Source organism: Lemur catta, chromosome 23, assembly GCF_020740605.2.
Source record: "Lemur catta isolate mLemCat1 chromosome 23, mLemCat1.pri, whole genome shotgun sequence".
Classification (NCBI taxonomy): Eukaryota; Metazoa; Chordata; class Mammalia; order Primates; family Lemuridae; genus Lemur; species Lemur catta.
The window spans coordinates 18,888,823-19,013,623 of NC_059150.1; the positions used below are offsets into that span (position 1 = coordinate 18,888,823).

General features: G+C 40.0%; 1 protein-coding gene across 1 annotated transcript; it reads left to right on the forward strand.

The window, feature by feature from the left end:
- The first annotated feature begins 7,945 nt into the window (after positions 1–7,945).
- LAMC1 (laminin subunit gamma 1) lies at positions 7,946–116,534 on the forward strand. The gene is made up of 28 exons (XM_045536370.1): positions 7,946–8,602; positions 74,178–74,482; positions 78,293–78,423; positions 80,503–80,669; positions 83,169–83,357; positions 84,158–84,275; positions 84,639–84,737; positions 84,830–84,966; positions 85,388–85,510; positions 85,601–85,790; positions 86,103–86,215; positions 87,812–88,033; positions 88,152–88,340; positions 93,549–93,794; positions 94,253–94,406; positions 94,956–95,098; positions 96,085–96,263; positions 97,679–97,835; positions 102,024–102,229; positions 102,662–102,741; positions 104,492–104,629; positions 105,180–105,324; positions 106,413–106,562; positions 106,807–106,921; positions 107,788–107,987; positions 109,094–109,252; positions 111,616–111,715; positions 113,449–116,534. The coding sequence occupies exons 1-28, from the start codon at positions 8,212–8,214 to the stop codon at positions 113,703–113,705; spliced, it is 4,803 nt and encodes a 1,600-aa protein (XP_045392326.1). The 5' UTR covers positions 7,946–8,211; the 3' UTR covers positions 113,706–116,534.
- Positions 116,535–124,801: the final 8,267 nt, after the last annotated feature.

Consider the following 124,801-nt stretch of genomic DNA (forward strand, 5'->3'; position numbering starts at 1 on the left):
GTCCTTGAGTGGTTTAACATTAAAGTTTAACTTTTAACTTTAATAATTCAGGTTGTAGCCCTGGAAGAAATAATCTGTGTACATAAAGTAAATGGAATGTTTCTTTTTCTCAGCTGATCTTATCTATAACAGTCATTTCTTTTTGTCACAGAACATGAACTAAGAATATGATGTATATTTTTGTGTAATGATATTTATCAACATTATTGTTTACAGAGTATTTCTATGTCTATAAAGTATGTTTTTAAATTTTAAAAATTTGAAAAAACTTTATGAGGATCTTATTTATCAGCAAAACATCCATTCAGAAATAAATGTCTCATTATTTCTGATGTAATTATCAAACCTAGGTGAATGTTAATTTGCAAATGATGATATGATAACATACACGTGAACTGGTGTTTGACACTTGCCATGTCTTTGACAAATCCATACAGTTTGAGAGGCAGTGTTACATAACAGTGAAGATGAAGGCTCTGCAGCCAGACTGCCTGTGTCTGAATCTCAGCTCTACCACTCACTCACCATGATCTTGAGTACAATACTGAATGAATCTCCTTAAGCCTCTGTTTCCTCATCTATAAAATCAGATGACACTAAAAATATATATCTCACAGAATTATTGCAAAGATTAGATGAGTTAATATATACTGAGCACTTAAAATGTCATTGCTACATGGAAAGCTCCAAATGAGTATTTGTTATTGTTAGACATAGTGGGTAAGAGCACTGACTCTAGTTAACATATGATTTTTGTAAGGTTGTTGAATAGTTAGATACAAGACCAATATGAAAAAATCAATTGTGTTTTTATATTCTAGTAACAAACAGTAAGATTTTAAAAAAAGCAAATACCTGGCAAAACAGTTAATGAAAGATGTGCAAGGTCATATACAGCAAACTATACAAGATTATCAAGGGAATCTAAAGATTCTCTGAGTAAATGAAGAGATATATTAAAGGACAGAAGACTCAATATTGTATGAAAGTTACTTCTTCCAAATTAATATATGAATTAAATGCAATCACAAGCAAAATTCTGGGTAGTTTTTTTTTTCCTTTGGTGGAAATTGACAAGCCAATTCTAAAATTCTAAAATTACATGGAAATGCAAAGAGCCAAAATGGTCTTGAATAAAAAAATATTGTTGGAGGACCTATACTACTGGATATCAAAACTATTGTAAAGCTACAATGAAGCAAAACACAAATAGCTGAAACAGACCACTAAAGCACTTGATTGGTGACAAAAGGTCACACTGTAGAGTAGTGGGGGAAAGAATAGTCTTTTTAAAAATGGTGATTTGGTAACAGGTAGCCATATGGAAGAATATCTCTTGACCTCTACCTCACACCATACACAAAAATAAATTCTAGCTGAATTAAAGATTTAAATGGGAAACACAAAAGTAAAATTTCCAAGTCACATAGGAGAACACATTAATGACCTTAAAGATTTCTTAAATGAATATACAAACAGCACTAATCTTAGAGTTCATAATTGGATTACATTAAAATGAAGAATTTCTTTTCATGTCAGGACATCATTAAATGAAATGGTATAACATTTGTGATTTTGTTTTAAAATAATTTGAAGTAAGATGGGGGAGAAGTGAGGGAGTATATAGCTGAGACAAGATTTGTCATGCGTCTTTTTTGAAGCTGGGGTTTCATTGCATAATTCTCCCTACTTTGGTTTATATTTGAATTTTTACATAGTAAAAGTTTTAGGAGAGACACTATTAAGAGGTAAAAAGCAAACCACACAGTGAAAGAAGATATTTGCAACAAATAGAATCAGAAAAGGGGCCTGTAACCAAAATGTATAAAGAATTCCTACAAATTATTAAGAAAAGATAATAGAAAAAATAGTAAAAACATAAAATGGCACAAAAGAGGATACCCAAATGGCTAATAAATATATGAAAAGGAGGCCAGTCCAATTGGTAATCAAGGAATTAGAAAGGGAATTCTGATAAATGAAAAAGTCATTTTAATGCAGTAGAATTATGGATAAAATGTTTTTAAGTCATGTTTTAGTTTAGTTATTACAATAAATAAAATTTGGGTGGGAGGAAAAAGTCATTACTATTTCTTCAAATGCACATATACACTGGAGATGGAGGTCCTTGAGTTCTGTTCCAGAACCATAATACTTTCAGCTGGAAAAAATTTAAAGCTGGTTATAACCTCCCACCACAGCCCCGTAAATATCCCACTCAAAGAGCTGTGAACTTCTAATTTTGAACAATATAATATCCAGGCATATCCTCCAAAAACCCCTGTTGCAATATATACCTACGTAATGGAATGAGGTAATAAACTATAAGGCAATTAAAGGTTAGGGAAAACTACCAACAATAATAATTTTGGTTTTAAAAGAATTACTTTCTTTCTAACAGTAACTGGTTGACCTTATTAGGGTCAACAACTTGGCAAGGATGTTCTGAGTTCCCACGATAAAACCATGTCATCTTCATATAAAAAATTATTTATCTCTCTATTCTCTATAGCGGGAATTTATCTCCCTGTAGAGGTTTATCTCCCTATTCCCTATAAGTTCATGTCTGGTTAATAGAATAATAAAATTTTAAGATGTGAAGTTCTTGGCTGGATATGGTGGCTCATGCCTGAATCCTAGCATTCTGGGAAGATGAAGCAGGAGGATTGCTTGAGTTTAGGAGTTCAAGACCAATCTGAGCAAGAGCAAGACCCCATCTCTACTAAAAATAGAAAAAAATAGCTGGCCATGGTGGCAGGAGCCTGTAGTTCCAGCTACTCAGGAGGCTGAGCCTGAGCCCAGGAGTTTGAGATTGCAGTAAGCTGTGATGATGCCACTGCACCCTAGTTGGAGTTGGGCAATGGTGTGAGACTCTGTCTCCAAAAAAAAAAACAAAAAAAAAACCCAAAAACCGAAAAACAAAAAACTGAAGTTCTCAGTTCTCTCTTCTCTTCATGGGAAGATTTTGAGTGGGGGTGAGATTTGGCTTTGCTACTCATTTTTGGAAATACTTTCTTTTTTATTGTGCTTGTATATTGTAATAAATAAAGTTCTGGTTTAAATCTTATGAATTGTGACATGTGTCCTTATTTTCTCTTCCACTGAAAACTAGTATCACAATATAAAGATGGCTTGAATTGGGTGCATGGGCAGAGAAAAGGAAACTCTTAAATACTGTTGGTGGGAACGTAAAGTAGTACAGTCATTATGGAGAACAGCATGGAAGCTCCTCGAAAAACTACAGATAGAACTACCATATGATCCAGCAATCCCATTATTAGGTATATATTCAAAGGAAAGGGAATCAATGCATCAAAGAGATGTCTGTCTCCCATGTTTATTGTAGCACTATTCACAACAGCCAAGATATGGAATCAACCTAAGTGTTTATCAACAGATGAATGGATAAAGAAAATGTGGCATATATACACAATGGAATACTATTCATCCATAAAAATGAAATCCCGTCATTCACAGCAACATGGATGAACCTGGAGGACATTATGTTACGTGAAATAAGACAGGAAAAGAAAGATAAATACTGCATGTTCTCACTCATATGAGAAAGCTAAAAAAGTTGATCTCAAAGAAGTAGAGAGTAGAATAGTAGTTACTAGAAGCTAGGAAGGGTAACCGGAGGAGCTAGAGAGAGAAGTTAGTTAAAGGATATAAAATTACAGCTATATAAGAGGAATAAGTTCTCGAGTTCTAGACAGCACTGTAGGCAATAGTAAACAATAATTTATTATATATTTTCAAATAGCTAGAAGAGAGGACATTGAATATTCTTAACACAAAGAAATGATAAATGTTTGAGGTGACAGATATGCAAAGTACCTGGATTTGATCAGTATACATTGTATGTATCAAAGCATCACTACGTACCTTATAAAGATGTATAATTATTATGTGTCAATTTAAAACATTTAAAAATATTTAAAATACAAAGGAGTTTGGACAATTCTGAAAAAAAAAAAAAAGGAATTGGGTGCATGGGGCTGAGTGGGAAGAAAGGGTTTTACCTCATACAAGAGGAATCCTGTCTTTACCTGAGCAAAGCCACAAAAGATATCTTATCTTGTTATGCTTGGATTTGTACCAAGGACCCAGGCAGGATCTATAAGCCTAACACAAAGTATCATGTGTAGTCACTGTAACTTTGAAGGGGGATATTGTCATTCTCTTCTGGTATCACATTAATTTTCCCCTACTTTTAAATTCTTATTTGATAACCTAAAAACCTTGGAATGTGAGATAGCTTTTCCTTTACCCCCTTCCCTATCATGACCTGGACACAACAGAAAAGGAAAGAGCACTGGACAGGGAGCCAGAAAGAGCAGGCTCTCATCCTGACTTTGCTTCCTACTAGTCTACAGAGGTTACTTAAGCTCTTTGAGTCTTAGTCTCTTCACCTCTAGATAGGTGATAACACTCCCTGCTTCAGTGTAATTTTGAAAAGTGTAAAATAGTATGTAAACATAGGCTGACATTGTTATGTTATTAGTAGTAATTACTATTTTAAGTTGCATTTCTAAATATAAAAGATAAAGTATATAGGATAGTGGCACTCAGGCTTGGGAAGAATACAGGGAAGTGAGGTCAGAAAGACTAAAGAATGGAAAAATAAACACATTGGTGATTATAAGAGGAAAAAAAGGACAAAGGTGCAATCTTGAAAGGTCAAAACACACTTTTAAATTATTTTTCTAATTATATCACATTCTAAATACTGATGTAGTAGACATCTGTTGTTGGTTTTTTTTTTTTCCTGCCTTGTAACCTGCCCCATTCTAGCGACAGCAACCTTTCCTTTGCATAGCTGTTCCCAAACTCCATAGTTTTCTGGTGGACTGCCAATTATGTTATTGTATTCACCTGGCTAGTGGTGCGTACGCCAGGTGACCAAAGCCAGGTCATTCAGCATCCTTTCTTGAAATTATTTATATAGATCCTGATAGGGAGAAATCTCTTTTCTCTGGAGTTCTAAATGGGGTTTAAAATTTTTTTGGCACTCTCTCACCTGTACAATAAAGAACTATATCCCCTCAACCTGCCTTTCTTGCATAGAGGCACTAATGATTGGGCACTAAAATTATCTTTTGAGGGACCTGAATCCAACGTTTCCTGTATGTCCACATTATTCTTCTAAGCACCATGTCTGTTTAGTAGATAACAGAGTTTCCAAGCACTTAAGAACATGTGTTAAAAAGGCTCCAGAATTTTTTGAAAACACAGTAAATTGCAGTAAAAGAAAATCTCACACACATCCCCCCCTTTTTTGATTTTATTTATTTGTTTATTTTTGCCACAGAATCTCACTCTGTTGCCTGTGCCGTGGCGTCAGCCTAGCTCACAGCAACGTCAAACTCCTGGGCTCAAGCAATCCTCCTGCCTCAGCCTCCTGAGTAGCTGGGACTACAGGCATGTGCCACCATGCCCGGCTAATTTTTTCTATATATATTGTTAGTTGTCCAGCTAATTTCTTTCTATTTTTTTTTTTTTAGTAGAGACGGGGGTCTTGCTCTTGCTCAGGCTGGTCTTGAACTCCTGAGCTCAACCGATCCTCCCCCTGCCTGGCCTCCCAGAGTGCTAGCATTACAGGCCATTGCGCCTGCCCCCCCCTTTATTAAACTACACCTTTACTTTTTTTTTTGATGTATTATGCTTTTTATCTTTACTGATTTTACAACAGTTTTCTGGGCATGGGGGAAAGGGATGCACTTTGAAGAACATTTTTTTTTTAATTTCAGCTCATTATGGGGGTACAAAAGTTCAGGTTATATATATTGCCCTTGCCCCCCCAAACCCCCACCTTTACTTTTTTTTTTAGTCAACTGTGGCATCTCCAGGTACCTAAAATACTTAATTTGTTCATATCATCAAATATCTAGTTAGTGTTCAAATTTTCCAAATTGCCTTAAATTTTTTGTTTGAAACTTCGGTTTGTTTGAATCAAGATCCAAACAATGGAGCCAAATTTTTATCATTAAGCACATTGGCTGGTTATACTTTACCTTTCTTCAAAATAAATACTTCCTTGTCAGTGTAACACATTCCCAGGAGCAAAAGAATTTAGAGATTAATTCAAGGTATCTTTATGTGCTCTACAAATATCAGATAGGTTCTGGTAATTAAATTATGGGTACATTTCTATAAGTAATAATTTGAAGTTAATCTTGGACCCAAAAGGGAGCAGTGGCAAAGACAAATATTTATGTTAATTTTGCAGCCTTTGGGGTCTCCTTACCTTATCTGTTTTGACTGTTGGTGGGAAACATAAAGAGACCTACCCTTTGGTTTGCCAATATCTAATGAAGTACTGAAAATTTATAATCAGGCAAATGCATTAATATATTTATTAAAATAGAAATAAACATACTTATAAATATCTGTAACTTTATTTACAACTAACATCCTTATCTCTGTCCTATATGCCCTCAATTGTTCTCAAGTACAACGAAGGACTGAGAGACAATACCATCCCACCTAGGTATAAATGAATATATTAATTTTGCTTCAACTCAAATATGAAAGAATTAAAACCTTATTATAGTCCCCATAACTTTATTCTCCCAAAGGGAAGGTGCCAACAAGTGAGGGCTTAGAGACCTTTAGCCATGCATAATCTCCGCCCATCTCAGCAAATAAACCAACAATGATCCACGTGCTTGCTAAATAAGCTCAGCAATGTAACAAGTTCCCAGGTAACCCTCCCTTCCTTCATCCAACCAAAATCCTTAAGGCCCTCCAGGTTAGAAGTTCTGGGGCTAACACTGACCCTAACCACAGTCACCTGACATTTATTTATTTCATTGATTTAGATTCCCACTATTCCTATCTCGGCGGGACTACTGAGGCAAAAACCAAGTACGTGTTGTTTTGTTTCTGTCGTGTATTTTATCATTAAGGTCCTAAAAAGTTAAAAAACAAAACAAAACAAAACCCAAATCCGTCTCCTGTCTCATCGGCTTTGCGCATCCCCTTTGCTTGGAGGCTGCAAAGGTTTACAAACCGCAGCGCCCCGCGGGCCCCGGGCTTCGCCCGCGTACCAGCACTGGGGACGTGCCCAGGTTCTGATCTGGGACCAAAACTCATGATCTTCTGGCTCAGGTTCCGTGAACTGAGTCATCCTGGCACTGAGAATATTCCGTGACTCAGCAGGCCCGAAAAGGAGGATGTCAGAATCCAGATAATTTCGAGTCTTTTAAAGGCAAGCCGGAGCACACAGGCACCGCAGAGGAAGCATTCCGCAGCGCGGCTGCGTACCCAGGGGAAAAATGTCATTCCATTCCCGGCCTTTCACTTCCTTCCTCGCCCCGGTTAAACGACCGGTTACACTTTAATTAACGGGCAGGAAATCGCTTCACGAAATTCATTCTGATGCTGCAACCAGGCCCTTTACTCTCCAGGGACCGTGTCGGCCCCATCGACGCCCCGGGACCTCTCCTCGCAGGGGGCCGGAGGGGGGTCCCTCGGGTCACCCAGGACCGACACCTGGCCGGGCGGGGACCCTCCTGCCGCCGCCCACGTTGGCCCGAGCCCCCGAGCCCGAGCGACCTCACTGGCCGGCGTCGCCCCTTTAAGGCCCCTCCGTGACCCCCTCCCCCACCCGGAGCCTTCCGGGGACGCGGAGCCCGAGACCCCGGCGCTGGGAGTCGGGGCTCCGCGAGCCTCCCCTTCCCTCCCGGCATGCACCGCCCCACCGCCCTCCCCGCCCCCTTCCCCCTCCCCCTTCCCCCTCCCCGCCGGTCGCGCGCCGCGGGCCCGAGCGCGAGACGCCCCCGCCTGGAGTCGCCGGGGCGGACGCGCAGTCCACGGGGCGCGGAGGGCTGGGGCGCAGCTACGGGGGCCGCGGGAGCCGCTGGGCCGAGGCCGGGGTTGGGCTTTCTCCTCGCCCAGACCCCACCCTGCCGACCCCACCCACTGCTCCTTCCCCGCGGGGGCGCGCGCTCGGGCACGCGCGAGGAAGTCGGGGGTCGGCGCCGAGAGCGGGCTGTGTGCAGGGCGGCGAGGGCGGCGCGGGGCAGTGGTTAGCGAGCCGCGCGGTTCTCGCCAGGAGCGCCCCCGCCAGCGTCCCCGGCGCGAGCCGCCGCCCCAGAGTGCGGCCCCGGCCCCCAGGCGCAGCCGCGGCGCGGCCTCCGGGGACGCCCCGGGCGAGGGGAGCGCGCCGGCGCCCGTGCCTTCGCCGCGGCCCAGCGCGCGGGCGGCGGGATGAGGGGCGGCCGGCGGGGCCGGCTGTGGCCCGTGCTGGTCGTGCTGGCGGCCGCCGCGGCGCGCTGTGCCCGGGCGGCCATGGACGAGTGCGCGGACGAGGGCGGGCGGCCGCAGCGCTGCATGCCTGAGTTCGTCAACGCCGCCTTCAACGTGACCGTGGTGGCCACCAACACGTGTGGGACTCCGCCTGAGGAGTACTGTGTGCAGACCGGGGTGACCGGGGTCACCAAGTCCTGTCACCTGTGCGACGCCGGGCAGCCCCACCTGCAGCACGGGGCTGCCTTCCTGACCGACTACAACAACCAGGCCGACACCACCTGGTGGCAAAGCCAGACCATGCTGGCCGGGGTGCAGTACCCCAACTCCATCAACCTCACGTTGCACTTGGGTAAGCGGTGACAGCCCTGTCCCCTACTACTGCTCGCCAACAGCCCAGCTCCCGGACCGTCTCCATCCCTGGTCCCACCTGAGGGGCCCAAACAGCCACATGCTGCTTTCTGCTCCCCGGCGTGGGCCACACAAATTCCTTGCTCCAACTTTTTAAACCTAGTTTTTAACATCCCGTGAGGGCCAAGATGCTCTGCTAGCATCTCTCTTTGCTTTCTTATTCTGACTTTACGGGATTCTCGCTCCCTGATTATTCGCCATTTCTGCTGTTAGGATTTCGGTCCCTTTCTCCTGAAGCGTTAATCAGAAACTTCCATCCTTATTTTTCTCTCTCCTAGCGGGCCATCACAACGCATTCTTGGATCTGGAACAAGAAGGTCCGCCTTAAACACTTTTGCCTTTAAAATGTTTAGAAGTCTTTCTCTCCTGGGTTTAGGGTGATTGCTGTTTGCACTGTTGTGTTAATGGAGTTTGTGGGGAGCAAATGCCTCTACCGCCTGTATCGCCCAGGTATAATTAAAATAGAAATTCACTTTTAAATTTATTGTTCTTCAGAGCTGTTCAGCTTTAATTAAGAGCCACATAGCTATTTCACTGCTAATCCTGGTAGAGAGAAAACAAAAGGAAGTGCACTCACTGTAATTGCTGGGCAGAGTTTTGTCCCTGGGTAAAAGGCTCTCTTCTACTGTCTTCCTTTTTGCTTAATTCAGAGTAAGTGTAGAAACATGTATATGTGATTCTTTAGAAATCAGGAAAGGGATGTATAAAAAACTCAGTGGCAGGGTGGTGGATGAGGATGGATTTGTGAATCTTAAAGTATCAAAAATGATGTTTGATCTAGGTAAGTTCTTGTTCATTGAAATGCATAAGTAAGCAGATTTCATTATTGTGTTTAACAGACCTGTGTGTGAGAAACTGACATTTGATTTGTAGCACTTGCACTGGGAGACTTGATTTTACCAGTAGCTGGTACTAATGAACTTCCAGAGTGAACAGACTGCCCCAAGCCATTCTTCTGTCAAAGCAGGGTAGTTCTATGAGGTTAATACCATTATTTGGGAATGTTTGAAAGGAGCATTTTGTGGGCAAATGATTCTTTTGATCATGATTTTGTATTTTTCGTTCCGCTGCTCTCTGGTACACTAAACTTCATATAGGTGTCGAGATTCCAGAGAAAGAATATGACTTACATACCCCCGTAATGAGCTGAAATAAAAAATAAATAAATAAATAAATAAATAAAAGGGGGGGAAAAAGAATATGATTTACAAAAAGTGCTTTGAAAAGTGAAATTAAATTACTGTATGTAGAATGAGTTTTAGAAAAGCAGTGATATTTAGCTCCTTTGTAGTGAATTCCTTTTTATTTGTAGATAAGTCATTAGGCAGGTGAAACCTTTTTGAAAATGAATTCATAAAACCGTGAGGCTCCTGTTTTTTAGAGATTGAAGTAGAAAACTGTACTGAGTTCAGTTTTTTAAAGGTATGGAAATATATAGAAGTAGTAGTGTCTTAAAGAGGTAGGTGCCTTTCTAAAGACATTGCCAGAGACCCAGAGAGTTTCCTAAGATCTGTGGGGAATCTCTTAAACTATTTTCTTCTAAGTGTTGTATTTTTTAAGTTGGCAAAATTATTTTTGAAGTTTATATCCAGGTATTTTTCTTTAAATTTTAACTTGCTAAAGTTTCAGTGTTCAAGTTTGAATACTCTTGATGTCTTATTTTCAATTTTATTTTCATATTTTTAAATTTTCAAAGAAAAGACATTGCCTGATGTCTCAGAGTACCTAGATTCAATTGAAAATTTCTAAACAACAATCTCTTATTTAGATAAAGGTGGAGCTGTCAATCTTGGCTCTCAGTTTTCTGTTGTAGGCACTATGTAGCTGAAGGTTATTTCTGGTGATTGCAGAGATAGATTAGTCAGTGATTACTTCTCTGTTGCAAAGCTAATGCAGTAGAGTAAGTCAGTATCAGTCAAGTTAGGTTGCTACTACCGGGAGGCAGATATATTAACTTTGGGTCTTGTTGATTAAAAGGTCAAAAGAGATCTTAGAGTTCACCTTGTTAGGACTCCAACACGACTCTTTTATTCTAAAAATGTTACATGCTTAGACTTGTTTTTGCTGAAAAATTGCTCAGTTTTTGGTAATATTCTTGCTAAGTGAAGTTTATAAAGCTATGGGTTTAGAACTCGTAAGTTAAAAAAATTATTTTCATAGACGTATTGTGATTAACTGTAAAAGTATGTACTTTAAACTTTTTAGACAATTTATAAAAACTTGACTAGATTTATTGTACTTGTTCTTGGATCAGAAATGATGTCCTGGAGGAAACTGCGTGTGGTGGAGGAAGGAGGGAGGGATTTGTGTGTGTTGGGGTTGATGGTTCTTTCTCTCTCTCTGTCTTCCCGTCTTGTTAATGATAAGGGTATATCTATACATGTGTGTTATGATCCACAATTTATGACAAGTAGGCAAAGCTTTATGTGTTACCGTGTGAATTCTAGTTACTGCATGGGCTGTGGCTATTTCCCATGAATTCAAGTACCATGACTGTTTTGTGCATCTATTAAATCTCCCATCCAGTTCAAATTTCACATACCCTTAAACAAGTGATGCATATTGTGCTTTGCCCTTACAGAGCATGTGAAACTGGAAATGAGCTCTGTGAGAGAGCTGGGTCTAGCCACCACTTTTCTAGTCTTCCTTTTGATGTTGAACTTAACACAATAAACTTTAAAATAAGCAAAGTCAGATCACACTTAAGTAGTTACAAGACACATACATGTTTTGGCACTGATCATAATCACTTTAAAATTATAAGAATGAAACATGATATGGTAGATTCAAACATTAAGGATAATGACAAGTGAGTCTCTTTATCTCTGGATGCTAATAAGTTCCATGCCCTAGAGACCACCATTCTCAATTTCTTATGTAACTCTTCAGAAAATTTTCATGCATAACATGTATATGTAAAATTATATGATCATTTTAACTGGTACTTTTTGGGGGAGCTGAGGCATATTTTAACAGATGGCAAGTACAGATTAGATCATTGTACCAGTATCATCACTTGCTGTACAAAAGCCAGGAAAATTAGCATTGTTTCTGAAAGCAACCAAGTCTTAAGCACGGTATCCAGTAATCCAGGGTGCTAGGTGTCATGCATCCTCAGATATAAAGAGTTAAAATTGCTGTGGGAACCAGAACTGTACTTTCTGTCTATTGTGGCGGGAAATCTCAGCCAGGCACTCTTCTCTATAAAGAAGTGCTATTTTGCCTTTGATTTCTGGATCTTCTCTCCTAACTTCTATATGGATTATTTAATTGCTGTTAAAAAGTTTGGCTTTCATGTCTTATAATAATCAGTCGTAATAAGTTTTATCAGTATCCTTGGAGTAGTTGAAAGTAAGATTGTAGCTGAGGATTTGCCTTTTATGAAACACCCCCTTTAACTAATTTGGTAATCATTGTGGATGGAAACTTGGCAGAGAGGGTCTTCATCTTGGAGAAAGGTAGCTTTCCCTCTTTCTAAAAACAATCAGATTAATGAAGAGTGCTTATATAACCAACTCAATCAAAGTTTATGGAACTCCTAAAATTAACACTGAGACCAGATTAGTTTCTAAGCTCCTCATAAACTTTAGGAATGAATAGTGATTAAATAAATCTTTTAAATCTATATCTGAATATTCTTTTTATTTGCATAAATCAGAATAATTGATATATAAGGATATTGTCTTTTATTCTGTTTGGTCTTTTAATGTGTATGTATTTAACATGGAACAAATAGCAGTTTTTTTCCCTTTGCATGGTAGGTTCTGACTATGTCAGGGAATAGCTCACTCTGGTGACTTCACTGTGGTATTTGTGCACCCTGAGGGGACACTATTTTAGTTTGTCTCACAAAGGCCTGATTTACATTTTGCAGGTTTCAACTTGAGAAGTTAGGGAGCTCTTCTTTAATGGCCAGGAGTTGTTGCACACAGTTTTATGAAGTTGCTTTTGACTGTTTTCCTTTTCTACAGTTCACTGCTTTTTCTGCAAATTCCTTCTCCATTCTCGGGGCATTTCAGAAAAGAATTTACACTTTAGGGAAGAAGCTGGGGCTATCAAGCATCCTCCTTACCCCATTAATTTGTCATTGGTCACATATGTGGGAAGAATAAAGTTTGACCATTTCAGTTCTAAATCATCTTAAGAAGATGATTGGGTTTGCCTTTTTCTATGCATGCCTTCTCCCATGCATACATTCTCATGTTTCTGCCACATATTCCAAAAACATTTTTAAAATACCTATGAAATACATACCACTGTACCTGATAAAAAGATGTAGAAGATTGAGGGTCCTGTCTTCAGAAGCTTATACTCTATTAGATGGAATTTACACACTCGGTTGTAATGGCATCACAATGATAAATGAAGGGTGAATGTATAATATTTTACAGTTTATAAAGCCCCCATTTGATCATCAGATTTTTCACAGCTCAGTGACGGCAAAGTTGAGTATCCTGAGGTTGTGATTTGCCAAAAGTCATGGTGGAAATAGGTCTTTGCCTCCTCAGTTGATTGGATTAGCCCCTGCAGCTTGTAGCTTTTCTAACAAAGCTCTCAAAAGTATATCTAATTTATTCCAAACGAACTTTAAAGTAAAATTTTATGTATACACTGAGTCAGAGATACCAGGCTCCTTTGGTTTTCTTTCTTTTTCCTCTGCTCCTTTTTGCTCATGTTCCTGGATTCCTTGTTCCATGCTATTCACTTTCCCTGAATGAACTCATCTTTATCTCAAGATTTTATTTGCAGTTTGATTTGCAAATTTACAAATTCTAATTTGTGCTTCTAGTCAGCTCCTTTTCCAGGCCTGAAGACTTATTGCATATGGTCAATTTGGGTTGTCCAGAGACCATGTCCAAAATTCACTCCTTATTGTCTCACCCAAATCAAAGCTCTTTTGGTATTCCTGTCTCAGTGAAGAACACTGCTGTCTAACACTTAGGCTCTCAACCAGTTTTTCCCAAGTCTTCTCTGAAAAATTACCATGCTTGATAGGCTCTTATCAGTAAAGATTATAATGTTTGCTGAGCAGATAGTATCCCCTGCTGTGAGGCAGGTCAGTTCTGGGCAGCTGTAACTACACCCTTTTCTTTCCCGAAATCCATTCATAATATAATCTGTCCAAGATTCCACTCTTACCTCCTTTATCCAGATACTGTGTCTCTTGAATGCTTATCTTTCCATCCTCTTTGCCTCTGCCTTACTGTAGGTCCCATTGAATTTCACCTGAATTACTGCAACACCCTCTTAGCCAACTGGTGGTCTTTCTGCCTCCAGTTTTCCCCCTTATATTTAGCAGCTATACTTCAGACTGAGTGATGGTTCTGAAATGCAAACCTAATTACCCAGCTAAAAATTCTGTAGTGGCTTCTCAAGCCTTTAGGATAGAGTCCAAACTCCTTGGCATGGTGTGCAAGGTGCTTTAAGGATCTGGACCTTTTTAGCCTTTAGGCTTATCTTTTGTCACTTAGCGTGCCCAAAGGGCTGTTCTTTGGTTTGGAACACTTCTCCCAGATGTCAGCACCTTCAGAACTCCTTCCCCAGTTTCTCTCTCTCTCCTCCTCTCCCCTCTTTCTGCCCCATGCCTGGCCTGGATTAGGTGTCCCACTCTTACTACTACGCTGTACATACCTATCGGAGCACTTATCACATAGGATTATCTGTTTCTCTACCTCTAGACCACGAGGTCTTTGAAGGCAAGGTCAGGATGGGACTTGGTCATCTTTTAGTTCAATTAAGAATAACTAATAGTTGCTAATTGCTTGCTATCCCTTAGCACCATGCAAATTCCTGGATGTATAGTGACTCATGGGGCACTGCCCTGACCTCATGCTTAGATGAGGTCTATACGTGGAGACCTATGTCTCTAGACTCAGGGGGTAGGGAAATTATAGCCCTCCCAGCCAAATCCAGCCCAGGCCTGCCACCTATTTTTGTATGGGCCATGAATGAAGAACGGTTTGTACATTTTTAATTGGTTGGAAACAAATCACAAGAAGAATTTGTGACATGAAAATGACATGAAAGTTCAAATTTTAGTACCTGGTAAGTTTTATTTGGACACAGTTTAGCCCATTTAATAATGCATTGTCTGTGGCTGTTTTTGCACTGCAAGGGCAGAGTTGAGTCATAGCGACAGACTCCATATGTTCCAGCCCAAAAAGGCTGAAATATTTCCTGTCTGGCCCTCACAGCACAAATTTGGAGACCTCTGCTCCAGAGCAGTATGTTCGTGTTATGTAATAAGTCCTAAGTGAGCGATGCAAGCACGGAGGGACTCGCTTAATGACCATTTGGATGGAGGCTGGAGGCATCCTATCTCCAGTGCGACTTCTCTGGCCTAGTGTTCAATAAATATATGTAGAGTGAGGGAATAAATGCCTGAATTGTAAAAGTCTAGAACATTGCACATTAAATTCTTCAAAGCAACACTTTTGAGCTTGTTTATTTTTATAAGTGCCATCTCTCCATTTTTGTGAGGTATTTGCCACTGTAGTAGCTAATGTTAAATGCGGTATGTGGTTATTTCTGGAACTTTTTAAAAAAGTACTAAGTTATAGGAACTGATATGGAATGGAAAGATGTATGACCTTTTTTGGGTAAAAATTCGACTGTTATATGACTTGAAGCCAGCCTAGATAAATTTTATGAGAAAACGGCCCATGAATTCTCAAATGTGAACATATATTTGTGAAATTTTAATGTTAATTTATATTTTTTCTTCAGAAATGGACATACACAAATTTAAAATATACATATTTATATATTGTAGTTTCAGCTGTAGTTTCAGCTACTAGGAAGGGTGAGGCAGGAGAATTGCTTGAGCCTAGGAGTTTGAGGCTATAGTATACTATGCTTGTGCCTAAGAATAGCCTCTGCACTCCAGCCTGGGCAACATAGTGAGACCCTGTCTCTAATAAATAAAATATATATATATATTTGCATGTTCATTGTTAAAATAGATTCTTAAAGGGATTTATTAAGCAGTTGAGGGGAAAGGTTACAATGAAGTATCTTATTTGCTTATTTGTTTATGGCATCATTTTTAGTTTAATTAATTCATTATCAGTAGAATTAGAAGATAGGCATACTGGGGTATGCCCTTTCTTTAGGATGGTGAAGAATTGCAAGTGTAGAGTGCAGTTCAGCCCACTGTATCCCCCATTAAAGTGGTTAGGCAGATGAACAGTTATCATGGATCTGCCTAGAGTCAACAGCCAGCAGAACCAACACATGCTTCTTTACTTGGTCCTTGTGTCCAGCTGTGCTCAGTTGACAGCTCTACCAATGTTCTGTTTGGGTTTAAGGGAAAAGTGTCAAAAGTTTAGAGCAGAGATGTTTGTTTATTTTTACTGCTCAACATTTCTTGGAAGATTTTGAAAAATAAGTTGTCTCTTATTTTCGGTTCTCAGTTTTGAAGGGTAAAATTTCAGTAGGATTGTGCACTTGTTCTGTTACCTTGCCTTGGTTGCTTGCTCTGAGACTTGTGTAAGAGGGTCCTGCTGGGATTTGCAAGCATATCCTTGCTTGTAAAATGATAAAGTTAGATGTTTGCTCATTGCGGCCTAGAATTGACAGCTTGCTAAAGGGGTTACCAGAAAACTCATTTGTAGAAATGTCCCTGAGGTTTTAGAGTATTGCATCAGACTGGTTGGCACTAATTAAGTACATCTGCTTTTCTTTGCCTGTGCTCTTCCAGGGGGCCAGCCTAAAATAACTGGGTCCAGTCAGTGTGGTGCCCTGCACAGCTACATATTCATGAAATAAAATAAAGCAGATTTATCTTTCTTAGACAATGGTGCTCTCAGATCTCTTGTGAGAAGGGAACCTTGTGGCAAAGCTGGGAGATAAATTAGGTGATTTACCTTGTTTCTCTTAAAACTTTAGGAGTTGTATTGCCTCAGCTCCCTTCTTTTACTCTTTGTTTCCAACTGTGTGGCTGCTTCCTGTTATATTGAAGGCAACCTTAGGTTTTTGTTTTATTCTTTGGATGTTTGTTGTTTTATCTTCTTTTTTGTTTTGTCTTTTTTTCTTTCCTGTACTTCAATGAATGCAAATCTTTTTGTTTTAAAGTTGGTGGAAATATTAACTCAAAATCAGCCTTCACATTTTTTAATTTCTTGAATTTGGTACATGGTCTTGGATACAGTTAGGGACTTAATAAATTTGTTTTATGATGATAAATCAGTACTGTATAGGGAAAGTTTTCTGCTAATCAGAATGGTTAACAGGTGCCTGTTTTTAGAGACATGTTAATGACCGTTCTCTTTTCCTCTTCTCCTTTATAGTTCTGATTTTGTGTTCTATATCTTGACCTGGGTGACATATGTAAAAATTCATAGCTATACAGTTAATATTTGTATGCTTCAATTGTATTAATTATCCCTCAAATTAAAAAAAGAAACTTTCAATGAATGATAGTACAAAATAATATATAAATGATTTTGTTTTTCTGTTTGTTTGTTTGTTTAGAGAGAGGGTCTCCCTGTGTTGTTCAGGCTGGAGTGCAGTGGCAGCATCATAGCTCACTGCAGCCTCCTGGGGTTAAGGGCTCCTCCTGCCTCGGTCTCCTGAGTAGCTGGATCTGCACTTGTGCACCACCATGTCTGGAAAGGACAGAATTTCAGGCTTAATCATCTAAAATATATTTTCTCGGGCTGGGCACGGTGGCTCATGCCTATAATCTTTTGGGAGGATGGGGTGGGAGGATTGCTTGAAGTCAGGAGTTCAAGATCAGCCTGAGCAAGAGTGAGATCCCATCTCCACTAAAAAATAGAAAAAATTAGCCGGGCATGGTGGGGTGTGCCCGTGGCCCCAGCTACTTGGGAGACTGAGGCAGGAGGATTGCCTGACCCCAGGAGTTGGAGGTTACTGTGAGCTAGGTAACTCCATGGCACTCTAGCCCGGGTGACAGAGCAAGACTCTGTCTCAAAAAAAATTTTTTTTCTCTTACCATCTTTCTCCTCTTTACCAGACATTGCTGGCATTAGTAGGCATTAACAAATATTTGTTTAGTGAACCAGTAAGTGAAACACCTGATTTTAATAGAGTTATGAGCCCACTTTAAATGAAGTACCTGCCAGGTGCTCTCCTGTAGGGACTCAGGCAAGCCTCATGGAAGCTGCAGGAAGAGGAGCGTGGGAAGCCTGCGGGAAGAGCAGCCAAGAGCAGCCGTCTGCTTGTCTCACCTCCCTTTAAGCAGGTAGTGGTTTTGGTTGATGCTTCATGGTTTGATGTGGTAAAATGGTAAGTTTGTGGTTTTTGCTGCAGGCTTAGAGAATTCTTCTTTTTTTCTTTTTTCTTTGAGACACACTCTCTGTTCTGTTGCCCTAGGTTCTACATCAGCCTAGCTCACAGAAACCTCCAACTCTTGGGCTCAAGCAATCCTTCTGCCTCAGCCTCCCAAGTAGCTGGGACTACAGGCTCAGGACACGACGCTTGGCTGATTTTTCTGTTTTTAGTCGAGATGGGGTCTCGCTCTTGCTCAGGTTGATCTGGAACCCCTGAGCTCAAGGGATCCTCCTACCTCGGCCTCCCAGAGTGCTAGGATTACTACAGTTGTGAGCCACGGTGCCCGACTTAGAATTCTTTAACAATATCTCTGCATGGCATGTGCTCTGGTCGCAATGTCTGGTGTTCATATAACTTGTTATTTAATTTCTGTGGTGAAAACTAGATGTTCCACAAATTACTTATGAAGACCCATCTTCATTCCTTAACATGTACTAAATGGTGGCTTCCTCTTACCGAGCCTTTTAGAAATAAGAAGTGTGAAGCTTGAAATGTGTGGCTTTCTTGGAGAAGATTAGGAAACTGAAGTATTTCCAACAAAGTGAAAAGACGTAGTCACTCAAAATGAGATGAGGTTATTGTATTGTGATTCTAATCAGCGGACAAAGGTCTTTGTAAGTGAGGCAGCTGGGGAGCATCAAAATAGGGGGTGTGTGAGTTGTGATAGATGTTGAAGACACTTTCTTTGTCCTGAGGTTGTTTGTGTTGTGTTTGAGGAGATAAGACAAAAATATTCATCTACAGGAAAAATAATTCAGTTGGAACTTTATTTAAAGTGCTGAGGGGAGTACCTGCAGAGCAGTTTGAAGAGTGTGGATTGAAGTCAACTAAGAAAAGCTTCTTGGGTTTCAAAAGTAATGGACATGAGTGGAGGACTTTCCAGGAAGGATGAGTTGTTTGAAAAAACATGTAAAAGTCACCAGGTAGTGGTGAAGGCATTATTGGCCCTTCACATTGTAATGAGGGCATGCTGCTGGGTGGGCTCTGGGGAGGAGAGGAGCTTGGGAACTGGGTGGCAAAAGAAAATGAATTACCTTTAGTTGAGTGCCTCTTGGTTACCTCTTTGAATTCTCGAGAACTATTGTTATCACCTGTGGAATAACAGTATGACTGGTGACTTCCCTGAGGTTGTGCAGGTTAAGTTTAGGATGGAATCCAGACCTGCTGTGGTGCATAGATTATGCTCCTGCCACTCTGCCATGTTAGGTCAGACCCGATAAGTGATAGAGAACTATAGAAAGACCTTAAATTGGGGAGTCAAGTGAAAACACTGTATCCCAAACCAAAGAACTAAGCCTTGTTTCTCTGGTAGACCTTGGTTGAGGAGCTCTGAATTTGGATTGCTTCTGTTAAAAAGGGCTATACACTTACTTGTGAAGAACAGAGGATTGTTTTCAGTGGAAGAATTTTAGGTTTTGGATACTTGGACTAGTTGTATGATATTTAGTTGTTAATGCCTCTAGGAATTTCTAAGGAATTTATTGAATTTCAGAATGAGGTCCTGGGTTTTGTCAGTGTCTACTGATAGGAAAAGTATACCTTACCCCATTTCCTGAAGGGTGGTCAGTGATTTACTTAATACAGGGGAATGCTACCTTATCTCCTTTCTACCTTACCCATGACTCCTTTCTGGTGGTTGAGAATTGCTGATTTAGTTGCTTACTTTATCTGACATCATTAAAGATAAGGCTGCATGGTCTATCTCCAGGTTCTAGCTCTTTTCCCTCTGCTCCAAGTAAATGCTAACTCTGGCTTGGTAGGTCATTCCCCCACCCCTTGTTGTTATTCAAATTTGCTAACTATATAGGTCTAACCCACTTTTTACTGATTGGTGTATAGATAACTCCTGTAGAGCCAGGAGCTTTCTTTGTCACTGTTTCCATTTTTCAGGCTCAGAAATAATGCAATTCCCCTAGACTTCTGCATGTGTGAATTTATAAATATATAAATCTCTCTCTCCCCACCCCTCCCTCCCCCCCTCCCCCCTTCCTCCCCCCTCCCCCCCTTCCTCCCTCTCTCCCCCCCCCTCTCTCCCTCCCTCCCTCTCTCCCTTTCCCCCTCCTTTTTTCTCTTTAGTTTCCTCAGAGTGTTGCTGAGCTAAGGTTTAATCAGGAGATTCTTAAATACTATATATATATATTTTCTTAAATACCATATATATGATTATTTTTGCTTTATCTTTGAAGAAAGGGGTCATAGTTTCCATTGAAAACATATTTATAATGTATTTTATGTTGCTCCCTCACTACACTCTATCTCTGCTTCTAGAATTTAAGATTTTAGGATTGGTTTTTCTAGAAAAAAACCTTTAAAAAAAGGTCAGAACTCTTCTTACTAGACTTTTACAAGTGTAGTTGGCTGATTAAATGTACTAAGTATTACCGAATCACTGCCCTGCTTTTTCTGCTTTCTTTACAGACATGTTTTCTATAAATTATATGCATTTCTGTGATCATTGTGGTTACATCATCATACTAGGCACTGATGATTTTTAAATGTTCATGCTCAATTTCTTTTCTTAAGGAGGGGGAGGAAGGGTGGGATGGCATCCACTGCTGCACTGGAGGGCTGAGTGTTGGGTTGGGTTTAAAATGCCCCCTTGCTCCCCGCCATGCTTGAATTGGGTTTTTTTTTTTTCCAGTTGGTAAAATATAGAAGCATAAATATTTTCTCAGGGCTTTCCCGTCAACTTTCTTCAGAGAGAATGAGAGAATCCTAACAATTTCCAAGAGAAGAGCTTCACAGTTTCTAGAAAGGGGATAGTGACAGCATGGTGAAGTGAGATGAACAGCTTTCTTTTGAGTTTTCACTGGTAGGGACTGGGAAGTGATGTTTTCCTCCCTGGAAGCGCAAAAGGCAGGAATGGTCTGCCCACATGTTCTCAAGATCCATGATCGTTTTATTAGCAAAAACTGTAAGGAATAAATTATAGTAATTTGGTAGTATGAGATGATTAGATCAAGATACTGAGTCTGCTTTCTGAACCTATTCCTTACAACATTTAGACTCAGTTTTCTGGAATGTTGACATCCACTGGACTTTTAAAAATATGTGGCTAACTAGAATAATAAAATCATCAAATTTTGGGGTTGGGAAGAAATGTAGGAAAGTTTAAGCTATAAAAACATGTTTTAGGGATGGGTCCTGGTTTAATTTAATCTCTTACCAAAGAAGTTAGGGTAGGTGCGGTTGCCTTGGTTGCCTTGGGTTAGCAGTTTATCTAACCCGAGGTAAACATCCGTGCTGCTGTTCTTCAGTGCTTTCTACTGCTCATATACCTTATTCTGATAGGACTGATGGCTCCACCTGTTTTGAGATTTTAGATTTTTAGATTTTTTTTTTTTAATGCTAAATAGAGATGAGCATCCTGGAATTTTCATTGAAATTGTGTTTTCCTTTTGGAGATGGGAAGAAACAAAGGACTAAGGGTGAAAATTGCTCTTTTAGAAACTAAAAGAGCAATGGTGTGCTTTAATTGCTCTGGTCATGTGAGTGCCCCTCCATGGGAAAAGGGTCGGGTTCAGCAGGCTTGAGTGTCTTGGATTAACTTTTGGAGCAGCTCTGCACATAGTTTTGAATTTATGGTGAGTATTTTAGATAAGTTCATGGGATAGAAAATCTATTGGAGACTGTAAATTCTTAAAATTCTACAGATTATGAAAGTTTGTGGGAACATCTGTAATGCAGCTGTAATAAAATTTGTTTACTTTTTTGGGATTGCTTTAGAAGCTCAAGCTGGTTTGTTTATTGTTTTTTTTTTTTTTTTCCAGCATTTTTGCCACACACCAAGAAATAACTTAGTATTGACTCCTGGTGGACTTGAGAGTCATTCACTTTTGTGGTGACTCTAGTAAGGTTCTGGTTTTAAACTTACGTCTACTTTAAAACTCTCATGCCCTGGCACAGACATAGGTGGTGAATCCAGGCCATCAACAAGATGGACTGATTCTGGAAATTAACATGCTTTCCAGATGTTTGGAGTGTATTGGCTTGTTTTCCATGCTGCTTTCTGAGTGTTCTTGGGTGTCGGTGTCTGTGCTTTCCTCTGTTTTTCCTTTCAGAGCCCCCTGGGGAAGGGAGGGCGTATCTGCTTTTTGGATTGGGAAATAGAATAGGTATTAAATTTGTTGTGAAACCTTTTGAGTTGGTATTGACATTTCTGTAGGGGAAAGGCAACTCTGTCCCCTTGAGGGAGGCCATGGATAAGGGTGGTATTGGGGATGAGACTCTGGAAGTGACTGAAAATAGACTTATTCACATCTCTAGAGATTTTCAATTACGAAATGGGCAGCTCCTGCTACGAATCAGCAGGCGTTTAACCATGCCTGACTAAAGAGAACTTGTTTTTGAAATTCCCAGCCTTGCCTAGATCCCTGCTGTCTTTCTGTCCCTCCTGCTAACACACAGCTGTTTTTGTTCATACATCATTTTGTGTTCAGCCGCCTGGTTACTTCCTCAGGTCCCTTTTTTGATGAATAATGGACACATGGGAGTTTGAACACCCAAGTGTGTGGTTATTCAAACAGGAAGTCTGAAGGAAGCACACTAACCTTGTCAGAGGAACAAAAGATGGGACAGGAAAGGCCCCTGATGATTGTAGGCTTAAAACATCTGTAGGGAAATTTGATGATTTCTGAAATACAGACATTTTGTAGTTTATAAGTGGGATTGTTTATTTAGAACTTGCTCCATTTTTTTTTTTTTAAACATTTGGGGGTATTAAAGCCTAATCTGTAAAGGAATGGAGATGAACAAAAGATACGATGGGGCATCATTGCTGTTCAGAACCGGAAGGAGGCTCTACCTGTGGCATGACTGTGGGCTTCAGGGAAGAGGCTGCAGCAGCTCATCTTGACTAACGGTGACAGTGAGGCTGTACCCAGGGATGAGCATATGAGGGGACTGGACAGAGACTGCGAGAGCTGCTTGGATTGGGTTAAAAGGGAACTTTATGCAGCACCCTTGATTATTGAGCATTGGAGGAATATGAGATAAAGAAGAATGTAGGTTGCACTTCAAGAGCACACAGTCCAGTGGAAGAGCAAGAATGTGTATGTCAACAAATACATGGAGACAAAACCCCAAGTGCTGTGAGAGAAAGAGGGAAATTCCATGTGATGGCAGAGGAGATGTAACTATAGCTGATCAAAATAAATGACTTCCCAGTACATTTATCTGGTGACCTGTAAGATACCTTCTGACCTTGAGACTCTTTGATTATATGATAGAGGGCTTGCCTGAACTAGTCAAGTAAATCCTGATTTTAGATTAAAACGTGAAAATTAAATCTGGGAGTTAAGGGGAGCTCTGGTTTCACAGCAGTGCGTGTTAAGCAAGTGGGGTGATGCCAATGCTAAAGAAAAGAGTACAGTGCCAGGCTTACGTAATGGAAGCAATAGAATTCAAATCAAAGGAGTGCTGGTTCTGTGCATTGTATTCCTGTGGCCATAGTTCAGTCATAGTGAACCATTCATGGTGAACAAGTTCACACCACATGGCTGCTGCATGTTTTCTTGATTCCTTTTCTGTTTGTTTGTTTGGCTGCCTCCTAATCATCCTTCAGAACTCATGGCAAATTGCAACTCCGCATTCTAATTCCTCCAGCCCCTCTATAGCACTTGCCATCGTGGTGTTTGAGGTTCAGACATGCATTCATTCATTTCTGAAATCCAGTAAGCTATGGCATGCCTGTGATGTGAGGGTTACTATATTGTGTTGTTTTTTCTTTCCCCCATTAGATGAGTTCATGGAGGACAAGACAAACTCATTGATTTCTGAATTCATTCATCTAACGAATATGTATTGAGTGCCTGTTATGCAAAAGGCACTGCAAAGTTCTGGAGATAGGGCAAAGAAGAAGACCTTGAACTTAAGTTCTTGGTAAAAAGCATGTAGTCCAGAGGCCCTGATCCAGGGAGGGTTTCATTAGCTTTTTTCCCCCTCCCATTGAATTTTGTATCCCTGAAAGTGTATAGCAGAATACCTTTTATATGACAGTAGGTGCTCAAAAAAGTTTACTGAATGAGTGAATTTCTAGTTGTACAAGGCTATGACCACAGAATGCAGATGAGCATGAGAAATGGCAATTTCGTTTAGGTTTTTCCAAGATGGAGTTTACCTTTTAGATAGGGTTTTTGAAATTGGATGGGTGGAATGGGATAACTAGTACATGGTATTTCCTCAGCAGCATTGTTAAATAAAGACTAAGCCACTGTACCAAAGAGCCCCAGCACTAAAGCAGTTTTAAAAACATTGAAGTTTGTTTCTCTTTCATGTAATGGTCCTGAGGTAAGTGGATCAGGGCAGCAGAGTAGCTCTGCTCCACAGACATTCTGGGACTCATGAGCCTTTGGCAATGATAATCTGCCATTCCTGAGGGTGTCTTCCTTATGTGCATAGTAGAAGCTGTGTTGCAGATGGGAAGAAACTGTTGAGGAGTGTGTCCTAAATATAAGACCTGAAAATCTTAACACCTCAAAGTGGCACACCTCCTCTGTACCAGAGAGAGCTTAGTCACTCAGCCGCCCCATGTACACAGTAGAGGCTGGGAAATGGAGCCTAGCCGGGCGGCCTTGTGCCCAGCTACAAATCTATTACAGTGACAAGAGGGGAAGAATGGATTTTTGGCAGACAACTTTGTCATGCTAAAATCTCTTATGTTGTTCTTGCAAGCTTTTGGGCTGCAGAATCCCAAGTTTTGGTCTTTCTGGAGAGCCTTCTTTGGAGGAATAATTCTTCCCTTCTGTGGCTAGCAGTTTTAGGGAGTGCGCCTAGAAAAAGTAGCAGCCATGTTCACTGTGGACCCTGACATCTTCTAGCTCTTCAGGAAAAGAGCCTCTGAAGCGAAGAGGTGCATACTCATCCTGCTCTTCTCACTGTGCGGCCTGCACTCCCTCCCTTTGCAGAATTCATTTCATCCTTTGGCTTTTTCAGTTTTCACAGCCTTGGTCCTGTTGGCACTGAGATCCCACGGGCTGTGTTGATGTTGTAAACTTACACTGTGGGCCTCGGATCAGATCCGTCTTGGAGGACACATCCACACAGGAGCCTTGTCTTGATTTACATGACAGTACTGATCATGTTTACCTTCAGCTGTGACAGGTGAATCAAAGCCGTTTTAAAATCCAGATGCATTTTAGAAATGAGAATTCCAGAAGTGATAAAACAGTGCTTACTGTTTATACTGCTTGCTGACCTCAACATACAGTCTTGTTCTGGAATCTTTTTAAATGTGTACTTATCTTTTTCTTCAGTGTGAACTCATGGAGGGCAGGAACCATTTTAACCACTGTTTAAGTTAGCAACTTGGAGTGAGGTACTTATGAAATCATAGGAAATTTAGTAAAAATGAATGTCATGTAACACCCTCAGTGGTACACCTGCCCCCACCCACCCACAAACACTTGCCTGTTTCTGTACTGAAATGTATTCACATGAAATGGGCTGATTACAGGCTACAATAGCCTCACACTGGGTCATGTTTTGTTGTCAGACATTGAAAGGATGAATTTTAGTAGATTTATTCTAAGAATTTAGGTAGATGGGTAATTATAGTAACAATATTTGGAACTACAAATAGAGCATTACGTAGATGTTGAATAAAAGGAATACTGGTTGAATTCTAATAAAATAAAAAATTACCTGTTTTAAGAGAAAAGTATTTCTGTTCCTCTAGAGGTATTAGTTCATTGTTTTTTGTAAAAAAGCAGTGTCATTTCTAATGCCTATGAATAGTTTCGTTAGGAACCTGGCTGTGTTAAAGCCTTTCATTTGAGATACTTTTTGAATTGGAAGTTATTCTGTTGTTATTCTTGTTCTCAGAAACAGATAATTTCTGTGCTGTCTGTGTTTTTTCTCTCTCTGTACTTTACCTACCTACCTACTTATCACAACATTCTTCCTGTCCAGTTTTTTTTTTAAATCCCTAATAAATTAGTGTTTTTAGAAATTTTTAATCACTCAATTTTGAGGATGCCTTTGTAAACAGTTATAAATGATTACTCTTGCCTGTAGGGTTTTTGCTTTCTAAAAGATTGTGGTCTTCTTGAATTGACATCTTTTTTTTCCTTAGTCAAACCCATTGTCATTATTTACACAGAGCCCTTTGCCCAGAATATATCATGTTGTCCTATGATCTTAATTATCCTTTTGGTTTCTTTTGGAAGGAAATTGCCTTTTCTATAAATTCTTCCCCACATTCTAGAAGTGTGATATAGCAGTGCTTATTCTGTCATTCATTAGTACTTGAGCATACCATCTTCTTTGGGAATCAGTGTGAAGTCTGTTATCTTTTTTTTCCATATTAGCTCATTGAGGACAGGAGCCATGTTTTAAACCATTGGGTCAGTAATTTAGAGTAAGGTACTTGACTTGTGAAATTCGAGTATTCTTTGGTTATTTTGGTTAATCAGAAGAGTCAATTCTAAACTGACAGCGAAGCATAAGGCTAAATTCAACACATATGTCCAGACTATGGCTTTGGAAGAGTCTTTAAAAGAACTGTGTTCACTAATCTTTGGAGAAAGGCCACAGAGCTGTTTTCTCAAGATTTAAGACATCCTCGTTGTGGACAGTAATGATAGAAGACCTGCCTGTTTGTTCTGTTGAACTTTCTTTTAAGAACAGGAAAATAGCTGAAACCAACCATAAAATTGTTTCTTTTTAAGAAGCCTGGTCTTCCTTTCCAGGATCCACAATGCCAAGTTAAATACCTTTCTTTTTTTAGGATAGCGGAGTTTCTCACACTGAGTTTCAGAGTTTTAAGAGTTTCTGAGTTTCTGTTTTACTTACTGTAAAGTCCTGTGAAGGTGGTGTTTAAATGCTTTAAAAAAAAAAATAAAGGATCACTGAAGCCTTCTTCTTCGTGTCGTTAGAAGGTTATTACAATGGAATACTTCCCTTGTAAATTCATAATACTGATTGCCAAGGAATCCAGGGATTCTTCCTCAGGGACAAAATCCTATTGTCTCCTTAGGCTAATTTTTCAAGTGCTCACCAGTAACAAATTGAATCATTTTGGGTTTTTTTTTTTTTTTTTTTTTTTTTTAATGGTCAGTTGTTGATCAGTGTGAATTGTTGTTTTGTACTTACAGGTCCAAACAAGGTAAAATACATAATTGTGCAGCATATATTCTGTATTAGTGCACAGAGATACAGAAAGAAGTAAAAACTTCCTTTGGAAGTAGATGAGTAACTTCAGGAACATGTCTTCCCGACCTCAGGTATCCACTACCATGGATTTTGTGTTTTAATCTTTTGCTTTTAAAAGAAAATGGTTTTATCATCCCTAAACAATGTATTGCTTGTTTTTGAGCTTTATGAAAATGGTATGCTATATGTAGTCATTGGCAACTTGCTTTTCTTTTACTCAATACTGCATTTCTAAAGTGTAGCTGTAATTCATTCATTTTCATTCCTGTGTAGTTAATAAGATTATACTACAGTTAAGTGATTGATGATCCTGCTGATGGATTTTTTTTTTGTTGTTTTATGAATAATGCTGCTGTGAGCCTTCTCACTCATGTCTCCTGATGCTTATGTGGGGGAACCTCTCTAACTGGGTTTCTGGGTCATGATATGAGTTTTTTCAGTGTTATGAAATGATGCAAATTGTTTTCCAGAGTGGTTGTACCAGTTTAGATGTTCACTAGCGATGTTCATAGGCTCGTTGATCCACATTTGGTATTGTGAGAACTTTTAAGTTTTGATCATTTGGTGGTATAAAATTGTATCTTAGTGCTTTTATTTATAAAGGAGAGTATCTTTTCATGTGTTTATTGGTCTTTCAAATTTTCTGTCCTACAAAATGTCTATGTTTTTCCCCTATGTTTCTTTTTCTTTTTCTTTTTTTTTTTGAGACAGAGTCTCACTCTGTTGCCCAGGCTAGAGTGAGTGCCATGGCGTCAGCCTAGCTCACAGCAACCTCAAACTCTTGGGCTCAAGTGATCTTCCTGTCTCAGCCTCCCAAGTAGCTGGGACTACAGGCATGTGCCACCATGCCCGGCTAATTTTTTTCTATGTATTTTTAGTTGTCCAGTTAATTTCTTTCTGTTTTTTAGTAGAGACGGGGTCTCGCTCTTGCTCAGGCTGGTCTCAAACTCCTGATCTCAAGTGATCCTCCTGCCTCGGCCTCCCAGACTGCTAGGATTACAGGCGTGAGCCACCGCGCCCAGCCCATGTTTCTTAATGATTTGTAGAATTTTTCGTGTATTCTGGATACTGATCTTTGATCAGTTATGTTTTCCTATATACCCAGTGTGCAGTTTGCCTTTTTATTTTCTCCGTGATATCTGTGGTATCTTTTGGACAGAATTCTTTAATTTTAATGTGATTAAACTTACCAGTATTTTTTTCTGGTAGTTAGCTCTTTTGGGTCTTATATAAGAAACCTTCCCCTATATTTTATTTTAAAGATTTTGTAAAGTTTTGCCTTTCACATTTAAGTTTATCTGGGGTTGATTTATGTGCCTTGTCTTTATCTGCTAGGATAAATTCCTTTCAAATGTGTTCTCCTATTTTAGAAATATCTTAGCTATAGTTAGGCCTTTGCTCTTCCATATAAATTTTAGAATCAGGTCATCAGGTTCCTCAGTAACTACTGTTTATATCTTGATTGAAATTGCGTTACATTGTACATCCATTTGGGTTGAATTGACATCTTGTCCTTATTGAGTCTTTCTGTCCGTGGACATGGTATAATTTAGGTCTTCTCTAATGAATTCCAATAATGGTTAATAATTTTTTCCTCATAAGCCTTTCCCTTTTTCTGTTGAATTTGTTCCTGGGTACATTTTATTTTTTGTTGCTATTTTAATATTATTATTTTTTTCTAAGTTACACTTTTAAGTCTTTGTTACTAGTGTATAAGAATGTAACTGTTTTTGTATTATATATGACCACTCGCTTAATTCTCTTATTCTAATAATTTGTCTTTACATTCTTTTAGGTTTTATTAATGTATGTAGGCAATCATTTGTAAATAATGAGTTTTATTTCTCCTTACCAATCCTTAGCTCTTCTACTTATTTTTTCTTTTGATTAGAACAATGTACAAAATATCTGTTTAAACATTCCCCCTTAAGTACTGTGATTTTACAGAGCTTTGGTAATTTGATAGATGAGAAATGTTTTTAAGTTCTATTTCTTTTATAATTGTGGAGGCTATTTTTTATTCTGTTGCATAATGTTTATTTTTATAAGCCACTTCAGTTTTTTTTTTTCTGTAAAGTGGTATGGTATTAATACAATACTTCTTCCAGCTTAGTTTCTAACTTCTTTTGCTATGAAACCATTTTACGAAATGTTTTGGATACAGGTTTTAGTGAATTAAAATAGCTCTAAAATTTAGTAATGTACAGGTATTATTCACCTCTTTGGTAAAATTAGCTACCAGATTAATTGGTGTTTCTATTGTTTGACACAGTATGTGGTCACTTGGAACATTACAACATTGCTATTCATAAAATTCACTGAGGATTTGATTAATACATTTATTTCCTTTAAAAGCAAAGCAAACTGAGCCAGTGGCAACTCCAGGAAGCATTGATAGAGGGACTTGAGTTTTGTTTTGGTCTTCTAACTGAATTGATTACAAAGTTTGACAAATTTGTCAAGCTCCTGAGATGTTTTAGGCCAGTCTTTATAGTTTTTATGTCGTTTCTGTGGGTCATGTACTTTATGCTCTTTTTTCTCCTTCTCTTTAAAATTGTCTAACACACTTTGAAATTGTATTTATAATCTGAGAAGGGATTGAATTTAAAAGGTTTAGAACAAAGAGTGGTAAATCTATGGGACTTTGTTGAAATGTTGACTTGTACAATATAAAATGTTATAGATATGAGTCTTTTAAGTTTTAGGGATACATAGGCCCCATATATCATTTATCTGTAAACCCTACAGAAGTGGTTCTCAAAGGAGTGTGGTACTGTCCCCTCAGGGGCATTTAGTGAACAGGGGGCAGGGGAGGGCATGCAGTCTCGTACAACAAAGAACTGCCCAAATCCTGCCCAACTTTTGGATTTCTCACAGGACATTTGTGCTATTAAAAAACCCGATTATAAATATCTGTGCCTGGAACATAACTTCGTTTTTACATGTAAACAAAGATTTTTTTTTGCATAACTTTATTAGATATAATTTCCCATGAATACAACCACCATGTAAATAAATAGTTTTGACCTCACCAAGAGTTAGTTTACCAATTAGGAAAGCCACATCTCTGTCAGCATGTCTCTCATGGTATTCTAGTTGCCCATATAACACGTGTAAATCAGTCTGCTTTTCTAGCAATCAGAGTGAATCTGTGTATGAATTTGTATATTCTTATTTAGCACCTTTTTTCTAAAATATCTTTTTTTTTTTTTTTTGAGACAGGGTCTTGGTCTGTTGCTTGGGCTAGAGTGCAGTGGTATCATAGCTCACTGCAACCTCAAACTCCTAGGCTCAAGTGATTCTCCTGCCTCAGCCTCCCAAGTAGCTGGGACTACAGGCACGTGCCACCATGCCTAATTTTTCTATTTTTTGTAGAGATGGAGTCTCACTATTTTGCCCAGACTAGTCCCGAACTCCTGGCCCCAAGCAATCCCTCCTGCCTTGGGTTCTCAAAGTGCTGGGATTACAGACGTCAGCCACTGTGCCTGGCCTAAAATATCAAATATAAAGAAAAGTGTTGATAATATCCAGTTGAAATTTTAAAACTTGCTTTCACAGCTTTTCCTAAACATGAATTACTACTAATGTGTCTACCCTGTTTTTCCTTATGGAGCAATGAAATCACCAAGAGTAAGTAAACACTTTACAAGGAAACATGCCAACAGAGCTGGCAGAGATACATCATTGTCCTCATGTTCTTTACTTCGCTGTAATTTGTCCTGACATGTTATACCTACTCAGTTAAAGTGATGTTTCTCTTTATCTTAAAGCATACAGGTAAATCTGTTCTGTTACTACTTTTCTAACACTGATTTTTATTGCAGTGTCCACCTAGGTGTCCCTCTGTCCCTCTGTCCCTTCATAGGCCTTGTACGGAATGATATCTAATGCTGTTTTTAAAAATATGAACATGTGGTAAATAAGTAGGTGCAAGAGTCTGATGGCTTTGTTATGCCTTCTAGTGTAGTAACCTATTGAAATGCCTGTGTGTCCTTTTAATTTTTGCGTTATAGTTAGAGCTACACACATACCCCACATGGAAGTTACATATGTTGTGGATGATATAATTTGTGAGTTTCATTCTGGGAGGGTAAATGGGAGGCATTATGAAATCCTTATTATAGAAGGAGGCACGAGTCTGTTGGGTTGAGAATCCTTGCCTTACACCTCACCCTTACACGTGTGGTTCTCTAAGCTGTCTCTTGTCTCTGTGCTGTGTCTCCCTTCCACTCTGTTGTACACGGGAAGCCAAAGCCACCTCTGAAATACCAGGTGTCACTTTCCCCATTCAGAATCTTAACCAAGTGCTACCTTGTATTAACTTTTTGGTGTATATATTGTCTCTCTAACTGGAGACATAGTAGTCAGGGACTATATCTTACATTTCTTTGTATCTCCGTCGTTGTTTGCTGATATTTCTAGTCTGCTTTCCAGCCCTTATTAAACTAAATTTAGAGCAAGTTCTTCATGGTTCCTCACTAAATCTCCGTATTTCTTATATACAGCTGCTCTTGGGTCTCAACAGTGAGTAGCCTTGTAATATTTTTCTTGGTGGCATCTAAACCACCCCAAGAGGTAGAGAAGATGTATAGAAATGGAAAGGTCTTAATAGCGGTCTGATTGCAATTATGGTATTAGAGTAAGTTATGGCAGAAGTTTTACTTTCTAAATATTTGTATAATTGTGGTAAAAGAAATCTAACTTTTTAAGTTTATCTGAAAAGGACATCAACTATGTTCTTGATTTTTTTAGTAACTATATTCTCCAGTTTGGGATTTGTTTATGTTTGTTTTTATTTCTTGGTGAGGGAATTTGTTTCTTACCTTCTTAAATGCCATAATCTCTCATTCTTACCAAATTAACAACAAAATCATTCTGGACTTTCTTTCTTTTATGTCAGTTGTGGTATTTATTTTTTAACCTGGATGTAACAGGAGCAGTTTGGGCAGTATCCATAGTAAATCAAGTCTGTCCTGGGTAGCATATTTTACATGTGTTTCTGTGCATTATTTTTTTGAATTCAATCTCCTTGCATAATATACTTAGCATCTTATGTGCTAAAAATGCCATTCCCACTCAAGACAGTATTACCTACCAGTTGATCTTTATCAACCAGATTTCAAAGTTGCTGTTGATCACGCTGCATAGGGTTTTATTACTCATTTGCTCTCAGTGTGAACTTGATTATATTTAGTCTTCTTTTAAAAGATTCTTTTGTTTAAATATATTTAACCCATCCCTTATTAGAAATATAGATTACTTCTACATTGTGACTATTGTAAATGGTTCTTTGACATATTTACCTAACTTTATGTACCTTTCTGGTTGTTTACTTACATTAAATTGATTAAATTTTTTTTTTTTTTTTTTGAGACAGAATCTCACTGTGTCACCCCGGGTAGAGTGTAGTGGCGTCATCATAGCTCACTGCAACCTCAAACTCCTGGGCTCAAGCCATCTTCCTGCCTCAGCCTCCTGAGTAGCTGGGACCACAGGTGTTCACCACCACCCTGGCTAATTTTTCTGTTTTTTTTGTAGAGACCAGGGTTGCCCTCTTGGTTAGGCTGGTCCTGAACTCCTGAGCTCAAGCAGTCTTCCCACCTTGGCCTCCCAGAATGGTAGGATTACGGTTGTGAGCCACCATGCCCAGCCTCTTAGATTAAATTCTTAAAGATGGAATTATTAAATTAAAAGACATGAATATTTTTAAGGCCTTTAGGTGTTTTAAGTCTTGAAGTCTGAGTAACAGTTTATGAGAATATCTATGGCTCTGGAAACTGCCTTTCCCCTTCTTTCAAATTAATTTTTTTAATCTGAGCTTTTTAATTTCCAGTATTCAGTAGTTAGCAAATCATGGCTACCTAGGATACAACTCTGATTTTGGTTTTAATGATGGATTAAAGATGACCACAAATGCTGTGACACTCCCTTTGTATGTGGACTGGCCTGTGACTGCTTTAACCAATATGGGATGGCAGATCTGATGATATGGCAGGTCCAGGCTTAGCCTTTGAGAGGATTAGCAGCTTCCTCCTTGGTCTCTTGGAGCCTGAGCTGCCATGTAGAAGTCCAACTGCCCTGAGACTGCTATGCTTGAGAGGACATGGCAGACACTCTGGTGCGTATTCCCCAATGTGTCCAGCCGTTCATCCATCCCCACCACGGTACCAGGCATGACCAGCCAAGCTGCCAGCTGAATACCACCAGGTGACTTTAGGCAGTACCATGTGGAGTGAAAAATCACCCCACTGAGCCCTTCCCAAATTTCTGACTCTCAAAATCATGGTTATTTTAAGCCACTGAGCTTTGGAGTAGCTTGTGTAGCAATAGATAATTGGAACAGTTACTGAGTCTCTGGGTTTATTGAGTTGGAGAGCCCAAGCTGTTTTTTCCCAAGGGGAATCAGCCTGTATTTCATCCCGGAATGGTTGTTTAAAAGAACCTGTGCCTAGCAGAAGTTGTACTTCTCTTTAGTTTTAACTAGAGCACAGTGGGAGAGAAGCCAGAAGTGTCCTGAGGCTATGCATTTTTAAGTGAGAACTGAAGCTTGGCAGAAGTTTCAAACCAACTTACTATCACAGGGATCTTGTGTCTGAGAGAGCAGACTCTTTTCTGGTCAGTGTCCTTGTGTGTCTACTGAATGGGAGACAGGTGCAGGCACCCATGTTCAAGATGATCTCAAGAAGACCCATAAAGGTGGGTAACCGGCAGAAAACAAGCCATGTTCTGATTTTTGGTATCCATAGATTCCTGCTAGTCTCTCTGATTAAAAAAAAAAAAAAGTCATTCCTTTTATTACCTGCCAAAGAAAGTATACAGCCCCTGGTTGCAGCTCAGAGTGTTCTGCATTGCCGGTACAGGGTACAGCAGGGTAACCATAGGCTCAACCCCCGTCTTCTTCCTGCATGTGTTGACTGGCTACCTGTCCATTTTTGTATCATTTTCATCCCTTTTCCTTCATGATCCCTTCTTCAAAGGTACCCTACTTTCCAGTTGTCCTCCTTGTTCTCACAAACTTTGCTAATTGATACTCTGTTCATAAAAGACTAATTTCAGTTGCTTTCTTTTCCTTCATTTTTTCTTTCTTTATCCCTCCTACTTACGCCCCTCTGTCTCCCTCACCTTGAGCACAGCCTGCTTGGCTTTTTGAGTGTGTGTCTTATGGCCTTAGTGAATTAGAGGCAGCTTGAGGACAGAGGTCTTATTCATTCATAATACATAAGAGGGTGCATTGAATTATTTGGATTAAGTAGAATCCTTTTCTGTATTTGCATTTTCTTCCCCCTTACTGAAAAAAGCTACACAAATGTTTTCTAGGGGTGATACACAGAGAGGCTGGGAATGCAAGAAATTATTGTCTTGAGAGCATTTGGGTTTCCCCTATGCAAACACAGGTATATGAGGCAAGAGACTCACACAATGATTACTCTGTTCTTGCCGGTGTTGGCCAGAGGTCTCTGTAATTCTGCTTCCTGTCCAAGGAGAGAAAGATCAGTCATTTCTGAATGTATTTGTTTGAATTTATGGGACAAGAGTGCTATAAATCAAATCTTTTGTTAGGGTTTTACAGTGCATTGAATGTAAAAACTTGCAAAGTTTGCTGAAAAACTTGCTTTCCTTCGTCTTTTTAATAGTGAGATCAGTTTTCCCAGATATTTTTGATGAAGCTGATTATAAGAAATGTATCTTATGTTATCACCTAGAAAATGCATATAACTGTAACAAGTATCTCAAAACAAATCTAGTACTCTATTATTTTCTATTCAATTTAATTATTTTTTTGCTGGTCTTACATTTTTTTTCACTTCAAACTAATGAATTATTTGAAAAATACTGAGTTGCATAATAGACGCTTGAATGGTAAGGGTCTGGTTCTGAGGCTAATCACTCTTCTGACAGAATCGGTGTTCTTAGACTGCATTGGTGATGAATCTGATCAGAACATTCACATTTTATGAAGATCTTGTATAATTAAAAACTTCTGTATAAAAGATGGATTTTTTTATTGGGAAGAAATGTAAGGTAGGTGGGATCTGTAGTCTTTGCTCAAGTGTTGCTTTTTTCTAAGCATTATCACTAGTGTTCTGTAGAATGCTCCCTCAACTCACAGTACTGCCTACCAAGGCAGATTTAGTTTTGTTTTTGTTCTAAATAGCTTTATCACCTCCAATTTCATTTTAAAGTTGTTGATTTTGGGGTGTTTTTCAGGATTGGCATCGTTAGTATCTGTGCTTCGTAACATTTTTTGAGCAGTTACTATGTGCTAGGCATGGTCCTCAGTGCCTTTCTTATGTTGATTTAATCCTCAGTACAACCTAGTGAGGACAGAAGGCTCTCCCAGTTTACAGAGGAGGAAGCCAGGGCAAACGGGCCCCACACCTGTCTGTGGGGAGCTGGGATGTGCACTCCAGGGTCTGGTCCGACAGCCCATTCTCTGAATTGCCTGTGATTCTGCCTCTCAGAATAAAATTCCTACTATAAAATGTGGCTATAACATTCATGATTTTTTTTTTTTTTTTTTTTTGAGACAGAGTCTCACTCTGTTGCCCAGGCTGGAGTGCCGTAGCATCAGCCTGGCTCACAGCAACCTCAAACTCCTGGGCTCGAGCAATCCTCCTGCCTCAGCCTCCCGAGTAGCTGGGACTACAGGCATGCACCACCATGCCCGGCTAATTTTTTCTATATATTTTTAGCTGTCCATATAATTTCTTTCTGTTTTTAGTAGAGATGGGGTCTCACTCTTGCTCAGGCTGGTCTCGAACTCCTGAGCTCCAACGATCCGCCCGCCTCGGCCTCCCAGAGTGCTAGAATTACAGGCGTGAGCCACCATGCCCGGCCAACATTCATGATTTTGGGGGACTGGTACTATTAATACTTATTACTCATTCCTAAAATTTGGGGATCATTTTCAGTATTCTGTTGGCAGAGACGCCACATCGCAGCCCCTAGGGTACTGATATTGTAGGATTATGTTGAGAATAGACAAGGGGGTAAATAAGATGTTTTGATACTGTAATGGAGTGGTTGCTTAGGAGTTCAAGATTAGCCTGCCTTATGTATCACAAGTAAGTAATGTTATGCCAAAGTTTCGCTCAGCTTGAAGTTTTCTTAGTTGAAAGACATTGAACATTTTATAAATAATTTAGTGTCTACTTGATGTTAGATACCAAAGCTGTCTCTGGACTACAAAACTCAATGTAGAATATTGGGCTCTGATTAAAGATTTTTCATAGACTCCTAGACCCACAGCCACCTTAGAGATTTTCCCACTTAACTCCTTCTGATGATGAGGAGCAGGCAGGAGGTGAGTGCCTCATCTTGTCAAGGTCCCTTGTTCTTTGTGGTCCACTGTGCTGTCTTCCCTTCTGCCTTCTTACTCCTTCAACTAGCGAGAACCTTGGATGTCCTCTCTTTATCGTCGTGAAATGTGGTGGTAGATGTTTTTAACCATTTACTGGGGATTGACTCACCTGTGTTCTCGACGCTTGCTGAGGGTGACTGGGCCTCTTTAAGCCTGTTTTCTCATTCATAAAAATGGAGTAATAGCACCTACTTTGTAGGATTGATGTGGGGATTAAATGAAATAAATGCATTAATAGTGTTTATGTGGTATTTGGCATAAAGCAAACATACGATCAATGATGATTTTTAATGAGCTTAATAAAATTGGGAGTCTAGTTGGAAACACTTCTTAAAAGATAGATATTATAAAGTCACTGTTGCATTAAAAAAATCTCTTGTGTGTGGAAGGAGAATTAAGTAGTATTTTTTTATTCCAGTCTTCTTTCTTTAGCAAGGCTTGACTGATACTGACCCAGACCTCTCCGTGGCTGCCCAGTGCCATGAAGGGGCAGTGTTGTGCGGTGGGTAGAACGTGGGCAGGTGCATCTCAGGCCAGCCTTTCTTCTGCTGCTTGCTGCCATGTGTCAGGTGTCCGTAGATATAAGTTTTCTTAATTTCCTCAGGTATAAAGAGTGAACCGTGGTGCTTCCCTTATGGGCTTGTAAGGATTAAATGAAATAGAGAACACAGAGCAGCCAGTGCAGCATCTACTTTGTGGTCCATCCACCCTCTGCTTCCTTTTCCTTTTCTCTGATACTTAAGGGCTGATGTGTGGGCTCCTCCCTCTCTCAGTCTCCGTTTCTTCCCTGTGTGGCCTCACCAGTCTGGTGTATTTATTGTCCACTGGACAAGTCCCAGTGTCTTACAAGGCCTGACTTGAGCCCTCTTTATCCTTGAAGACTACTTCACACCCCCCCTTGCCCCCCCTTGATCTTGCCCTCCCTCCCAGATTTTTCCAGTAACATCTACTTGGTGCTTAACCAGCCCTGTGAGGTGGCATACTGGGACCTCAGAAGTCATTTAACCAACCACTTTCATTTTACAGATGAGGAAACTGAGGTCCAGGGAGATAGCGACTGCCTAAGACCAGGTTTCCCACTTCTAGTCTTGTGCTCTCTCCACTACCCTGTGCGCTGTGTCAGTTTTTGAGCCTGTAAAACAAACACCAAAAGCCCAGAAGTAGGAGATTATGTATGCAGGTCTGTACCTCACAGGACAGAGAGCTGTTTCTGGGTTTTCATCCTGCTCAGAAGTGCTATACCTGTTTTACTTTGGTTGGTAGGTATAATACATGAGTAATTCTATTTTATTTAAAAATCCCAGTATAAGAATTAATAATCATACATTCACTGAGCATCTACTGTGGCAAAGCTTCCAAGACTGTGAGCTTCATAAGAAAGTCTGTGCCTTCAGGGAGCTCACAGCCTGCTAGGGTGTTAAAAACCCTGGGGATCAGGAAAACTCTTGAAGGACTGGGTCTTGAGCTTCCTAAAGTGTCGTTTTCCCACAAGATCTGAGAAGAGACAGATTCAGAGAAATGCAGATCGGTGCTCTCACCTTATCCTCTCCCAGGAAAGGTATTTGGTAGCAGCAGGTATGTTGGTTTGTATTTCAGAGCCATAGTGGTGTCCATCTCATAGCTTTCTTGATGCGGCCAGCGACTTTATTATTTGGTCAACCCTAATTCTTACCACTCCCTTAGTCATCTGTGATGGGTAGACAGATTTCGTGATGCAGGCCAGTCTCCAGTTTGACCAGGTTTCTGTCTCTCTGGAAACTTGCTAAATGATCTCAAACTATATAGAAATTTATTAAAAAATTGTTGTCAAACTGTAGCCTAAACTGGTGGGCTTGGGAAGTTGAAAATATGTATCACCCTTATTTAATCTCTATTGAAGATTTTCTTTTTTTTTTCTTCTTAGGTAAATATTGTGTGTCCTAAGTAAACATATCATATTTTTTATGTGGATTTTAAAACATAAGTAACTGAATCATAATTGAAAGTCATCTCTAGAAGAATTTGCTCTTGTTTGGCAAATAATAGCAGACTTCATCTCTTTTTAAAAATAAACCGTTAGTTTATGTCATTGAGTATATTTGACCCTTCTAAAAAGAGGCTGTCTCTCATTCTCTCTCTTTTAACATGGGAGGATATTTATTTTTTGTCTGTGATGTAGTTTTCCAAAAGTTCATCTCTGTTGGCTGCTTCATTTGTGTTCTAAATGTAGTAAATTCTTGGGAGTTTACTGACGGAGGCAATGTAAGGATTTTATCTTCTGCCTGCAAATTGTGTGGTTGAATGGATGCAAGTTTTTGGTCAATTGTTGTGTTTCATACCTACAGCGTAGGGATGTTGGGGGTGATTGAATTTTAATCAATTAAAATTCACCGGCAGTCACTATCTCCCTGGACCTCAGTTTCCTCATCTATAAAATGTAAGTGGTTGGTTAAATGACTTCTGAGGTCTCTGAGGTCCCGTATGCCACCTCACAAGGCTGGTTAAGCACCAAATAGGTGTTACTGGAGAAATCTGGGAGGGAGGGCGGCGGGCAAGATCAGTGGGGGTAAGGGGGTGTGTGAAGTAGTCTTCAGGGATAAAGAGGGCTCAAGTCAGGCCTTGTAAGACACTGGGACTTGTCCAGTGGACAATAAATACACCAGACTGGTGTACTACGAAGATGTACTTTGTAATTTTGTATATCTTTACATCTGTCTGCTTGAAATGAATACATTGTTTTTTGTGATAAAGATTCCTCTGTGATCATTTTAATTTGCTTGGCAGGTGTATATTTAAGTCTGGTCTTGTTTCTTCTCTGCAGTTATTTGATAACAGAAATCCGTATTTTTTTCTGTCTCTAGAAAATGCTCATTGAAGTGAATAGTGATGAATTTTGTGATTTGGGAGTCTGATATGTGAATGAATCATTAGAAAACACATGTTAAAGTATTTCAGGTTTAAGTTTTCTAGTTCTTATACATATTTCCCATTTTTCTGTATTATCTTCATATGTCTCAATATGTAAATATTTTGTCTATACTCATCTTTCTTGTTAACCAAATTATCTCCTAAGACTGTTTATGGAGACTTGAAATATTTCTTATGTCTGTGGTTGTGGGTGTTCTAAGTACCTTCCAGAAAACATCTAGGAATTTTTGCCCACCTACTTGGTTTCCCTGGAGTGTGAGAGAAGGTGATTAATGAGGGAGGAAAAAAACTCAAAAAAGCCACCTACATGTTTACATCTTTTTTAAAGGAAAAGTCCATCAACTGCAATCTGAGTAGCCAAGGGCTCTTCAAGTAAGGTGATATCTATTAGTACAGATTGTTCTATTTTATAACATGTTAAATTTTCTCCCTTAGAAAAAAGTCTCAGAAAAGACTCTTTTGATAGATAACTATTATATGACAGATCTTTTTGTTATATGTCTCAGTTTACTTGACATTTAACGTAGGTAATTGCTTTCATTGTGTTCCTTGAAGCCTAGTACTTACATATTTTTCTCAGAATCGTCTGGTAGTGAAGTGGCCTCAAGTTCAAGTCTTCACAAGCATAGTGTCCGTGCTTAGAGGAGGCTGTGTTAGAAGACTAAGAAACCTACTCAGAGATAAGTGGGGGAGGCTTCACTGTGGTTGAAATTGTTAACTCAGGTTTGGCTTCCTGGTTTGAGTGATGTTCTGAGTAAATGTTGAGGGATGTGCCATTAATAAGTTACATTATGGTGGCACATGGCCTCCCAGACTAGATTGGCCCTCTTGCCCTGTTACATACCAGCATTTGTGGTTTGTATTAATAACACTGTGTGGCAGGAGATAATAGAAGTGATCTGAGAGACCACCTAGTCTAATTTCTTCATTTCAGTTAAGGACACTAGCCCAGGTAAGTCACTTGCTCAGTGTAAGTCAACAGCTAATTTATGGCAGCCATGGACATAGAACTGGGTCCTGCAGCAATTTACAATATAGGTAAAATAGAGGGGACACGGATGTGGAACAGTGAGAGGACAAGGAGAGTGCAATTCAGGGTAGGATTATGTGTGGCATTTTGGGAGGGGAGGTTTGAGTGCCATCTACCGCTTACAAACTGTGACATTAGGGCAAGATACTTAATTTCCTTTATCTTAGAGATGTAAGGATTAAATGAGATGACATGTCTGAAGTGTCTGGCACGGTGTGGGGGACATAGCAGCTGTCCATGATGGCAGGTGTTATCATTCTGGTACCTGAAGTGGGGAGGGGAGCAAGGAGGGAAGTGTGAACACTGTGATAGTAGGGGGGGCTCTATTGATTGTGAAGGGAGAGTCCTTCCAGAGCAAGGCTTTAAGGGCCTCATCTGATTATGTCACTGTTTGCTTAAAAATCATCCTTGGCTCTTCATCACGTATCTAGAAGTTTAAGCCTTTGTGAGTATACCTTTCCCGCTTTGCTGCTTGTACTCTACTTATGCTGAGTCTCTTGCAGTTCCTTGGTTGCATTTTCATGTTCATCTTAAACAGCAATTGCCCCTTTACCCTGTCCCTCCGCCTCCCATGAGTCATCCTTCAAGACTCAATTCAAATCCCGTTTCTTCTGTGAAGTCTCCTGGACCAAGTTCTCCCCATCTCTTCTCTTATGGTGACTCACTACCCCTATTGTGTTTCCATAGAACCCTGTACACAGTGTCACAGCAGTTACTAAACTGAGTCCGACTCATTTCATTATTGTTACATTCCCTGGAGGCAAGAACGAGATCTTAGTCATCTTTGTATTCCTAGCACCAGCTTGGTGCCAGATACATGGTAGCTGCTCACAAGATGCTTGTGTGACCAAGTGAACCGGTGAAAAGCAGAAATATAGATGCTGTCCTAAGTCAATGTAGCAGCATGAGCAAAGACAGCGATGCAAAATTAGTGTTATTTTGATGGGAAGAATGAGACAGTTTAACTGGGAAGAAGGATTTGTGTGGAGAAATAAGTTCGTATAAACTAGAGGTAGGAAGGTATGATCACTTCATGGAAGGCTTTGAATAGGAAGCAGGAGAATTGAGATGTGTTATGAAAGGGATCTATTTTAGTTTCTTTGTCAGAGAGGTAACATGATTAAATACCAGAGTTATAGATTATTAGTCTGGTGGCTGGATGGTTTGGAATGAGGAAAAGTTTGGATCCTAGAATAAGAGGTTAAGTTCTTGTAGCAATCCAGATGTGAGTTAACGAGGGCTGGGACTAGGGTGACAGCAATCAGAAAGGCAAGAGACATTTCAGCCAACAAACCACAAAACTCTGGCAAACTAGTTCACTTTGAGATTTCTCACATTTTGGTGTGCCAGAGTTCCCCACGCCCTCCTCCCTTCAAAAGTAAAGTCCTTTCTATTTGAGTCTTTTGATATTAGTGTCTAAATATTCCACCTAAATTCTAAACTCCCTACTCTGATTTTTCAAAGGAACAGAAGTTCTTTCTATAGTAATTTTTGTCTTTAGATTTTTTTATTGGTGGTGTTGCCTCCTCCTCCCACCCAGGCTCATCTCTGTTGGGCTGTGAGCCCAGAAGGAAATTTGGGAAATAATTTGTCAGTTCCCTTGGCATTTACAAGATGTTCCTATAGTCTCATTATAGCATGACTTCCTGATGTTTTGTTATGGTTGTTGTTGACGGTGCTTTTTGGAAAACAGCACCTTTATTTTTTTTCTCTTTTATTAATGCCTGTATCTTTTAAGTTTTGTGTTTCTTTGAGATATTCCTGTAAGGTCTTTTTTTTTATGGATTATAAAAAGTATCATAAGGAATTCTAATCAGAAATCAGTTTTGCTCTGAGAATTTGTACATTGAAAAATACATGGACTAATTGATAAATTCTATTTTTCTTTTGCATTTAGTATTGAGGTAAATACACACAGGCCACAGAAGGGAGTCTAGTGGCTGGATGGCACTAATGAGTGCCTATTCTGTCCCAGTCTTGGGCTTCACAGACATCATTTATATTGAAGGCTCATAGCATCTGATAAGGTAAATATTAATAATCTACTTTATTAAGGAAATTAAGCCTTTGGGCAATTAATTTGTCTCACTGCATAACTGGGAAGTGGCAGAGAGAAACCCATGCCTTTTTCTATGATCCCGGTTGACTCTTTACATACAGCACTTCTCAAGCTTTCTTACTAACAGAATCCTTTAGCCAATGAAATCAGACTCCCAATACATCAAACAGGTAAGAATAATGTTCAGTTATATACATTTGTTGTATTTGGTATGCTAAATTTAAGGTTGAGGATTATGTTTCAGTCTTACATTGGTTTCATCTTATAACTTAATTTCTTATTTTATTATTACTTTTTTTAAAGACAAGGTCTCACTGTCGCTCAGGCTGGAGTATAGTGGTGCGATCATAGCTCATTGCAGCCTTGGACTCCTAGGCTCAAGTGATCTTTCTGCTTCAGCCTCCCAAGTAGCTAGGACTACATGCATGCGCCACCGTGCTCAGCTAATTCTTAATTTATTTTTCTTTTAGAGTTGAGGTCTCACTATATTGCCCAGGCTACTCTTGAACTTCTGGTCTCGAGCGATCCTCCCGCCTTGGCCTCCCAGAATGCTAGGATTACAGGCGTGAGCCTAGACCTAGCCACCTTGCCTAGACTTAGATTTATATTGCATTTTAAAGTTTTTGATTGTCCTTTATGTCTTTTGCACTACAGCCTCATATACAACTGTACCTACTATTGAGTATACTTGGTACTGTTCATAGGAAAAAATGGAATCAAAAGCTAGCATCTCTCAATTTTACTGTTCTTTTTTTTTTTAAAAAAAGAATTATATGGGCTGGGCACGGTGGCTCAGGCCTGTAATCCTAGCACTCTGGGAGGCCGAGGCAGGTGGATTGCTCAAGGTCAGGAGTTTGAGACCAGCCTGAGCAAAAGCGAGACCCCGTCTCTACTAAAAAAATAGAAAGCAATCATCTGGCCAACTAAAATATATATAGCAAAAAAATTAGCCAGGCATGGTGGCACATGCCTGTAGTCCCAGCTACCTGGGAGGCTGAGGCAGTAGGATCGCTGAACCCCAGGAGTTTGAGGTTGCTGTGAGCTAGGCTGATGCCACGGCACTCACTCTAGCCCGGGCAACAAAGCGAGACTCTGTCTCAAAAAAAAACAAAACAAAACAAAAAAAAAAGAATTATATGATTAAACAATTAAATAAATTACCTTATGACTTCAGAGGATTGCGTGACAGTTAAGTGAGGTATCTTGAAAAGCATCTGCTACAGGGGTCGAGACAGTAAGTTTGGTTTGTTGTGTTTTAGTCATTGGTATATAATTTTTCTGAAGTCATGGATTATGGTTAAGTAATTCTAAGTACATCACAAACTTAATTTCTTGTTTTGATACCAGTGTTTGTTGAAATATTTTCTAGAAAAGCTTTAAAGCAAGTTATATTCTTACACATTTTATACCTAGGACCTTGTCTAGCTATTGGTGACTTACTGATTAGCTCTGGGGTTTTGCTCAAAAATAAAAATTTAACCTTTGGTCTATAAGATTTTCCAGTTTGGTTTAGAATTCTCTTTTTTTGTCAGTGCATTTTTAAAGCAGTTATTTTAATTTAAATAAAATGATTGGTGTGCCTCCTAAAGTTAACCACACAACTGCAAATTGTATTTTGTGCATTTCTTTATTGTTGTAGTTGCTTAGTGACTTCTGTAGCTTGTCAATATTGACCTTAATATTTATATCATTGGGAATATCACGATAATGGAGAGGACTTTGGAAAATCCATTATGGGGGTGCATCACATGGGTACTGCTGTGATAAAATGAATGGCAAAAGGAGACTTAACCATTTAAAACTATTACTTCTGGTAAATCTCCTAAAAAATAAGTGGATTGGAGTCCATTAACCTGAGCTTCCCATAGCAGAATGGGAGAGGAGCTTGAGGCCTGTTTCCTGGTAACCTACAAGAAGCTTAAGGGCTAGATTAAAAATGTATCTGGTAATACTGGATTTCTTAGTACCAAATTGAAAATGGAATTTCTTTTTTGGCTTGTATGCATTTTAACTTGTGTTGCTTGCCATATTTTCAAAACAGCCTTGAATATGTATGGGAACAATAAATATGGAGTTTCAGTATCACAGTTGTGCTAATGCATGTTCAAATAAGACAGATGGCAGCTATTCATCAAGATACATAAAACCTAATTATTAAAAAATGTAATCTAGTCTCCTACTGTGTTTGTGCAGTGGGAGATTTAGGAAAGGTAAAAGTCAAGTCATTGTTCTCAAGGAGATTACAGTCCAACTGGAGGTATATATTCTGTTTGTTTCAATGGGATTTGGAAAGGGCAAGGAAGATACGTTATACAGAAAGCCTGGAGAGAGATGTGGGGTGTCCAGTGTATCAGGGAATGCTTCCTTCTAAAGATGACTATGTATAATTCACCGAATTGTTTTGAGAGTTAGAAATATAATGCAGACAGTCTCCCAATTGATAGAAATGTAACCCAGATGGTCTGGTAAGCCATAGTTGGATGATAACAGCAGGAAGAACATTAGTTACTCTTGAGTCTGAGGGCACAGCTAAGTGCCACCGTGCCCCATGGCAGGTCTCCTTTGTCAATCTTGGTGCTGCTTCGTGGGGAACCTAACTTTGCTTTTAGAGTGCTTTTCCAGATAGCCAGTGGATCATCCTGGGTAGAAGTAGAGAGAGATGGGGAGAGCATTCCAGGTAGATGGCATGGGCAAAAGCACTGAATCCGGAAAGAGAATGGCCCAGTTGAGTAACTTTAAGCAGTTTGGGATGGCACAGTGCCCAGCACACAGACTCTTAGTAAATAATTACTCAAAGAATGATTGAGTGGACAGATGAATGAATGGGATGGATGGTAGGGTGTGTGTGGAATTAGGTAAGAGAGGTTCTTAGATTTGGCCATGAAAATCTTTTATGTCATATGATAGAGGTTTGTTAGTCCAGAGTGCTTTGGGAAATAATGGAAAGATTCTGAACAAGGGAATGAAATGACCAGATTTGTATTTACTAAAACTTGGGTAATTTTATTGCCTAATAAATCATCCTTCCATAGCCCCTTTATGAGGTAAATACCCAGTCTTAAAGTTCAATCTGCGATTCAGTAGTTATATTTGCAAATCATTTAATCTCTGGGCCTATTTCCTTGCCTATAGATGAGTTAGTTAGATGTATGAACTCTTCTATTCCTTCCAGCCTTAGAACAGCTGTGATTTTAAGTTAACGCACAGGATTCAGAGCTGAGCCCCGTCTGTTGTCCTGGCTCTCTTAAGCATCACTTTGGCCTGTCATAGAAGTCACATGACATGATTGAGATCCTTGTGGATGCCCAGATGTTCCTGGGATGTTTCCAGTTTTGCGTTGTGTTCTTGCGTATGTGTTCTTCCTTTGTTGTCTGGGCCATGATCTCATGGGTATACCACCATTTGTTTTATTTGGCCACTTTCATCTCTGGGGTGGTGAGATTAAAGCTCTTACTAGATTTCTATAACTATAGGTGGAATAGATGCTATATCTAGTTGATAATTAGGAAAACCTTACTCATTGGAAGTGGTTAGGAGAAAGGGGTTTAACTATTCCTTGAGATATTGTTAGCTTAAGGAGATGACAAGCTTTTAATTTAGTGATTTTTTTTTCCCTACATGAATTCATCGGGGTCATAAATTATTCAGTGGGAGTTCTCCATTCCCCCACTGTAATGTCACCCTTGGCAAATGTCTTCTGTTGATATGTAAAGAATTGCAGGACAGGTGGTAAGGATAACTGAGCAGAAGGTAGGGGTGAGTAAAAGGAGGAGAAATCCTACAGATGATGGTTGGTTGGATGATAAAGATGTGGGATTGTGTGCTGGTGTGTTCCCTGCGGTGGTCTGCAAGTGTGTGGGGGAGACATTTATTCTCATTTCCTGTTTCATCACAGCCTGCCACCTGCTGTGTTGCTATACAAAGTAACAGTACTTTTAAAGATTGCTGTTAGGAAATCACGTTTTTGTATGGCAGGAAGTCGGGTTTTTTTCATCCCACAAAAGGCTGATCCAGGAAACGTCTCTCTATTTGAAAGGGGTGTGTGTGTGCGCGTGTGCGTGCATGTGTGTGTGTGTGTGTGTGTGTGTGTGTGTGTGTGGTCAACTTAGGGAATTGGTGATTGGTGCAGGAAGGGAGATAGTGAGTAACTTGGAATTGTGCAGTTGTAGATGTTTTGTCTACATGTGGGTGGAGGAAAATACTTTATACTGTGTTCTGTAGCTATTACCCTGTGAGATTTCTCACTTGAAAATTGAAATTGTATCCAGATAACATCTGTAATTCAAAATAATAGCCTAGTACAGTCTGTATTTTTGTTTTTCTGGACACTGGAAAGACTCAAGTCTACAACTGTGGCAGCTGCTCTTTGAGGCACATGTGTAGACACTCTATAGTCCATTCTCATTATTTGCAGGTTTGGTATTTGCAAATTTGCCTACTCACCAAACTTTATATGTAACCAGAAAATCATTATTTATGGTATTTTTGCAGTCATTTGGGAACATACACAGAGCACTGAAAAATTTGAGTCCTCCAATACGCAAGTTCTCATCTGAAGTCAAAGGAGGTGATGCTCTGCTTTCTTGTTTCAGCTCATACTGTAAATAAGTATCCCCTTCTCAGTCTATTTTGCTCTATTTTTCACATTTTCATGCTTTTTCTTGGTGATTTCACTGCCTAAAATGACCCCCAAGCATAGTGCTGAAGTGCTGTCCTAAGTATAAGACTATGTGTTAGGTAAACTTTGTTCAGGCATGAGTTTATAGTACTGTTGGCCATGAATTCAGTGTTAATGAATCAACAATATATATTAAGTAAAGTGTCTTTAAAATGAAGCAGACATAAAACAAGGTTATGTATTGATTGATGAAAATGTTATGACCAGAGGCTTGCAGGCACCTAATACTGGAACAGGGGTTCTGTAGTCTTTAATATAGTGTTATAAAACATAAATACCATAAACAAGAATCAACTATATTTAGAATAAAAGTTCATTGGTCCTAGTCGTGGTTCAACTGTCTTGGTGACCATGGGGAATTTTTTTATGCTTTTTAAAATAGAAAAAAATTACTTTTTATCAATGAAAGGAACTGCTGTTTAGTTTGGAGCTAAGAACAAATAATAGTACATAAGTAGTTTGACTTTCTGAAGGCTTTTAAGTCTGCTATTTTGGGGCATTGTTTGTGATAATGTGACCATAGTGAGCCTTCTGAGTGCAGATGAAATCTTGTTACAACACATTCCAAAGACAGTGAGGCATGGGGACGTTTAATTCAAGTGGTCCTTGCAAAGTCTGCAGACAGCTCTTTGAATGTCTTAGACTCCAAGGGCCCTGGCCAACTGTGGTTTATTTCTCTGCTTCGTTAGAGGTCAGCTTCATTAGCGCTGACAGCAAGGAGCATCTCCTTCCACTGGTTTTCAACACTGTGTTTCTTTTGCAAAGACCCTTTATGGGTGTGGCCACCTCTAGAGTGAATGACTCACTTGAAGCTGGGAAATGGTGGAAGAGAATTTTTCCACATTACTATTAAAACTCAGAGTTGTGAGAGAATATACGTGGGTGTGATAAATGGATGTCTTTTAGGTATAGGAGATTAGAGGGCAGAGTCAGCTGGACATCATTGTAGCATCATTGCTCGGTGTTTTCTTTTAATAGCATTGAAACTGAAGTTTTATTTTTTAAATCTACTTCTGACCTGTGTTCTTCCTCTTTATGTCATTTACGGTTGTCTGAAGAACACTTCCTTACATAAGACTTTAAGAGTCTATTAGGTCATTAAATATGAAATGCCTGATTTTGAATCAAAAGTGTAGTTTGTTATTAATAACATATTTGAGACCTTAAAAAAAGCATTATGTAGGCAGTTTCAAACCAAAAATACCACTTAATAGAGTTTAACGTAGGTGTTGTCTGACTGTATAGGGATGGAGCAAACAGGAGATATACCCGTTTCATATGATGGAGATTTGTAAAAGTCAGTCCTTAACTTTTGCATGAGTTGGGTATGCTCCAGATATTCAACTGTGATTTGCTTTGTGAAATTTTTTATTCCATAAAATTATTAAATATAAGTCAGCCTCCACAATCTTGTAAATGTGTAGCATGTATAAACTGTAGTATTTAGAATGTTAAAGTGATTCTACATGTGGTATAATAAATACCATGTCTCATCTTCGTCCCAGATTCCTGGCACAGAGCTTTGTGACAGAGAAACCTTTGCAACTTTCTAAGTGACGGGTGTGCATTTGTTATGTGGATGCAGTAGCTCCTGGTGGGTCCCCGGATAGCCTCAGCCTGGGGACTGCTCACCACAAAGACCCAAACATGTGATCAGAGGGTTGGAACTTTAAACCAGCCTGACCTCTGGGGAGGGAGATAGGAGCTGGAGATTGAGATCAGTCACATGGCCCACAGTTTAATTAGTCATGGTTATGTAGTGAAACCCAGATAAAAGTCTGACACTGAGGCTTGGTGGAGTTTCCTGGTTGGTGTGCTGGGAGGGTGACATTGATGTGCTAGGACAGTGACACACCCAGATTCCATAAAGAGAGGGCACAAAGCTCTGTGTCCTCACCCGTTCTTCTCAGACCTTGTTGTATGTTTGTTCATTTGGCTATTCCTGATTTGTGTCCTTTATAATAAAGCTATAATCATATGTTTGGCACTTTCTTGAGTTATGAGTTGTACAAGTTTTTGTACTTGTGGGGATTGTGGGAACCCCCAAATTTATAGCCAGTTGGTCAGAAATGCAGGGCCTGGGGACTCCTGAAGGGTGGCTGGCATCTGAAGAAAGAGCAGTCTTGTGAAGGACTGAGCCTTAAACCTGAGAGGTCTAGCAGTAAGTCCAGGTGATTAGTGTCAGCATAGTACTGCAGTACACCCAGCTGAGGTCACAGTGGAGCCCTGCATTTATATATGACACGGTGGAAAGCTCACTACTAGCTTATGAATTTGATAATATTTTATTTTGAGAGATCTTTTAATTTTTACCTATCAGGTAGGTTTAAAGTGGTATCTCATTGTGGTTTTATATTTTATTCCATTGATTTAAGAGCCTCAGCATCTTTTAACTTATTTACCGGTTCTTCTAGTCCTAATACTCTTTACTTCTTTGTTCCTATTACATTGGCTAGGGTCTCCAGTATGATGTCAAAGAGGTGGGCATCTTTGTTTTGCATTTTGAAGGGAATCCGTCTTGCCCCACTGAGCATGATTTTGTTAAAAATTTGTTGTTGTCCTTGTTTTTGGTCAACACTCCTTATTAGGTTAAAGAAGTTCTCTTTTATTTCTAGTTTACTGAAGTTTGCATCATGAAATAATACTGAATTTAGTCAAATCCTTTTTCTTTGCCTACTAAAATGATAAAATTATTTTTCTTTGATTTATAAGATGATAAATAGCATTAACATATTTTAAAAGTTGTTAAAAACAGAAGTTTCAACATTAATATGTTTAAAAGTTGAACCAACCCTGCATTCCTGGAATAAGCCCAACTTGGGCATAATGTATTATCTTTATTATATGTTGCTAAAGAGAACTTACTTCTGTCTCTGATATTTAGCTAGGTTTTTTAGACAGTCTTTCTGAGGGGCAGAAAAACATCTGAGAGAGCTAACAAAATAGGTAGGAATTTCTGGATATAAGTCTAGGAAAAGGCAGGAAACACAGAAGTAAGCCTTGCGTTCATTTTTCATTCGGAAAGAAGGAGCTGCAAAGATTTTGGCAGCCTCATAGTGTAAGGGAGGCAGAGTCAAAGTTCAGAGCCTTTCAAAGATAGGTGGTCTGATAATCCTCCCAGGCCTTTCAGCTAGGTCTCTGAACAGACTTGGAGCTTGCTTTGTGTACCACCTGGGTAATCCATGGGGCACTCAAGCCTTGAATTTGGATTAGGGCTGAGCCAGTTTGATGTTGTTCCCAGGTGCCTGGTATAAGCAATTGAACATTCTTTTGAAGGAAGATACGAGGCCTCAAACCTCAAATTATTTTTATATATATGTATTAATATATATGTGTTTTTTAATAGTGTTCAACACATAGTCAAAGACAAGCAGACATAAAAGAAAACAGGCTATAATGAAAGAAAACCAGCAAAATAATAGGAGAAGCAAACACCCAAATTTCAGGTATAGAGTTGATTAGACACATTCTGTAAAACAGCTGTGTTTAGTATGCTCAAAGAAAAGGACAAGTTTGAAGATGTTTTCGGGGAACTGGAAACAAAAAAGTGACAGATTAGAAAACAACTATGTTTTCTAGAACTAAAAAAAGTATATTGCTGGATTTAATTTGCAGGATTTTTATATCTATTAGTATATTCACAAGTGATACTGGCCTGTAATTTTTCTTACTCATCCTGCCCCTACCTGATTTGGTATCAAAGTTATACTAGCTTCGTAAAGTGAATTGTAAAGTATTTATTTTTCTATTCTAAAGAGAAATTTAATTGAAATTAATTATGGAATCATTGAAGTGGAATACATAGTTACATGAGCCATATGTCTTTTATAGACTTACAGGTTAGTGCCATTGAGTATGTATAGATTTTTGTTGTTCATACAGTATTTTTATGCAGAAAAGTAATGAATTTAATAGCACTTCTTACGCTCTTAAGTTTTATGAACGTACAACTTAGGAAAGGCTGAGTATTCAAAGAATGCCATTTGCATGTGTAAAACAAGTGCTGTTGTCTAAAAAGTAAATCACAAAAGTTTACCGTACAGTATGTGGTTCACTCTTGGATCATTAATAGAAAACAAAAGCAATAAAGCCACTTAAGCATGGTTTATGAAGCATTCTCCCGCTCTTCGCTGATGTAAAGCTGAAACTGTCAGGATGTGAGTCAGTTCTGGTCTTCCCTAGCCCATAGGGACCTAGAGAAGAGAGGACATTTTCTGTATCAATATAATTGTACAGTACTATTGAGCCTGAGCTGCAGGTTTTATAAATGAAGAGGAGGCTGAGTATTTATGAAAGAGCTGGACATAGAACACCTTTTCCCTCTATTACACAGGATTTTGAGACTTTATAAGTTAGAAAAAGTTATATTTTCCAATCTGGCCTGTTTTATACTTTTAATTCACAATCTTATTGGAGTCTATTAAAAAAAATCTCAGAAATTGTCTATGTAGTGCTGTAAGAAAGAAAAATGAAATTTTACCTGAATACTAGCTAACTGAATAGAGATAACTGAAACCTTTTCCTCTCTGCTTTAAGCGTGTACATGTTGGCCTTTATCTTGTTTAGTTTTAAAATGAAAATTGTTTCCTCCTAAATTCAAACACAACCTCAGTCCTACTTTAAGACTAAAAAAACTGTACTGAAACAAGATTTGTCCACTGCTTATATTTTTCTTGTCTCATGGAAAATATTTTCCATGATGGGTTATTTAAATTACACATTTGAGCCAGGATGAAAGGATGTTAAAGTTAGGAAGTAAACTCTCAGATTATCTCAAAGTTCTATCTGACGTTTAAGTCCCTTCACAAGTATGGCTTCTGAGTTGCTGTCTGGGCCCATAATCTCTAAACGTTTTTCATTGAGCACACTAGTAAAATATTACTTGGCATGTTCCTGTAATACCTGAATATTTATATTTATAAGTATTACACATATATGCCATGGTAATATGTATATTACAAGTATAGGAAATGCAAAGTTTAGAAGGATGAATCAAAACTAGATAGAGTGTTTTTAATATTTTCTTCCCACACATTCCAGTGGACCACCTTGTTTCATCATTTTGGATACTAATGATCTGGACTCCCCCCTCTCTTCCCCCAGAAGTAGGGAATTTAAACCATCTAGAGGTAGCCCATTTTAGGTATGGTGTTAGTTTATGTAGTATAGTGATTGGAATGAATAGCTACAAGCATTTGGTGGGAAAAAACTGTCTCATATCCTGGGAGAGTTATAAAACTTCATTTCCTTTAAAAACAAATACTCACATTCTGGGTACTTGAAATGTTTTCGTTTGTGACTCTCAACTCCTCCTGTGTGGAAAGGAAGAGTAAGAGATAGTACAGTAACAGTTTCTTAATCTCTTCGCACACTGGTACATTTGAAATCAGTGGATTCAACATCGTGTTGTCTGGCCAATTTCTGTAAATGTTTCTGCAGCTGTCATAGTAATGGATCATAAAACCTTGTTCTTCATTTTACCAGATCTTGTAGCTGTGAGCTGTAAGATTTTCTTTCTTGAGCATCTCCTTTCCAACAGTAAATACATAAATATGCTCCATAATGGTAAAAAAGGATGGAAATGAAGAATCCATTCACCCTTCAGAAGGCTGTGTGCTTTCCAAGTTTTTTTTGTGTGTGTGTGATTGTTTGGCACACTTTATATTAATGCCTTCAACTCCCTTTCATTTACCTTTATCCCTAAGTAGGAAGAAGGATATTTTGTCTAATTGAGCTTTGTAATTTTTATTTTTCAGCAGTAAGGAACAAGAGAGTGCTATCTTGGACTTTTTGATGAAAAATGAGAAACATAAGGGAAAGCGCCTCAGTAGTTGTACTTTTTGCTCCATTAGTGTTTTCCATAACTGTTTGTCATCCTTTGCCGTCTCTGTCCATTAGCCTAGGACAACAGTGGAACTCAGCTGGGGTAGGAACATAGGCGTGGTTAACCCCACTTCTCTCTTCCCTTGTTCTGTGATGGCTGCGTACCAGCCTTCAAACTCAGCATATCCTACTTTAGGACCTTTGTAGACCTTTAGGAAGAGACTCTGTACCCAGAACATACTTCGTCTAATCCCGCATCAGCGCAAAATCAGTCTGCCACTTGCTTTCCATGCTTTTCTGCCATCTCAGTTGCCAATTCATCATGTGGATATAGTCTCTAACATTGCAGGCTTGACCACTGGTTACTGAAGCTTTGATAAAAATTTTTTATAGAAAAATCACTTGGCATTCAACACATGTGTACCTATGCAGAAAAAAAATTTACCTTTCCTCTTAGAGACCCTAGCATGTCCTTCCTCACTAATACCTTGCACTAAATATTTAGACACAGAAAAATAATATAACTTTATGGCCAGCTAGTTAAGGAAGGGCCTGTTGATTTTAGTTGTTACCTAGTGACTGGCCTTTTCACTACAGTCTCTTGAAGTAGCCAAGATTGTGCTTCAAGAATTCATTTTGGCAACTGGTGTAATTAAGAGATACTTTGGAGAACAATATGGGTTGCTTTTGTCTAACTTAGAACAGAAGAAGGGACCTTAAAAAATGAAAACAATCTCAAACCTAACTTGGCCGTGCATTTCTCCTTTTTCGAAAAGTATGTACTCTTGCTGAAAGTCTTAGGGAAGTGAGGGTTCCTTTAAAGTACTGGTAGAATAATTCCATAGCATTTTCTTTTTACCTTGTGATCTCAGAGGTAGTCCTGTTGAGTCTTCTTGGACAGGAGAGACTAATGGTAGCAGACGATGCTGACTACTTGCAAGAATCCCTTTTCCGGTCCCCTCTCCCCTGTCTGCCAGGTTTGTTCTCAGTGCTGCTTCTGTTGGCTAGCTCTTACCAACTTTCTCTCTCATATGTTTGGGGCAATAAGTTCTCTCTTAAATTTATTAAACCCTGGCATTATTTTTTTATTCTTTAAAAGTTGTGTTTTGCTTGTTGTTTTCTTGTGTGTGTTTGTGCAGTTTAGTGTACTTATAAAAGATATTGGTTCTGAAAGATTATTCATAATAGGAATTTTGTATTTGTTTATTCTTGACTAGTTATGGATCCTGTCATTTTCTGCATCTGGAGATAAGGTGTTAACTGGAAAGATATTGTAATGGTAATTGCTTTTTTAAATGTGCTTCAGGCTAAAAACTCAATTAATGAGATAGAATCCTCATATCCCAAAGTCTGGAGCCAAGGTGAGGAAACTAAACCTTTAATATAGATGGAGTAATTTTAACCCATTTTTATGCTGTGGTTTAAAGGCAACAAACGGTATTTACTGTCTCCATAGTTTTTCCTTTTTTAGAACGTCATATAGTTGGAGTCATACAGTACATAGCCTTTTCAAATTAGCTTCTTTCATTTACTAAAATACATTTAAGATTCCTCTATGTCTTTTTGTGGCTTAATAGCTCATTTCTATTTATCACTGAATAGTGTTCCGTTGTACAGATGTACGGCAGTTTATCCATTCACTTACTGAAGGATATATTGGTTGCTTCCAAGTTTTGGCAATTGTGAATAAAACTGCTATTCATGTGCAGGTTTTTGTGTGGAGGTAAGTTGGTTTTATTGGTCTCAGTGGGTCTCGCTCTGTTGTCCAGGTTAGGGTGCAGTAGCCTCGTTATAGCTGACTGCAACCTTGAACTTCTGGGCTCAAGCGAACCTCCTGCCTCAGTCTCTTGAGTAGCTGGGACTACAGGTGCCACCACACCCAGCTCATTTTTTTCTATTTTTTTGTAGAGTCAGGGTCTTGCCATGTTGCTTAGGCTAGTCTTGAACTTGTGGCCTCAAGTGATCCTCCCACCTCAGCCTCCCACAGGGCTAAGATTACAGGCATGAGCCAGACATAAGTTTTCAACTCATTTGGGCAAATCCAAAGAGTGTGATTGCTGAATTGTATGGGAAGAATATGTTTAGTATTGTAAGAAACTGCTGAACTGTCTTCCAAAGTGGCTGTACCATTTTGCGTTCCCATCAGCAGTGAAGAAGAGTAGTAATGTTTTTGAATCCTAAAGAGATTGGTGTTTAAATTCATTTAAGTCATCACTTCCTTGTGGGGATATCATTATGGCAAGAGACCATGCAGTTTGAAGGGCCAGGGTAAGAGAGGTGACTGGTTTATGACAGATATGTGTGTGTATACGCATGTGTATAGGGTGGGTGAGGGTACCTAACAAAGGGGAGTTGAAAGTCAAGGATTTCCCCACATTTTCATTCCTCCAAATTGCCACAGCTCATCCAGAAACTGTCTTATGTTTTAGAATCATTGCTGGAAATGCAGTCTTGTTGTTAATGTGATTATAGCATTGATGCTCATTCATTATATCAGTATTGATAATGAAAATATTTTTTTTTTTAGGCATGTGTCTGGGCCTCTAAAGATGCCTTAATTTGGCGTTTACTAGGGTTAGTGTCAGACTATGGCAACCATATCCCAGTCCTGGAAGTCGAAGTGAGAACTGTGACTTTGTACAAAACTCTTTGAGGTCATGGTAGTTTCCTGTGAGGTTCCACCAGCCTCAACCTTGATGTGACAGTATCATCATTTGTATTGTTAGTGATACAGTGGAGCAAGAGTTCTGTGGCCTTAGATAACATAGCTCATTTGAAATTAATCAAATGCTCATGTATCTGCTGTGATACTGACTCTGAACATTTTTGGCCCTTACAATGACTTGTACAGGTGGGAGAAGTTGGAGGAAGCAAAAGAAAGGTAAATAATTTTTTGAATTGATCCAAGGCTGATAAAGAAGAGAAAAAAAGTTGGGTTCCCCCCACCCATGTTATTTTGTTTCCGTCAAGGGTGGATTCCATACTGTTACTCTGTACAGATGCTCTTTCATTCCACTGGATCAGTGTTGATGATGATTAATCTGCCCTTAAAGTTGATTTTCCTTTTTTAAAGTAAGAGCAAAATGGCCAGGAGATGGAAGCGTCTTAAGCAAGGTGTCCTGTCTGGGTGACCTGTAACTATTATCTGGAAACAGAAAGAGTCATACCTGGATGAGTGGCAGCCTGCTACCCACATGCTACCTGATGTGTGCTGGTATTTCCTGGGACCGAAGCTGTGGTATGGGTATTGCTCACTTAAATATTGGTCATTCTCACATAGAATCCCATTTGGGCTACCATCTTGTTTCTTTTGAATCATCACATGAAATTTAACATATAAGAATATGTAATAGGCTACTTATTATTTTCCCTTTTAGAAGATTTTTTAAAAAGATTTTTGCTGCTGTGTTAAAATTTTAGGGATATAGGTGAAAATAATCAGATATGTATTTAAAGTATTGAATTTATTAATTTGTATGTTTTAAATCACATATAAAGATTAAGATTGTTTTCCCATGTTTACATTTTATGGAATATTACTTTGGCTTATATGTGGAATCTTCCTAATATAACCACTTTCCTGCCTTATAAAGTATTCTTTAAAAAGCTTATTATTTATAACATTCAGCACTTTTATTTTTAAAGCCATACCTCCCCGGAATGATTACATAAATCTGGGTTAATTTCTTTGTCTCTTCAGAAAACAAAAGAAGATAAAACCAAACCCTTTCCATTATGTGTCCTATGTAAGCTTCCAAAACTTGTATTATTTGAGGTCATTTCAAGCTCATTTGGTTTCCCCACAGTAATTTGTGGTCAAAATGAAGTAGATAGGAAGCTTTGTAAGAACTGGGAGATAAGGCAGTTCTCCCCTTTCTGAATGGACAATTTAGAGGAGAAAATCTTTCGTTATGTGCAGGCATATATGGTATTTAGAACTATTCTCTGTCCTTATCTGTACGTGTATTCACATAAGTTCTCTGTGGGTTCCTTACAATGCTTCCTTTTTTTATTCTGGCATTAAGAGTGACAATGCCAGGCATTTAACTCAGTCAGTATGAATATTCTTAAAATTCATATATTAAGACGTCAAGAGAAGTACTTGAAAGAAAATGCAGTAGAGGATATATGTTATATTGGTCCATTGAGTCAAACCCTTCCACTTGTGTTTTATTACTTATTCAGAAGAAGAAATCTAAACTTGATAGCAGTTGCTTTTTTAAAGTTCATGAAATCATCTATTTGGTCTCAGTGTGCCCTGCTTGTGCCTTTCCTGACAGTTAGCACATGCGGCTCTGTGTTGCACTCTGATTGGTGGTTCCGCTGGATTGTGACTTTGCGAGGGCAGAGAACACGCTTGTCCTTGTAGTCTCCTTTACCGTAGGCACTTAATACTGCTTGGGAATTAAATTAGAAAGTAAACGCCAGTTAAAAAGTTTAAAACATGCTTTATAATTCTAAAGATACGAAGTATTGGTGATAATTATTTTAGCTTCATATTTTCCTTTTGCTTTTGTTTTCTGACATTTAGCCCATTTTCTCCTTCTCATATACCTTTCATTTTTCATAGTAATATTTTTCTTTTGAGGTTCTCACTGGACATTTAAGAACTTGGAGTGTTTGACCCTGAACATACATTTGTGTCCACTTAGTTTGGCCTAATATGGGGGCTCTAAGAAGAGGTGGGAGCAGCACTAAGTATAAGCAGGCAAATAAATAGACAATGGAATACATGTATCTATTTTAAAATATATGGAGAGGCCTGATTGATGCTAAATTACACAGCTGTATTATACAGTAGACTTGAAATTATATTTTTGTGGAAAGAAGGAAAGCAGGGAGACAAATCCAGAGAAGGCTGCCCTGGCTTCACAGGGAGGAATCACTGTGCAGTAATGTGCTACATGGCTGCATTGCAATTCTAATCCGCCTACATGCGTAAGTCAATGGGGTCTTTGTTCCAAACTTGTGGAAGAATGCATGAGCCAAGTAGTGGTGGGAGTTCAGTTTAGTTCCACTGTTTTATAGATTGGACTAATTTTCAAAGGGATTCAGACATCTACTTTTTCAAGTAGATGTGCTTGCTTTCTTTCTATAGAAGCAAGAGCAGAAAATCCACTCTTTCTTGCTACTGAAGAATTTATTCTAACACATTACATGTCACTGGCCCCACATGACTAGATGTGGATAGGGATGTTTGATTTTTTTGTTTAGAGCCTGCAGAGTGAACTGCTTCACATTTTGTGGACATGGAAACCAGGAGTTATCTTTTCCTCATCCAAACATGGAAACAACTATTTGAGAACCTTCTCCCCAGTCATTGGAAAATTTTTAATCTTTAAAATAGAACCTTAACTTATGTTATTTGTTGCAAATTATTCAATATGAGTTTACCTACAGCTGGGCATATAGGACTCAACTGAGCACAGAATATTGGCAAAAGCCTTGTAGGGGTTCGGAAAATTGTCTGTATACAACTGAGCTTGATTGGAAACCAGCTGCTATTTCATGTCTCTGATGTTATTCATCTTTGTGAAATCCATTCCTGTGGCATTGTAGTATCCCTCTAGAACATTACTGTAAGAAAGGAAAGCATTTAAAAGATCTAGTGATGGGAGGTATTCTCAGAAATGTTCCTGACAGGTAAAATTGTAGAATAAAACTCTTCGGAGCTAGACGTATACCTGAAAGTTCATCTTGTGAAACTCTTTATTTTACAGATGAGAAAATTGATGTATGGTTGCTCTTTATTCCCTAGTGTATTACTTCTCTTGCTTTGTATTTTCATTATTTGTATCTTCACTCGTCTATCATATGGAATTCCTTTAGGGCAGGGAAACACTCTTATTTCATCTGTGAATCTTCAGTGTTCAACCTACTGCCTGACATGCAGTAGATTTCGGGATATGTTTGTAAAATGAATGAATTATTGACTGAACGAACCAAAGCACAAACCAGATTCATCTAGGATCACTTGTTTTCTCCTATTGGGTTGCTGCTTATTTTGCAAGTCAGGCACTTCTCTCCCTGTAAGACAACAACAAAAGCATACCTCAAAGTGAAGGGGGAGCAGGGGACTAGATGAGCCCTGGGCCTCAAAGCTTACTTTCGTGTGTGGTGTGTGTGTGTGTGTGAGAGAGAGAGAGAGAGGGAGGGAGGGAGAGGGAGATAAGACATGTAGAAAATAAACAGGATAATTCCAGGTACTGATATCATACCGTGAAAAAAGTGCCAGGATCATGAGACCCGGAGAACTGAGCTTCCCAGCAAATACCCAGATGTCTTCTCTTTAGTAGAAATCTAACCTCAAGCACTGGGCCTCAGTCCATCTACCCCGCAGAGAGGAAATCCTTGCCACTACATGAAGGCTTATCACACACTCATGGCTGAAAGAGTTCTTCTGGAAACCTAGAACTGCTAAAGAGAACATATGGGATTAGTCCCACGTATACAGGGCTGGAGGCTTCTAGCCCTCTTAGGGATGCCATGTTGGTTAATGGAATTTTTTCAATTTAGCTTTAGGAAAAAGGTTTTTTATTTGATTTTGTTAAAGGCTTCTATAAGCAAAGGTTCTTTTTTATGTTGTCATGTTATTAAAATAACTGGAAGAAAGTCTTGAAAGGCATCATCATAAGCTTTATGCCTGTATCCAGAACATATCATTTTATTATAGAAATCTAACCTGTTTTGTGTGGTAGATGAGTCAGCCTACCATAAACAGATATTTATTGAACACCTGTTTTGTGCCAACAACAGTACCCTGGGGAGTGTAGAATAGTGTATTTCACATTGTGGGTTACAACTCCCTAATGTCAAAATCAATTTGGTGATCTGTGATCAATATTTTCTAACAAATGGAATGAAACATAAAATAGCATATCAGATTGCATCATAGATAGTATTGTTTTATCAAACCTGAGTTGTGTGTGTGTGTTCAGGGTTGCAATGTAGTATCCTTTTTACTATGTCTCATGGTCAGAAAAGCTTGAAAAATACTATCATAGAGGATACCAAAAATATAGATTCCTTGCATTTGAATAAGTTAAACTCTTGCTGGGGCAAAGAAACACAAGAGTAAATACTCAAGTAGTAAATTATGTGGTTTTGGATAGTAAGTGCTGTGTGTTCAGAAGAGATGATAACACAAGTTGAAAGTGTCATGGAACTAAACTTGAACTAAACCTGGAAAAGATGGATAGAGTTTGGAAGGAGTGAAGGCAAGAGAGTGACTTAGAGGTGAGAAATGGTCTATTGGTAATAAAGATGGCAAGGCTAGAGTAGAGGTTTCAGTTTACATTGGAGAGTTTCAGGATATGGTTTGGAGATAGAAAATGAAGCACAATTTTTTGGACTTATGGACGCCTTGCAATAACTATTATGCCTGAGGGGTTTGCATTGGATCAGGTAACCTGCACAGATTCTTAAGGTGGAGAGTGCTATAATATAGGGTGGGTTTATAGAATATTTTCCATTTCCTTCCTAACTCTTTAGTCATGGAGCTCCTAAGGGAATTTCTTCTAGGTGGGTGTTGGATACCAAGTCTCTGGCATCAGATCAAAGAGAGCTAGAGAGGACTTTGGCTGTTCTCCAGAATGTAAATACAAAGGTAGAACAAGTCCCATTGTGGGTGCATGTGAAATACTCCCGTGGAGGAGAACTGCAGTGCTGTCTCTTTGAAATATGGCAAAGAATGGATTTGAAGAACATTTCTTCTGATATCACTGTTAAATGTTTGCTCTCAGTGTAGAACGAAAAGCAGATAAAAAGGGCCCACGTTTTTTAAGTACTGGGAATCTGACCTACCTAAAATATGCTGTGTAAATAATTTGTCAGGTGACCTTCTCTTTCCCCTCAACATACCCTCACTGAATCTGGTATATACATGATTTATAAAACAATTCAGGGAGTGATCCCAAAAACTTTCTCCTTGCTGGAAAGGGACATTTAAGATTTATCTGCCAAACTCTTCCAATTGAAGAGAAATTTAAAACAAGTCTCTGAAATGATAATGTGCATTAAAGGGAAGATGATTTAACTAGAAAAGAAAGCTTATTTAAAAGACAACTGTTAAATCTATAATACTAAGTACCCCAATAATTTTGATTGACTTCTAGTTGAAAGTTTTGATTCTTTACTGAGGCAGATTATCAAATGTTTTAAATTGAGGGTATTCTGGGAAGTATTCAGTATTTAATCTAAGCCATATTAATTAACATTTATGGGAGGCCATTGTTTTGGGCCAGCCTCCTGCACTCGGCCGCAGCAGACTGGACTGGACCACGATAGAGTCACTCGTGCTAGGTGCCACGTAATCAAACTGAACTCTGAAACAGGCCAGTTTTCTTAAAAACCAGGAGATTCACAACAAACAATCCAAAGGGGTCCAGTTTACCTGGACATGATAAGGAAGTCTCTCTCTGTTTTAATCCTGTAAGGAAGGTAACTTTGAAACAACCAATCTGCTTTTTGTTCTCTGTCACTGCTTTTCTGAAACCTTTTTTGTCTGTATAACCAACTTCCTCTGATCGGCTCAGCTCATCAGAATGCTCCTTCTATTTTACAGAATAAGATGCTGCCCAATTCTAGAATCACAAAAGTCAATTAAGATCTGTAAACTAAATTTATTGTAATTTTGTCTCTTAACAGTCATTAGAAAAAATAAGCAGATGCATCTAGGAGTGCAAGATTATTTGTGTATAGTCTAGGGTGATTGCATACATCTTAGGTATTTGTTGGGGGCACAGTTTAATCAGGAACACCATAGCAAGTTCAAGCACAGCCTGTGAGAGATGAAAGGATGTGAAGAACACAAACTTTGGTTTCTAAAGGAGAGTGTGTAGAGAGAGTGCATTTCCATTCCTCCGCAAAGAGCATGGATGAATGAAAAATGAAGAAGGGGGCGTATTCGTTTATACTTATCTTATGAAGGCATCTGCTCACAATCAGTCGCTTGTGGAAAGTGCCAGCTGGCAGCATGTTTTCATGATGTAAATTGTCCATCCGCTCAGAAGAGCAAAAGCACAAGGAGGCCTTGTATGAAGGACTAAATTCCTACCCAGAGGACAAGGGAGGGAGGTTCTTGTAGACATCTAAATGAGATCTGCTTGCATTTTCCACTTTATTTGCAGTTTTCAACATGCCATTTTTCCTGCTGTCCCAGCTACAATTGCTATTTGACTTATTAATCAGTTTCCCTTCTTTCACTGCAACTGTTGCTTATTAAACCTCTACTAAAGTGGGTTTGGGAAGGGGCAAACTGGAGAAATGGTGCCCCTTTTTCCATCAGTGTTGTTTTCCTTGTCTTTCTGCTTGACTGGTTCATTTTTGTGAGCTGTGTAAGAGCTAAAGGATATTATTACAGATTTGATTTTTGAAATGCATCAAGTCTTCATCCCCTCACCTTTTTTACCTGCTAATCTTTTTCTTGTTCATTTGCCAGAAAAAAAGGTGCATTTTTTTTCTATGAAATAATAAGTAATTCTAGGTATCAAATGCATTTGAATTGAACCTTATAAAATTTCTGAATAGACTTCCTTCTGCTTTTCTTGTGACAATTGAATAAAAATTCATTTACTCTGGCCAAATTTCAAATCAGTATGCCTTGCAAAAGAGAGGTAGTAGAAGAGGTTTTAATAGAAATCTTTGGTTTTTATATTAAGCTTTGATTTCTTAGATGAGGGGTCACCAAACTTTTTCTGTAAAGGGCCACATAGTAAATATTTCAGGCTTTGCTAGCTGTGCAGTGCCTCCACGATTGCTCAGCTCTGTCCTTGTAGCTAGAAAGCAGCCACGGACAATGTGCAAACACACGTGCATGGCCTTGTTTCAGTAAAGCTTTGTTTGTAAAAATTGGTGGTGGGCTAGATTCTGTCTGTGGTTATAGTTTGCCAACGTCTCTGTCTTAGATTCTGAACTACGGAATGTGTATCCTAAGGCTTGAGTCTGGAAGGAAATGGGATCAGTGCCTTGAAGTGTTTCTAAAATGAAAAAGAAAGCACACCCTATAGATTAGGTGTGCATATTGTGAGATAATTTAAAATTTAGAATATCAAATCTGTATTCTTCACAGCCTCATTCTCTCCCCTCTTCTCCTTATTCCTTTCCCTTCTCTTTCTCCTACCCTCCCCCCGTCTAATATCTATATGAACATCTGACACTTTGCTCTTAAGCTCTCTTTTTATATATATTTTAAGAATACCTAAAATTTTCTTCTCTGAAAAGCAAATATTCCTATGCTTTTCAGAGAATGTAACACCGTCCTTGAAAATACAAACACTACGCGACGCAGACTGGGATTAAACAAGTCTAGGCTTCTAGACAAAGAAGAAAAAGTGTTTTCTTATCTTTTTGAGTGTACTGAAACAGAAATTAACTCTTTGCTTCCAGACTTTTTCCTTATCATTGAGAATTGCTGGTGGTCCTGTATCATTTTATTAATCTTTAGTAGTTATTTGAGGGCTTGGGGGCAGCAAGGAAAGACATTCACCAGAGGAGATGGGGAATTTGGTTTATAGGGAATCTTGACCATTATCTGCTTGTAAAGGATACCACTGTGAAATCCCCAGCAGTAGGAAGGTTTTCTAAAAATCAAATGTATATTTCTACTTGACTGGGAATTTGGGCCTTGAGGATACAAGTTGGATGACAGAGGAAATTGACATGGAGAAAAATGTTGGGGAGTTTGGGTTCAGCTGGTCCAGTCACCCCAAAATTTCCTTGGATGTGGAGTAAGTAGCCCCTGTTGACTTTAACACTTGTATGTGTCTTATAGAAGATAGACTGCTATTATTCTGGTTCATTGCTCATGCCTACAGTTGACACTTGCAATAAATTTCACCTTGAAATGCATGACATAGGAAAGTCAAAGTAATCGCTCAGGAGAGCCTAACGAAGTTCATTCTACAGCGGAGCACCCAGGTCAGAAGCCGTTTTCTGCCTAAACCTTTAAAGGGTGCGAACCAGGATGGAGAATAGTTTACAGTTTACAGTAAGGAAGTATTTCTCAAATGTAATTGTACGTAAAAATTGCCTAAGGTGCTTTAAAAAAATGCAGATATTGGAGCCTCACCCAAAACCTACCAAAATGGAACTTGTGGAGATAAGGCTCAACAGCTTACATTTTTCAAGAGCTCTCTGGTTGATTCGAACAGCCAGTCTGGCACCAAAACAACCAGATTGTAGGAATTACTGTCGCAGGAAGGCATGGACCTGGGCTGGCTGTAATGGGAAGGTGCCTTCCAGGGCCCCTGTGGGTTTTGAACTGTGTTTGGGTAGCAGAAAACCCTTTTTAGCCTGGATACTTACAGTGATCCTGGAATGTCCATTATGCCTTCTCTCTTTTGGAAATCTTTGGCAAGATTTTTGCAGAGTTTCGCTGTGGACCAAAGTGGCTCTCTTAGACCCATCAATACCACCAGAGAAAGTTCAGTGGAGATCCAGCTGCCACATTGAATCATTCCCATCAACGTAACACATGCTATGTTCCCAACTTAAAAAGCAATTTCTTCTTGAACCCCCTCTTTCCCCCTCCAGCCACCACCTCATTTCTTTATAGCAAAATTACTTGGAAAATTGCCCTTTTTAGCTGTCTTCAATCCCCTCCACTTCCCCCAACCCCTGTGCCCAGCATTCTCTCTGGCTTTTATCCCTGTAATTGTACCAAACCACTTGTCAAGGTCAACAGTGACTTCCAGGTTGCCAAATCCAGTAGCCAATGCTCAGTCTTCCATCTTTTTTAACCTTTTAGGAGTATTTGACTTAGTTGATCATTCTCTTCTTCTTGATAAGGGTTTTTAGAATTTGGCTTCTGGAATTCTGTTCTGTTGGAAACTTTCTACCTCAGTGGCTATTTCTCCTGAGTCCCCTTTGCTGGGTCCTCCCTATCTCCACCATCTCTAAAAGTTGGTATGTCCCAAGACCCAGTCTGAGTACCTCTCATCTATCTGTATCCACTCTCTGGTTGTTTTCATCTAACCCCGTGGCTTTGAATACTAGCCATATGCTGATGACTTCCAGATTTCTCTCTCCTGCTGGGACTACTCCCTGAACTCCAGACTTGCGTATCTTAATTGCTAACTTGGCATTTCCACTCAGATGTTTCGTAAGCATCTCAAACTTATATCTGAAACTGAGCTTCCAGTTTCCTTGCTTTCCATCCCAGCACCTGTTTCAGTAAATGGCACCTTCATCTTTCCAGTTGCATTAAGCCAAAGCTTACACCCCACGTCATCCAATTTATCAGTAAAACTCATTCATTCCATCCTCAAAATATGACCAGACTCTGATCATTGCTCACCACTTCTAGCCTGGACCAAGCTACCATTATCTGTTACCTGGATTATTACAAAACCCCCCTATCTAGTCTTCTTGTTTCTCAGTCGTCCCCTCTATAGTCTTTTGTCAATACATCAGCCGGAGTAATCCTTTTAAAATACTAGTCAGAGCATGTTATTCCCTTGTACAAAATTCTTTAATGGCTTTTCATCTCATTCAGAGTAGAAACCAAGTCTTACAGTGGCCTACGAGGCCCTTCTTGAGGGCAGTCCTTTCTTCTTTCTGACCTCATCTCCTGATACTTTCCATATTACTCATCCTACTTCAGCCACACTGACCTCCTCACTACTCCCTGGAACTTGCCAGCATGCCCCTGCCTCAGGGTATTTGCATTCGCCATTCCTGGAATGCTTTTGGCCAGAGATGTTATACTTCTTCGGGGCTCTGCTCAGATGTCTCCTTATCGGTGTCAGCGAAGTCATCTCTGATATACCACTGAATTATATAAGCTTCCCCCAAACATTGTGTCCTCACTTTGTTCTTTACTATCTTCTGACATGCAGAATTTTTATTTTTATTATTTTTTTAAATCTATTTCTTACCCAGCTGTGCTCCCTATGGGACTGTAAGTTCCACAAGGTTGGGAGCTTGTTTGTCTTATTCTGTGCTGTAGTCCCAGTGCCTACAACAGGGACTGGCACAGAGTAGGTGTTCGGTAAATGTTTGTTGAATGAATGGAAGAATTTGGACTTGAGCAATTATCAAGACCAGTTGTGGCTATTAACCTTGACCTACTGAGTGCCTGTGTAAGAAATTAAGCAAATGTGAAAACTGAGAAATCCATTTTAGTATTTAAGATATCTGATGGGGTCTGTAGTTAATTTCTTCTTTTGAGGACAGATGCAAATAGTACATTATCTGGGAGAATTAGGGGCCAAGTTTATTAGGAATTAAATCACAAAGTAAGAGGCATTCTGCCAAAATGAAGGATTAGAATATTTGCAATAGCTTGTCACAGTGGACTTTCATATAAATTTGCTTCACAAATAGAGTTGTTAAGAAAATAAGAGTATACTATTGGTTAACTTTTTGCGACTGTGTGTGGGGGATTATTAGTGTTGATCTTCGTCTCTTATTAAACCACTATGACTAGATGTTAGCCATTATTTCTTCCAATCAGATTATTGCCTTCTCACTGTTCTTTTACTATTCTTCACCCTTCTATTACAGATGAAAGCCAAACTATAGCCAGTTCTCAGTAGTGTATGAATATCCCAGAACAAGATACAGCTTCCCATAAGATTCTGGTATCTTTTTCTTTTTCATATCTTAACAATTGTACATTTTTAAAATGAGTTTTATTTATATAGCTTATATTTCATTGCCTTTTTACTTATTTCTTTAGTGTTATAATTAACGTGTTTACTTTCTTTATGTGACTCCATTAAATCCCACATGTCAGTTAGTTCACTGTAGTTGGAACTTTGCTCAGCAGAGTGAGTGGATTTTTTGTCTCAGCTTGGTTGAGTGGGAGTAGATGCTGGTCTCATTCCTTTCTTTAGCCCAGCTCGAGGATTTCAGGCATACCTGTGACCTACTAGCCTGAATTACGGCTGGTATTGAGTCTTGTAAGCATGAGGTTTGGGTTAAGAAGGCAGCATATTCCCCAGTTCTTGGCTTGGAATCTTTTCTCTTTTGGTGAAGATATCAAATAAAATGGCAGATACACAGATTAGGATAAATTTATGTTTTAATAATGGAAAATGTCTGTATCCTTTAACAGTGATTTGAACCTATATAAAATCACCCACCAAGCATGGTTGACATTCTAGTGTTTAGTTAAAAATTCTGTCTCTATTCACATAATGGCTCTTATGATCTCATATTTAATTACCACATTAAATCAAATCAGTTTTGGCCCTTCAGTTTGCTGAAGAGCATATGGCATTTTTGGATATTGGAGTTGGGCAATGCAAACAGAAAGATTTTATTTTTTGAGGACTGCTATACTAGGTTAGTGCCATGGTCTTATTAAGTGATAGCACCAAGTGGTATTTTGGGGATGATAGGCAAAGAGTAGAATTGTCTTCTTTGGTTTAAACTTTAAATTTGATACTTTGTGGAAAAATCCAGTTTCCATACCAGATTATGGGGGTATCTCCCCAAAATCATACCATCTATTTCAAAACTTTTGTTTTCCTCTTAGCTCCATAGTCATAGCCATGCTATTATTTTATAAATAGCCTTCGGTATAGAATTGTATTAGCCTTAAACAAAATTCTAAAACGATTATCTCTACTTCTCTTTTATCCATGTGCTGTGTTACATTCTACTGTGGCAGCAAAGACTTGAGACTCCATATTCCAGCTCTGCCCATCTTGGCCATTTCTTCCTGTCGTTAACAACGGCACAAGTGTAATAGGAAGTGCTTATTGCATGTACTTGGGAAACATGACTATTGAAGGCTTTTATTCATTCTTTTAAAAGGGTTGCTTTCTCAAATTGTAAGTTTTTTTGCATTTTTAATAATAAATTTAGTGAAGAATTACTATTTTGTACAAAGCTATAAACGTTACTTGTCCCCATTTGTAAGTTGTGCTGATTTAAATGTACTCTCTATGGGATTGTCCCATTGTACTTTTGGCATCTGGCTCATTGACAAGGGAGAGGCCATGAAAAAGGAGTACTGAGATTTAGGGGAAAGGAACAGGGTAATAAGTTTTTAAAAACAAACTACTGTGAGGGTGAGTTTCAGTCAATAGAAATTAGCCCATCAGCAGGCAATCAGGACTGAGTTTTTCAGCAGCTGGAATGACTCCACTGTACTCAGATCACTTCAACATACACACGGCATGTGCTCGGTGGTTCCTCTTTGCGCTTTCTGATCGCCCGTCTGAATCTGCTTGAGGATCCCACATTCGGTATTAACTTGGCTCTGGGTCGTCTTAATTGGTAAGGCTCTATTTGTGCAATCTGTCCGCTGAGGTGGAACAATAACAGCTGGTATGCAGCTGGACATGTTGTCCTGGGAACTCTTGTTTCAGCCAGCAGTTATGCTAACAAAACGGAAAACGTTTTCAAATAGTTGCTTTCTGCGACTACTGTTTGTGTTAACTGTTTGGAGAATCCCATTTAGTTACTCAAACACACCCCATCTCTAATTGATTTTGTGCTACGACTTTATTAAGGTTTTATATTCCTAAGGTCAAGTCTGGCTTCAAGAAGAACATTTACGTTTTCTGATTTCCAAGCGTTAGCACATCAGAACAATAGTGAACCAGTGACTCCTGATTTGATACGTTAGAATGAACTAGTTTTCTTCTTCAATTATAATTCAAGCTATGGAAGGGCATTTTGAAATTTTATGAAATTCTGTGTGGCCATTGTCATTCATTACTGATCTGTAAGGGGGGTTGTTTCACAAGATCCTCATGGAATTCTGAGCTGCACATAACAGAGGAGCATTTATGTTCCCCAGCAGTCAGTACTTGAATCCAATTCTAAGACAGGAAGAGTTTCTCCCCCTACTCAGGGAGATTAGAAATACTTCACCACGTAGGAGGCTTACACAGAATTCCTGGGCTTGGCCCTGCGTGAACAAAGGCTGGATTCTCATCGTCGAGCTGCGCCCCCCCCCCCCCCCCCCCCCCCGCTCGGTCCCTCAGCCAGCATGAACTGCAGGATTCAGAGCAGGAAGTATTAGTTAATTTTGTGTGCTTCATTCTAAACATCTGCACTTGAGGATTTTCTCTTGTTGTTTATGGATGAATGTGGCAGGGGGAGGGAGAGAGGCAGTAGAACATTCAGAAGCTAAATATTTTCTTGATGGTGTATATATCCATGGTTAGTCTTCATGTGCATGAACATGAGGTGAGCAGTGGAAGATGTTCTAGTAGTCTAGTGGCTGGAATGTATCCAGGATTGTACTCACCGATCTCCTTAATCGTTTGGCTTGGCTGCTTTACCTTAAAGTCGTACTGTCTACTGTTGCTTGCGTGATAACAATACAGTAGTGTGACTGCACTGGAAATCAGAAGCCCTGGTCCTGTTTATCTTCATCTACCAATTAACTGTGTCTTCTTACTCTGTTAACTGTGAGAGGAGAAGGATGGACAGATGAAGAGTGGGGAAGTATGGTAAGAGAGAAGACATGGTAGCTCTCAGTTGTAGCTGTTTAATGGGATGAAAAGCTCCTTAGTTTTCCAGTTCTTGATTATCCATGGTTACAGTTGATTCCGGGTAACAGAGATACCTCATGCCTTGACCCTCCATTCCATTTTCTGTATTTGCTTCCTTATTTATCCGGACTAGATTCAAAATTCCTTGAAAACCTGCGGTCCCCTTGTCTTGTTGTCCTTTTATGACCCTGGTAAAAGGGGGTGCTGAACGCTGCTGTAGAAAACCACACCTCCACAAAGATGTCCGAGCAAAGTCCTGGCCTCCTGCCCTCTCCTCAGCAGCCTGTCTGCCCAGTGAGCCTGCTTCTCCCCAGTCAGCTCTCTTTGCTGGGCTCTGCAGTGGCTGTTAGAAAGTTTCCCACTCTTCGAATAGTCCTCAGCCACATTTCCTCACTGGCTTTGCCCCTAACCCTTTCAAGTACCCTTGATTTTCACTACACAGAAAAAAAAAAGTCATTAGAACTCTTTCAGCTTCTATCCCTTAAAACTCACAAAGTCACTTGCATTTGCACCCAGACAGAAAGCAGGGAGGCAGGTTTCCTCCTGTGTAGAGCCAGTCTCCCACCCAATCCTGAATCCCAGTCTTGTTTCCCAGCCTGTATTTTCAGCCTTTCCCTCTCTTCTGACTTGAGCACAGCAGCATTTAATACACGGTCATCTCTCCTATCTGAAAAATGAAAAGGAAAAATAGAGAAATATTTCCTTGGCCCTGTATCTCCTCCAAGTATCCTCTTCTCCTCCCCCACTTTAGCCAGATGTCATAGCAGGTGGCCTACTGTGTCTACCTGCCGTCCATCCTCGATGCCAGCCACTGGGTCTGGCCCCTGGGGCTGCTTTCAGTGCAGCAGTGACCTCTTTGTGGCTCGAAGCTCATGGACACTTCTTTATCATTACCTAACTTGACTTTGCCAGCAGATTTTAACACCATTGATTCTTCCCTCCTCAAAAGCTTCTTTTCTTGGCTTCTGTGGTATTTGTACTCTTACTTGCCCTCCTCCCCGGCTGCCCCTTCCCAGCCTCCTTTGCAATCTCGTCTTGCTCTGTGTGTGCCTCAGAGGTTGCTGCTTCTCAGGGTGATCTCAAAGGTCAGTCTCTTCTCACGCAGCACTCTCGTCTCATTGGTCTCAACCATACCCAAATCTTCCACATCCATCTGCATGCTAGTGAATCCCAGATGTCTCTGTCTGAAGCGGAGTTCTCTCTCAGCCCTTCAGGCTGCTCACACCCAGCTCCCTGCAGACACCTCACAACTAGTGTATCTGCAGTTGGACTCATCTCCTCATCCTGCCTCTGCCTCCAACCCTGCCTGACTGCCTCTGCTCTCATTTCAGTGGATGGTACTACTCCGCACTGGGCTGTTTTTAAACTAGAAAGCTGAGTTACACTTAATCATACACCTCATGGAATGAGAAAAAGAATCTTTGACCATGAATTAGTGTGATAACAGGGTACAAGCATAGGGGTCCTTCAGAAGTGGCTCCAGTCCCCCACATACTCTACCGCTTCCCAGTTACCATTGATGCCAGCGTCCCACACCTCACTCAAATCCAGTCATTTCCCTCCATCCCTCCATTCCCTGTTCTTAGTTCAGCCTCTGTCATCTCCTGGATTCCTGCTGCATCTTCCTGACCTCCCCGCCTTTAGTCCTGCCCCTTCCAGCCTAACCTCCACACCATGGCCAGAGTGGTCTTTCTAAAAATCGGGTCTGATCGTGTGTTTCCTGGTGCAGACCCTTCAGGGGCTGGCCATTGCCCCTGAGTTGAAGTTGCTCTTTCCCATGACCTCGGGCCTGGCGTGCTTTACTCTATTTACCTCCTCTCCAGCCACCATCTCCAGTTCCAGCTGTCCTGTGGGACTCTGACTCCTGCAGTGACCACTCCTCTGTGTTCTCTGGGCTTGCATATGTGCTCTTTCATCTGCCTGGACGACTGGTCCCTGCTTGCTTAGCTAATTCTAAGCATTCCTCACGTCTTGGATTTAGATGCCACTTCTTCTAGGAAGCATTTCTTGGCCTCGCAAATCTGGGTTAGGTGACCTTCCTCCATGTTCCCCAAGCGTGATGCCTTTCCCCTGGCATAGAATCATTGCGTGGAATTGCAGTTGCCTGTATCCACTGTGGGGCTGGCTGCAGCTCCGAGGCAGTGCACGGGGCTGTCTTGCCGTGAGGAGGTGTGAACCTCTGTGCAGACTGCCACAGAGCCCCTTTGCCTCTTCCAACTGTGGCTTTAGGTTAGAATGAGAAGTGCGGCTCTGAAAATGAGGCTCAGCGCCAATAAGGCCAGACCAGCACCGGAAAGTAGGGTGCTTCAGGGTTTAATTATATTATTGCAAAATTGCCTTCTGGACATTTTTGTCACCCATGGCTCTGCATATGTGGCTTCAAGGAGAGTGGCCACATACGGCCGTTTCTGTCAGAGCATGGCTAGTGCAGATGTTGGTCTGGAACACAGGATGGTCTGGTCCATTTTACCTTCACTCCTTTGGTCCAGTCTGCTGCAGGTTGGTTTACTAAAGAACAATGAGATGTCAGAGAGGTCGAGAGAGAATGTAGAAAAGCAAGAGTAATCTGCAATCCACAGATTAGTGAGTAAGCCTTTGAACATCCCAAGCCACCTACTCCTGAGTAAAATCAAATTGTTTAGCATTCTGGAATGTCTTAGATAGCGAGTCTCTGGAATGCCACAGATACTGCACCATAACCCCACCCTCATTCAGAGGTGGTCTTGACATTTTTGAGACAATCAAGAGATTGTCATTCTTTTAACAGGAGGTGTGTAAACCACATTTGTGTGACCTGTGTCCAGGCAAAACGTATACTGCACCTGAGGTAGAAGATCTGTATTAGTATAGTATCCTTTGGCAACTGTGCCAGGTAGTCCCTGGTACAGTCAGACCCTTAGTGTGAAGATATCCAGGATCCTAGTTCAGGAATTTTTTTCACAAACTTTATTATAATAATGCCTTATATTTGTAGGTAGAGTTTTATAATTAACCGAGAATGTGCAGATCTTGGTTTGACCTTCCAACAGCTCTTGAGGTAGGTGGGGCCGTAATTATTCCCATTGTCAAAGAGGAGAAACTTGTGGAGCAGAAATCATGTAGCTAGTAAATGAAGGTGCCAGAGCCTGAACCCAGGTCTCAAAATGCCCAGTCCTGTGTCTTTCCATCATGCCACATGGCTTTTCAAGATCGTATATGTATGAGTGTGTTTCATGTATATAGAGGAGAATTAATGAAACCTTTTCTAAGATCTAGACCATTTGAGAAATAGTCTAATGTGGTTCCTCATATCCAGTTGGAGAATGGGTTGAGGAATGTAGTCTGGACACAGCTTACGTGGGCTTTCTGCCCTTTCCCCCCTGAGTTGGCCTCACCTACTCGGCCCCAGATCCGCAGCAGGCCCGGCCCACACAGGGGCAGAGCTACTGTCTCACACTGAGGAGTGCAGGAGAGGAGGGGGGACTCGAGCAGGCAGCCAGTCAGAGAGGTGGCTAAGGCCACACCTGAGTAATCACTCCTTGTCTCAAAGGCATGGACGGGTGCAGGGAACTGGGAGAGCTGCAGAAGTCTCTCCTCGACACTTCTGAGAGTGCAGAAATTCCTGTTCTGTGGGTTTTGGAGGAAGAGGGTTAGGTAGGTTCTTCCTGAGGAGTTAATTCACTTGGGGGAAAAACTGTAAGCCTCTGAGTGCAAGGACCCCTTATGTCCAACGCAGCCTATCCCCCAACATATATAGCACAGGGCTGAGCATGCAGTGTGCCCAGCCAAATACCTGTCGACCAAACTGTGATCTTCATTGTAACAGAGAAGTAGCAAGTCTAGATTTTGTCAGAGATAGAAAGACCCACTGTGTGCATGAATGGTGCTTACAGACAGATGCACATGATTGCTTTTACCCTCCTGAAGACGTGTTGGCTAGCGGCCAAGCCATCCTGACCAGACCATGCTCTGGTGATTGCAGGGAAGTGTCTGACCCAGTGACTCTTCCTGCAGAGAGATGATGGGCCATTGAGTCCTCCCTTTTCTTCCCTGATAAGAGCTCATTTCTTATATATTCTATTTTGAACATATTCGAACATAACCTCTATTAAATCTTTCTCCTTTTCTTGTTTTTTTTTCCTATCTCATCTAGCTACTAAAGGAGATTTTTTTCTTCTTTCCTATTGTACTCTCTAACTCCATCTCTCAGACACATCCTTTTCCCTTTCTCAAATTTCTGTTTCTTAACCTGGTAGATAAGTGAAAGAATAGTACTGATAATATTCTTCCTGCATCAGTAGTAACAATACAGTTAATAAAGGATGAGTTTTTAGGCTTGAAAGTGCCCAGAAGACCCCTTAGGAAGGTCAGCACATATTTGCTTTTGTATCTTTTAGTTAAGCTTTTGCTGAAGTACCAGCATTAAGAATAAAAGTGCTTTTTATTAAATTTTTTGTTTTATTTAATAGTATAGGTACAGTATTAATATATGCTACCAGTTTTCATTGCAAACAAAATTTCAACAGTGCATGTCATGAGCAGACCTCTATGAGCCAACTTACGAACCCAGCTGTAATTTGTCATTTTATGGGAAAATACGCACTGTTTCCAGTTTTAGAGTAGCCTTTGGACATAATCAATATGTTGTGTGTTCTGGAGTCGTCTTAGTCTAATGTGTACAAAGTGATTTGTACCCTCTTCGTTAAGTTCCAAACCAAACTTGGAAAAGAGGAGGTTTCTTTGCTTTATACGTATGACTTAAGAATTTCGATGTGTTTTTCCCATAGGAAAAGCTTTTGACATCACCTATGTACGCCTCAAGTTCCATACCAGCCGCCCGGAAAGCTTTGCCATTTACAAGCGCACGAGGGAGGACGGGCCCTGGACTCCTTACCAGTACTACAGCGGCTCCTGCGAGAACACCTACTCGAAGGCCAACCGCGGCTTCATCAGGACGGGAGGGGACGAGCAGCAGGCCTTGTGCACTGACGAATTCAGTGACATTTCTCCCCTGACGGGGGGCAACGTGGCCTTTTCCACCCTAGAAGGAAGGCCCAGCGCCTACAACTTTGACAACAGCCCCGTGCTGCAGGTAGGCTCCCCCTGGTTGGCTTGGGGCCAGTTAGTTCTGCCGCATGCTAGGTGCGGGAGGATCACTGCAGAGGGCTGGAGTCCCACTTGCGAGCGGAGGGATCGGAGTAGAACCTACTTCAGCACCACGACAGCTGGATTTTGTTCTGCTCTCCTGTGTGCTATTACAAGGTGAAAGAAAGTAATTTTGTTCCTACTGCCTGGTTGATGTTTGTTCTTATTTTCTTACAGGCTTGCAATATATCCTGGGATGTAAACTTGACACATTTTTTTAAAAAGTTGAATGATTTTAACTTTAGTCTGTGTACTTGAGGTTGAAACATTTTGATTCTGACTTTTTGAAGAGGATGTTTTGGCCTAATCTACCCCGTTTTCTTACACCTCTTCCCTGAATTGACAAAATAAAAGTATTTTTTAAAATAAGTAAGTGGGAACAATTGAAGCAAGATATTTAAGAATGCCACCTTCCCTCATTATTACACAAGGGAATTTTGGCTGGTTTGTCTGGCACTGTTGCCAACCATTATGAAGACTCATTGCCTGAAAGGGTGTGTGTTAGTGACAGCATATTAATTTAGGAACCCATGGTATTGTGCCGAAGTATCATGATAGAAACCATTCCCTGCTTAACAATAGAAAGAATGAAAGCTTTCTTTTTTCTCATGAATTCTATATGCATATTCCTTATATGCCGTCATGTAGAATTTTTATGTATTGCTCAGATTTCTGTGAACTTTTCCTGTGGAAAAACTAGTGAGCCTCATGCCCCACTCAGCACATTAACGCAGAATTGGAGACGCTGCTGTCATGTGGCTGAAGTCAACATCTAAGTGGGGAATAGCCTGTGCTGATTGAGACGAAGAAGACTGGATGCGGTTTTTGAATGTTATGTTCATTTTATGAAAAGCTGTTGTGATTTCTAGATAGGAAGTCCCCCATTTTTCTGGGCTTTCTTCTTTTCTGTCTTCTTGTTCTTTCTCTCTGGAATTTATTATTATGTTCAAGGGCTGTTTTTCTAATTTGGTTGTATGGTTTCGGACAGTGGCAAATGATGAGAATGTATTTATCTGTGGGTCCATTTCCCGCCTTCCATTGTATTTCTGTAGGTTGCCAGGAGGTCATGAATGTGAAAGCACTCGGTAAACTCTGAGGTTATGGTGAGCAATGAGTATGTTTGCCAAGGCCTTTCAGAAATGTGTTTCTTGTAATGGAGATAAAGGCATGTTCAAAATAAATGGCATAAAGAATAGCTGATTTTGATAGGTGAAAAAGCAGAAGACTGAATGCCCCAGGGAGAGGTGATCTGTTAATACAAATACTCTTTAAACTGGTAAGCCAGCAAACATTTGCCAGTCTTGTTTCTTCCTGTAGCAAATTATTGTATTATATTTTCCTGTCCTGGAGAGGCAATAGTATAGTCAGTAGGAAAGAGCAGTGATAACAACTTTGTAACTGTAGTTTTCTGGCACCTTCGCTAACTGTGTACCTGGTCAGTCTGGCTTGAGCAGTTTCCCCATCTGTAAGAATTCTGATGTTTGCTGCCCCTTATGCTATAGACACTAATGAGATTCCTGCATAGATTTGGGCAGTTGGTTTCATTATGCAGTAACATTAATTATGTGTCTCTGGATATAAGAGCTCTGGCTCTGTACCCAGTTGCCAAGGAGGTTGAGCTGATTTGACTTTTAGCTGATCTGACAATGAGGAGAGGCAGGAGGGAGGCTGGCATCCTCTCTTCCCATCACTCCCTCGGCCTCCTTCCAGAAGCTTCAATCTCCCAGATGGGGGGGGAGACCGTTCCTCGTTTCACTATATATGAGTAATGTATTGATCTATAATAGTAATAATTAGCATTTATTATTGTCCTTACTATAGCATGCTATAATGTGACAAGCACTGTTTTATGCCCTTTAGATATAGTAACTCATTTAATCCTCACGGTAACTCTTTAAGGTAGATACTTTTATTATCTATATTTTATAGATGAGGAATCAGAGGCCCAGAAAGGATATCATTTGCCCCAAATCACACAGTTTTAAGTGGCAGAACTGGGATTCAAAAAAATCTAGCTCCATGTTCTGTCCTTCTTAAGATGCGCATTATGAAAAAAAATGGCTTAGCTTCAGCCTCTAAGAAGCTTTTATTCAAGGATAGCTGTGATAAAGATGAAGCTTATAGAAGATATAATAAGCATTAAAAACAGAGATATGATTAGCTATTTACAGACGACCAAAAGATTCCTACCGTTGTGGCCTTGAGTGGGAGTTGTTATTGGAGTTCCAAGTTTGGATGCAGTGAAATCATCGTCTCTTCTCCTTTCTAATTATACTTGGAGGCTGCGTGAAGATGAGCTTTTATGAGCTCTCCATGTTGTTCTGTCTGCCAGGTGTTTGGCGTGGTTTAAGGCAGTGGTTCTTAATCAAGGTTGTGCCTCCCGGTCTCAGGTGGAACCTTCTGGAAACACAGATGTCTGTGCCTCTGCAGTTGCTTTCGTCTCTGAAGGCGATTCTGACGTGCAGTCACTAGGAAAGACTTAAAATGGAAACAGTGTCTTTGAGTAGTTGTACATAATACACCACCCCAGTACTTAATGGTCTAAACCGTGATTCTTACTTCTCACGATTCTGTATTAGCGCCTGGGTTCCCTCACCTGGCAGGTCAGCTCTCTGCCTCTGGTCTTCCATCCTCAGGAGGCTGGGCCAGGCTTCTTCGTGTGAGGGCGGACATGTTCCTGTGCACAAGCACTTACCAGGCCTCTGCTTGTGTCGCATTTGTCGATGTTCCCTCGGTGAAAACCCGTCACAGCACAAGCCTAGAGTCAGCATGGAAAGGGCCTGCTCAGGGTGTGGACTTTGGCAGACATGATTCACTGGGATCATTATAACAGTCTACCATACATGTAATCATCTGGCTAAAATTATCTCCATGAAAGGGCATTTATTGTAAGGGCTCAGATCTCATAAAACCTGGGGAAAAAGTGTGCAACCCCCATTCTTGTCCTCTGCCATCATGGTATACCTACCAGCTGGATCAGGTGTGGTTTCTTCCAATTCATTCATTCACTCAGCAAATACTATTTGCACACCTACTATAGACTAAACCCTAAGGGAAACTACAGTGGACAAAACAGACAAGAATTTCCTGTGCTCCTGGTGCTTACGTTGTGAAGAGGGAGGGGCAGGTGTGTATGTGGAAACAGACAAAAAGCAGGAAAGGGAAATAGGGAGTTGGGAGGGATGGCAATTTTAGATGGGGTGGCCAGGGAAGACGTCACAGAGAAGGTGATGTTTGGGAAGGGTCCAGACAAACAGACTGCATCTGATTGGTTCAGGCCGGTGTACTCGGGTACCTCCCCCAGATCTGTCGGTGGTGGGTCTGCAGGGAGGGAGAGGTGGTGCAGAGTAGCCATGACCAGCGTATCTAACGCAAGTGTGCTGCTCTGTGAGCTCTGAGCTGGTTTTCCGTCTGGATGTGAGTGTGGGTGCAGGAGGGGGAGACGGGCTGTGTGTACTGGGACCTAATGTATGCTAGGCATTATATGTGTCATTTAAGCCTCTCAACCACCTTTTGAAGAAACTAGTGTTATTCTTGCTTCTGAGACTTGGAGTAGTAAAGTAACAATTTAGATCAAAGAAGGGAAGAGTTAAAGGGGAGAAAAACATTAAGAAATTAAAGAAGTCATTGAATATTATAGATTTAGTGCTAGAAGGGGACATAAGTTAAATGATACAGTAACTAGAACATTTTGTGACGTTTATGTCTCTCATCTTCAGTCCCTCTGCTTCTCTGTTATGTTTCTGCTTCCTGACAGGAATGGGTAACTGCCACTGACATCAGAGTGACTCTCAATCGCCTAAACACTTTTGGAGATGAAGTGTTTAATGACCCCAAAGTTCTCAAGTCCTATTACTATGCTATCTCTGATTTCGCTGTGGGTGGCAGGTAAGTAAACTATTGAATCAGCCTTAAAAGTGATTGGAGCTTTGTTGTAGAAGTGAATTAGCAAGTTGTTTACAACTGTATTAATACTGTTGTTAGACTTTTTCTTTACCAAGGGCAGGAGCGGCAGTCCTTAGTGAGTGAGAATGTGTATCTGGAAAGATAGGCTAAAACCTAGAATATTTTTCTTGTCGGATCTTCTCCTTATTCTGGAAACTAAGCAATTAGGTTTTCCAAAACTGTCAAATCAACACACTTAGTGAATTCTTATTGACCATTTAACTGCAAAGCTGTGAAGTTACTGAGGAGGATAAGACTGATATCCTTCTGAGAAGCCCTGACTGTCTTGGACCTTACAAATGAATGGGGCAGTTGATGTGTGAGTATGTGAAAATTAAAATACTGGTAGTCACATGTTATACATAAAAAGATCAAGCAGCAGTAGAAAAGATGTCACATATCAAGAATGATACAGAATTGTCAGGCTAGGGAAGCAGATGGGATCTGAGCTGGGTCTTGAAAAATAGGTGGGATTTACATAAGGAAGGAGGATGTCTGGGTTGGGTGCAAGAGGGACGGGCATGTCATGAAGAAAAGTTTAGAGATGGGAGAGTATAAACCTACTTAAGGAAAATCTCTGTATGAATTTGCAGAGTTGTAAATATGAAAGATAGTTTGATGGGCAGAGACCTTAGACAACAGGCTAAAAATCTTGGACTTACCTCCCTGTATTAGACTTTCAGGTCTCAAGAGCAGAAAAATTATTTTTGCATGTATTATTTTTGGTATGGGATTGATGCTCAGTAAAAGTTGATGGGAACTTTAATGAGAAATCAGGCGACATTTTTGGAGTAGGGCTGTGATATCAAAACAGTGGGTTAGGAAGATTAATGCGTAAGCAGGGTGAAAGGAGAGTACAAGTAAGAGAATTTATATTCCTGTTATGATGCTGGGTAGTCTACGTGTTAGGCAACAAAACTCTGACATTATTCTGGTGACAACAGAATGGAAAGGGACATATAGGTGCATTTTACTGTGAAGGAAGAATTCTCAGAACTTTAATGAAAGATGATTTTAAGGTTTAATGATCAGAAGAATGGTGGTACCATTAACAAAATAAAGAAGATGAGCTACTTTTGGAGAGATGATGAATGTAGTTGTAGACAGGTAAAATTTTAGGGGGATATCTAAGATTATGCAGCAAAGATAAGAGCTTGGGAGAAGGATGAGAGCTGGAGATCTAAGTTTGGGACTCATCCTGGCCCAGCAGATGATTCTGAACTGGTTAAGTGTAGTATTAAATAGGTGGTTGAAGCCACGAAATGGATTGCTGTCTTTAAGGAAGCAAGTGAGAGAAATGTCAGGGCACACAGTGCACGTTAGCGTCCGTGGGAATTTCCATGAGGCCTTATTTAGTTCATGGTCATACCTGCACTGAGGGGATCCTTCACACATAACCTGACTACTAGACACCCATATGGTGGTGGGGTAGCTAATGTGTCTCACCACCTTTAGATTAGCATACTTTAACGTCATTGTGGCAGGTAATTGCTGACATTTATTGACTTACGTGCCTGCGCAATCCTGAGCACACAAGACAACTCCTTGGTCTTCCCAATAACCCTATGAAATTGGCATTATCATCATTCCTGTTTTACGGGTGAGGCACAGAGTTTGAGTTACACTGGTAAGTGACAGGGAAGGGTTTCAAGCCTAGGCAGCCTGGCTTCAGAGCACACACGTTCCTAAACCACCACACTCTGCTGCCTCTTGACACACGTTTGTCTCCAGGAATTGATCCTATGGATATCCCCAGAAATTATTAGGGACTTTCTTCTCATATCTGGCTGATACCCCATCCTTTGTTAAATAAAGCTATCTTTTTGTTTAATTTTTTTTCATCCCTGAAAATTCAAACAGCCATTACTTAATCTTGCTCAGTTGCTGAGTTTATACATCTGAGTGGTAAAACTCAAAAATGTTCTTGGGTTGTTTTCAGTTCTCTGTGTACATAGTTTTTCTGCATGCGTTCCTGGGTCTTTGCAGTAGTTCCATTCTTTGGAGTGTCTCTTCTCTCTCCAGGTGTAAATGTAATGGACATGCCAGCGAGTGTATGAAGAACGAATTTGACAAGCTGGTGTGTAATTGCAAACACAACACATACGGAGTAGACTGCGAAAAGTGTCTTCCTTTCTTCAATGACCGGCCATGGAGGAGGGCAACGGCTGAGAGTGCCAGCGAATGCCTGCGTGAGTGCCCCTTGGCATCAGTCTGCTCTGTTGTGCTAAGGACTGCCTAGGGTGAAAGGAAGGAATGGGTGCCTTCCTTTTATTCTTCCTTGAAAAGAAAGCTCTGGAAGGCCATGCTTTTTTGCATAGTTTGAGAGAGTAAAACAGTAAATTGCATGCATGTCAGAGGAAGATCATAGGTGAAGGCAATTGGCTGTAAATGTAAACTGTGCTGGTTTCGTGTTTCCTTCATGAACACACATGCCAGACTGAGAGCAGCATCTTCAAGGTGTGGAAATCTGCATAGATCCAAATCCTGGGCCAGTGTAGCCTACTCTAGAATATAGTTTCTCTAGTCTTGTGTTTGTTGCCCTTTAAAATCTTCCTACTCATTTACTCAGGCAGCCAAGCTCATTGATTAACATGTGTCAAGTACGGTGAGTTCTAGGCTAAGACTGCCATTCAAAAAATTGTTTCTCAAAATTATTTTTCCTTTATCTTATGAAAGAGTGCAATGAGGAGAATTTTCCCACTCTCCCCATGGAGAGGTGGGTGACTTTGGGAGGAAGATTAGGTCCTGATATTTCTAGAAAAGGGTAAAACAAAAAAGATAATACATTATTTATCCCTTCATAATGCCATGGTTTATTCTGAACAGATAAAGAAATCTCAGGAGAAAGGAACCAGATAATCAGGATTTGCCAGGGACTTAACAATAAAACTTTTAAAGCAGCTATAAGTTTCTTACGTCCTTGCAAATATTCTTTATTGTACTCTCTTAAAAATAAAGGGAATAAGAAAGAAGACACTGTGAACTTGCAGAAATTATTGGCAGAAACCTTGAGAATGGACCAATATCTTTATTCATGATTATTTCCATTGAGCTACCTGGATCAGATTTTCTTATTCATTTTTTTCTTTCCCTCAACAAATCTGAGATTTGCAAATAAAATTTACAGCCTCCTGTAGCATTCGGAAGCACTTGCTTGAGCATTCCATTACTGAATTGTAATATCCGGTGTTAGAAGCTGTATGATAAAGGCTGGTAAAAGAAAAAAAAATGACATACTCCTAAGACATAGTAGCATCTAAATAGACATGTGTGCTTGAAAAGTATTCTGCTTAATGATGTCATATTTTGAGTCTATCTAGGAAATTACTAAAAAGCAAACATTGCCAGCTTACCACTAGCAAATGACCTGGGTGCTGTCGCTGAAGGACTTTGATGAGGAACCAAGTCAATTTGCTTTTCTCCTTGGTCCTTTCAGCACTGTGTCACCTCAAACAGTGAAGTTTCTGGGTGTTGTGGCAACTGCACATTATTGTCAAGACAGTGGGGCTAGGGAAGAGAAAATTACAGCTGCCTTCGATCAAGGAGGGAGGCGCAGCATCTGCTTTAAGCTGTGGGTTGGAACGGTGTGGACATGGGGGTTGTTCTGCTCCATAGTCTCAGCATCAGACCACTCAGGTGGGCTGAGCTGGGGGATGGAGGGCAACCTAGGGCAGCCTGAGGGAGGAGAAGTAGCTGATGAAGAAGGGAGAGGGCGCTGTGCAACTAGCTTGACAAAACTCTAATTTTTGGTGTCGGCAACTCAAGTTTTTTAAAAAGTTTTTATTATAATAGTGTACTATAGAAGAAGTGATCATAAGAGAGGAAAAAAACAAAAGAAAATACATATATTCAAATATTTAAAAAATAACATGTCCTGCTCTGTCTGAACCCATATAAAACTTAATTTTTATGTAGTGCTCTACATATACTGTCTATATTTTGGGCAGAATCAATAATTCTGAGGAAATCATCTTAATATAAATATAGTAAAGGATTTCTGTGACTACCGATACTTGTTCTTAAATTATGGTTGTGCCCTGCAGGGAATAGAGTCACTTAACAGGTGACCCAGGTGGAACTGTGGCTCCCGAGTAGATGGATGGATCTGGAAGATCTAGATTTCCCTTTAATTCGTCTTCCATCTACAGAGGCGTTAATTTTAACCCATGTTTCTCAGGTTACCCCAGTCTGGACATGCAAGTAATCTGGCACTTTGAAAGTTAGTGTCTTAATGTATTTGAATCATATGAGGCCTAAGAAGTTAAGTTAAATTGAAGCGTGCATGTAAAATGGCACCTTGTTCTTGGAGTTGATACTTGAATGAAGGAGAAAGATTCAGGAAAATTGTAATTTGACTTGGCTTTTACTTGTATATGAACCACTACCCGGAGGCACATTGTTTTCTAAGTACATGAATTCCTTGTAATGTTTTATGATGGTGCTACTTTTTTGTAGGGATGAACATTTTTTAGTAAATTGATAATCTGGCTGTATAAATTCTTTATTAACATACTGTTGTTTTGTTTTTTGTTCTTAATGAACAGTGTATCTGGTGGCCATTCTTACTCTACCACCATCTGTCTGTCTCAGAGATGTGGGAAATTATGGTTTGGTTTTCTTGGAGCCTTTTAAAATGCTGTTCTTAAAGGTCCACAGATCTGACTTTACTCACGTGTTTTGGCCGACAGCCTGTGACTGCAATGGCCGATCACAGGAGTGCTACTTTGACCCTGAACTGTACCGTTCCACTGGCCACGGTGGCCACTGCACCAACTGCCGGGATAACACAGATGGCGCCAACTGTGAGAGGTGCCGAGAGAACTTCTTCCGCCTGGGGAACAATGAAGCCTGCTCTCCATGCCACTGTAGTCCTGTTGGTAAGTGACAGGAAAATGGATTGAAAGATAAAATAAGAGTTGCCTGTGTCCTCACCCTGCAGAAAATAAAGCTTTATTTCCTGTTATTTGCACAGCCATGTGTGGAGGTGTGTACATTATTGTAACACGAGTGATTCCGGATCTGCCTCACCCCTCCACTCTCTTTAGCGAAGTTAACTTTCAAATGATTTTCTGGTGTACAGGAAAGTGTGGAGGTGGGGGGGTGCTGTAAATAATTGGCAGCCGGATCATAGAGACCATTTGAACTTTGACTGTAAAAGGTTAACTGTTTTGTGAGTTCTTCCTTGTTAATGATTTTGTTTAGTCTAGTCTTCTTAGAGGGTGGAACCATCCTCAGTATGGTAGCATGTGTCCAGAGATGCACAGCACTCTGAGTCCAGCCGATTCTACTTTTTCAAGAGTTTGACCTTTGTTTTTGTTGTTCAGGCCTGTGTATACGTAAATTCTAGTCATGGGCTGTGAGGAGCTGTGCTGGCCCACGGAGGAGTGACTGGTCTTGTGTGCAGTGTACTGCTGGGTGCAGAATGATTTGCGTTTTTCAACATTGATGAGTAGATTCATCTTAGAGTGTGTCTGGAAAGTTAAAATATCATGGCTTAAAAGGGCTTGATTTTGAGAGAGTTGTGATTTTAAATTTGATCCTTATTCTCTCTGTGACCACCTAGAGATTACATATTGGTTCTCAGACAATTAGTTACCAGTTGTCTGTCTTCAACATACTAGTTTTACTTTCACATCTGGCTGGATCTGTGGTTGACAATGAGCTCTTTGAATTTCAGGTTCTCTGAGCACACAGTGTGATAGTTACGGCAGGTGCAGTTGTAAGCCGGGAGTGATGGGGGACAAGTGTGACCGTTGCCAGCCTGGATTCCATTCTCTCACTGAGGCAGGATGCAGGTAAAATGTTTGCAAAACCAGAAGAACACTTTATAGATTATATACAGTCGATGTATGATAATAGATCTTGTGGGTATTGGCAGCAATGTGGACATTTTTCCTGTAACAATTGTCAGCAAGATTCGAGACTAGCTATAATAATGAGCCATGGGGGTTTGGTTTGTACAGAGAGTAAGCAGAGGTTTAATATCTAAACGGTGAGAATCTTAGACTGAAACCAAATCCAAATATAAAAATGACTACAGGATTCATTTTGTTCTATATGTATTTGTTTTTAAAAATCAGCACATGAAACAGAAGCTTGACTTTAAGAGTGGAATTTCTTTTCTGTCTTCTCTGTTTGTTCCACTTCCCATCGAGCAGGCCATGCTCCTGTAATCCCTCCGGCAGCACAGATGAATGTAATGTTGAAACAGGAAGATGCGTTTGCAAAGACAATGTCGAAGGCTTCAATTGTGAGAGGTAGCTCATTCTTTCTCTACCTACATTGTGTTTTCTCTGTTATCACATTTCAAGTAAAAAAGAGTAACTGCTTGTATCTTAATCTTCTTTAGATGCAAACCTGGATACTTTAATCTGGAGTCATCTAATCCTAGGGGTTGCACACCCTGCTTCTGCTTTGGGCATTCTTCTGTCTGTACCAATGCCGTCGGCTACAGTGTTTATTCTGTCTCCTCTACCTTTCAGATTGGTAATTTAGACCTCAACCCCCAACCCCCTAGAACTGTGGGACTACACTTACAATATATATATATTTTTTAAAAAATCAGAAGCTCTTTGAGGGCTTTTTGATGGTGGCACTACTTCTTGGTATTTAATATGCATAATTTTTCTTATTGGGCCTTTTAATCTAATGAAAACATGCTTATGGTTTTAGAATTTACCATAATGAATAGTGCATACAAATGTTATATGAGTAATAACAAAGTAAAATACAGCTTGAGGGGTATAGCATATATAGATACTGTTGTAGGATTCATTTATTCAAAAACTTCTACTGGTGACTTTCTATATACGAGGTGTGTGGTCTTACACATTTTTGTGGTATATAGAGGACCTGAATTCAGGATGTTCACAGTGTAACAGTGCTTGTTTCCCTTCTCTGCCTGCAGATGAGGATGGGTGGCGTGTGGAACAGAGGGATGGCTCTGAAGCATCTCTCGAGTGGTCCTCTGAGAGGCAGGATATCGCCGTGATCTCGGATAGCTACTTTCCTAGGTACTTCATTGCTCCTGGTAAGTAAGGCTAGAAAGCAGTCTGACTTACTGTGTGCTTCCAGTTAGTCTCATTCTGACATTCTTGCCCACCATGTGTCTGCATTTCAGCAAAGTTCCTGGGCAAGCAGGTGTTGAGTTATGGTCAGAACCTCTCCTTCTCCTTTCGAGTGGACAGGCGAGATACTCGCCTCTCTGCAGAAGACCTTGTGCTTGAGGGGGCTGGCTTACGAGTGTCCGTGCCCTTGATAGCTCAGGGCAATGCCTATCCCAGTGAGACCACTGTGAAGTATGTCTTCAGGTAAGATAGCCTTCTTTGTAAAATCAGACTTGACCAGCATTGTGAAAGTGGTTTTTTTTATCTAAGCTTATCTGGCCTCCAGGTATATGTGAAAGAAAAACTGCGGGGTTATCATGGTGACATTGTAAAAGGGAGTCTTCCTTTGTTTACTTTTATGTTTTCCAATTGTACTATCAAATCAACAGTCTCATTTTTGATTTGATTAGATTGTCAGAGCATTGCATCATTGGTGGCATTAGTGAATAAGAAATGTTTTCCCAACACCCAGAAGTATCCTGACAGAGGTTACTGTGGCCCTTTCTTTCTTTCCAGGCTCCATGAAGCAACAGATTACCCTTGGAGACCTACCCTTACCCCTTTTGAATTTCAGAAGCTCCTAAACAACTTGACCTCTATCAAGATCCGTGGGACATACAGTGAGAGAAGTAAGTTGTGATGTAATTTAGGAGAGTTGTTTAAGAAGATGATTAGGGAGAAGGATGTGTAACAATGCAGAAGTCTCTCTCTAAATACTATAACATGGAGAAGTGTATAAACTCCCACATTATGCAGAAATTATATATAAAAAACATTGCATTTTTTAACTGCTTTTAAGGACCTGGGGAAAATTTGCTAGCATTAGTAGGTAGTATTGTTCTATAATTAATAAGCTAATTGAGGTTACATTGTATATAAATGGATTTTCTAAAAAGCCTAATTATAATTCTGCTGGCTCAAGTTGCTTAATTTTCATTTCTTTTTATTTACTGCTATTTAATTATCAAGTCCTTTGAACCATTGGCTAAATTATTAAAAATGATAAATTATTGAACGAACATTTGTTATAATTTTAGGTGAACAAGGCTTTTAAAAATATGCATTTAAAATTATTGTCCTTTAAAAAATTTTTAAAATGAGGAACTTTTTCTTAAGTTACAGCTGTTTGGGGAGGTGACATCAGAGTGATGGCATGGCATTGGAGTGGCATCAGCAGCTGGGATGTGTCGGCTTTGGAGAGGCCGGCATGAATATGCAGATGAACATGTCTTATAAGTAGTTAGAAATACGGATCTGGGGCTTAGGAAGACATTAGGACTAGAGAGCTAGATTTAAAAAGTTGTCAACATATGGGCAATAGTTTTTTAACTTGGAAATACAAAAGAAGAAAGAGAAAGAGGATGGAATCCTGGAAACATAGTTAAGGTCCATGTCTTGAGACCCAGGGAAGAAAAAGAATTTTAAGGAAGAATAACATTTAAAAAGTTTAGGAAAACAGCACCATTGGGTTTTGGATAGGGTGATTAAGGAGTCATTGGTGAGTTGTTTTTTTTTTTTTTTTTAAGAAGTGTTGAAACTGAAGTTAGATTGCAGTGCTTTAAAAGGTAATTTGAGGGTAAAGAAGTAAAGAATATTCTTTTAAGAAGTTTGGCTATAGGGAAGGAAAAGAAACTATAATTTTAGAGTAGGAACAAGATTAAAGAAAGAATCTCTTTTAGAAAGGGAAGACTTAAAGTAATCTCATCCTGGCTATTGGGACTTAGTTGTTTGTGCTGTTTTATGGAGGGCAAAACAATATAACCTGAGTATTACCTTTTGACAGGTGTTTTCCCTTCTTTCTCATCCTTGAACTCTGGTCATTGCGTAGTGTGGCAAAAGAACAGAAACACTGCTGAATGGCTGTAGACTTAAGCTCTTCTTTTCCCCTACACTCTTATTCATATCTCTTCTGGCCCCAAATGATTGTCCAACACTTTTCATTTTCATGTTGGTGACTGGGAGAACTGTAAAATCTGACAAATCTATGTGTGTGTGTTTATAAAAATACAAGTTTGCTGTACCACTGCTCCAGATACTTAGCACCCAGTACCACGTGATTGTTCTAAATGTTATTTTCTTATTACCTTCTCCCGTGGATGAATTAAGCTAATGGCTGGTTTTCTCTGGAATTTTGGGTCTGGCTACTTTTTAGCGTTGTTGACTTTTCACAAGATTTTGGAAAACAAGAGCCAGTTCAGTGACGCTCTTTTCCATGCCATCCACAGGTGCAGGATATTTGGATGATGTCACCCTGGCAAGTGCTCGGCCCGGGCCTGGGGTCCCTGCAACCTGGGTGGAGTCCTGTACCTGTCCAGTGGGGTATGGAGGGCAGTTTTGTGAGATGTGCCTCTCAGGTTACAGAAGAGAAACTCCGAGTCTTGGACCATACAGTCCGTGTGTGCTTTGTACCTGCAATGGACACAGTGAGACCTGTGACCCTGAGACAGGTGAGGTGATCTTTGGCGGTTGCAGGACCTAGCTTCTCGTTTGCAGTTGAGTAGGAAATGCTCATTGTCTCATTTATTTAGACACTCGCCTGTTTTCTCATACTTGCTCTCCACATAGGTGTTTGTAACTGCAGAGACAACACAGCTGGCCCCCACTGTGAGAAGTGTGGCGATGGTTACTATGGAGATTCAACCACGGGTACCTCCTCTGATTGCCAACCCTGTCCATGTCCTGGGGGCTCAAGTTGTGCTGTTGTCCCCAAAACAAAGGAGGTGGTGTGCACCAACTGCCCTACGGGCACCACTGGTAGGTCTGCTGTCTTCATCTGCTTTCAGTGTTCCATCCTGTAGAAAGACCTGGGGATTTTTTGTTTGGTTTATTGGTGATTCTGGGTTTCATAGGCAAAAGTTTATAGGAAATGATTAATTATGGATTCATAAAATGAATATCAGTTAGCTAATAATAGCTAACATCTGTTGAGTATTTATGGCCAGGTACTGTTCTAAGCACTTTACACGTACTGCGTCATGGATCCTCAGGAGGTAAGTCCTGCTGTTCTTCCCATGTTACACCTAGGAAAACTGAGGCACAGGGACATTACATCAGTTGTTCAAGGCCGCAAGGCTGCACATCGGTCGAGCTAGGATTTCAACCCAGGCAGCCCGGCTCCAGGGATACAGTGATCACTACAATGTATTCTCTCTCATGGGAACCACAACTTGAGTTTTAGTTTGAGGGGCTGTCCTGGGATTCTTTATATAAAGTGGTAATTTTTTAATTCTTTAAATTCTTTCTCTAAATAGCCCTTTCAGTGTGTCAGAGGCTATCACATTTAGTCGGGAATATATATATATATATATTTTTAGTAGCTTCATATAGGCAATTCCCATTCTGTGTTTCTTTCTCTTTCGTAAGAATGCAAAACTAGGTCTCTCCTAGCTGCTCAAAGGGCTGCCTGTGTTGACTTACTGAGGAGACCGGAGCTCACTGGTAGAGCGTCTCCTTTGTTCTCTAACTTTGCCTCTGAATGGAGAGGTTCTTGTGCTGCTTGTACAGACTCTGACTCCAACACAAGCTTCTTGTTCAAAAGATACTGTTATAGAGCATGAAAATAAATGTAAAAAAAAACCACAATGAAACAAAACCAAGCTAATAATCTGAATCGCTTTTATCTCATTAAAGTAGCCTTTAATTACTAGGAAACATCAGAATGCTCCGTCTCTGTTCCACCTCTCCACTGACCCCACACCAAGCACAGAGGAATTGCAGGACACAGTCAGTCATTTTTTTAAGGTAGTCAAGAAAATAAGGAATGGAAATTAGTATAGAATTTCATATTTCTGACTCTTTCCTGACTTTCGTTGAACAGTGGCCCAGCAGTCTCACGCAGACAGACTTCTCCAGGCTTATTCCCTACCGACCACCCTTGCCCCCCCCGTGCTCTCTGTTCCAGCCCTTTGGGGCTTTTTTTAGTCCCTCAAATGTGCCAGATTCTTTGGCCCGCTCTTGGCAGCTCTCTTTCTTTAGACTGATTTTCCCTACTTTCTCCTACCCAAACCTCACTTCTTTTGGCCAACTCCTGTCGATTGTGCAGCTTTGAGTTGAAACGTCAACTTGCACAGGAAGGCTTTCCTCAATGAATCCTCCCCTCCTTGCTCCCCCAGATTACTGGGGCCTCTTACTCTGTTGCCATAGCACACAGTTGGCATTTCCATTTGCAGTATTGACTCTTAGAAGTACTTAATGTAGCATTTTGGTGAGAGATTCCTTTACTCATTCTCGTTTGATTGGCAGACTTCAACTGCAAAATGAAACAGTTAAGCATTGTTGTGACAGTCTTATGTCTATATTAAATAATACAAATGGTGAATTGAGACTATTTGGGATACTTAATGGAAAGGTAGAACGTAATACAGGAGATCTTGGAAAATGTTATAAACGTACTAGTTGCTATCCGGATGTCTCTCACACAAGACTAGTGAAATATATTTGTTTTGTTAGTTATCACCTGGCTCCAAGGGAATGATCTGTAGTAATTCTTGAGGATGTTAATTAGGGTATAGAGAGGTTTGTATGAGAAACAGCACAGACCCTATTAAAAAAACGCCATCACTCTTTATCCTCATATCCTGCTTTGGTTTTTTCATGGCATTTTTTGACCAGGTAACATTTTTATGTTTATTCATTTGTTTATTGTTTTTCTTCTCCACCCTCCACTCCCCCTCCCTTGGTTTAAGCACCATAAGAGCAGGGACTTTATTTTATTCACTTTTGCTAAACCAGAACACCCAGAACAGTGTTAGGTATGGGTATTTGTTGAATGAATATAAATGTTTGCTAAATGAATGAATAGCAGTTGCAGATAGGAGGTAAGATGTTCCTCATATATAAGACTGTCAAAAATTATGAACAAATACTGATAGCCACTGAGATCTTTATGCATGGTATGCCTTTACATGTAATTTAATCTTCAAAACAGAAATAAGTAGTAATAACTTTCTTTTTTCCTCCAATAAATTTGAGTGCATGTCTTTTGGAATATAAAATGAGTAAGGGATAAGTCCCTATTCTTCAGAGGATAAGATTATAAAGGGAAACAGATAATTTTAATGTAGTGTGGTTAATTGAGGTAAAAGAATGTACACACGAGTGCTAAAGGAGTAGAGAGGAGGACGCCTCTCCCAGTGGAGAGAGGGAAGACAAGGAGAACTAAGGCTAGAAAAAGTATCTCACTTGCCCAGTCATGTAAGTGGTATAGCCAGGATTTGAACCTAGATCCTAGACTTTAAAACAAAGGCATAGACTGGCTGTAGCTGCCAACGAGTATTTTGGAGTGAGTATTTCACAGGCTACCAGGTTTCTCTGTTTTAGCTTTTCTACCAGATTTTAGTTTTATTCAAAAGGTTTAAAACTTTTAAAATAAGGATATCTAGAATAGCTAAATAACCTGATGAAAAGCACGACTGAACTCCTGTTTTAGTCCTAACCTGGAGTGGATCTTGGGTGAGAGTCTGGCTGCTGTTTACACCAGAGACCAGGAGGATCCCTGGCTTCTTACCTTCTCCAATGTCCTGTTAATTTCCACCCCACTCCACCACCCCAACTGCGTTTGCTGTTCAGCTCAGTCCTCATCTTATCCAGTCTTTTGCAATACCCAACTCTGTCTTCTGTTCCCCTTGCTCCAGACATTTTCTCCTCATGCCTTCTATGACACTTCACTTTGTTTTCCTTCTACTTTCTTCTTTTGGGTATCCTTTGATTGTCTCTGTTTCTCATCCAAGAGCTCTCATGTCAGCTTGATCTCCAGTCTCCCTTTAGGTGATAAAATCTCATCCTCAGACTTCAAAAGCCTTGCTGTGCCTGTGGTGGCAAAATCTGTCTTCAGCCCTGCCCTCTCTCCTGAGCTCCAGCGGCCTACCTGCCACCTCCACGTGGGCGGTGGGCTGGAAGCCCGTGCTTGCCCCTCAGCATCCACGGTGCACCTTTGTCTGCTCTGATGAGAAGTGTGTGTGCTACGTTGGGTGCCAGGCTCCACTGGAGTTCAGGCAGCAGGAGGCACATATAGGAGATCCCAGAGAAGGAGGGTGAGGGCAGAGTATCTCTTCCAAGGCCCGCTTTCTGTGGGGTCCTCTGGGTTGATAACCCCAAGTCAGAGTCCTCAGCTCTTGCAGTAGGCCTTCTCCAAACAGCTCTTCTGGCCTTAGGTTCTGGGAAGTGCTCCCTCCATCCACCGCTGAGGCCCCGGTCATGGAGCTATCCCAGCTGCTGCACTCTCCTGGTGGTTTCCCTACATTCTGCCCATACTCCTATAAATAGTACCTTTGGTAAACTTTCCCCAAGTCATGCTAATTTGAATATGCCAACTATTTCCTGCTTTGATCTTAATTCACATATTAATAGCTGAAAGGAATCTCAAATTTAAGCAAATCCAAGGTAAATTTTTGATTTCCTCCCTTTTTCTCCAACCCCAAGTCTGTTCCTTCACCAGTCATGTTCATCTCAGTAAATGTACTACCATTAACCTGGTTGCTCAGGCTAAGACCCTAGGGCATGTACGTGATTCTTCTTTCTTTCATTTCCCAAAAACAACCAGTCAGCAGGTCTTACTGATTCTGTCTCAGATCTGACCGCTTTTCACCACCTCCACTGCCACCACCCTGGTTCAAACCACTGTCGTCTCTCACCTAGAATTGCTCATTGGTCTCCCTGCTTCACTGTTCCCTTACGATCCGTTCTCCACATGGAAACCAGAATAATCCTTTAAAAATGTACCTCAGATACATTTTTTTAAAATGTGTTTGTATTTTAAAACCCTCTAATAGCTTCTTGTGTCACTTAAATTTAAATCCAAATCCCTTACTATGACCTACATGGTCCTACATGGACTGAGTCTTACTGTGGGTCATCTTGTTTTTCTGAAACATTCTTCCCTTGGATATTATCATGGCTGGTTTCTGTTCTGTCTTTCCATGGCCATCCCAATGTCCTAACGTCTCTTTCTTACAGAGACTTTGTCTAACCACCCAATCTAAATTAGCCTTCACCCTCACCTCTATCATGTTGGTCTGTTTTGTTTAAATTTTTTATGCTCATCCCTATCTGAAAAAATCTTGTTTATTTTTATGTCTGTGTATTGGTCTCCACCGACTGCAGCATAAGCAGAAACCATGTCAGCTTGTCCACATCATCCTGATGACCTAGAACAGTGCTGGTAGATAGTAAATGCTCACAAAATATTTGTTGAATGAATAAATGAACAAATCTCTGATGCTCCAAAAATGTTAGGCTAATTCAGGCCCTATAGGCTATAAAGATAGCAAGAGCTCAGCTTGAGCTAATAGTGGTGGGAAAGTAGAAGAGGGAGGATGAGAAGCAGTGAGTTGAATGTGGTAGAAAGAGCCCTGATTCTAGCTCTCTCTTCCTGTCAGTTACTTGGTTGTGGGAAAGTTCTTACCCTCTCTGTTCTCTTAGCTGCAATAGAAGCTGGCGGCAGCTGATTTCTGAGTTCTCTTCTATCATGTTCTGAATCTGTACCAGTTGACACTACTCAACAAGGATTAGCATGTGCCCTTTGCATTTTAGGATGCTGACCCTGTACACCCTGTTGTATGGGAAACATACAGGTGTGGTAAGAGTGGCACTTCATCCTTTTTAATGTCCTCAGCCCAAACAACATATATAATGTGCCATCCTTTGGGACTGGAGAGGTTTATGAACCTTGGACCTGATTTATTTACAGAGCACCTATAATACATAATTTTGGTTAATTGTCAGAACAGTTTAAAGTGAAGTAGGCAGACCACGTGCTTCCTTCCTAGTGAGGAAATAGAGATGTGCTCAGGGTCACTCCACTGGTCTGGCGCAGGGCCAGGGCTACAGCCCAGGCATCCACCCTCCGCTGCACCATGCCATCTTGCATCTGATGATTAGAGTAGCTGTCTTTAACCGGTGGTAGTACCGCTCCAGAAATGTCTGAGACCTTTCTTCCATAACATCAGATTGTGTCATCCCCAGGTAAGCGATGTGAGCTCTGTGATGACGGCTACTTTGGAGACCCTCTCGGCAGGAATGGCCCTGTGAGGCTTTGCCGCCTGTGCCAGTGCAACGACAACATCGATCCCAACGCAGTGGGAAACTGCAACCGCTTGACAGGAGAGTGCCTGAAGTGCATCTACAACACCGCCGGTTTCTACTGTGACCGGTGCAAAGACGGGTTTTTTGGAAATCCCCTGGCTCCCAATCCAGCAGACAAATGCAGAGGTGAGCAGCATCAATGAGAGTCCGTCACGCTTACATTCCTTTATTCTGCAAAGTCATGTGTGTCTCTTTAAATATTTATTTAGTGTAAATCACTTACACAATTTAAAATTTTCTAGTCACCACATTAAAAACATAAAAAGAAACGGTGAAATTAATTCTTAGCCTACTTAGGCTAGTATATCCAACATGTTACTTCAAAAAGTAATCAATAAAAAATTATTAATAAAATATATGTTCTTTTTCCCACACTAAGTCTTCAGAATTCAGTGTATGTCTCACATTTATAGCATATCTCGGTTCAGACTAGCCAGCCACATTCGAAATGCTCAGTAGCCATGTGTGGCCAGTGGCTACCATACTAGATGACGCAAGTCTAAAGAATGCATTTGAATTGTTTATGTTTTAGTATTTCTCTCAGGTAATTTGCGTCTTTTGCTGTCTCTGTCTTCCTGCCGTAGCCTGCAGCTGCAATCCGTACGGGACGGTGAAGCAGCAGAGCAGCTGCAACCCCGTGACCGGGCAGTGTGAGTGTCTGCCTCACGTGACTGGCCGGGACTGTGGCTCTTGCGACCCTGGATTCTACAACCTGCAGAGCGGGCAGGGCTGTGAGAGGTGAGACACTGGTGCCTTTGGTGGAAGCAGTCTTGGCATTTTGTATTATAAGAAATGAGTTTTTATAAGTTGTGCTTGATAGAGTTGGCTTGACTTTGTTCAGAAATTATTTGAGTGCCTAATGTAGGCAAGGCATCCTCTAGGGGCAGCACTGGAGGATTAGAATTAAGCTAATGGAAGAAGGGAGTGGAGCACAGTGGCCCCAGCTGTGTGGTAATCACCTGAGCAGCATTTCAAAAATACAGACTACCAGGTCTTTTCTGAGGTGCTTAGAAGCAAACCCTCCAGGGTTGCAGCCTGGGAATTCCTGTTTTCAAAGCTGCTAGTCAGTGTTGATATAGTGCCAGGCTGGAGAGCCGCTGGTAGCAGTAGGTTAGAAAAAGAGATTCTGAATGGCACCCGTGAAAATTACTGGAACCTCAGGGGCTTGATGACCCTTAACGTACAGTTTTCTGGTACATACTACATCAGTGTTGTGCTGGGGAAAAAAAAAAAAATTTGCTTCAAGTCTGTTTTTTTACCTGAGAAATGTCCTATGTTCATTTTCAGGTGTGACTGCCATGCTCTGGGTTCCACCAATGGGCAGTGTGACATCCGCAACGGCCAGTGTGAGTGCCAGCCTGGCATCACCGGTCAGCACTGTGAGCGCTGCGAGGTCAACCACTTTGGGTTTGGACCTGAAGGCTGCAAACGTAAGGGGTGTTGGTGGCATACGACTCCTAAGTCTCCCCTAATCCCAGTTAGAATCGTGAGTCCAGAAAGGACTTTGACAGCCTCAGTCTAGCCACCTGGCTTATAGTCAGGTCTGTACCTAAGTCATCGAGGATACTTGATTCAAATGAATGCCATTTTTTTCTAAAACTTTGATCAAGTGCTTCTCTGGTTTCTTTGCAACCACCTTATTTATGTTTTCTTTTATAGTGTTTCTGATTCTTCCTTTTCTCAGTCTTTTATTTTGCCAAAGAAAAGTATCCCTTTGATTACTGAGCTTTCCCACTGTGCTTAATGAAACTCTTTAATTGATCACATTCTTAGGGCAGATAATGAAACAGTGAAGGATTCTGTTCACAATGTGTTTGTTGACTTACTGGCTGCAGTTGCTTCCCACCCTTGGGGCCCTTTTGATACGCTTACACATAAACATCTGCTTCTCCTTGGCATAAACAATTGCCTGGAATTAGGCCTCAGAACAGATTGGTTTTTTGCTTTCTGAATTCCTTCATTTCTTCTGTGGAATGTAGCATAAATTGTTGACTCAGTTCAGAGAAAAAAATGAGTAAACAAAGTATAAAATAATGCAAAAGAAGCATTAGCATTTGGGTTTTCTAGTTCGTTTGAGAAATACTGAACAGTGGGGGTGGTAGAAGGTAGAGGTGAATTCTTAAAGTGCATAAAAAAGGCACTGATTAGTTTAATAACTTCTGTAATCATTGGGTAACATGAAATATGCCCCAGGAGGATGCATATTTTACTTTAAAGCTTATTTTTACTTTAAAAATGTCTGTTTTCTCTACTAATCAGACTTAACCATTTAAAATCTCATAAGTAGACCTGTTTTTCAAAAAAATGTGTACTTACAGGGACAGTGTAGTCAGCTTATTGATATCAGACTGAGTTAAGATAAAACGCACTCTTCCTTCTTTTGCTTATTATGTGTTATTGTCCCCTTGTTCTGCAGCCTGTGACTGTCATCCTGAGGGGTCTCTTTCACTCCAGTGCAAAGATGACGGTCACTGTGAATGCAGGGAAGGCTTTGTGGGTAATCGCTGTGACCAATGTGAAGAGAACTATTTCTATAATCGTTCTTGGCCTGGCTGCCAGGAATGTCCAGCTTGTTACCGCCTGGTAAAGGATAAGGTAAGCTGTCAACAGTGCATGTGTTCGTTCATTCAGCAGACGTTGCCTGGAAATTTACTGTGCACTAAGCTCTAGAGAAGAAATGGCAAACAAGATAGATGTGGTCACTCTTCTTAGGAAAAGATGTGCGTTCCAGTTGGGAGGCAGATAATAAAAATGAAATATATAAACAGGAGAAATACTGAAGTAAATGCCAGAAAGCATAGAAATGGAGAATCACTGGGGGAAACTACTTTTATGTAAGGCCTCTCTAAGGAAGTTTATTTAAGGGTGAGATCTTAAGGGTAAGAAGGGGTGAGCCAAGTGAAAAGTAACAGTAAAGTTGTTCCAGGCAGAAGGGACATGGTGTTCAGAGGCCTGGAAGCTGGGCAGTGGCAGGAGCCTGCTGAGTGAGGAGGGCGTGGTCTGCAGTGAGAATGGAGGGTTTGGCAGGGACAGGTTATATAGGGCCATGTTGACCGTAGCAAGGAGTTTAGACTTTATCCAAAATCCAGTGGGAATGCATTGAAGAAACTCTTAAAAGCTACAAAGTCCGGTTTATGTTTTTTTTCTTTGTTTGTTTTTTGTTTTGGAGACAGTCTCACTCTGTTGCCCAGGCTAGAGTGTCGTGGTGTCAGCCTAGCTCACAGCAACCTCAAACTCCTGGGCTCAAGCAATCCTCCTGCCTCAGCCTCCTGAGTAGCTGGGACTACAGGAATGTGCCACCATGCCCGGCTAATTTTTTCTATATATTTTTAGTTGTCCAGCTAATTTCTTTCTCTTTTTAGTAGAGACAGGGTCTTGCTCTTACTCAGGCTGGTCTCAAACTCCTGAGCTCAAACAATCCACCCATCTCGGGCACCCAGAGTGCTAGGATTACAGGCATGAGCCACCGCGCCCAGCCCAGTTTATGTTTTAAGAGGAGCATTCTGAGTGCTATGCGAAGAATGATGGTTAACAATGGGGCAAAAGGGGAAGGCTCGATTGGGTTGGATAAATGTGTGTATTTGGGGCAGGACAGGGAAAGAGAAAAATCAAGGATGGGTTTTCTGCTTAAGGTAGCTGGAGGCCTTACTGAGATGGAGATTACTCAGGGAGAATGGAGAGGTATAATTTTGGATGTTAGGTTTGAGATACCTATCACAGGGTTGAGTGGAGGTATCGAGAAGGTAATCTGACACTCAAGGGAGAGGTCAGAGTTCAAGAATCCTCAGCATGTAGTGTTTAAAGTCAAAGGAATGGTCCTGAGAGTTTTCTTTTAAAGCCAGAGAAATAAAGAAAAACTACCCGTGTCATCTATTCAGAAGTGGGCATACACGGAGTGCATAGACCTACGTGTCACAGAGTGCCCCTGTGAGTCCGACGGGGGGTAGGATTGGGTTCTTCAGGAGTACTTGTGTGTCGTACCTTCCCTTTTCTTCCTTCGTTATGTTTAGGTTGCGGATCATCGAGTGAAGCTCCAGGAATTAGAGAGTCTCATGGCAAACCTGGGAACTGGAGAAGAGATGGTGACAGATCAAGCCTTTGAGGATAGACTGAAGGAAGCAGAGAGGGAAGTTATGGACCTCCTCCGTGAGGCCCAGGATGTCAAAGGTACACGAGGGAACGGTGGGAGCGTCCGTGAGGTGGGCCAGTCTGTAGATGTGGTTCCTAATTCAAGGTTAATTAGTATTATTTTATAAAATTCTTTCTTAATTTTTATACTACTCATTGAATATGAATTATTTCAATTTTAATTCAATATTTTTAAAAACAGTTTGTTGACTCTTAATGCTTTACGATATAGTAATCATAAGGTGGTTTTCCAACAATTTCAAGTATTTTATAAATCTGTTCTAGTACAAGGTGTCTTAAAATCGTTTAAAAATTAATAAAGGCATGCATTTTTGTATGCAGTATTTTAAGTAGAAAATTTGAACTTTGATTTTCCATCATACTAGCAAATGAATTTATTTAATGCACTGCATTATTTCCTTAGAAAGGATTCTCATAAGGGAAAATTGTGGTTTTCAAGTTATTGACTGAACCGTTAACTGTTGAATATACAACACTTGGTGTTTGTGAAAGTAAACATTAGAAATTAGTGCCTACTTGTGAATTTTCTAATTAGCAAACAAATGTGCTGATAACATTATACAGTAGTATATGTTTTACATATTATGTTCATTTTTAAGGTCCATTGCAATTAAATCAGTCCTCTGCACATTATCTGCTGAGACTGATGATAAGCAGAGAAGAGGGTGACTTAAGATTTAGAAAACAGTATGTTTATTTTAAAATACTTTATTGACTTAGAAAGTCATTTTTCATTTTTGAAATGAGAAACATTATTAAATAATTTACTTGCTTTTTAAATCACTTAAAAATTTATTTTTATTTCTTACTCAGTGAATTAAGTTTTCTTTTAAACTTAGATAAGTCCTTTTCTACACTTATTGAGTGTAGTACAGTAAGTCCTCATTTAACATCGTCAGTAAATAACTGCGACTTCAAGTGAAATGGCATCCTGTATGCTGTAGGAACTTAGCTGCTGTTTATATCGATTAACCTATAGTAAAATTGGTCTCATTATACAGTACATCATTTTGCTTAAAGTTGTGTTTTCCAAGAACCTATCAGCGGCATTGAGAGCATTGCATTGGGCTAAACACCAGTAATGAAAAGATGAGTAAGATACTCTTCCAGCTGTCAGAGTGCCCACCATGGGGCTGAAGTCTCTTTTGTTTTAGGGATTTCCATCCTTGAGATAAAAGTGATCACAGATACAGGTAGTAAATGTGCATTAAAACTAGTATACTTGGGACAGCAATGGTTGACTTCACCATTGAGTTTATGAATCTATTTCCATTTGTAGTTAACTTAGAAAAGTCTCCCTTTCAGAGTATAGGTGAACAAAAAGTAAATACATTGTTTATTGCTTGTTGTAAATAGTTCTAATATGTAGAATTTTGATTCTATAAAAGTATTGAAGTAGAAAAGGAAGTAATTAGATGTATCTGTTTTTGGCCAGTTTGTTTGGTTTTTATATGAGAGTCTAGAAATTGTTCCATAGGGTTAATTTTTAGAAATTGAAAAAGTAAAATGAGGCCGGGCATGGTGGCTCACGCCTATAATCCTAGCACTCTGGGAGGCCAAGGTGGGAGGATTGTTTGAGCTCAGGAGTTTGAGACCAGCCTGAGCAAGAGAGAGACCCCATCTCTACTAAAAAAAATAGAAAAAAATTAGCTGGACAACTAAAAACATATGTATAAAAATATTAGCCGGGCATGGTGGCGCATGCCTGTAATCCCAGCTACTCGGAAGGCTGAGGCAGGAGGATTGCTTGAGCCCAGGAGTTTGAGGTTGCAGTGCGCTATGATGATGCCACTGCACTCTAACCTGGGCAACAGAATGAGATTCTGTCTCAAAAAAAAAAAAAAAATAGAAAAGAAAAGAAAAATGAGAGGTCAATAGCTTATTTTAACTTTAGGTGTTCTTGTGTGTTTGTTTTTATTTTGGTTCTGATTACATCTTAAGTCTTAAACATAGATTAAGAAGAATTTAATCTATGTTAAAAAGCAGAACCTTTCCTGTTCTACATAAACAAGAGTAGTTTTTTAACAATGTTCATTTTCCAGCAACAACTTTTGGCATACATGTTTTTCCATTAATGCATTGTCTTGAAACAACAAATTCATATGTCTTGCTGTATACATTAAGGAATGTGGGGGTTATATTCTTAAGTACCAATCAGTCCAGCCAGGAGCTGGGGTTTGGCACACATCACTGGTGCCGGCACCACCAGCAGTGGGATTAGGGCGAGGGGCAAAAAAGGAAGGTCAGCCAGCGTTGGCAGCTGTCTCAGCCCTGAACATCTGGGCGCAGCCCTAGCTGCGTATAGCTCCATTTGGCCACAATTACTACCTACTTTCCTGTGCCCAAATAGGTGATTCTGCTGGATGGAGGCTCTGATAGGAGCCATGGCCATCATACCTCCCCTTGAGCCACCTCAAAGTGGGGAGCACGTGGGCTGCTGCTTCTGGTAGCTCCGGGAGCACCATAGTGAGGCTGGGATTAAAATCCATGACCCTTAAAACCTGAGTCATGGAGTTCCTGGCTGACCTTTCCTGTTTAGGTTCAAAGTATCCAAGAATGAAAATGTCTCCGTAATGGTTTATCTTTTAAGACTATCCCTAAGTATTCATTTGTCGTTTAAACTTGTGTTTATTCTGCAGATTTGAAAGGAGATTATATGGTGCAGTTAGGTCTTTCAAGTAGACACTTGGAATTGGAAGGCATTTAAAGTGAACCTACCAGCTAGGTTATCTGTCTCTCCTCTTTTCAGCTGATGCTGTTTCTCTAAAGAACTGGACAGAGATGTCAATGTCTATTGCATTCTTGAAGCTCTAAAGGAAGAGGCTTCTATAACCTCATTGGCTGCTTAGGCCTCCTAAATCTAAAATGATTTATAAGCTTGTATTTATTCTTTGTATTGTCTTAAAAATCTTTAGATTATCAGGGAATTGCTTAAGTAATCCTCCAGGCAGGACCGCTGTGTATAGCACAGTAGTGCTATAGGCAAGAGTAGTGTACTGCATCACCTTTGCACATGGATTTCATGGCCCTGCCTCCAAGGTGCCGTTTTCCAAACCTGTGTTGGTCTTAACTTTGACCTCTTATCTTTTTTACATTCCTTGGAAAATTTAGACCCCAACACTGGGCATCATGCTGAAAAAAGAACTGGTCAATTTGAATAGGACTTACTTAACGATTTTTATGTATTATAATCTCATGACATGTGAGACTTTTAATAATGACGGGCTTATATTTATCTTTTGATTTATTGGGATCCAAGTATGAGGTTTAAGTCGAATGGGCATTATTAATAAAGAATAATTTGAAGAACTATTCAAAAACAAAGGTCAGTTTGAAAGAAATTACGTGGATATGCTGAAGCATGGGGGTGGCAAAAGTCCCTTTAGTTTAAAATACAAAATGAGTTTAATTTGCCATATGTTAATATCTCTTTTGAACCTAGTTTTTTCTAGGTTTTGAAAAATGGTTAGCTCTTGGGGCTGAGCCTGGCAGGGTATTTTTTGTTGTTGTTGTTTTTTTTTTTTTTTTTTTTTGAGACAGGGTCTCGCTCTGTTGCCCAGGCTAGAGTGCAGTGGCATCATCATAGCTCATTGCAACCTCAAACTCCTGGGCTCAGGTGATCCTCCTGCCTCAGCCTCCCGAGTAGCTGAGACTACAGGCACATGACATCATGCCTGGCTAATTTTTCTATTTTTTGTAGAGATAGGGTTTCACCAGGTTGCTCAGGCTGGTCTCAACCTCTTGGCCTCGAGCAATCCTCCCACCTCGGCCTCCCAAAGTGCTAGGATTACAGGCATGAGCCACCACACCCAGCCCTGGCAGCATTTTTAACAACATCATATATTCCTGATTACATCTGGCATGTGCTAGAACATCAAGGACAATCTTTCTTTCTTTCATTAAACATTCCCTGCGTGTCTTCTCTTTGCCAGCCACTGTGTAAGACTGCTGATACAGTGATGATTAAGAAAGAGGAGCTCAGTGAAGTGGAACAGAGAGGCACAGGGTTGGAGAACAGTGGGATGACTGTAACAGTGAGGATCCGGCCAGGCAGGGGAAAGACTGACCAGCTCTGCTGGTGGGCTCAGGGAAAACTTGTCAGAAAGGTGCTGTGTTTGGAAGAGTAAAGAAATGCCTCAGATTTCATGTGAGATGCTATGTCCCCTTCAGATGATTTACGGACTTTGTTCTGTAATACCATTTCAGATGTAGACCAAAATCTGATGGATCGCCTCCAGAGAGTGAATAACACTCTGTCCAGCCAAATCAGTCGTTTACAGAATATCCGAAATACCATTGAAGAGACTGGAAACTTGGCTGAACAAGCACGTGCCCGAGTTGAGAACACAGAACAGTTGATTGAAATTGCATCCAGAGAGCTTGAGAAAGCCAGGGTCGCTGCTGCCAACGTGGTGAGTGATCGTGAAGGTCTGAGGTGGGGCTGGGGGAGTCCCTCAGCGATTTGTGGCAAGTCTGTTACTGGCGGTGGAGTGCTGCAGCTAAATTGACTCCTTGTGTCTTTTATTTGTCCCCAAATATGAGCAAGAAAGCCATGTTGCTCGTAGTTGGCATGAAACAGTTATGAACTGGAAAAAAAAACAAGGGACATATGGGTTCTTTCTCTAGCTTTGTTCCTTCTGGAGTACTAGGCAATTTAATCTTCCTTTATCCTTTACTGAAAATAGAAATAACCTGCAGTCAAGGGTACTGATACTAAGTAAAGATCTCCGAAAAGAGGCATTCTTTTTGCCCTCTAACACTAGTAAAAACTTAGTTTTAACACTTGCTGTATTAAATTTTAATAATTCAGTCCTTTGAGACTAAGTGCTGTATTTCTTCTTCAGTCAGTTGCTCAGCCAGAGTCTACAGGGGACCCAAACAACATGACTCTTTTGGCAGAAGAGGCTCGAAAGCTTGCTGAACGGTAACCTCCAGATCCCTGTTTAATGGTGAAGTTGTAGCTTGCCTTATGGTGTGCGTGTGTGTTGTCTGTCCCATAAACCATAAACAGGCCACATAACCTGCTTTTGTAAGATTGGCTCTCTTTTCTGAAATGTTATCAGCCATGTGTACTCTTTCTTCCTTTTACTTTGAAATTACTTTTTTAAAAATTTTTTATAGATTTGGGGTTACATGTGCAGATTTGTTATTAAGACATGGATATATTGCATAATGATGAAATCTGAGCTTTTTTTGTAACCCTCACGCATAGGAGAATGGGAAGATGGGAGTGGGGTGTGGAATAAGAAATTACCTAATGGATACTATATACTTTGAAATTAGAATATTCACTTTGAACATTAGAATATGATGGTTTGAAGAGAAATTATATTTTTACATCTCTAAGAGAACCATAACATTTTTATTTTTTTAATTTCAAAGTTAATAGATTTCTAAGAATCTCAGTAGAATTTAATTAATTTAAAAATATTTCTAATGGACTTTTTAAACAAAAATGTTTAATTTTCAAGTCTCCATATAAAACATTTACTAACCCATTTGAAAATCAGCCAAAGAAAACAGACCATTTTCATTCCTGATTTTTTTTAAAGACTTTTCTATTAAGCATAAGGTCATTTCTTTATAAGACTTTTAAATTATAGAGGGCATTACTTGTAAAGATTTTTAAAAATAAAATTGCTAAAATGTAGGCTGCATGGGGGCAGGCATTTTTGTGTGTTTTATTCATTGCTAATACCCCAGTGCCTGGCATGTAGTAGGTGTTCAATAAGTGTTTGTTGAATGCTTTGTAAAACAGTTAGTCGACCTCGTGGGTATAGGGACTTAAGTAAGCCTGAGGTTAGAACTTTAGCCTCAGTGTCCAGAGCAATTACGTTGGTCTCTTGCTTTAACATGTGGTCTCTTTCTATTCTGTATAAATGTGAGCGTGTGAGCTATATAATCCAGTTCACAGAACATTCATGGTTTCATAGCTGGATTTTCTTATTAAAAGAAGGTAGCTCAACATGTCATAGAAAGCTCCCAAGAAAACTAGGTCTTAGAGATAAATTAATTCTGATGGACTATACAAGGATTTTGAATGAAAGTTTATCATACCAAAAAGAATGGCCACATACCGTAGTGTGACAATGTAATATGAATTTTCAGATGTGGAAAAAGCCTTAGCAGTTACCCAGCTAAAATGCATTATTTGGCTGGACCCTCTTGACGTGTTCATTGCCATTTGGTGTTGAGTTGCTTTTCCTACCAGTAGCCAGGTTGCATGTGAAAAATCTGAATAGTCAAAGATGTTCTAAGACTATATAGTCACTGAACTAGACTAGCAGGTTGTTGTTAATAAAGATTAGCCCTGGGATTTGTGTTTATGACTAGACAAATGATTCTTGCTAGCACACATGGTTTTATATGTAAATTACTCTTAAATAATTGTATTTAAAAATGTTTTTTTCTGAAGAATTATAAACATTTTCCCTATAAATTTTATACCATTAATTTTCTTGGAAAATAGCCTTATCTCAGTTTATAGAATGCTATTCGTAAACTCAGCCCCACTGAAATGATCACAGAATTCCAAACTGGAGTTATTCCAATATTTGTAGAACTCTGACCACATTGGTATATGTATATATAATAAAGTAAGCATCATCTGAATTTTATTTTTTTTCTCTCAGATGGTTCTATTTCATGGCTTATTTTTTCTTTTATTTGGATAGCCATAAACAAGAAGCTGATGACATCGTACGAGTGGCAAAGACAGCCAATGATACATCAACTGAAGCCTACAATCTGCTTTTGAGGACACTGGCAGGAGAAAATCAAACAGCATTTGAGATTGAAGAGCTTAATAGGAAGTGAGTATAATTTAAAAGTGGCTTGCAGTGCTTCACATGGTCTTGTAGGTAGCACTGGTTCAATGAAGAATTAAACACTGGTGGATTCAGGGCATGCATTCATGCAGTAAGATTTCCTTTGTTGATCATGCTTTTGAAGGGTACAATAATTAGAGCCGGGGATATGGAGCCACAGAGATTTTGTTTGATTCAATTACTGTAACTACAGAGAATGGTAGCAAGACTGGCCATGATAGTGAAAATTCTGTATAAATGAAAAAAGAGAAAAAATATGGTAGAGTAGGTAAAGAAAACATATGAACTTAAACTACAAATCTTTAAAGGGTGTCTGAAATAAGAAAGTGTATGATAAGACAGTATAAATAGAAGTGATGAGATAAAATGTAAATTTATGCTTCATGTTGGTATTAAAATGAGAGCATTTTAATGTGGCATTTCCTTTGAGGTTTTGGGAATGTTGTCTTAGTGATGTAAACTAGATTGAATCTGGTTAACATTAAGATGCTGAAAGCAGCTAAGTTATTCATTAAATCACGTCATTTGTTCTTAGATATGAACAAGCGAAGAACATGTCACAGGATCTGGAGAAACAAGCTGCCCGGGTGCACGAGGAGGCCAAGAGGGCCGGGGATAAAGCTGTGGAGATCTACGCCAGCGTGGCCCAGCTGACCCCCGTGGACTCAGAGGCCCTGGAGGTAGGGCCCCCGGCCTGCACGCTCAGCCCCGCCCCAGACACCCCTCTGTGGCGTCAGAGCCGTCTGACCGCCCCGCACCCCCCTCTGTCGTCCGCTGACTCACTGCTACAGCTGAGTTCTGTTTTATGTACATGAATAGAACTTACCAAGGTAAAGAATCCTGTGGTTATAAACATTAAATAGCAAAGACTGCTTTAATGATATAAATAATCACTCCTAAATCTTTAATACAAATCCAAATTATATATTTGAATGACTTAAAGCAGAGTACATGTCCCATATCTGAGCTGCTGACTTGATTTTTACACTAAAAGTTTAGGTCTCTTCAGACATGTACATACTGTCTGATTCTATATATATTTCAAATTTGAAAATAGGCAAGACTAATAACTTATGATAAAAATCAGAACAGTGGCAGCTGAGGTGTTGGAACGATGGGGTGGAGACTGAGTGGAAGGGGATAAAGGAAGCTTCTTAGGGTGATGGAAATGTTCTGTATCATCATTGGGGTGTTGGCAGGGAAATAGATTTGTCAAAACTCATCAAACTTGCCAAGGCGGGAGGATCGCTTGAGATCAGGAGCGCGAGACCCCATGTCTACTAAAAATAGAAAGAAATTAGCTGAACAACTAAAAATATATAGAAAAAATTAGCCAGGCATGGTGGTGCATGCCTGTAGTCCCAGCTACTTGGGAGGCTGAGACAGGAGGATCACTTGAGCCCAGGAGTTTGAGGTTGCAGTGAGCTAGGCTGACGCCAGGGCACTCTAGCCTGGGCAGCAGAGTGAGATTCTGTCTCCAAAAAAAAAAAAACCTCATCAAACTGCATGTAAATGTAAATGCTATGAATTTCACTGTGTGTAAAGTGTACCTCAATTTTTTTTTTCAAGAAGGTCCGTAAAGTCTTCCCCTGTGGTATTCTTTTAAAAATATCTATTGAGTATTAAGTGTTACAGAATTTTGAAGCCTACCTCTTCATCAGTTTAATCATTTTATCTAAAATGTAGTGATCCTTCTCTTCCAGATTTCTTGTGGAAGAAAATAAAACTTAAAAAAAAAAATGTAGTGATCTTAACTTGCTGTTTACAGAATGAAGCAAATAAAATAAAGAAGGAAGCCGAGGATCTGGACCGCCTGATTGACCAGAAGTTAAAAGATTATGAGGACCTCAGAGAAGACATGAGAGGGAAGGAACTTGAAGTAAAGAACCTTCTGGAGAAAGGAAAGACTGAACAGCAGGTTGGTTTGATTTGCAGCTTGCTTCCTGTCTTGAGGCAACATTTGGAGCAGTCCAGGTGTAAGTTGTGTCTGCGGTGAGAGCTCAGTCACAGAGGCAGCAGACCACAGAGCACGTGGAGGAGGGTCTTTGCGTTATGCCTGGGCCTCACACGCTGTGTGCCGGGAAGTCTCAGGGTGGTAACTTTGAGGAGAGAGACGGGGTTTGCTTTGGAGGGCCCGTCCTCTGATGTGCGTGTGTCTGCAGACCGCGGACCAACTCCTCGCCCGAGCCGATGCTGCCAAGGCTCTCGCTGAAGAAGCTGCTAAAAAGGGACGGGATACCTTACAAGAAGCCAATGACATTCTCAACAACCTGAAAGGTATGAAAGGCTGAGATAACGAGGGTGAGTTTGTATGTTTCCTCCACTGGGGTGATTGCGTTTTTTTTCAAATCAGGGTTTTTACCACATCCCCAACACCCTACTTTTTTCGTGCTGACGTTTTTCAAAGAAAATCCCAGAGCTCATGTCATTTTATCCCTACATACTTCAGTATGAAAACCAAAAAAAATAAAATAAAATAAAAGACATTTTCTTACGTTAGGGTAACTCACATAAGCAAGATACCATTTAGCTGACTTATGTTGGTAAATGGATTCCATTTTCTTTGCCAGTGGCACCTCTTTTTTCTTTCATCCTAGGTAGAAATGTTCACTGAGTAGCCCTAGATTCACTTCTGATAAGATAGAGGTTGTGTAAATATGGAAACTTTATAGGATAATGGTTGAAAGTACGGGCTCTGGCATCAGGGGACCCGGGTTTGAATCCCTGCTTCAAAAATTATCTAAGCTCTTTGATCTTCAGTTGTCTCACTTGTGACAGTGATGCAGCGTGCATCACAGGGACATAAAGCTCTTAGTACCTGACATGTAGTAAACGCTAAATAAATTGCAGCTTCTAATACTGGTTGAGGTGGTAATAATGGCATGCTTAGCGATCTGTGTTAACACACGTTTTTCAAGTAAGAATTCTCTTTCCAGAAACAGATACATGTTCATATGAGATTCCTGGGAAATCCTCTGTGTAGAGATGTGTACTTTGCTCTTCCAAGCTTCAGCCCTAGCTGTTTTCCATTGTTTTCCCTGGCTTTCATTATTTATAGAAAAAATCCAGTTACAGCTCCCTAGAAGGTTCCCCTTTTGCTCGTTGGGAGTTTAGTTCAAACGCATTCCTCGAACTTGTTTTAGATTTCGACCGACGCGTGAACGATAACAAGACGGCTGCGGAGGAGGCCCTGAGGAAGATTCCCGCCATCAACCAGACCATAGCCGAAGCCAACGAGAAGACGAAGGAGGCACAGCTGGCTCTGGGCAACGCAGCGGAGGATGCCACGGAGGCCAAGAGGAAAGCCCACGAGGCAGAGAGGATCGCAAGTGCCGTCCAGAAGGTGTGCACTGTCCTCTTCCCCAAAGCGGCTCTGCCCACGTGCCTCCCTGGCACTTCGCAGGTTCTTTCCAGACTCCAGAAGCCCTCACAGATTTTTTCCTTGACTCCAGTAAAACTGTCTTAAACTACACTTACTCTTTTTTTTTTCCACACTAGGTGTTAGATAATATAAATAACCACATTGAAGACAGAGAATCAATACAAAGGCCCTCTAACTCTAAAATTTCTGCTGTGTCCCAGTGTGGAATCTGTGAGTTGTCAGGAAGGAGGGTGGCTTCAGTGGGCTATAGAGCCCTTTCCCACAAAAAATCAGACTCTTCCTAAGTAAACATACTTCTTTGACCTGGACAGTTGATGATTTTTTTCAGTATTACGGAGAATGCCTTATCAACACAGCTTTCAAACCCCCTTCAGGCAAGCATACTGCCATATCTGGGCCCCTCCTGTGAGTCTGTACTTTCTGTAGCTGTCACTGCTAGATTTCCTTACACTCATCTTAATGAGGGGCTGACTTTTTCCTATTTCAAGATTAATCTATTTGTTTTATTTAATGGAGAGATTAGAGCAATTCTATAATTAGGTATTTGAGAGTCACAGATAATTTTTAGTTTCTTTAGAAGAGTTTGCTTTTGGATTAGTTACATTTTATAAAATACTCATATTTCAGATTTGTGGTCTTTTTATACCTCATGATGAATTGCCAAGAGGAATGAAGCTAACTTTGAATTTAAAATTTATCCCCAGTGAAAGCATCTGATCAATACGATGTGGTGGAAGATGCACACTGTTAAATGTTTATAACTTGCTAGCAGTGTGACCTCCACTAAAAATGGCAATAAAAGAACAGGAAGTTTCCAGGATTAAAGAAGAAGATACAAGTGAAAAGTGCTTTATAAAATACAAAATGCTATTATGTTAGGTAGTAATGTTATTTTTTATTACTGGTATTTAGAGCCCAAATAAATGATAATATCAGTCATTAATAGTATAAATCAATGTATTCTTTGTGGATTATACTTTTGAGCCATATTATAATTATAAAAGAAGAGTATACTTTAGAAAAAGGAAGACTTTTTTTAATTAGCAGTTTACTTATTTTGTGCCTAGAATGCCACCAGCACCAAGGCAGAAGCTGATAGAACTTTTGCAGAAGTTACAGATCTGGATAATGAGGTGAACAATATGCTGAAGCAGCTACAGGAAGCAGAAAAAGAGCTGAAGAAAAAACAAGATGACGCTGACCAGGATATGATGATGGCAGGGATGGTAAGAGGTTTGGGCGTATTTGTGACAGAAAGTGAAGTGTGTTTGATAATAATGATCCCGTCTTGTTGAGAAGAGTCTTTTTCGTATTGACTTCTGTTTTTCATCACAGTTTCTGGTCAAGAATTGGGTTAGTAGCTTACATAGAAGACAAAGAATTTGGATCTTCTGCCAGATGTTTCTCTTGCACAATTGTCCTGTCCCAAAGCAACTCTCAGTTAAAAGCAAAACACTATTAACACATTTGAGGTTTTAGGACATTCTAAAAGTATTTATATTTTTGAATGAGTAATTCACAAATGGTATAAAATGAAAAAGGAACAAAAAGGGATACAATGAAAAGTTAATTTCCTTCTTATTCTTGTTCTCCCAGCAACTAGCTCCTTAGAGGGGAAGACCAGTTTCTTGTATATAAGAAATTTTTGAAGACAGCATTGTCCACCACCCCAGCAAAGCAGACCACACTTACATCCAGTCTGATTTTTCACCTTATGTGATAATGTGTAGACATAACACCATTTATAACAAAATTGACTAGGGAATGCATGGCACAAGGAAGAACTAAGGTTCGTTTTTCTGTTCTGTGCTGTGTTTTGCTGTGGAAAGACTTTGGCGGAGTCAAAATGGGAATATTCCTTCCCAGTTTGGTGTCACAGTGATGGTATACATGCAGTTGTTTACAGGCACATTTTCAGTGCAAGGAAGAGACTATTTTTCACTATTGCTAAAAATCAGGGCCCCTCCCTGTGGGTCATTTTCACCTTGGGATGGGAAGGAGAAATATCAGGCCTGTTACTTTCAGTAAAGAAAACGATCTAGGGAAGTGATAACAGGAAGCATCCCTGTGCAACACCTGATTTTATTATTTTGTTGTTGTTAGGTTTGGATTGTCCTCATTTTCTGTGGCATGGTGTGGCTCAAGTGGAAATTGCCACATAATAAAAATAGATATTTCTTACATGTGCTGAGGGTCTATGGATTTCATTTTTAGTATGGTTGTAGAAACATTAGATTTAGAGCCTATTGAGAGAGAAAAGAACATATTTTTTTATGTGCTTCAAGAAAGAGTATGGATTTAGTTCAAAGGGTGAAAAGAGGGTCCATCTTTTGTTACTTTTGGTAAACAGCTTCTAAGGAAATAAACCACTCTCATGTATGCTATCCCACTCGTATTTATATCCATTCTGAAAGGCCAGCATTTGGCCAGTGTTGTTTGAGTCTGTAATGTGTTTTTTTTGTTTTTTTTTGTTTTTTTGACTGAAAGAGTGAAGACTTGTGGTTGCTGCTGGAAGGGGAGGCTGGAGACACAGGCTCAGGGCAATAGCATTGCTCTTGGCAGGCCCTAGCGAAGTCCTTCCTCCCTCTCCTAGCGCGCTTGCAGACAAGCTTGTGAGGGCTCAAGAACAGCTGGGATTTGAACAGAGATTAATCTTTTATTTGTGAAGGTGTTTGTTTTGCTTGCTTTTTCTTTTAAAAATTTTTACATTGTTTTGATCCCCAAATTTTTGTATTATCTCAACTCAAAACTAGAAAAAATAATTATGTCTTGGGGAGCTTAAAGTCACTCATTTATATCCCTACTAGATTTATTTGTGAGAGCATCTGTTTTCTGATATTTAGACACTTCCTCTCCTGTTGCTGTTTCCTATGACTCATACACAGTGTATTCAGGTTTCATGGAATTTCCCCAGATGTATTTACCTTTGGTTGGTTTTTAAAATCTAAATCATATTGCCCCAATAAGTGAGCATGTGTGTTGGTGGAAGGGGGTTGTGGCTGGCTGGTTGCAAAAAGAGGGGAGTTTACATGTATTCTTTAGAAAGAAAGAAAAGGAGATAATCTTGAACTGCCTATTCATGACTACATTAAGTAGAAATAGCAACTTCCTCAACATGAAAATATGGCCCCCAAAAAACAAAAACCTGCAGGGAGAGATTGTAATTTCATGAGTTGGAAAAGGGGAAAGCACCTGGAAATTAGATTTTTGGGCTCATTGGGAAAAAAATTATTTAAAGAAGATGAAAATATGTAGTCAAGACTATTTATATCAGCTGGGCGTGGTGGCTCACACCTGTAATCCTAGCACTCTGGGAGGCCAATGTGGGAAGATTGCTTGAGCTCAGGAGTTCCAGCCTGAGCAAGAGCGAGACCCCATCTCTACTACAAATAGAAAAATTAGCCAGACATTGATGGCATGTGCCTGTAGTCCCAGCTACTCGGGAGGCTGAGGCAGGAGGATCACTTGAGCCCAGGAGTTTGAGGTTGCTGTGAGCTAGGCTGACGTCTAGCCTGGGCAACAGAATGAGACTCTGTCTCAAAAAAAAAAAAAAAAAAAAGACCATTCATATCATTTATCCTTTTTCCAGGCTTCACAGGCTGCTCAAGAAGCCGAGATCAATGCCAGAAAAGCCAAAAACTCCGTTACCAGCCTCCTCAACATGATTAATGAGCTCTTAGAGCAGCTGGGTAAGTAGCCCCAGTCATTGTAGTCAGTCTGTGAATCCTTAGTACTGTTCTTGGGATCTGATAACAGTATCGTTGACTGAAAAGCAGATAATACAGGGTTATTAAAATCACTTTAAGTCATCTGTTAAATTATAATGTTTCTTTTAGCTCTTATTTAAAAAATACCTTATAAAATAAGTGTGCATCTTACATGGTGGAGCCTTTAAGATACTGCTATAGTCATCAACTTTTGGAGCGTAACCTGAATCATAACTTTGGGTTGTATTAATCTGACAAGTACCTAGTGGGTGCGTTCCGTGGACCCTGCCCTAAATAGAACGCTGTGGTCTGAGGACTTTGCTTTTATATTCTGAAGATGCATTTCCAGCCAGGGTGGCTCAGTTACAGTGCAGGATCATAGTGCAAGTAAATAGTGATTTTTCTTAACTCATCCTGCTGCTGGCAGAGAGTATCTTTAAGAGATTTAAAGTGAAAGATTTCAATGATAAAGTAAAAGAACACTTAAAACTGGTCATAACTTCACTGCCTGGAATTCTTTCCATTTGCTAACCAAAGGACAAACTGAAGAGGGGAAAGCTTTTATGCCAAAAAAGAGAAAAACCTTGATTTTTCAAGGAAATATAAGCATACTGAAACCGTCTTTTAATCCAGTTTGATAGGGTGCAGGCCTCATTTTAGGACAAATGTACTTTTGTCACCAGATTCTATTATAAAGTGTCAGTACTCCAGCCAGTAATGTTTGTAGCAAGGCTTTATATTTTAATTTGCTATCCTTTAAAGATAGGTGTGTTTTATTTTCTGCAGGGGGGTGGGGGGGTGTTGAGGGGTTATTTATTAAGTCTGTCTCAAATGTCAAGAATAGTAAGTTATGTGCCAGCAGATGGTTTAAAATGAAAGTCAGCTAGAAGAGCGAGCTTTTTGTGGAAGAAAGGGCTGGACTTAGACTTGGGTTAGAATCTTTGCTTTGTTGCCTATAGGCTATGCAAACTTGGGGGCGTTAATTAACATCTGAGAATCACTGATGTATTTAATAAAATGGTCTTGTGAGAATTTAATCAAGTAGAATATGCACAAAGTATTGTTCGTTGTGTCTGCTTTTGTTTATTATGGAAGCAGTTTATATCAAAAGAACCTCTTTTTCTTGCTAAGCTTACAATGAGGCTTTGCTGAAATTATTTCAGCATTTTGACCTTGGCCATTTTTCATAGGAAGGCTCCTAATATGGCGTCTGACTCCTCAAGTAGGAAGTGAGCCCCCAAGCCAACCCAGCTTGCCTTGAATCTGTCTAAGAGCTGAGAGCTTAGGTTCTATCTTAGAGATTTTTATATCTTTTGATGGCACTAAAATAATACACAAATTTCACATATAAACCTGAAAAAGCTTATTAAATGTTATCAGATGACCTTCAAAACCAAATGTAAACCTTAAGGTCTAGAACATAGTAGCTGCACATTTAGAAAACATTCTGCAAGACTATTGTCTAAGAAAAAAACATCCAGGCCTATATTAATTATATGCTCTGACCCATCCTTGCTGGGTTAGATCAGCATTTGTACTTAGTATGCGTTATTTGTGCCCGTATGACATCAGCAACCTCCAAGTCCCATCTGCAGGGCCACCTTTGCGTGAAAGCAGCTGCTGGGCTTAGAGGCTAGTGGAGGTACTTGTGGGTTTATGTTGTAATTCTTACCGAATGGCATCTGCTCTTTTCTGTGCACGTTCTGACTCTACAGGGCAGCTGGACACAGTGGACCTCAACAAGCTAAATGAGATTGAAGGCACTCTGAGCAAAGCCAAAGATGAAATGAAGGTCAGTGATCTTGACAGGAAAGTATCTGACCTGGAGAATGAAGCCAGGAAGCAAGAGGCTGCCATCATGGACTATAACCGGGACATCGAGGAGATCATGAAAGACATTCGCAATCTGGAAGACATCAAGAAGACCTTACCATCCGGCTGCTTCAACACCCCGTCCATTGAAAAGCCCTAGCGTCTCTAGGGCTGGAAGGCAGCGTCCCCCTGACGGGGGAGCAGTCACGAGGCCACAGAGTGCCTTGACACAAAGATTACATTTTTCAGACCCCCACTTCTCTGCTGCTCTCCATCACTGTCCTTTTGAACCAGGAAAAGTCACAAAGTTTAAAGAGAAGCAAATTAAACACCCTGAATCGGGAACAAAGGGTTTTATCTAATAAAGTCTCTCTTCCACTCATGTTGCTACCTTACCCACACTTACCCTTCTCATTTGCGTGAGGACGTGGCATCCTACGCTACTGTACGGTGGCCTAACCGCATCGCGCGAGCCCTCGTACGCCAGGGCAGAGCGAGTGGCCTCCCCTCGCGTCGACACCAGCAGAACCTCCTCAGTCTCAGCACTCTTGTTTCTATGAAGGAAAAGTCTGGCTACTAACAGTAGCGCTGTGATGGCCAGTATATCCAGTCCCTGGATAAAGCAATTGCATCTACACCTCCTGCCCCTCTTCCTTCTAAGCAAAAGGAAATAAACATCCTGTGCCAAAGGTATTGGTCATTTAGAATGTCGGTAGCCATCCATCAGTTGTTTTAGCTATTTTGAGTATAGGACACTGAGCCATCCACGGGTAAGGATACAGTTATTTATGAAATTCTCCAGGTGAACATGGCTGAAGTAGGCTGAAGATTTTCTTGTATATTAATAATTGACTAGGAAGATAAACTTTTTTTCAGATCTTTGGGCAGCTGATAATTTAAATCTGGATGGGCAGCTTGTACTCACCAATAGACATCTTTTGATACTGTTACAAATGGAACTCATACAGAAGAAATAGGGATATGATAACCACTAAAGTTTTCTTTTCAAAATCAAACTAATTCTTAGAGCTGTTTTTATTAGGTTAGTCTTGGAACTAGTGTTATCTGGCAGAAAACAGTTGGTCCCTAAGATCTTGACAAACAAAACAAAAGAAAAACAAGCCTCCTGTCCTAGTCTTTTCTAGCAAAGGGGTAAAATTTAGATGCAGCTTGTACTGTCAGGATCCCTTGTGTCCATTTTTCTCTCGGAGAGAGAGGAAACATATTTGACCCTTAGCTCTAGTTTTCTTCTGATGTTTCCATCTTCTAGAAATCCTTCAAAGAATCCCACATTGTTTGCCAAATCCTGGTGGCAAATACTTGTACTCAGTATTTCACCCAGCTGCCAACGCCATCTAGTCCCTGCACTTTGTGATTTGAACCCACCCTAAACCTTCCCTCTAAGTACAGAGGGGAGACTTTTATGTGGAGTTTCCTAGTGGGCTTCTCAACTTTTGATCCTCAGCTCTGTGGTTTTATTTTAAGACCACAGTATGACAGTTCCCTGCCACACACCCCCTTCCTCCTACCAACCTGCCTTTTAGATTCATATATAGCCTTTAACACTATGCAACTTTGTACTTTGTGTAGGGGGCGGGGGGGAGAAACTATTATCTGACACACTGGTGCTATTAATTATTTCAAATTTATATTTTTGTGTGAATGTTTTTTTTGTTTTGTTTATCATGATTATAGAGTAAGGAATTTATGTAAATATACTTGGTCCTATTTCTAGAATGGCACTGTCTATCCACTGCTTTGCTCAATTTTTCCTCTTCACTGGCACAGTGTATCTGAATACCTCCTTCCCTTCCATCTAGAATTCTCTAGACTGCATTTATTCCCCGTTGCTTTGCTCTCTGCCTTGTGTTTGCAGCATCTTCATTTGCTAACATCAGTATCAACTTGTTTTCCTCCACACCCAGCCTCTGTGAAGAGGTGACTCAGAGCCTCTTCCGTGGCAGTCCTGATGACCCTAAGACTGCAGCACGATGTTGTTCTTGATGTTGCAGAGCAGGGATGCCAAGTTGGCAGGATAAGGGGGTATTAGGAAACTTTGCCGAGGAGGATCTTCGACACCTTTAGTGGTCTAGCCAGGAGTGAGTGAGAAATGTCCTTTCTAGCAATGGATGGAGTTGGATGGGTCAGTTTTATAAGGGGTGCATTATGACTGAGCACTTTAAAGGCATCAGGAGCACTGCTGCTGACGGGCAGACCGGGAGCGGTGGTGTGACTTAGTTCCTGATGATCCCACTTGGCCATTCCCATCTCGCTGGGGCCACCAGAGCTTGCCGCAGCATTCTGACTTGGCAGACCCCTAAGCGTTTGCTCTGCTGCTGCTCCCAGGCCCGTCTGCTATCGCAGGAGACATGGCTTTTGCCAATGTTTCACATTGATGTTTCCTGGCTAGTTCCTCTTGTTAAGTGGCCACATCCTAACAGGCATTTTCGTCAAGGTTGCAGGAAGAGGACTGAAGATCGATGGCCAAGCTACGAGCTAGTTTGGATGAAGTTCACTCCAACAAGTCTCAGGCCACAGTGGGGTGGTTTGGTTTGGTTTGGTTTGGTTTCTTTTTTCTTTTTCTTTTTTTTTTTTGCTTTTCTCCTTCTTGAACTGTGTGATATATTTTTAAACAGAATTTTATTTTTAAAATAAAAGTTCTTTATAAGATGATACCTTAATTACACTCCTGCAATATAGCCATTATTGTGTAATTCCATTATCTGTATTTTATGTAAGGAAACTGACAGGATGGCTGCTGCAGAATGCTGGGTGATGCAGGGAATATCTACTGCTGTTCTTCCCTGGAGTGTTTCTTTGGAATTCCAACTACGGCCCTTTTACATGTGCCTTCACTTCAGCTGTTTGCCTTAATCTCTACGGTCTTGCTTTCCAGGGTGGTTAATAAAATGCAACACTTGGCATTTTTTATGTTTTAAGAAAAACAGTATTTTATTTATAATAAAATCTGAATATTTGTAACCCTTTATATTTGGTGTGGCCTGAATGTGGTACTGGGGACATAAGATGTTTTAAAAGGTGTAGTGAGTGGAAACCCGCTCATAATGTCGTCTTTGGGTGACTGTTTTCTTGTGAACAGTTCAATACTTTTTTTGTTTTTGTTTGTTTTTTTACCTTTCTCAAATTGGGACACTTCAGTATAGCCAGAAGTTGCAAACTTTTTCTGTAAAGAGTTAGATGGTAAATATTTTAGGTTTTGCAGGCCATACACTCTCTGTCTTAACTATTCAACTCTGCTGTAGTCACACAGAAGCGGCCATGGATGATACGTGAACAAATGAGTGTGGCTGTATTCCAGTCAAACTATCTATAAAAGCAGGCGGTGGGCCGGGGGTGTAGTTTACCAGACCCCTAGCATAATCTCAATACCTGATTAATGATAACTTAGAACTATTTTTAAATTATTTGGACCTCTAAATTAGCAGATGCATGTTAAAAGTTGTCTTTCCATCGTTGAATACGCATGTGTCTTCAGCTAAATATCGTTTCTTCAGGTGATGAGAAGCTCTCAAACCTACGATGGAATGAAAAGCAACCTAAGTAATGTGCTGCAGTAGCAGGCCAGAAGCAGCTAGTTGCACCCCACCTGGTCGGGAGGGTGGACCCCCCTGAAATGACCTGAGACCAGGTGAGGCATACTGGAGCTACAGAGGAAGCAGGAAGGCTTTGGTCCTACAAAGGCCTTCCCTTTACTCTTCAGTGCCCTGTTTATTGCCCTGGGTCCCCGTGGGTTCCATGCCACCTTTCCAGTCTTGTAGTTTGTTATAGCTGTGGTACCTGTAAAGAACCTGAACTCTTCTCGTTAGACTTCCTCAGAGGAAGCTTTAGAGGGCACTAGTGCCTAGCTTTCCTACACACCCTGTGCTTAACCTTTACCTAGGACTGTTTCCTTCCATATATTGGATCTCATTCAGATGCAACTGTATCTCCTTTATGGTTACTATGTCAGAGTGGTGAGTGGGATTTTTAATTTTTGCTCCTATTCCATCTGTTATTTTAGAGACAACAATTTCTCAAAAGTTGCTACCAGCATCATCTGATTCAAAATATCCCCAGACGTTTACTCTTTATACAAACATTCTAGCTCCTTAATAAGTCTGAACTCACCTGCTCTACTTCCTTTGAGCTCAAAATGCAATGCCTGAAGAAGACCCCTGGCACCCGGGAAGGTCATAGGAAAGCAGGTGATAACTTTGTAAAGTGAAGAAGGAAGGACTCGGTCCAAAGTGAGATCAAATCTCTCCAGGCCCATAGCTTATGGAAACAAACGAGAATTAAAATGATAGGTAATTTTGCCTGTTCACACTAAGCATGTTAAACAAAGCATGACTAGAGTAAGAAATAAGAAACTTTGAAGTAAGCTATCAGAGGCTCCACTGGTTCTAGAGAGCTGTGATCAACGATAGTGCCTTATAATTTGTATGGAGTCTCCTAAAATGACTATGCCTGTTCCACACTAGTGAATGAAATTATAAATAGTAGAAATCAAATGCATGCTTAAGAAAGGGGAAATATTTAGCAAAGTCCAATGAAAAGCCAAAAGTCCCTGATTGGAAATTCAGATACGAGAAACCTCACTTGAGATGTTACAACACCTCCATGTCTTTGCTTTAACTCCTCTCTGCCTTGAATGTCCTTTATTTCTTCTCTCCAGTACAGTAAAGCCTAACGTCACAGTGTCACCTCCTCTGTTGAAATTGGCCAGTCCACCCCTCCTCCCAGCCATGCACTGGCTTCTATAATAAATTGGCCCTTGGACACATGTTTATTGTTCAGGTGTCACTTACCCCTCTTTTGCCCCAACTTCGCTCCCACCCTTCCAAGATCAAGGTCTATGTTATTCGTGTTCACTTCTTCAGGGATGGGAGGCATACAGTAGTCACTCAGGTTGTATAATGGTGTGAAGGTAATCAGCCTTTCTCATCCACCTGTACTCCCACGCTTGTTACTTTTTCCTGCTGTGAGCAGAGAGGGAGGTTTACACATCCTTATCAATGACTCTCTGGCCTCCTTCCAACAGCATTCTACTCCCTTAAACTCCCACCCAAGCATGCATTGGCCTCTTGTTTGCAGGAAGATAAGCAAAGCCGCTGTGTTGCATCAAGTGGCACGGCACACACCGCACACTGCTGTGTGGTCAGCAGCCGGCTAGTGCGATCTGGTCTTCAGGCCCGTTGCCCTGGCTCCCAGCCTCGCACCTGTCACTCCAGTGCTATACACTTGTGTCTGCGGGTTTTACCCACACCCCTCTGTAGCCCAGTCCAAGTTGTAGCATTAGTTCCATTTTTTTTCCTTTAACTGTTGGAAATGATCCCAGTAACTTTCAACCAATTACTTGGTGTTCTGTTCTGTTTGCATGTGTACTTTAGCAAGCCTTGTAATTAATATAGGCGATAAAGGTACTACTTATGATTAATTCAGTATAGTTTGTGTTTATTTCTATCAAAGTTGAGCACCAGGACCTTGATCAAGAAGTAGTCTTTTATTACATCATTGTTCCCATGAGTAAGTCCAAGTCAGTTTAAGTGATTCTCCATGGAATGTGCCTGGCTATATCTATGAGGACATTCCTTCCATCTTCCTATAACCCTTTTCACCATGGCTAAAAACAAAAAAATCCTACTTGAACCTTAGACCAACACTTTTCGGGCCCATCCCATGGTGTCTGCCCTAATACTGAGATCCTTTGCCATTTCATAACTAAACACAACCATCAAATTTTGTTCCACGTTAATTTTGTTAGTGTCAAGAATTTCTAGTGCAATTTCTTCCTGAATATTCAGTGCCTGCCTTCCAGGATACATAAGCTAATTTTCCTTACTCTTCTCTGTTAGTGGACCCCAGCTACTTTTTCCACGGGCTTTCCTCTCCCCCTGACTGTGGTCTCTGTGTTTGGGTTAGTGCGGAGTAAGCACTAGTTCAGCCATGAGCAGAAACGTCTGGGCACATGTGCTGTCCGAGTGTGGATTACAAGTTCTTGGCTTGCTGAGACAGCGTCCAAGATAAAGGCTCAGGAGACACAGCTATGATTTTGATGATTACATGTTCAGCGTGGTCAGAGGGGTTTGTGTTAGAACTTGCTGATCCTCCTGGCTCAGACAGTCTGCTCTCTGTGCCGTCTCAGTTGGGCTGACACAGAGGATCAGACCTGGCCAGAGAGATGAGTTTTGCCACGTCGGCTTCAGCTAGGTTGCCCTTTTTAAGTTTCTGAGGGACTCAGGAAGGACTGGCCCTGTCAAGATAGCTTGTATGTTTAAAGGCACCTTCGTAATTATTTCCGTTCATTTGCCCTTCATTCGAGGAGAGTTTCCCTTTGACCAAGGGGGGAGTTCAGAGCATGGTTTGCTGTTCACCGCCTTTACCATTGTTTCAGCTCATTGTCTTATTCTCGTTCATAATTTTGATACATTTACCTTCTAAGAAGAAAATATACTTGCATTTTATTAAAAGCTGTCTCAAATCCCTTTTTTGGAGGGAGCAAGGCAAGATTTAAATATATTAGTAACATTCCCAATATTAAGGAACCACTCAGTGGCAGAATTATTCCTGGGAACCGGACTGTCCTCAGGTGGGCTGGGCTGCACACCCCTGTCCTGCTGCCCTGGTCTCTCCCTCCCTTTCTGTCCCCTACTTAGGCTCAGGGGATAAGGCACATGAGGCCAGTTCACCCGAACAATTTTGCCTAATGAAGAACTCACCTAAAATTGAACTCTCTTTGCAATATTTTTGCGCCATTTCTATTTCCCGCTTCCTTTTGCTTTTTAATAACTTTAATTAGATTTTGTAATTTTCTTCTTTAAATAAGTTGTATTTGTCACAGCATTTTTATGATGAGATTGCTTTCTATTCTTATGGAAGACCTTTTTTTTTACTTTTGAAAATGTTTTATTTTGAAATAAATCAAATTTGAAGAGGAGTTATAAAGATAGTACAGAGTTCCCATGTACCCTTCACCCAGCTTTCCTCAGCATTAGCATCTGATATAATCGTGGTACATTTATCAAAAATAAGAAATTAACATTGGTATAATACTATTAACAAAACTACAATCTTTTGCCTACTTTGAAACATCTTTTTTAAGGCCTCATCTTTAAGGTCATACTGGATTTTAGAACAGAAAATGAGAATATTCAACATTAGTACTCAGGGGCAACAGAAGTATGAAGTCCAAAATTATTTTACTTTTATATTATGCTCAAGCTTCCCACTGTAAACTTATTCACAGTTGATTGCAAATAATGTCATTAAACAGCATAATAAAATATCCTTCAAGTTTCAAAAGGAGATTTAAAAATATCCATCTGAATAAACACATTCATAATGTGCCACAAATTTGTTATTTATCGGATATAGGAAATTTACTTAGATTAAGTTTTTACATTTTTTATTATGACATAATTTCAGACTTACAGAAAAATTGCCAGAGCAGTAGAAAATTTCCCAGATTATTTTACCCAGATTCCTTGTTAATATTTTACTACATTTGTTTTTAGCCTTCTGTTGCTCTCACAAGTGAGAGGGAGGAGAGAGAGAACTGTTTTAAGTTGCAGAGGTGATGCCCCTTTACCCATAAATACGTCAATGTGTATCCCCTAAAGACAGAAAACTTTCTTACATGACTGTAGTATAATTATTAAAATCAAGAAAGTAACATTGATACAATTTTTTAATCTAATCCACAGCCAGTATTCAGATTTTACTATGCCTGGTAAGCAGAATAATGGCCCCTCAAAGACGTTCACTTCTTAATCCTTAGAATCTGTGAATGTGTTTGGTTATTGCTATGATTAAATTGTTAATTAGCTGGCCTTAAAATAGGGAGTTTATCTTGGATTATCTGGGTGGGCCCAATGTAATCACAAAGGCTCTCATCATTGGAAGAGGGGGGCAGAAAAGGCGGTCAGAGCAAGACAGTGTGAGGACTAGACCCACCATTCCCAGCTTGGAGGAGGAGGAGGAGGGCAGGAGCCAAGCATGCAGGCAGCCTCTAGAAGCTAGAGAAGGCAGGAGAATGGATTTCTCCTAGAGCCTCCAGAAAGAATGCAGCCCTGCTGACGCTGTGATTTTAGCTCAGGGAGGTTCCTATCAGACATCTAACCTGTAGAACCATAAAATAATAAATCCGTGTCCTTTTAAGCCACTAAGTTTTAGGTAATTTGTTATAGCTGCCATAGAAAATTCATATACCATTTGCCTTGATAATATCCTTTATAGCAGAAGGAAAATCCAAGATCATGTGTTGTGTTCAGTTGTCGTGTCTCCTTTGTTTCCTTTCATCTGGAACAGTTCCTGGTCTGTCTTTTATTTCATAACATTGACATTTTTGAAGAACAGGCAGTTATTTTGAAGAATGTTCCTAGTTTTGGTTTGTCTGACGTTTTCTCTTGGTTGGATTCAAGTTATACACTTTTGGTAATGAGATCACAGAAGTGATGCTGAGTTCCTTTCGATAATACATGAATCGAGAGGCACATAAGTCATTACTGACAATGCTAACTTTGATATTTGGTTAAGGTGTTGTCTTCCACGTCTCTTCATCGTAAAGTTACTCTGTTATCCTTGTAGTAAGTATCTGTGAGAAGTTTTTGAAACCGTATACATACAAAATGTTACTCCCCACGTTTTAATCCACTTGTTTTAGTATCCACTGATGATGGCTGCCAAATGGAGATTTTCTAATCCATCATTCTTCCCATATTTATGAATCGGCATCATACCGTGAGGGTAGAGCTTTCCCTTCTCCCTTATTTATTTACTTACATATTTGTCTATATTATTTTAGATTCATGAAGTCCTATTTTATGTAATGGGTTACAATATATCATTCTTGATATCTATTTTGGTTCTTGTCCTTTATTTGGCCAGTGGGAATATCTTTTTAATTTTGTTTTTAATTGACACATAATAATTGTACACTATTTGTGGGGTACAGTGTGATCTTTTGATACATGTTTACATTGTGTCAAGATCAACTCATGATATTTAGCATATTCATCACCTCGAACATTCATCATTTCTCTGTGGTGGGAACATTCAGCATTCTGTCTTCTAGTTAGTTAGAAATATACACTATAACATTGTTTACTGTAATCACTCTACTCTGCTATAGTCAGCTGATTCATCCTTTCTAACTGTATTGTAATCTTGTACCCATTGACCAATCTCTCTCCATCATCCCCTCTCCACACCCTCTCCAGACCCTGGTAACCACTATTCTACTCTGTACATCTATGAGATCAGCTTTTTTTAGATTCCACAAATGAGTGAGATCATGAGGTATTTGTCTTTCTGTGCCTGGCTTATTTCGCCTAACATAATGTCCTCCTGGTTCATCTACACTGCCAAAAATGACAATTTCATTCTTTTTTATAGATAAGAAGTATTCCATTGTGTATATTCTGTATACCACATTTTCTATATCCATTCATCCATTGCTGGACATTCAGGTTGATTCTATATCTTGGCTATTGTGCATAATGCCACAATAAACATGGGAGTGCAGATATCTCTTCAACATACTGATTTCAGTTTTTTTTTTTTTTTGGATGGATAAATAACCAGTAGAGGAATTGCTGTATCACATAGTAGTTCTGTTTTTAATTTTTTTAGGAACCTCCATACTGTTTTCCATAATGGCTATACTAATTTACATTTCCACCAACAGTGTACAAGGATTCCCTTTTATCCACATCCACAACAGCATTTGTTATTTTTTGTCTTTTTGATAATCGCCATTCTAATTGGGGTGAAGTGATATCTCCTTGTGGTTTTATCGCCATTTCCCTATGATTAGTGGTGTTGAGCACTTTTTCGTGTACCTGTTGGCTATTTGTCCTCTTTTCAGAAATATCTATTCAAGTCCTTGGTCCATTTTTTGATCAGACTACAGTTGACTTTCGAACAGCATAGGTTTAGACTGTACTGGTCCACTTATATGCAAATTTTTTTCAATAAATATATTGGAAAAGTTTTTGGAGATTTACAATAATTTGAAAAAATTTGCAGACGAATCATATAGCCTAGAAATACTGAAGACTTTAGGAAAAAGGCATGCATGAATACACAAAATATATGTAGATGCTGGTCTATTTTATCACTTACTATCACGAAATATATAAAAATCTATGATAAAAAGTTAAAATTTATTACTACTTGCACACAAACACAGACCATACATGGCACTATTTACAGTCAAGATAAATGTAAACAAACGAAGACACAGTATTAAATCATGACTGCACAAAATTAACTATAGTATATACTATAGTACTGTAATAATTTCATAGCCACCTCCTGTTGCTATTTCAGTGAGCTCAGGTGTTGCCAGTATCTGGTTAAAATGGTTAAAACGCTGTATGATGCTAAGCATCTCGGAGTGAGCAGTTCATCACTCCGTTAAATTGTCTGTCACAGAAAATAGTGATCTCTCACTGTTCTCATGTATTTTTCATTGTGTTTAGTGCAATACTGTAAACCTTGAATAACACCATGGCACCCATATGAAGTGCCACTGGTGATGATGGAAGAGCTCCCAAGACGCAAAGTCATGACATTACATGAAAAACTTGAATTCTTGATATTATCGTAGATTGAGGTCTGCAGCTTAGTTGCCCACCACTGTAGACAGATGATTCGTCTTATAAACAGATGATGTCAACTTAATGATATTGATAAATTTAATAGCACAATACTATAAATGTATTTTTCTCTCTCTTGATTTTCTTTATAACATTTTCTTTTCTCTAGCTTACTTTATTGTAAGAATAGAGTATGTAATACACATAACATACAAAATATGTGTTAATCAACTGTTTATGTTCTTGGTAAGGGTTCTGGTCAACAGTAGGCTATTAGTAGTTAAAATTTTAGGGAGTTAAAAGTTATTTACAGATTTTCAACTGTGCATGGGGTCAGAACTCCTAACCCTTGTGTTGTTCAAGGATCAACTGTGTTTGCTATTGAATTGTTTGAGTTCCTTGTATATTCTGGATATTAACCCCTTTTCAGATGTGTAGTTTTCAAGTATGTTCTCCCATTCTGTAGGTTTTCTCTTCACTCTGTTAATTATTGCCTTTCAATGGGAGTATCTTAAAGCTGGCTCCTATGATCTTTTGATATATCCCCATCGTTCTTTGAGCATTGTCTTACTTTTGGCACATCAAGATATTTCAGGCTAACCTTGTACTTTCCCTGTTCTAGTCCTAGAATCAGCTATTTCTACAAGAAGCAAAATTA

Excerpts from the sequence above, each read along its gene's own strand:
- LAMC1 (XM_045536370.1), top strand. The coding sequence starts at position 8,212 with ATGAGGGGCGGCCGGCGGGGCCGGCTGTGGCCCGTGCTGGTCGTGCTG. Across the intron at positions 85,791-86,102 it reads ACTGTGAAGTATGTCTTCAG|GCTCCATGAAGCAACAGATT; the intron begins GTAAGATAGCCT and ends CTTTCTTTCCAG. Across the intron at positions 88,341-93,548 it reads CTGCCCTACGGGCACCACTG|GTAAGCGATGTGAGCTCTGT; the intron begins GTAGGTCTGCTG and ends TGTCATCCCCAG.